The 144,179-nt window shown below is 36.2% G+C and overlaps 1 protein-coding gene across 1 annotated transcript; it reads right to left on the bottom strand.

The window, feature by feature from the left end:
• Nucleotides 1-53,280: 53,280 nt before the first annotated feature.
• Nucleotides 53,281-141,682, bottom strand: GNAI1 (G protein subunit alpha i1). Its single transcript, XM_036760944.1, has 8 exons — nucleotides 141,064-141,682; nucleotides 89,801-89,843; nucleotides 89,567-89,708; nucleotides 80,933-81,090; nucleotides 72,185-72,313; nucleotides 59,074-59,203; nucleotides 58,004-58,157; nucleotides 53,281-55,389 (listed from the first exon to the last, which is right to left on the bottom strand). Exons 1-8 carry the CDS (start codon nucleotides 141,179-141,181, stop codon nucleotides 55,199-55,201), a joined length of 1,065 nt encoding a protein of 354 aa, XP_036616839.1. The 5' UTR covers nucleotides 141,182-141,682; the 3' UTR covers nucleotides 53,281-55,198.
• Nucleotides 141,683-144,179: the final 2,497 nt, after the last annotated feature.

Raw genomic sequence — 144,179 nt, 5'->3', positions numbered from 1 at the left:
AGGATAGGATAGATCTAGGTAACTTCTAAGTTCCCTTCCAAGTACAAAGCCTATGATGCTATGATTCTGTGAGAGTCCAAACTTCCCCAAAACAGGAAACAACATAGGTCTAGACCAACGCTAACAAATGACCTTGATAGTCAGGACCCAGGGGAGTTAACTAGAGAAAGAGTTGAATCTGAGGGGAAGAGCTAAGTAATGATCACACAAGGATGGGGAAGACTGTGGGGCAGAAAGGAAAAAGTAACTACCTTTCTCTTCACCATTATCCTAACACCTACTTGCCCACAATTTCCCTATTTAATTATAAGCTGTTTTATTTACTTATGAAGCAGCATCCCTCCCTCCCCTGTCAACCCCATTCCATACCTCAAGTAATGGATACAGGAGGAGATCAATTTATGTTAACTCTACTTGTTGTTTGTCCTTCACAGAAGAGAAGGTACAGCAAGAAGAGTAGGTAGAAAGATCAGGTAAATGAGAGAAAAGCAAGGGTTAAATGAAGAGTAACCATTTTACTTTGACAGACTTGGCTCCTCTCAGCAATGCAAGGGTCTGAGACAACTCCCAAAGACTCATGATGGAAAATACTGTCCATATCCAGAGAAAGAACTAGGGAGTCTGAATGCAGATCAAAGCATACTATTTGCTCTCTTTATTCTTTTGCTTCTTCTTTCTCCTGGATCCTCCCATTGGTTCTAATACTCCTTTACAAAATGACTAATGTTGAATATGTTTAATATGGATTCATATGTAGAGCCTATATTAGATTGCATGCTATCTTGGGGAGGAGGGAAGGCAGGGAGGGGAGAAAATTGAAAACTCAAAAGTTAATGGGAGTGAATGTTGAAAACTAAAACTAAATTAATTTAAAAATAAAAATATATATGGCAAAAAGTTAAAACAAACAAATAAAGAAGTTGTTGTCTTTAAAAAAAAAAAGAATACTGGTAGAATATTTCAGAAAAAAACACTGGACTGGGAGTTAGGGAACCCAGGTCAAAAGGCAAACTGCTACTTAGAAGCTGGGTAACCTGTGTAAGTGCCAAGCCCTCTGGGTCTCAGTCTGCTCATCTTTAAAGTGGTAGAGGTTATACTAGATGACTTCTAAGGTCCCATATGTTTTTGAATTCTCTGACCCTAAATTGAGTGAAAAGCAGACAACAGCAAGGACACCTGGCTTTCCTCCACTCTCTCCAGAATTACTGCAGTGTAATAGCCCATTCCTTTCACTACTTCCTTATTTGAATCCCTTTTGCTTTTTGGACTGCCTGGTATGGAGAAAAACAAACAAACAAAACATAAAAGCTGAGAGAGCCTTTGGTGTGATATAGCTTTAAAGGTGATGGGGAAAGAAGGGCCTTTCCCCAAAAGATCCGTAATGCCTGAAAGTTCTCCAACAGGGGCTGAATCCTTTTCATAGTTAGAGCAAAGGCTTAAAAGCCAAATATACCCCAAAGACACTGAAAACATTGACTTAAATTCACATTAAAAAATGAGTGTCTAATATGAGATGCTTTCCTGAAGGCAAGCTTTGATAGGAGAGGAGGGAAAAGAGCCGCAAGGCACAAAGGGAAAGAGGTAGATGCTTCCGAAAAAGGGGAAAAAAGAAATAGGAGTGTGTGGGGGGAATAAATTAACAAATAAGAAACTTTGCTTACTTCCTAATTTTGCCTAGGGCCAGCCTTAGTAAAAATTAGAGTCTGCAGAACTGACAAATGGCAAAGCAAACTGAGTGTCTATCTGGGTCCCCCCTCCCCCCCCCCTCCGAGCCTTTGCTCATTGGTGGACTGGAGACTGTGCTGAGTAAAGATACAAATACAAAGTAAAGACCAGTTATGGGAGATAATGCCCTGTGTGCCTCACTCCATATTTACCTTCCTCTCTTTTCCTGGCAATTATTTGACTGTGTTTCTTTGACTCACAAAGCACTCACCTTGACACTTTGACAAAGATCCCAGAAATCTGCGCCAATGTGCAGGTTTTTATAGAAGTAGAAGAAGGGACCAGAAAGCAAGAACATCCAGGTGTGGGAAATATGTACTATTCTCTCTTAACCCTGAAAGAGTTTTTCTCCTAATGCAGCTTGACTGAGAGTTCTGCCTGTTTGTCTGTGGAAGGTACTTCTTAGATCTGCCCTTGGGCCTCTCGGCAGCTGCAGGTGATTCAAGACCTTCAGCTGTTTGCTTACAGGAAGCTTATGGGAAGCAAACCCAAACTGGGCCAGTTCCCCTGATGACCAAACTTAACGTGTACAAATACGCTGCAGAAGAATATTTTAAAATAGTACCACTGAGCATTATTTTCGCGAGGTCTCAATTTCTTCCTTATTCTGCCTTCTGATGCTAGAATAGGACAATGAAAACAGTGGCCCTTTAAATATGTGTGTGTGTGTGTGTGTGTGTGTGTGTGTGTATGTATGTATATATATATATACATATATATATATATAAGCTGTTTTGAGGAGAATCATTTATATTAAGCAATTAAATTCTCAGGAATAGACTTTCTGGCTTAAAGTTTAGGCTATAATAGTTTCTCTTCTTTTATAACCCTGGAAAACTATAGGAAATATTTTATTTATAATTTGAAATAATCTATAGGCAACCAGAAAATAACATATACCATCAATGTTGTATGTTTTATATTCTATAAGCTTATTTTTGGCAGAAATTTAGTTATTCACAGGCATTGCACATGACTTGCCCTTTCTACATCAAGGTAGGATCTAAATGAAATATCACACCTGGTTTGTGTTTACATTTCTTTTAGCATAGAAGACATAGGTTCAAGTTCAGTCTCTGATATATACTGTGTGACCTTTCATAAGTCAATTAAATTCTCAGTGCCCGAGGCAACTTGATAAGACCAGAGAAAAAAATGCAAACCTGCTTTGGTAGAGGGAGTTTCCTAACCCAGAAATTCCCTATACCAATAAAATCACAGTTCTATTCTATATTCTCATTTTCCCCTCACTTATTTGCCATGTACTCACTTTGAGAATAAAATAAATAAAAATGAGACACCAGAAGCAGGAGAGCATCTGTTCCTCTCTACCTCACTTCCTATCTTTTTTTTTTTTCTGTGCAAAAAGTGCTTAAGCCCCACAATTCAAATGTTAAAGGAAAGGAAGTACCTAAATACAAACACCTATTTCCATTTCTTTTCCAATTATCTCTTCCTCTTATAAATTCAGATAGCAGAACTTCACATCTTGGTGGTACTTTTCTAGAGGGCTATAGCTCAAAGAAAAGAAAAGAAAACACTGTTCCTTACAACATACAGGTAATCATTTCTAAGATTTGTTTTGATTGCAAAGGGTGGGAGCTGACAAGGATCAAGATATTAGATAACATTCTTCTCTCCACTTCCCTTCATTTATTTTAGAATGAGATATCTGAATAAAAGGTGGCAATTGCAACAAATATGATATTGTATTTTGCAATGTCTATTATAGATATCACTTTATAAATATATATAAATATAAATGTCACCTTATAAATAAATATTTATAAATAAATAAAATAATTATGTTAAATGCATTAAGATGATTAAAAGAGAAGAGAATTGAATTTGGAGTTAAATGCTAGGCAGTGTGGTGGATAGAGTGTCAGGCCTAAAGTCAGGAAGACTCCTCTTTGTGAGTTCAAATCTGGCCTCAGACACTTAGTAGCTGTGTGACCCTAAGCAAGTCACTTAACACCTTTTGCCTTAGATCCTCATCTGTAACATGAGCTGGAGAAGTAAATGGCAAACTACTCCTGTATCCTTGCCAAGAAAACCCCAATTGGAGTCACAAAGAGTTGGACACAACTGAAAAATGACTCAACAACAAGACAGGTTCAATACAAGTTCTTCCATTAATTAACTGTGTTATTTTACAAATTGTGTATTTTCTGAGGAAACTGAGGAATGGAATAATTAAATGATTTGCCTGAGGTCACACAGCTATAAGTGGCAGACTTGAAAATTGAGGCTTCTGATTCCTAAATAGTCATAAAAAAAACTTATACTACTTACATTGGTGGGTTATTGAGATTAAATGAAATGATGTAAATTAAAACTCTCAGAAATAAAGCACTACGTTGATGTAAGCTGTTGTTAGTATTTACTAACATAATTGGTCAGTGATTTATAATGTTCTCCTGATATTAGACTATCAAGCATTACACAAAGATTTCCCAAAAAGGAAGGTGCCTAGCATGAAAAAGGTACATGCTCTAAGGATGTGGAAGTTCCATTTGGCTTGGAAGAAGGATAAAAAAAAATGGATTTGAACTAGAAATAAGAGAAGACACAAGGACAGAAATCATTTTGTCAACCATTTTCTCTACTGGGCCAATACTAGGTTCTTTGCCAAAACTATGGTTAGCTATTGAAATCACTTTAAGATATAAATTTAGTTGTGTTTTATACATGCATATATGTACATATATGTGCATGTAAATATATACTTATATATAATTTATTGTGGATAACTGTAAGTTAGTATGATAATGATAAAGTAAAAATTTACTGTGACAGGTTTATTTTCCAATAAAGATTAGCATTTGTAGGTATCTAAACACAGTAATTGCAAGATTAATCAAACGTTAAGGGAAAGTTTAAAAAGAATTCAATCCATTCTCAAATACTCCACTTGCCAAGTGCAGCTCTGCCTGGTTTCAACACCAAGGAGCAAAATACTCCTCCCTTGATAAGCTTATCACTTCTAATCTCATTGCAATGCTGCTGACTCTAGGCCTGTAATGTCCCCTCTCTCATCCTCCTCTCCCCTCTGAAGACCTGGAGTATGGAGTACAGTACTAAACTCCCCCCAAAGCTTTCCTGTATAGACTGCAGAAACTGTACCACTCCAATTCACTACTCCCCATCCGCAGCTCTATCTGGCTTCATTCAACTCCATGGAACAAGATATTACTTGTTATCCTCCCTGACCTCACTTTCCAGGTTCCTTTTGTGTGTTGCATTCCCCTATTAGATGGTAAGCTCCTGTAGGTTGACTGTCTTTTTTCTCTTATTTGTATCCCCATCACATAGCACAATACCTGCCACATAGTAGGCATTTAATAGATATTTCTTGAATTAAATGAATTGAAAATGAATCTGTAATTTTGTCAATGGGAATATTTCTTCCAATATCACATCAAATCCATACTGGCCCAGGCTGTGCTCTGAGTTTATAGCTGGGGGTTAATCAAGCATTCTAGGGCTGTTCTTAAGTTTTTTTGTCATTTATATGTGTAGAAAATCATTGTTGTTGTTGTTCAGTCGTGCCCAACTCTTTGTGACCCCATGAACTTCATCTCCATGGGCTTTTCTTGACAAAAATACTAGAGTAGTTTGCCATTTCCTTCTCTAGCACATCCCCATTTTATAGATGAGGAACAGATGCAAATAGGAGTTAAGTGACTCTCCCAGGGTCACACAGCTAGCAAGCGTCTGAGGTCACATTTGAACTCAGATCTTCCTGACTCCAGGCCTGGTGCTCTATGCGCTACACCATCTAGCTGTCCCTTTACTATAGTTAGCAAGGCTAAATGTTGCTACCACAAGGCATTTTTAAGTTTTCATTATGGTTGTATTTGAACCCTCTGGAAGATTGTTGGGTACTACAAGCTGAGATATTTTGCTAACAATTTAAGATGTGACTTTAACACAGAGAAATAAATTTAAGTGGAACTTATTTTTGATGTAGAGAGACTTGCAAATTTTCCCCTTCTAGCCATGTGTGAAGCTAGTTCTTCAAACTATGAAGGTTGGCAAGATTCTAGCATCAGGTTAAGCATTATAGAACCTAAAACCATGTCATCAATAGAGCTAATGAGACCTTATTGCCATGCCCAAATAGCAAGTCTCAAATGATTTTCTCAGACAAAACAACCTAAGAGATCTTTGCTGCATTATATATATTAGAGGTATAATGTTAATGTCCTTAGATAATGTTTATCACGCCACTTCCTCAGAAATATTTTACATTTCCCATTTCCTACAGTGTCTTAACCTTTTAGCCTGGCATTCAAAGTTCTGCACCACCTGGCCCTTACCAGCATTCTCCTATACAAATTCTAAATTCCAATACTCGCTATTCTCTGAACATACCTTATATGAAATTAAAAAAAAAAAACTTTTTACATGAACAAAATTAATGCAACTAAGACAAGAAAAGTAGTAATTGTGAAAAAGCATTTGTGTTAAATATCTGATGAAGATATGATAATCAATACACATAGATGATTAACAAAAATATAAAACCAAAATATTTAAAATATGAAACCAAAAGTCATTTTCCCAATAGATAAAGCCACCTAAGGAACAAATAAAGAAGCATTGTAAATTATCAAACAACCACATGAAAGAATATTCCAGATCATTAATGATAAGAGAAGTGAAAGTTAAAGTAAGTCTGAAGTTTCACTTCATATCCAGCAAATGGGCAAATACGACTAAGGATGGGAATAATCAGGGTAGAAGAAGTTATAAAAAGACATGAACACTGAAACATTACTGGCAAAGCTATGTGTGGATCATCCTTTTCCAGAATTCAAGCATTTTGGAAAGGAATTATGAAATATGCTGAGGAATTGACTAAAATGTCTATACCCTTTGATCCAGAGATACCATTGCTGGCTGTATATCCCAAGGAGGTCAACACCTAATTCTACACACCTAAGAATCTGAAGGTCTGATGAGAGCTTCTCATAGCTGACAGAGATGCTCTGCTATTGATGTGAGGGTTGGAGCTGATTGGAAGAAAGTTCTCTTTTTGAAAGAACTAAATGGAGTGAAGAAGAATCCTCTACTGTAGGAAAAGAGATGGCTGATTTATTCCATCTTCTCTAAGGTGTCTCCTGTACCTACTTCTTCAGCTGCTCATTCCTGATCCTGCGGTCTGGCTTCTGTGCCAATGTCTGGTTTTCCTGTTTCAAAGCAATGCCCCCGATGTAAAGTCACTCACCTCTGTTTCATAATGTGAAACCCCGTGATCACAATTCTGCTATATGTAACACATTGTTACTCTACAATAGCTCAATAATCCCAAAATTGTTCTTTGATGTTCTTTGATTCCCAGCAATAAACACTATCCTATTCACACTAGCAGCTGAGAAACATTGAATTGCATCCATCTTTAGTCTTTAAGATCAGTCAGTCAGACATCCTTACCTCTGAGTTGCTTTAAAACAGGTCCTTTCAGGCTAATTATCTGAGGAGCTCTTTTCTCCCAGCAACTTAGAGCTGCTTGAAGCCATTTTGCCCACACAAATGTCTATTTTCTTACCCTTTCAACAAATAAAATATTCACATACTTTTCATGTGCAGGGGGGACACCTGGCTAGGGAGGGGCCATGTGCTGTAACACTGTAAGTCAAATGACTTTTCAAATTAAGAAGTAACAGTGGGATCTTATATTTTCTAAAATTGTCTTCTTACTGCTTAGAGACTTTTGATGCAAACTCTCATCCTAATACTTCTGTGGGTACAATACCCTCTGTTGGAGGGTTCTTGAATGAGATTCTACTAGTTGCACTCTTGCTTGTCTGTTAAAAGATAGTAAAGACCAGTTGGTAAAAGTTACATAGATGTAACATAGTGAATGATTTTCTAATAACTACAACTATTCACAAGTGGAGTGGGCCACCTTGCAAGATAGTGAGTCCCCCATCTCTGGAAACATTCAAGAAGAGCATGTATGCTTTTGGAAGAAAAATATAAGGCATCCTAATTTACATAAAAAGTTGGAATTGAGGACCTCTAAGGCCTCTTAATTCATTGCTAGAGTGAAAAGGATATTTAGAAGTCATTCTAGCCCAGAGACGTCAAAGTCAGATACAAAGAGGGGCCACTAATCCTTCCATAAGGATTCCTTCTGCCACATATCGACTTGGAAAACCACACATTAATATTGTCTATGTTATATTGTATATTATTTTGTCAAATATTTCCCAATTATATTTTATTCTGGTTCAGGCCACATGAAGTAGCTGCTTGTTTCACACTTTTGATTTAGACCAATGTTGTCTAAATTTTTATGATTATGCACCTTTATCAGTAAAAGTTTTTGAGTATGTCTCTCCATTATATATGGTTAATTGTGAACAAATTGTTGTAGTAGCAATTTAGATTTAAAGACCTTTCCCACCCATTAATAGGCCATGTGACTTGCTTACATCACAGGAAGCCTAAGTCACATGTAGTGGGAGGAGCTTCCAGATAGGAAAAGGAAGTTGTCACAGGAAATGCTGAGAGAGAGAGAGAGAGAGAGAGCATGAGCAGTTATGGCTGCTGATGGCTGCTAATGGCCACCCTCATGATAGGTAGAACTGAACAGGCTGACTTAACTGTACTGCGAGTTTGTTTTTGGGAAGACCCCAGCAGTGGGTCAGAGAGGTTTTGGGATGGAGAGGCTCCATGTTGTGATATCATGTTTTGGGTTCCTTGGTGTTATGATGAAGTAGGCTAACTGGCTGCAGGAGCTGAATGTTTGGTTATGGGATATGGTTCTCTGGTGTCTGAATAAATAGTTTACTTCTTCTACCTTCTATGTGGAGAGTCTCACATACTTTGCAACACAGAACCACATTGGCATTTTGACAATTATCTTCTACATTGTTATTATGCCTTACTGACACAATTGTACATACACACTACTATGGTAATAATTGTTTATATTATAATACACAAAAAAGAACTTTTAAAAGGATGATATAAAGACAAAATTATATTTGATCTTAGAGGCAATAAGGAGTCACTGGGAGTTTATTGACTGGAGGGATGAAATGGTCAGATCTGCACTTCAGGAAAATGATGTTGATAGCTGTTTGGAAAGTTATCTGGATAGGGGAGAGATTTGAGGCTTTTGACCCCAAATAAAGGACTATTATGACAGTTCAGGAGATAGATGATAAGCGCCTGACCTGGTGGTTGCACTGTGTTGCCTCAGCTATATATGAGTAGAGAAAAAGGGTCAGATGTGAGAGTAGAACCAATAAGATTTGGTAACTGATTAGTTACATGGGTGAGAGACAATGAGGGGTCAAAAGTGACTCCCAAGTTTTGAGAATCCACATGACTAGAAGAACAGAGGGGCCCTTGACAATAACAGAGAAATGTAGAAAAGGATGAGTTTGGTTGGAAAGATAATGTAATAATAATTTTGATGAAGGTCACATAGCACATCCATACCTGCTTATCCTGTTTGACTCACTCTGTCTCATCCAACATTGAAATGGGAAAGGTAGAACTTTTATGCACAACTCACTGCAACCAATACAGAGCTTACTCTATAAAAGTTGCCTACCAGAACCCCAAAGTGATATGAAAGAATGGATTTTTTCCCACTTGCACACATGCATCTGCTTTTTGTGGGTGCTCAGGTAGGAATTAGAGTTTAACAGGCTCAAGGAACCCCTTATTGGCTCAAAAGGGGAAAGATTGAGAACTCTAGGGCAGACAGAGGGACAGAGTTGGAGTGGGAATAAGTAGGGGATTGTAATGGGGGATATGAGTAGGTAAGTGTGATTGTGTTTGGGAGAAGCCCCATAACTTGTTTTCCCTGCCAAAGGTGGGATTCGACTCACTTTGGTTGATCACACACTCCTTAGGGTCAAGCCCTTTCCCATATTTTGGAGAAAACCAATCTAGATTACCACACTCTCATTTTACAGAAGAGAAAACTGAGATTCAGAGATATTAAGTTATTCAAGAGCATGAGTGACTTAATGGCAGCACTGGGGCTTGAATTCCAGTGTTCTTTTCACTAGTTTCACTTATTGTTTTGCCCCCTCTGGCTGGCTTCCCAGTAATGTTAGAAACAGAAAAACAAATGAACAAACACAAAACAAAAACCCTAATAACCAGATGTGCATTTGAAAAGAAAAATTGAGGAAAAGGAAAATACTACAAACATCCTTAAGGATCAAATAATAAATGTGGGATAGTGGCTGGAGAGTGTGCCTCAATCAAGAAAACTTGGATTCAAGTCCTACTTCTGATACATACTGACTCTAAGACCCTCACAAAGGCTTAACCTCTCACGGCAAGTCTCTAGGACTCTGCATTGCATAAGATTTTAAGAGAATATAAGCTTCATGAAGGCAGGGACTTTTTTTGTCTTTAAATCTATAATAAATGAATGTATGCTATTTTATTGATTGATTATAGTCTATGGATAAATCAACAAGAATTTATTAAGTGTTTACTTTGTACTAACACAGAGGAAATAAAAGAAAAAGCAAAAATAGTCCCTACCCTCAGGAGCTTATACTCCAATTGGGGAGATAATACATAAATCAGTACATACAAGATAAAAACAAGACAAAAGGAAGGTAGAAGGAGTCTCCTTGTGGGGAGTTCCCCACATGTGTGAAATCACAAATATGGATGGAAAAGAGTTTTTCTCCTCTCCCCAAGAACTTCAAGCTCTTTTTCCTCTCTACCACAACTAGCTATCAGAAAATATGTTTTAAGTTCACTAACACTGTTATGTACAAAGTAAACGTTACTACCTATGTGTCTAAAAGTAGTTCATGGGGAGGCATGGGTAGATTTTGCCCATCCTTTGCCAAGAAAGACTTTGATTCCTGCTTAGAGGGGAATAGGAGAAAGGGTATAGACTCTAAATGCTCTGTTCTGTATTGGGAGGGTTAAAGAACTAGAATTATACCTATCTTCTCCTCTAAATATTACTGGTCTAGGGACAGGATTTTTTTTATTTTCAACTGCTTTCTTGGCTACTGTCCCTTAAAGGGAGAGGATAAATCAACCTTACACTCACAGGCTTGCTCCCTTCCCACCAATTGCTAGTTACATAAGAAGGCATTGTATATTGTGAATAGTGAGTAAAAAATGTATACAAACAGATAGCAAACAGAAATCAGAAAAAGTTAAACACATAGGGATATGCTGGAAAATACACAAGGAGGAATACACTCTTTAGATATCAGAAAGTTGAGATCTCACTCAACCAAGAGAGAGGCCTTGATCTTACCCGAGAGGAATTTCTTCAAATTCTTCAGGGTGCCAAGCTGGTAACCAGGGATATGTTAAACAGCTGCCTTCTCTCTTAAATACCTGCAAAAGAGTATTTCTCCTGACTTGAATTGGTCCCAAAGAGAGTCTGTAATCGTGTGTGTGTGTCTTGAGTAGCAGGAATAAAGAATGTTTCTCCTCTCAGAAACTCTTTTATCAACTTTATCCCCTCAGGTCCTATGTACAGTGTCAAGTTGTTTTTTACACCAATTAGAGGTCTTTTGAAAAATGTTCCAGGCTTGAAACCAGGTTATATTCATGAATAACTAAGCAGGCTTAATGTCTTCTTTTCTATGGAATAACTATACTTTTTTTTTAAATGCCAAATAAAACAAATAAAGGAATGAAACTCTGATAGTGAAATTTCATGCTAACATTTCCAGGAGGCAGGAGCTTCCTGAGATGCTTCAAATACCATGTTTATTTATTATTTTTGTATATTCCGGATACACTGCTTATTTGTAAGTCTGGTCCTACTACTCCCCAGAATGGGTCAGATTAGAATGACTTGCTTTTCATTCATATCTGACTTTTCAACAAATGCATAGGAAGCAATTGTAGCTCTGTCCTTCATTGAGGAGAAACAAAGAGATCTCAAGCTAGTAATGGTTTTTCTCTCTCCTATTGTATGATGTCACATTTCAGACATTCATTTCTACTTCACTGATGGGTTTCTTGAGTAAAAATGGTTTGGTTTGCTCTCAGTGTGATTTTACTACCATTTGGTTAATGTGGGTTTTTCCTATAACGGGAGCTTATTTGTTCCAAATGCTTGTTCATTTGCAGTTTTCTTTTCTGTCAGTACCGTCAAGGGCTGAACACATTGAAAGGTCAAAACTAGTCACTACTTGGAGGTGATACCTTTAAATTCTGCCTTTCAAAAGACTATTTATTATGTGCTTGAGTTACACTAAAAATTTGCCACTAGTAGCCACTTGCCAAGAAGTCTGACTATAAGTGGGAAAATGAATATTTACTCTTGAGGAAAGAATTAAATATAAAAGTCATCCATTCCTCCCTTTCCTCTGAATAATAAATCTTGCCTGCCAAGATTTTGGCATATCACTGATAGAACCCATAGTTATAGTAGTTCAGTTCCAATCAAATAAATTTCTTAAAAATTCTCTACATAAATTTAGAACAAAATGAGCATAATGCCTTCCTTGTCTTAACCCTTCTATGCCTACCCCACCCCACTCCCACCTTGGTGCATGCATTCCAAGAAACATATGGGTGTGCTCAGGATAGGCATTATTCCAAACATGCATGATGAAGGGGGTCACCCTACCACTTCAGAGTATATGTAATATTCCCTCCTTAATTTTAATATAACACATAGAAGTTTAGTGAGCCTTCTTCAGACCATGAGTACCTGAAGCACTATTACTAGAGAGTAACAAAGAATCTTCTGGAAAAACTGATGAACCTGAATATGAAAGATTCCAGTGGATCATATTTCTTTCTCTTTTCTTATGTCTTTCAAATGAGGATGGTTGGTGTGAACTTCTGGGACACTGGCAAGCTCTATTCCCCCCCCACATAGCTGCCATGTATCCTTGAACGTATGACATTTCTGTTTGTTTTTTTATTTATCTTCCCTTGATCTTAGGTGAATGAGTATTAAGTGATGGAAGTGACCTGGTTTTTTGAAGTTCAACCTTGTGAGCTTCATAAGGTTGGAAGAGCCATCAGTGGTACCCCTGCAGCCGGAGTTGGGAACAGAAACCACTGAATTCAGTAACAGCAGCAGCTAATTTCAAAGAGGAGCCAATTTCAACAGCCAAACTACCTTCATGACTCATCAGCTGAGATACTGCTTCCTACAAGAAAGAGCCAAACTGGCCACACAAATGACTGAGGTAAATTTGGTGGTGATTGAGAGAGAGAGAGAGAGAGAGAGAGAGAGAGAGAGAGAGAGAGAGAGAGACAGACAGAGAGAGAGACAGACAGAGACAGAAACACAGAGACAGAGAGAAAGGAGTCCCTGGATCATGAGGAGCAATATGCCTCCTCAGCAACTTGTATTCTTTTTTTAAAATTTATTTATTACTTTTTAGTTTACAACATTCAATCCTACAAGCTTTTGAGTGTTAAATTTTCTCCCCCTACCTTCCCAAGGTGGCATGCAATCTGATATAGGTTCTATATATGCATTCATACTAAACATGTTTTCACGTTAGTCATGTAAAGAACAATTAGAACCAATGGAATAAACCATGACAAATAAGGAACAAAGCAACCTGTATTCTTTACACATGTGCCTGACTACCTTATACTTAAAAGTTGAGACCACTTTCTCCAAGAGCCCTGTGTTCTCAAGGGGAGAGTATGCTCTCAGTTTTGGGGATGTTTTTGTAATTCCTTTCCTTGCTCTATCTTCTCAATAAATATTTCTATGTAAAAGCTAAATTATATCAAAGAGAGTAAGAGGAGAAGTCTGATGCTAAGGTCCCTGGAAGGAATCAGAGATGAAAGGTTTTGGGGTGGAGTACTAGGGAAGTAATGTCCTTAGATGAAGTGGACACAGCACTCAGTGAATTCCTTTGATTGAAAAGAAAACTCTCTGCCCCTCAATTAGGAATCTTAACAAATCAGGGAAGTGTATGTGGTGACTGCTTGCTTGTAAATCTACTGATAAAGATTCTGAATCTACTAATGTTTCCCTCCAGAAAGTAGAAAAATTTCCCCAAACTTACAAAAATATATTAGTTTCTCCATATTATTCAAGATATGTATGATCAGAAAAAGAAGGGAACTAATCATGCGGTAAGCACAAGAGATAAGATATTGGCAGCCTTGGTTGAATATGGAGCAACAGGAAGTTAAGTGGGAGTGAAAGACAGCCTGTGTCAAAGGCAAAGGCAAGATTCACTCCAGACCCAAATCATGATGATCAGAATTACAGGGAACATATACTTTCCTAGATGTCGTTGATTTCACATCTACATAATGGCAAATAAATGTTTTGAAAAGGGAAAAGAAAAGGAAAATGAGAAACAGCAGATGGATACTGGTCATAGTTTGTTCACTGCCAAACTGGACTTTTCCAATCAAATAATGTATCACACATTTGTTTCAAACTAGTACAGGGATATGACTTTTGTTGTTTGTGTGTTTTAGGGGAAAAGGATATTGGAAAGGGAGAGAGAAAATGTTAGTTTTTCATTCTTAGCTCTTTTACCAAATGTCTGTTATGACCATAGACAAGTCCGTTGATGTTTGTGACCCTCAGTTTCCCCATCAGTAAAATAACAGGGATAGACTAGACAACATGTAAGGTCCCTTCAATCTGTGTGCTTTTGTGCAGATAGAACAATTATAATGAGGTGCTTTGCTAGATTTGAGCAGGCCAAGGAAAGAGGTCATATAAACTACATAAGAGTCAAGACCAATTTGTCATTCAGACACATATTAAGGGTATAGTATGTTCCAAATATTGTATTATGACTGTCCCTCAGTCCAGAGTCAAAACTGGGTGGGGCAAGAAAAACATTGTACCGAGTACTGACAGCTTTAAAGGGCACCAAATTGTCTGGAGGGTGCCAAATTTAGAAGGTTCTTGCCAAAAGCTAACCCTGCATCTCTGCTCACTCTGAAGATGGGGAGTGAGGGGCTGGGAAGGAGGGGAATAATTTTGGGTCCTTGCACAGGAGAGTGAATTCAGAAAGGAACAGGACAAACAGCACTCCTAGTCATGTGGATAGCCAACCCTGCCATTGCTTGCCACCTTCCTCTCAACCAGGGTCTGGGGAAGTGGGCACCAACCTTATTCTCTTCCCACCATCTGAGTGGCCTGAAGTCAGACCTCTGCAAAGGATCCAGATCCTTCGCTACCCCTTACCTGGACCCTACCCCCACACACCATCCACACAAAGAGGGAGAGACAGGGGGCCTGATTGAACAAGGTCAGAGATGGTAGTGGTATGGAAAGATAGGGACCTAGTGCCCATAGACAAGCCATGGAGGGGCAACCTAGCACTTACTTAGAAAATTAATAAAGCCAAGCTAGATGAGTCAATGACCATTTATTATATACCTCTTATATGTATATAAGGCACTGTGCTGGGACATGAAAACATAAAGACAAAATGAAAAAGTAGTTTCCATTCTCAAAGAGCCTGAATTTTCCTGGGGCTAGGGGAGGCAATACACCATGTAAACAGTTAAATTAATTGATAATCACAAGGCACTAAAGGGATCAGAAGAAGTTTCCTGTAGGGTGCGGCGCTGAGATTGAACCTTGAAAGATATGGATTCTAAAAGACAGAGATGAGGAGTAAATATATTCCAAGCATAGCGTACAAACTGTTCAAAGGCACAGAGGTGGGAGATTGTGTGTGTGTGTGTGTGTGTGTGTGTGTGTGTGTGTGAGAGAGATAGAGAATATCAGTTAGTTTAGTTAGGTTGGAATACTACAACTATTCCTACAACTACAACTACACCTATTATTCTTATTCCTACTAGTATTACAACTACTACTCCTAACATTACCTCCACTACAACTACAAAAACTATTATAACTACTACCACCACTACCATTACCATAATTACTACTATAACTACCACCACTACAACTACAACTACTACTACAATAAATACTACTAATATAACTATTCCTACTACTACAACTCCTTCTACTACAACTCCAACTACTTCTACTATTACCACTAGCAACAACAACATCCGGCAACATTTATATAGCATTGAAAAGTTTGCAAAACATTTTACATATCTTATCCCATCAGTTACAGAGGTAGCCGCTATCATTATCCTTATTTTTACATATAAGAATGAGTAGGCTAAGAAAGACAAGATGGCCAGCACAACTAAGGTTCTGAAGTGAGTTTCAGACCTAGGTGCTCCTGACTCAGACACCACTGCTTTATTTACTATGTCATTCTTTCACTCATACAGAATTCATGCAAGGGAGTAACATAAAAAAAGTCTGGAAAGGTAGGCTGGAGCTAGACTGTGCAGGACTTTAAATGACAAGTCAAGGAGTTTTTAATTTCTCCTAGAGATAATAAAATATAATAAATATTTTGTTTATTATAAATATAATAAATATAAAATAAAATAAAAAAGAGGGAAGCATTGAAATTTATTGAGTGGAGGGAACAACATGGTCAGACTTGTGTTTTAGGGAGACTTTGTTTGTAAACTGTGTGGAGGGTAGGGAATGGATTTAAGAGGAGAAAGACTAAATCTAGAGCCCAGTTAAGGAGCTGTTGCTGCAGTACAGGAGGAAGTGATACTGGTATAAATGATGTTAATACCCTTTTGAATAGAGAGAAGGAGTAGGATGACACATATGGTGTAGATATGCATATCCTACAAGGTGCTTCTTCTGACTCCACTAATAGCTACTGCTCCCTTCCTTGCTACCTTAATTATCTAAAAACTTATCCATTCAGATGTTGTATCCCACCACCCTGCCCTCAGTATAACGAAGACTCTTTGGGAGAAGGAACTGTTTTTCATTGTATCTTGGTGATTTTGGGTCATGGCACAGTCATTTGTGCATTGCAAATGCTTAATAAATGGCCGTTGACTTGTCTGGCTTGGGTTAATTAATGTCTTTCTAAACAGGTGCTAGGTGGGGCCTTCTGTGACTAACCCAATAGCTTCCTGCAATTTTGCTGCCATGACCTCAATCTTGAACCATCACCACCCGAAACCCCACCACCTCCATCAAAATGTAAGATTTTGAGGGAAAGAAGTATCTGGTTTATTTTTCTTTGTATACCTAGTGCTTAGATTAGTGCCTAAAACAAAGTAAGTGCTTAATAAATGCTATATCTAGCCATCTAAATATATTTCACGTGTTGGAAAATTGTGTAGTAGTTTACTGAGAACTGTCTACCATGTTTAAACCAAATGCACCGATTTTAAAAAAAACCCTAAAAATCTGAGAACACTTTGCAATTAGTTGATTTCTGAATAAAAATCACATCCAATGCTAATGCTTGTCTAGAGATGCTCCTTTTAGCCTGGACTTCTTTTTTCCCCCATAGAAATGCATAATTCCTCCCACCCCCTTTCCCCACACTCTTTTCCTCTTAAAAAAAGAGGAAATTGAAATCACTGTTTGCTTGGGAACTCACACCCCAAAACTTTGCTTTCTGGATTGCTGGAAACTCCTTATCTCTAATCAGTCCCAGATCTAACCATGCTTCACCTAGGTTATATTGTCATTCCCCTCCTGCATGAAACAAATATTACCCCCCCCAAAAAAAAATCCCTCCCCTCCACAAAAACATTTGTGAATAGTATTCCAATCAATATTATCATTGCTTTTCTTATGAATGTGATTTCCCAGGCCAATCACATCTGATTCTCCCTGCTTGTATTATCTCTCAATTAAAATGTAAGTTTATTGGGGATAGGGGCTGTCTTGCTTTTATAATTGTCTGCCAATTGCTTCACATGGTGGCTGGTATATAGTCAGCACTTAATAAATGCTTTTCATCATTAAGTCTTATATACTCTTTCTAAATAGACCAAAGTAGATTTTACTTCCAGGCAAAAAATTGAATATTTAAAGAAAACATTTTTTAAAAAAATTAGCCAATTATATATTCCTTTGTGTCATCAACTAACTTTAGTAATGAATATTCACATTGAATCACAAAAATGTGATCTATATTAATGTCTATTTTTTTATAAATGGATGAAAATAACTAAATCTCTAACCCTTTGTTCCTAATAGGTATACTGTTAGAGTGCTAATATCAGTCAATAATTAAGTTCTTTTTTACCCCATGGGTAAATTGGAAGACATGATAACTACAGTAAATATTTTTTTTTAAAAAAAAGAGGCCTACCAAGGAGTACCTAACATAATGCCATAAGCTAGCTGGTGATCAATAACTGTTGGCTGAATGAATGATGGAATTTCTTTCCTACTTTATTCTACTGATCTCTTCCATTTATGGGTGAGTTCATCACATTCATACAATATGTTGATTACAAGTAATGCACTGGATTCGTAATGACTCGCGCAATTACTATGTTGAGTTTTTCTAAAAATGCACGTTTAGCTATTATGATTTCAAGGCAACCTCACAAACTGATTTAGTTAAAAGGGATAAAGAGGGAAACTACATTTAGCTGAAAGGTAAAATAGACAATTTCAATACTTAACACATATACACTGAATGGCATAGCTTCTAAATAATTAAAGGAAAAACTAGGTTAATTACAAGGAGAAATAAACAATAAACTATAATAGTAGAGCACCTCAATTTATCCCAACAGCCCTAGATATGTCTAAACAAAATATTAATGAGAAACAAATTAAGGATGTGAATAGAATTATAGAAAAATTAAATGTGATAGACCTGGGGTAATTGCTGAATGGAAATAAAGGCAAACATATTCTAAGCCATGAACGAAATTTCATATTGAGCATGCCTTAGAACATAAAAACCTCACAAATATAGAAAAGCAGAAATCTCATATGTGTCCTCTAGTGATTATATGAAATAGATTTAAAAAATAAAATTATATCATTGAGGTGCTGAAAAAATAAAAATCAACTGGAGATTAAAGAATTTTAAAGAATTGATGGGTCAAAGAATGCATCATAGAAATGATAGACAATTTTATTAAAGATAATTACAATAATGAAAGAACAATGAAGACACTACAGGTAAAGTAGTCCTTGAGGGAAATTTGTGTCTCTAAATACTTTTGTTAACCACACAACAAAGAGAAATAACAAGTCAATCAATTGAGAATGCAACTAAGAATACTAGAAAACCAACAAAATTGTAAAATCTCACTTACATATCAAAATAGATATTGCAAAAATCAAAGGAGATTAACAAAATTGAAAATTTGAAAAAAAAAAACCCTTTGGATTGATAAAGAAAACTAGGAGTTCTTTTAAAAAATGAAATAGATAAATCATTAGCTAATTTGACTAAAAAGAAAGAGAAAACAGCATTTTGAGTTCTAAGAATTAAAAATAAATTAAAATTAATATTAATCAATTAAAAAACAAATTAAAAAATAAAACATATGATTAGAAATTGTTTCCCCCAACTATATGCCAATAATACCAACAATTTCAATGAAACAAGTGAATGATAACAAAAATAACAATACCTAAATTAAGAAACAAGAAAAAAAAAGACCTTAAACAACTTAATATCAGAGGCAGAAATTGAGTGTGTACTTTGTTACTTGCCATAATCACACAGCCAGTAGATGTCTGAGAGTGGTTTTGAATTCAGGTCTTTCTGACTCCAAGTCCAACACTTTATCTTTTCTGCCACCTAGTAAGTAAGCATAACATGAAAAACAATTCATAGCATAGTTTCAGTGTTATAAAAATGAACAATATTAAGGATTTATTAACTGATGAAAAATTAAATGAGTAGAACCAGGAGATCAATCTATTCAATAACAAGAGCATTGAAGACAAACAACATTGAAAGCTGTAATAACTGTGATAAATATAATTACCATCCACGTTGCCAGAAGACTGAGGATGAAAAAAATATTATTCACCTCCTGAGAGAAGGGTTATAAATTTAGGGTGCAAAATGAGACTTTTTTATATAGCCAATGAGGAAATTTGTTTTATTTGAATATGCTTATTTCTTAGAAAGAATTTGTTTTTCTTTTCTCTCTTTTTTTCCTCAATGGAGTAAAAGGGTGAAAGCAAAAAAAAATTCCTTTTTTTTTTAATAATAAAAAAAGAGAAAGGCGAGGTATAGAATTTGCATGCACTTTATTTTTCTTTAAAAACATATCAACATAACTGAAAAAATACTATCAAGGAAAATGTTAATTGCAACCATTTTCAAAAGCCAGAAACAAGTTCAACCTTCAATTATCTCTAAACATTCTTTCCTCATAATAGGTAATGAATCAATGACAAGGAAAGGGCAAAGACATCCATAATGGTCATGGTCCAACAAAGCCAAGCCATTGGCCTTCAGGGCCCAGTGCAAGGTCCATCTGTTTAGACAGATTTTTGCCTTATTGAGAAAAGAATCAGTTGTTTTTATAATTTCAAGATGACAATGATTTTATTTTCATCTGTTCATTTATTTTTAATATTCATTTGTAGTCCATAAAGCTGGTAAGATAGATGTATTTTAGTAATAGAATAAATGAAATGGGGAGAAAATTTGTAATTCAAAATGTTGTGAAAATCAATGCTGAAAACCAAATATGTTAAATAAATAAATTGCATTCAAAAAAAAAATATCTGTATTAAAAGAGCCATTGAAAAATTTTCTTCACTTTGCTTCTACTGAAGAAGAAGCTGGTAGCAGAGAATTTTTTGGTATGAATAAAAAATACTAATTAATTAATTGGAAATTGTGTAATTGGTCATAAATTATTCAGTATGAAAATTATTTTTCAGCCTATCTCCCCCACTGATGGGGATGGGGGAAGAGAAACAATAGCACATTGCTAATGTACCAAGCAGGAAAGCAATTTTTAAATACCTCTTTTGAGTTTGTAGGCTCCTGCTTTTCATTTTCTAAAGAATGAAAATAGCTATGTCAAAACCTAGCTCATTTTAAGACTATTATCCTCAAAATCTGTAAATTGCTTTAGGTTTTTATTAGATGAAGCCCAATAAAAATCATATATGTTCAAGAATCTTGATATGTGTGTGTGAGTGTACCATCTGTAACTATGTTATATAATAAAAGATGTTAACTTTTTTTGATAATTTCTAGATTAAAGAATAATGAAGCAAAAGTTGCCAAGGTGCTTAAATAAATTTTAAACTGCATATTGTACATAAAATAAGAATTTAATGTAGGCTGATTACGGAAAAATACATCCACTCCTGACTTCAAATTGTAGGTGTCAGAGTGAGGGAAACTTGAGCCGTCAACACTAAATATTATTTCATTTTACTAGACTTTTATAATATTTAGGAGATTTACTTGGTGATAAGACAGGTATGTCTCTGGTTAATATTGGGGAGGTTTTCTTTCCCCCTAAGTCATAAGCAGTATTGATCAGACAAATAATGTTATGTCCTCTCACAACTTGATATGCATGATTTTGGTAGAGTGGAGCATTTTTTCATTCCTATAGTTAAGCTGAATAAACTCAAGTCCCTGAGCAAAAGAGTGTAAACAACCCTGGGTTCTCAAAGCTATGCCACTGACTTGTAAACTCTGGCAGAGTCTTCCATGCTAAATAAGCTTCCGGTATAATCCCAGCAAGAGACCACATCTACTTTCTGAAGATCAGCCTGATTATGCTGTCTCAAAACTAGCAAGTGGGCTACAATGAAATGTATGAATTCTTTGACCATGACAATCCATGAAACAAAGAAATATACAAAATGGCCCCAGTCCCACGAAGTCCCCTTTCACTCCTGCAATGAAGTAAAATGGGATTGAATGCAAGTAAAAAGGTACTAAAATCACAGTATTGAGACCATCTATATAAACCTTACCTAATTGCTGGTTCTCCAAAAAGGAGATATTCATTCATTGTCCAGTAAATTGACCTGCTAACGGAAGAAGTCTAAATGAAACCAGAAGACATAAGAAAGTTGCAACTAAAAGAGCTGGAAGAGATGGTTTTTATCATATATTCAAAGAAAAGAACAACAAATCATTGCATTGTAAACCTTGTCTTCTTGTTTTGCAGTGCTCATGAGTAACATGAGCAAAATGACTCAGTGAAAATAATTGCAGCTAATACACTAACATTTATTGCAAAGAATGAAGAGGCACAAAATTGCTACCAAGAACTTGATCCAGGAGTGTGTTGGAGCCAGTTCATAGCAGTTCAAGAGAGCCAATTAAATTTACAGAGTGAGCATTTATGGTTCAGGTGATAGCAAAAACTGCAAGCCATGGCTTAGTTTATTGGATTATTACCATCACCATCATCATCATCTAATCATAAGAATGTATGGAAAAAATTTTAATAATGCAAATTAAATTTAAATGCATCTTGTGAGTTTTCAGAGAGCTGGTTGTTAAACATTTATCAGTACACCATAGGATAAGACCATCTAAATTTTAATACACAAGTGGATAGAAAGGACAATGGTGAAAAATAGACTAGAAAACAGAGCTCAGGATAATTTATTTTAGTTCAAGGACTTGTAGTATATATAGAAACTCCATGTCTATATAGCATGAATACTATCTTCAATAAAAAGACCAAAATGCACTGCACATGGAAAGAGCAATTTGGACCTACATAAACACATTTATTAAATTATAATTAAGGAAAACAAAGACTCGCTCAGCTAGCTTCAGGGTTGAAAACAAAAGGAAGCAAGGAGCAATTACAAAACCATACATATACAAGTTAGAAGCCAATTAATATATATATGAGTGTTTCCGGGAAATTCTACCTCTACTTTACTTGACCATTTCCAGGAAGATGACCTTGGGTTATTTGATAAAATAAGAATCAAAGTTCCTCTCATGAAAGATTTTAGGTTTTTTTTCTTTGGGGTTCTATACATTAATACTAATTCAGGTGATACAAGGAGGAGGGAATAAACTTCCAATACACAAAGGTACTAACATGAAGAGAGAGGTCTTAATTACTAACATAACTATATCCAAATGTGTGTATGTGTATATAGACAAATACATATAGATATAGATAATCTTAGCAAGTAATATTAATGTATTTGTATTTCTCCAGGTATGGCATGGGTAGTTACAAAATTCTAAGTGAACATAACTTCATACATGTCATAAGAAAGGCCATATGAACTGTAAGTTGGACACTGGCAAATGAATTACAGAGACTTAACAGCAAATAACATACAGATAAAAATGGAAAATATGCATGATTAATAGCTAACAAACTATTGTATCTATCAATGACACTGGATGCATCACATTTGCATTCTAAAATCATTGTCCCCAAAGGTCATGGAATACCAAAATGTCAAAAGGATTAAAATTGAAAGTCACCTAAAGAGAAAGGAGAGATACGTAGTGGGCAAAAGTAAACTGCATCATATTACCAATAAGGCACTGCGCAGGACTACTGGCATGAGATATATCTTTAGAGGGCTATATGATCGGAAAAGGAGTTAGTTCATGTATTGAGAGTAGCTATTGTAAATCCCCCATGCATGTAGCATTGGCATCCAAGTAATGTCAAAAAATCTAGAGAAAGAACCCTAGTACCTTGGCTGGATTTTCTTGTGTAGGCCTTATGGAATGATTTAGACATGAGTTATACAGGATGAGAAGGCGTGGTTGATTTTTTATCTTCACTAGCTTAGGAATACCCAATTTGAAGAAATCACAGATCCACCGAGTATCTGTTTTATACATAAAAGATCCTTTAAAAGACTCTATAAACTGGGAATAATGATAATACTTATATTATCTAACTCACAGGGTAATTTTATAGAAAGTACATTGTAAAAGTTAGTGTCATATAAATGTGAATTATTATTAAAATTTAGAAATGTATGATAAAGAAAAAATATTCTATAGTACAGAGAAAAGGGAGGTCAGTAAAGGAAGGAGAGGTAAAGGAAAGTGTTAAATCAGGGATTCTTAACCTAGAGTACATAAATTTGTTTATTTTTAGTTTGGTAACTATATCTCAATATAATTGGTTTCCTTTGTAATCCTATATATTACATTTTATGATTTTAAAATGATTATTCTAACAATGACTCCATAATCTTCAGCAGACAAAGAGTCCATGACACACAAAAAAGCTAAGAACTTCCATTCTAATTCTATAACCATGCTATCCTAAGCCAGATCACAGATACCTGAACCTAGGACAATTGCTAAGAAAAAGAAAAATCACAGGAGAGGAAGAGACCCAAATAGATAAGGATAAGCATAGCAGATTAGTAGACAAGTGAATGGACCAGTTTTCCTAAAGGATGTTTGTTATAGATTATTAGTAAATATAATAAGACATATAGATTTTGGGGGGACCATGCTATGAAATTAAAAGCTAGTCAAATGGGTTTAGACCATGGAGGAAAGTTGTATAGAGGAAGGAACATTGGATTTAGAGTCAGGAATCCAGGTAAAAATCCTGGTTCTTCAAATTATCTATCTTGAGCAGATCACTTCTGTGTGCCTCAGTTTCTGTTTCTACAAAATGAGAGGATTGGACTAGATGACCTATAAGGTTTCTCCTACCTATAAATCCATAATGCTCAGGGATAAGGGATAGGAATGGACATTGTCAAAACAATGTTTAAAAAGATTAATCTAGTATTGATATGCACAATAGAATAAGTAGAAGAAAGACTGGAGTTATGGAGGCCAGATACAAGTATGTTGCAGTAATCTGTTAGGTGATTAATATCCAGAGTAGAGTGGTTATGATAGACATTTCAAAGGAAATATCAACAGGATTTTTAGACTAACTGAATGTTGCCTTATGGCTTTATAAAAATATACATTTGGAAAATCAATTTCACTCAACACATGCATAAGGACAGGTCGATTCTAAAATAGCCTACTGACAAATGACTAAAATTAGAATTCCTTCTTCCTATACTCTCCACCATTAAAACTGACTCAGGCTTTCTGCCTCTCAGGAAAGGTCTAAATATATAGGTCATTTTTGTCCTTTACTGATCCAACTGTGAATTCCAGAGTCAAATATTTTTCCCTCACTTAGTTTATGCCTTTTACTAAAAATAAAATTAAATAACCATAGAGGACCTGAAACCTGAAGATTTTATATTGTTTTATCCACTGATCCCACTCTTTCACTAAAATCAGAGGATTTAAACAATATTACTGCATACCTTACATGTTTCAAAAATAAGTAATTTTCTTGGTTTAGGGACTTTCCTCCCTCACTGTAGGTTGTGATCCCTCCCTACCCTAATAGATAGTCTTAGTGAGTTGCTGCAGGTGAAAATATTAATCACCAGTTCTCCAACTGTGTAAAGATGACTGTCTTTGAACTTAGCTAGTCCTAGGTCAACGAAAATACACTCAGGCATCTGGTCCCTACCCAAAGTCATTGGTGCAATAGAAAGAGTGTTGGTTTTGGAGTCAGAGTACCTACATTTAAATACCAGCAATATGACTTTGTATAAATCACTAAACTGCTCAAGGTCTAAGTTTTCTCAGTTGTAAAATGAAGGGGTTGATCTCCAAGACTGCTTCTACGTCTAAATCTGTGATGCTAAGTGTGTAGCGACTACTAGAGTCTGTACTCTTTGAGAGTAATCAAATACCTAGGAGAACATCCACAAAATGAAAGTAAATTTTTATAAGGTAGAAGTAAAAGAAAGAATGCTAATTCAGATTTTGGTACTAATCAGCAGCAGTCATCAAAGAAGTTAATTAATCTCCCTGGACCTCAGGTTCTTGGTCTAAAATGAGAAGGGTAGATTAAATTATCATTAACCTCTTCTAGTTCTTAAAATCCTATTGTTCTATGAGGCCATTTGGCTATCCCACTGCCCCCCTCCCATTCTTATTACTGTTTCCAATGCAATTTGTTGTTCAAAGCTCATTTGCATAAGAATCTCTTCATTGGTTTAGAGTGGTTACTCGATGGTCCACTCCTGAGTGAGCAGTGGAGTTTGCAAGAGGTTGAAAGCAAGGCTAGATCATGGTTTTTTGGCTTCTAGCTTTGAGAAAGAAGTATTGCAGTTCCAGATTTTCATCAGGTAACAACTTGTTTCTTGTCTTTAATAAGAGTCATTATTTAACATAGTTTAAAAAATGGCAGTGTTAGCAACAAGAAAAGAAGAAATAAAAAGTGTAACCATAGGCAAAGAGGAAACAAAACTATCTCTGTTTCCTGATGACATGACGGTTGACTTAGAAAACCCTAGTAAATCAACAAAGATATTAAGACAACAGCTTTAGTAAAGTAGCAAGATACAAATTAAAACCACAGAAATCAAAAGCATTTCTACAGCAGTAATAAAATTCAAGAGGAAATAACAGAAAGGATAACAAAAAGGGTCAAGCATAGGAAGTCCTTCCCTTCTTCAAAAGTTCACTGTCTTCATTAGAGTAACTAATGTTTCTATTGGGAGCAGACAATGGCATTATATCAATAAGAGACAGATTTCCCCTACTTCTCAAAAAAAGTACAAACTACTCCAGAGTTTATATCCTGCTTATTCCTTCCATGCTGTCAGCCTTATATTTTTATCACTCCTTTTCTTCTTCTCCTACTTATTCTACTTCTAAATTTCTGCTAATCTTCCTAAATCTCAAAGGAAGGTGGTTTGGGGAAGGGAATAGTGAGAGATATAGGGATCATTCCAATTCACTCTCTTCATCACTACCATTAACTAAAATAAATCCCCATCAAACTCTCCTACTCTCCACACTCAGTTATATAATTAGAATGAATTCTCTTTAATAAATAATCCAATACACCAAATGCATTCTCAGATCCTGCCTTGCCCTTCTAACTTTATATAACAAGCAGTGCTGCAGAGTTTGCTATTTCTTCTGCATTCATTAGATATATGAAGAGCACACTGATTAATTTTGAGGGTTTCACCTTTAACTTACAAAAAACTAAAACTTAGCAAAGGCAGTTAATAACAAAGTAATTTCAGAAAAAATGTTAGAAAAAATCTATTAAAAATGATCGGGCAGGATCATATGCTGGAAAGTCATATAGCCAAGAAATCAAGAGGTCAGAGTCATCAACTAGCTCTGTTGCCTTAAGCAATAGTAACAGCTTACATTTAAAGTTTGCAAAGCATTTCCCAAATATCATCTCATTATGTTTTCATCACATAACTATGAGGCAGATATTGTTATTATCATCATTTTGAGGATATTGAAACGAAGCAGACAAAGGTTAATGGCTTGTCCAGGCTCACATAGCTAGTGAATATCTGGGAGAGAATTTTAACACAGTTCTTTGTGACTCTGTAGCCATAATGGCTTTTGTTTTCTTTGAATGGCTCAGCTTGCCTCATTGAGCCTCTGGACACTGTGGCTTGCTCTTCCGGGGCAGGAGGCCCGGGGAGCATGCCGGGAGGCAGACGGCTTCCTGTGTGGGGAGTCATGGGGCTGGCTGAGGGGAGGTGTTAGCTCCAGAACCTGGTCTACCCTAGGGGGAGGAGCCAACTCAGGAACCAATCGGCCCTGGTCATTTGGGCGGAGCTTGATGATGTCAGAAACCCTATAAGAGGGGAGAGGACAGCTTGAAGATTCTTCCTCTCTTTCCTTTTCCGGTTGGAGCCAGAGGCAGTTACAACGACCGTTACAGAGGCAGTTACGACCGTTACATCGTCAGTTTCAGTTGCAGCTTCAGTTTCAGAAACAGACACAGCTGAGGCAGGAGCTGCCAGCAGCAGAGCTGATCTACGGGAGGAAGCTGAACAAAGACTTCAGTCCAGTGGGTAATCTTATTACCATCAAGGGGGAAACATGATTTTGCTTTACGCAATCATGTTTCTCTGTAGCCTCCTGGTTACTCTTTCAAGGCGTACCTATTGGGCCTGGAAGATTATGACCAACATATCAAAATGGGGCTTCTGGTTCATGGGTTGGTTACTGTGGAGCCTAAATAAATGTTTTGATTCTTCTGCCTTCTACTTTGAGAGTTTCTTCTATCCGGCGATTCCGAACCTTTCAGACATGTTTATGATCTTCTTTGAGATTATAAACTCTGCCCTCCTGATACATTTGGCGTCACGAACAGGATCGCTAGGTATAAGATCTCTATTTAGAAGCAGAACAATTTCAGAGGAAGAGATAAATATCCCAGGATGGGAGGATCCATTTTATTCCTCCCTAGCAAAAGAATTGGCTAAAAAAGCTGGACCCTGTGAAAACTGGGAACCAAGGCTACGGAAAGGAGATCCTAGGGATTTGGAAAAGTGTTTACGAGAAGTTGGGATTCAGTCAGGGGCATCACTATCTAGGCAAAGCTGGATAGTGTTATCAGCCTACCGGCTAGTATACGAAAGATTGAGATTAAGTGAAAGACATAGGGGCACTCCTACCCCACAGGAAGAAGAGGAATCTCAGATAGCAGAAGACCAAACTGACTCAAATGAGAACTTTTCTATTAATGTGGCTAAGAGCAACAGGAGACCAAAAAAGCCCAGAGTGCATTTCAACCCAGCCCAGAAAGAGCCGGCTGAGGCACAAAACACTACTGGGGTTCAGGATGTGCCTCACACAGAGAATAGGAGATGGTTAAATGATCAGACAAGGGCTCGACCCATACAAAGGAGGAAGACAGAAACCCGAGGTGAAGATTCAGTTACAAGGGAAATTCAGGAAGATTTCTCACCGCAAGAGGTCACAGATATTTTGAGTAGATTCAGCCAAAGAATAGGAGAACCATTGATATCTTGGATGGTAAGACTCAGTGATCAAGGGGCCGGTGGAATATCAGTAGATGGGACAGACTGCATGAGATTCATAGGTATCAGCCATGATCCTCTAGTTCAACAAGCTTTTAGGGAACATCATCAGCAAGGAGATGGTGATAGCAAGACTACTCTGTTGGCATTAGCCGCTGTGGGATGCAATAAGAGATATGCTACTGATTCTATGTGGCCCACTGAGCACAGACCCTGGTATTCACTTAGAGATTGTATCATGAGACTAAAGGAGGAGGTAATGAAGACTGCCATTATGATAGGAACTGCAGACAAATATTACAATGATCCAATGGGACTGTCTCATAGGAATTTAATAATTAGGACAGCTCCCCCTGCTTATAAACAACTAATTTTGAATTTATTGCTTGGAGAAGTAGGGAGCCGTCTTACAACAGTGATAAATAAGATTTTACAGTTATATGACTTAGGTGACTGGGGAAGGGATAGATCTCCTCAAGAGAGAAGGGTGAATAACCAGCAAACTTGGCGCCAAAGGAGAGTAACAAGGAAAGAAATGTTTACTACTTTATTGAGAGCAGGGGTAGGTTTTGAAATGATAGATGGAATTCCAACCAATGAATTATACAGAATGTATAGAGGACTTGATAACACGAGAAATAGGGAAATAAGAACTGCTCCTGCAAGCCCACAAGCCACTCAGAGTGAAGGTGACCTTGTGTGATTAACGGATGAAAACTTGTACATTTGGGGAAAGGCTGGGAGGACAATCTTAGTCTATATCTAGGGTGGGATCCTCTTGGCTTCCTCATTATGTTCCTTTTGAAAAGAAACATTTCCCACCTGAGTTTGGCTCTGATGTTGGATCTTTGTATAACTGAAATCTCAACTAAACTTGAGATGATTTTATTTGAAGAATTATAGTCCATACTTGTCCATTCTTTTTGTCCTTTGTTTTGGCTAACCTTGTTGCTAGTTTTGTTTCCTTTAGGCTTAAGCACCCTGCACTTTCCGGTGACTGCCTAAGCATGTAGCATTCTTGGAATTCCTGCCAGCTTGTTAAAGAAATGACCTCTGGAATGGGACTTTTTGGGGGCAGGGCCATCTCTACATCCAATTTCAGCATGAAGAAGCTATGGAAAATGAGACCTTCACCCCTCACCCCAAGATTTTGAGCCCCAATCGTTCAAGGGGGGTGGAAATGATGATAGTGTTCTGTTTACTTATTTTGTGTTATCCTTGCTGTGTTGTTTTATTGTTATGATATTATTGATCCTATGTAATGGATACAAGGATTTAGGGGTGGACATTTGAATTATTAATAATTATTTTGGGGATGATTGATTGAAGAGATTATCTTGCTGGGACCTAGGGGTGGATCGCATTTGAATCGTTAAACCAATGTTTAGGAATGTCACCAAATGATATGTTTTGCTTTATAATGAATGATATGTTTTAGTTTCCTTTGTAATTGAATCACAATGTATGTTCTAGGATACATGGCTGATTAGATTATGTATCCTATAACAAGGGGTGGAATGTAGCCATAATGGCTTTTGTTTTCTTTGAATGGCTCAGCTTGCCTCATTGAGCCTCTGGACACTGTGGCTTGCTCTTCCGGGGCAGGAGGCCCGGGGAGCATGCCGGGAGGCAGACGGCTTCCTGTGTGGGGAGTCATGGGGCTGGCTGAGGGGAGGTGTTAGCTCCAGAACCTGGTCTACCCTAGGGGGAGGAGCCAACTCAGGAACCAATCGGCCCTGGTCATTTGGGCGGAGCTTGATGATGTCAGAAACCCTATAAGAGGGGAGAGGACAGCTTGAAGATTCTTCCTCTCTTTCCTTTTCCGGTTGGAGCCAGAGGCAGTTACAACGACCGTTACAGAGGCAGTTACGACCGTTACATCGTCAGTTTCAGTTGCAGCTTCAGTTTCAGAAACAGACACAGCTGAGGCAGGAGCTGCCAGCAGCAGAGCTGATCTACGGGAGGAAGCTGAACAAAGACTTCAGTCCAGTGGGTAATCTTATTACCATCAAGGGGGAAACATGATTTTGCTTTACGCAATCATGTTTCTCTGTAGCCTCCTGGTTACTCTTTCAAGGCGTACCTATTGGGCCTGGAAGATTATGACCAACATATCAAAATGGGGCTTCTGGTTCATGGGTTGGTTACTGTGGAGCCTAAATAAATGTTTTGATTCTTCTGCCTTCTACTTTGAGAGTTTCTTCTATCCGGCGATTCCGAACCTTTCAGACATGTTTATGATCTTCTTTGAGATTATAAACTCTGCCCTCCTGATACAGACTCCAAGTCTGTCTATCCACTATGCCACCTAACTACCTCCCTAAGTCACTTCCTATCTCTCGAATTCATTTGGGGAGTTAGATTAGATGACCTCTAAAGTATCTTCCAAATTTAACACTCTGTATTTCAGACCTCAAAAGAATAAATTTCATTGATTTGGAAAATGTTCATGTATAACACTTCATTCCCTCAATATGTTGGATAATTGAGGCGGTGCTATACATAAATAATGAATTGTTTTTTATAATTAGGACATTATTAGTCTTTATTTATATAAAATTATACAAGCAAAATTTATTTAAAACTGAATCCTGAAATAATTTTCAGTGAATTTGAAATATGATGTTGGTACATCTATTTTTCTTTGTTTCTCTCTATTATGAAAAATCATTCAACTCTTAAATTTAATTGTAACTGTGACAAGGACTGGAGAATCGTAGAATGAAGTTCATTCCATGAAGTTCTCTGCATAGTGATTGCTTTGCAGTTATATTTTCCTGCTAGCCCATAGGAAATAACTTGATATATCACTTTGCTGGAATAATTATTAAAATTTGATGTGAAACAATAAAATATTTATCATCCCAAACTGCTGAAATTGCCTTGGCTTTGGGTTTTATATTAGCATGGCACTTCCCCCACCTCCTTTTCATCTCCTACATAGCTATCTATAATGTTATTTCCCTCATTTCCAGTTCTGCTGGAATTTATAATATCACAGCTATCTTTCTTCCCTCTAAGCAATAGTCCAAAATGCATTTCAAGTATGTAAAAATGTCTAATGAAATAATCATTACTTTCAACCTAAAAAATTACTATAAAGTTTCTCCAGAAGGAAGATTTTACATTATGGTTCTCATAATGCTTAGATTAACTCAACTTCAAAAAATAACCTTGCCCTTGAAACTAAAGGTCATCTAGTCCAGGTAAATAACCTATTTTCGGATCCTCTAAGAGGAAGTACTTCTCAACTAATTTTTTTTAAAAAAAGGATTTAGTATTACATTAAGCTGATACAACTTTTCTTAGGATTTACAGTATTAGCCACTAAAAGAATGTACACATTTATAATTTTAAAATACATTACCACTGTATTTTTTCCTTACTCCTCTGAAGCCAAACGGATCCATGAAATGTCTTAGGACTATATGATATCATGTCTATCTGGAAGTATCACAATATGTAGGAAGGAACAGCAAGTTTGAAATGGAGATCTGGAAGGTTCGAGCCCTGACTTCATAGTAGTGTGTGTATGTCTTCCCAGGCTACTTAACTTCTTTTTGGAACATCAATTTTACCCACAGAAAAGGCATTCATGCTTATAGCTACAGGCCTTTATCATCACCATGACCTTGAATGAGTCACTTAAATTGTTTACACCTCAGTATTCACATCTGCAAAATCAGGATGATAAGACACCACTATTCACTCCCATATATTAGCAAAGTTCTTAGCTCAGTACCTAGAATATAATAGATTCTCAATAAATGTTTATTCTCTTTCTTTCTCCTTCCCACAAGGCCACTGTAAGGAAAGTGTCTTGTAAATAGTAAAAACATATATAAATGGGAAGTATATTATATATATATATATATGTACATACATATATTTGGAATTACAAATATACAAATGGAATATATATTCAAATACATTTCAAATAATTGAATATATATTATATATGTAATGGAATATATTTATATACAGTGGAATATGTAAATGGAATTCCATAAATGGAAATAGAGGAAGCATGATGTAGTGGACAGAGAATTGTTCATTGACACCAGAAGACCTGAGTTCAAATCCAATCTTCTGATTCATACTTGCTGTTTGACTATGGGCAAGTCACTCAAACTCTCAATGCCCCAGGTAGTCTTCTAAGATTATATGTTGGAGAGGAGGTGCTGGTAAAATATAAGTTCCTTGAGGATAGAAACTATTTTAATTTTGTTCACAGTGCTTGGAATACAGTAAGTATTTAGTAATTGTTTATTGACTGGTTGAAATGTATTGGGAGAGTTCCTTCACTGAGGGTTCCCCACACTAAAGAAATCACAGTTCTCATACCAAAAAAAAACCCCAAATGTCACTATTTACATGTTCTGTCCAAATATCTGAGGGCAAATTCCAGAAAAAATGGACTCCACTGCAAATGTCATTGCTGCAAAATCTAAATCAAAGTTGGAAATGATTTGGGGAAAGAGTGGTTATTGGCAAGAACATTCGCATTTTAAGGTGGTTTCCTTATTAGAAGCCTGACCACAGTATCTATAATGTGGAGGCAACTCTGTCCTTGACAAGACATAAAGGGCTGAGTTGATCTGATAAAGTGTTTAACATGGAACCATTTAGACATAATGCCAGAAGTCCATTAGAAAACTTAGAGCATTTATGGATTCTTAAGTCAATTCTTTTTCCAAGATAGTAATTAGACATGTTGAAAAACCACTGAGCTACAACAGTTGGAGCTGACAGATATAAGGTAAAGATTTCTCTAATTTACTGAAATGGTTACACATTAGTTAAAACCCCAAAATTTCCTACTATAAATGAAAGCCATGGGCCTAAAATAGGGATTCTTATGCTGGAGTCTGTGAACATTTTAAAAATATTTTTTATTAACTATATTTCAATATAATGAATATATTTGATTTTCTGCATTTAAAAAGCTTAACATGGAAAAAGTTACTACTTGTCAAGGCAACTCACTCTACTCTCAACAAAAGCTGTTTAGGACTGGTTGAAATACCTCTGGTAAATACTATGTGGGTGGCACAGTGGATAGAGTGCTGGGCCTGGAGTTAGGAAGACTCATCTTCCTGAGTCAGACACTCACTAGCTATGTGACCCTGGGCAAGTCACTTAACACTGTTTGCTTCAGTTTACTCATCTGTAAAATGATCTGGAGAAGGAAATGACAAACCACTCCAGTGTCTTTACCAAGAAAACCCCAAATGGGGTCACAGAGAGTCAAACATGACTGACATGACTGAACAGAAGTACCAAACATTGGCAAAGAATCTGGTTAACTTGCCAGGAAAGTTTTTATCCTTTCCTGGAATCTTCACCTGCTTTGGTGTAGCTGTCTATTGGTCAGACTTCTGGCAGAGCAAGGCATTGCTCTACAAGAGTTCATGTACTATTGGTGGGTTGGGCTGATCATTACTGAGGCAATCTACTCAGTTTCTGCCCTGTAAACTTCTAGACTTTGCAAGATTCCTAACATTGTAGCCCAGCCATCTTAAAGTAGCTTTTTGGGTTAATTCCTGACTCCTGTGGTTACAGCTACCAACTCTGACCAACTCCATTGCTGACTCTTTAGATCTGTTCATAGATGGGGCTTCTAATACATTCTTTGCATCTTGCCAACACATATGGTTGCCTCTTCATAGTAGGGAGAGGAGAGAAAAAGAAACTCCTCCCAAAAACTCAAACTGGAATCCTAAACTCCTGAACCCACTCCTCTGGACTAATTCTTCAGTTATTTAAAGGTCCCAGAGTCATGGTTTGCCTGTTATTGTCAGCCAATAAAACTTTTCCCGCTTCTTGACCCAAAGAGCTTTACACCATTTTTTGTCCTTTTTACCAATTTGCAGAGAGCAAAGCTCAGAGTTGTTTTAATTTTCATTTCTCTTACTATTGCTTATTTATAGGATGTTTTGTAATGGTCATTGATATCTTGCAATTCTTTTTAAAACTATTTCCTGATACTCTTTGACCACTTATGTGTTGGAGATTGACCCTTGGTCCTATATATTTGTGTCAGTGAGTGGCCTTTACAGGGAGTGTGAGCCAAGAGGTACCCTGGAAACATCCAGGCACTCCAAAAACATGATTACTTACTGCTTGGGTATTTGAGAGATAAGAAACCTCCTGGCTGCTTCTTGTCAAGTAGTAGACCACTCCTGAGAGGACTAAGCATTTTAGCATGATGTGGCAAATGGTAATTGGTCTAGCAACAGGGATGTGGGCTGCTGCATCTGTTAAAAACAAATGAAAGCTTCTTGACAGTCCTGTTGACTGCAACTCTCACTTGAAGAAAATAGTGAGGCATTTGCTTAGTTTTCAGTGCAGGAAAAAGAGCAATACTCTTTTCCTCAACCCCAAGATATGGAGCATGGACTCAGGCTAAGATGTGACTGAGTCTTTGGTTGCCAATTCCATTTTATAATCATTTTTTGTGTGTGTGAGTGGTAAAAGACCACCATTCTCAGTGTTCATGGTAGAAGATGATCTTGTAAATCTGAGAGATCCAGCTGGCTGTAGCAGTATGAGGAATAGTTGGTTGCAGCAGATTCAAGAGTAGTTGATTTTTCAAGTGGCTGACTACAAAGTTCAAAGGAGGTACAGAGATGGAGTGAAATATTAGGAAGGAACAGAGTCAAAATATAGAATGCCTATTCAAATATCCCACACAATGCTTTATGTCTAATGAAGTTTGAGTATCATTCTTCTAGCAGATTGCAACCATGATTATGTTACATTAGTGAACCCTTTTTTAAGTTTGTACAAATGCACACTTGTGAGTGTCCTAAGTTTAACATTCCTTTTATGTGTAAGAATAATTATCTGTTCCATGACTGATTCATACAGGGAATTGAATACCTTTTTACAATCACTTTTTTGAGGAGACTCTATGTATTAGTCATAAGTAAAGTTGTCCTTGTGACTCAACAGGAGGGAGGGGTTTAATCGGTCATTGAATGTGATAACAAGAAGCCTAAAGTCTCTTCATAGAGACAAGTTTCCCTTTACTTAACTCAATCCTAACAATGCCTGGGCTCAAAAGAAAGGTTTAGGCACAGTATGCCCAGCCACTATGGTGACCCAGAAGTGGTTCCTCAAAGGAAGAAATATATGTCTTGATTATCAAATTTTTATTGGTGGTATATAATAATTTTCCTACTTGACAGTTTTCTTTCCTATTCCGTTTTCATTGATTTTATTCAAATATAACCTTTGGAATTTTTTGAATATCTAATTGTCTGTTGGTCTTTTATGATCTTCTGGATGCTGTTTAGTTAAGAATTCTGCTCCTACCCATGGTAAAGAAAAGTGCCTTTTTTCTCTTCTCTATTTTTTAATGACATGACCCTTTATTTTTGTTTTTTATTTTTATTTTTAGATCAAGTATTTATTTGGAGCTCATTTTGGTACATGATGTTAGATGCTAGTCCAAAATTAATTTCTGCCAAACTGCTTTCTAATTTCTCCAGCAGTTATAATGAAATATAGTCTTTTCCCCTCAATTTATATTGTCAGGTTTATCAAACATGAAACTACTCTTTTGAATAGCACCAGGTTCTTATCTAATATGATCTGTTTTTACTCAATCTTTCTGATGGTTAATTCTTTATAATACACTATTCATTGAATGGGTATTACCTCACTCAAAGTGAGAACCTGAAAAGATTTTCACTTAAATGGGCCAGGGTCTCCTATTGCATGATGGTCCATCTGCAGTCATCCTGATGAATATCTGGCCACTGGACACAGATGGCTCTGGAGGAGAAAGCGAGGCTGGTGACCTTGCACAGCACTCCTCATTCAAATCAAAGTCAACTGCAAGTCATGTCATCATCTCCCTGATGTCATAATCCTCTTTGAGAATGAAAGACAAACACAACAGTTAATGATATACTCCCTTCATTTCTAATTATCTTTTTCATTATTTCCCTTGAGATTCTAGACTTTTTGCCTTCCAAAATAATTTCAGAATTTTATTTTATCTAAATCTATACAATGAACACTTGGCAATTTGATTGCTATTGTTTTAAATCTATAAACTCATTTATACACATGGACAGTTTTATTATATTGGTACGTCCAAGCCATTAGCTCCAATGACTCTCCAAGTATTCAAAACTTCCCTTATTTCTGAAAAAGATAAGTTATTCTTGCATAGTTTTTCTGTAAATCTTGCACATATCTAGGGAAATTAACTATTAGATACTATATAATTATTTTCAAAGGTATATAATTTCCTGTTCCCTCCTGGACTACACCTGAAAGGCTCATTGGAAAATAAACCCATACAAAATAAAACATTAATGCTTACATTTATTATACAACCATCCTTCTTTTTATCATGTCCATTAAATATATAATATATTGAAATGTTAAGTAGGGGGAAAGTTAAATGAATTGATATTTGTTAATGAACAAATTATGATTTTTAATACACCCAAATCACAGCTGTTAAACCATGTTTGCAGCATATTGTTTATTTGTCCACCAAAACAATCTAAGGTCTTGAGCTAGCTGGTATCCACTCCCATTTATGTCCTGCAGAAAATAAAATTCCTGTCCTCCTCCACAGTTTCAGAGAACTGCTCTAAGTTTGGAACTTTTCTTAATACATCACTGTGCTCAGTATAGTCCTGTGGGAGGTATGGAGGAAGACAGGAATTTGGCCAGGGAAATTGAAGTACATAAAAACAAGTCTTGTGATATGGCTAAAGAACACTGGGGGAAAAAATAGGTTTGTAAACCAGGGCTTATAAATGTTCCAGTAATGTCCTGATGAGTCTACACCTACTGTCTGCATTCATTTTAAAGATACAGATCTTGTTCACTTCAAAATTGAATTGAGGAATTAGAATTTGGAAATACATGCTGTTCTTTTCAGTTGATATGCCAGAACTGAATATTAACATCTATGATTTTTGTTCCAGAAGTATCCTTGTAATGAACATCATTAGTAATAGAGTGTTGATTTTGGAGCATATGACTTATACCTCATAAATGAATTGTTTCAAAGATAACATGCCTTTTCAGCACATAGTTGCAATGTTTCAGGTAACATGATTTGAATTAAAGTGTATTTGGATTCATCTAAGAGTGAGCTGTATTGCAACAGAATTCAACTGCACTAGGAAAGTAACTTTTAAGAAGAAAGAAATTGTTAGAGGCAGTGTGGCCTAGTGAATATTGGACTAGGCTTGGAGTCAGGAAGACCTAGGCTCCAGTCCTGTTTCTGACATATATCATAGTTAATGTTCATGAAAACCCACTTAATCTTTCAGTGTTCTAGGCAACTTTTGAAAACCATAAGGTTTTGAATTGCAATCTTCCTCATTAGGACGAGTTTACATGACAGGAATCCCTACTCTGATGAAATCAAATATCCAGATTTGCTTTCCCTTTCCACCCTACCTATTACCCCAAATGGACAAATATTCTCTCCAGCTTAGAAGAAAATTTCTCATTTATTTGAGGTGAATAGCCTGTTCTGAAAAATAGTCTTTTGGGGAAATTAGTCATTAGTTTGAAAGAGGCAATTAATTTCCAATAGATAAAAATTAAGTGAGAAATCACCTCCAACATATATTTATGGATTGGTTTCAAAGATTCCAAAATTAATAGATAACAAAACATAATATGCCAAGTAGATCAAAAGAGATTGGGCCAAATCCTCAGCCAGGTGCTCAATTATCTGTTTTACACAGAAGAGAAAGACTGGGGGGAGAACAGATTGACAGATTGAGGTGAAGAAGGGATGATAAAAGTAGGAAATTCGAAGACTCAATAAAACTGATTCTACTTTAAAATTTTGTGAGTGTGAACAATGTTTTAAAAACTAAACAAAATGGTTTTCTAAAGTTTTCAGAAAAACTTGACAATGGTTCAGAGAGAAAACAAATAAAGGCCTAAGTGAATGATAGTGTTGAGGAACCAATGTGTCAAAGGCATTCATAGAAGGTTATTTTGAGATGGGTGCTCATGAAATGTCAAGTCAGTCTATGATCTGGAAAGGGAGGCATTTCCTTCCTAAGAAGGAAAGATTTATATTACTGAGGATCTGGCTCTGAAAATGTAATCTTGTTAAGATAGACAATGAATCAGAAAAAACTCTTCTGAAATAGAATCATAAGAACTCTTCATACAGATTGCACTTGGCTGGTCTTTAATGGTAATTAACATGTATTTTGAAATAGTAACCTCCCTATTTTTGTTGAAGGCACCACCATTGTTGGAGTCACATGGATTTACAACCTAGAATCCAACCTCTACTCTTCATTCTAAGGTCCTTTCCAGCTTTCATTCTAAGATCATCTTGATTCCACCTCCTCATCATCTATAGCTTTGTACTCACATCACAAGCATCCTTGTTTAGACTCTTTCATTATCTCTCACCTGGAGAAGCTACTGGAGCAGCCTCTTAATTTATTATCTCCCTTGATCCAGACTCTTTGTTTCTCAAATCCAGCCTCTCTACAGCTGCCATACATAGATAACTAAAGTTCAGTCTGACCATGAGTAGGACCTGGATCTGTTCACTGGATCTGGATCCACACTATGATGAGGCACTGAAAGAGCACTACATTCAAAGATTGCTTTATTTAGCTTAAGGAATGGCAGTTTACCATACTAATATAAGTTCCAAGCTGTTTATTAATAACAGAAAGCAGAAAGAAATTATAAAGAAATTGAAAGAGATAAAAACAGTTGACTTCCTACATTAAAGTAAAAGGAAACCTTCTTGGTGTTATAATTTTTACGATAATAGGCTTAGAGATAGGACGGATCGATGAGATTGATAAAATTGAATGTAAGAAAACTATTAAATTAACAAATGAAACTAGAAGTTGGTTTTATGAAAAAAATAATAAAATAAACTACTAGTTAATACTATCACAAAGAAGAGAGAAGAAAAGCACATTACTAGTATCAAAAATGAGATGAAATTAATGTAATTACTACCAATTATGTACAGATAAATTTACAATTTAAATGAAATAGAAGAATATTTTTAAAAATATAAATTATCTACATTAACCAAAGAAGAAATGGAATATCTACATAAACCTATTTTAGAAAAAGAAATTGAACAGGCCATAAATGAGCTTCCAAAAAAAAGTTCATCAGGACCAGATGGATTTACAAGTGAATTCTACCAAACATTTAAAGATCAACTAATTCCTATATATTATTTGGAATAATAGGCAAAGAAGGAGTTTTACCAAACTCCTTTTATGGAATAAATATGTTGCTGATACCTAAACCAGGAACAGCAAAAAGAGAGAAATAAAACTATAGACCAACTTAATTAATGAATATGGATGCAAAAAATCTAAATGAACTATAAGCCAGGGGACTACAATACATCACAAAGATGGTGACCAAGTGGGATTTATACCAGAAATTCAGGGAAGATTTAACATAACAAAAACTATTAATATAATTGATGATATCAAAAACAAAAGCAAGAAAAATCATATGATTTTATCAATAGATGCAGAAAAAAAGCTTTTGACAAAACAAAAGACTCATTCCTGTTAAAAACACTCAAAAGCATATGTATGAATGAATTTTTTCTTAAAATGATAAGAAGCATCTACCTAAAACCTTCAGTAAGCATTATTTATAAAGGGGATAAGCTAGATGCCTTCCCAGTAAGATCAGAAGTGAAACAAGGATGCCCGTTATCTTCAATATTATTCAACATTGTATTAGAATAGCTAGAAATAGAAGAAAAAGTAATTGAAGGAATTGGAATGGACAATGAGGTAATAAAGCTATCACTTTCTGCAGACAATATGATATACTTGAAAAATTCTAGAGATGCAACTAAAAAGTTAGTTGAAATAATTAATAATCTTAGCAAAGTAGCAGGATATAAAATAAACACACACAAATCATCAGCAGTTCTATCACCAGCAAAATCCTGCAAGAAGAGATAGCAAGAGATACACCATTTAAAATAGCTATAGACTGTATAAAATATCTGGCAGTATAACTGCCAAGACAAACTCAGGAACGACATGAACATAATTATAAAAGACTTTTTATGCAAATAAAGTCAAATTTAAATAATTGGAGAAATATTAATTGCTCATGGGTGGGCAGAGCTAATGTAATAAAAATGATAATCTTACCTAAACTAATCTACTTATTCAATGCCACCCTAATTAAATTACTACCTATATAGATACATAAATATTAAATTACCATATATTACATATATATAAATTTTATTGAGATAGAAAAAATAGTAATAAAATTTGTTTGGAAGTACAAAAGGTCAAGAATATCAAAGGAATTAATGAAAAATGTAAAGGAAGAAGGTTTAGCAATACCAGATTTTAAAGTATATTATAAGACAGTAATTATCAAAACTATCTGCTACTGGTTAAGAAATGGAAAAGTGAATCAGTGGAACAGAGTAGACATATAATACACAGTAGAAAATGATTATGGTAACCTTGTATCTGACAAATGTAAAGGTTTAAAAATTATTGGGAAAACTGGAAAACAGCCTGGTAGAAACTGGGTATAGACCAATATCTTACATCATTTACCAAGATATGATCAAAATGGATGACCTACATATAAAGGGAGATATCATAAGAATAATAGAAAAATATGGAACACATTACCTATCAGACTTATGGATAGGTGAAGAATTTATGAAGAAGGAAGAGGTAGAGAGCATCATGAGATATAAAATGGATAATATGATTACATTAAAATCAAAAGATTTTGTACAAATAAAACCAATGTAGCCAAGTTTAGAAGGAAAGCAGAAAATTGGTCAGTTAAGGGGGAATTATAGACAGTTCCTCAGATTAAGATCTCATGTCGGAAATATATAGAGAATTTCATCAAATTTATAAGAATACGAGCCATTCCCCAACTGATAAATGGTCAAAGGATATGAATAGACAGCTTTTTGATGAAGAATTCAAAACTATATAGAGACATGAAAAGTGTTCTAAATCATTATTCATTAGATGAAAGTAATTTAAAACAGTTTGATGTACTCACATCTATCAGACTGGCTAAAATGATAGAATGGGAAAATGACAAATATTGGAGGGGATGTGGAAAAATTGGGACATTAATACACCATTGGTAGAACTGTGAACTGATCCAACCATTTTGCAGAGTAATCTGGAATTATGTCCAAAGAATTATACAACTGTGTATACCCTTTGACACAGCAATGCCACTATTATGTTTCCCAAAGTGATCAAGAAGAAAGAAGAAGAATTTGTATGTTCTAAAATATTTATAACAACTCTTTCTGTGATGTCAAAAAACTAGAAATTGAGGCAATGCTCATCAATTGGGGAATAGCTAAAGTAGTTGTAGTATATGATTATAACGGAATACAACTGTGCTGTAAATGATGAGCTCAGATTTCAGGAAAAAAAATGGAAAGACGTATATGAAATAATGAAAAATTAAGTGAACAAAACCAAGAGAACATTGTACATAGTAACAGCAGTATTGTTAAAAGAATAATTGTGAGCAGCTGGGCTTTAATTTTCCTGGGAGCTTTCATTTTGGGATTTCCTTCAGATAATTATTGGTGGATTTTTTTCAATTTTTATTTCACCCTCTGAGTCCAGGATATCAGGGTAATTTTTACTTGATAATTTCTTGAAAAATTGTGTGTAGGCTCTTTCTTTGATCATAACTTTCAAGTAATCCAATAATTCTTAAATTATCTCTCTACCATCTATTTTTCAGGTCAGTTTTTTTTTTTCATTTCAAATAAGATATTTCACTTTTGAAAAAATTCATTTCGTTATTTTGACTTTGTTTTATTGTTTCTTGGTGTCTCATGGAGTTATCAACTTCTACTTGTCCAATTCTAATTTTTAAGGAATTATTTTTCTTAGTACACTTTTGTATCTTTTTTCCTATTAGGCAATTCTTTTTTTAAGGCATTATTTTTTTCAGTATTTTTACCCCTTTTTTTAACCAAGTTGTTAATTGTCTTTTCATGATTTTCTTCCTTGGCTTTCATTTCTTGACCTAATTTTTCCTCTACCATTCTATTTGATTTTGACAATCACTTTTTAAAAAAGCTCTTACAGTAATTCTCGTTGGGCTTGTGTTCAACTCACGTTTTTCTTTGAGTCTTTGCTTGTAACTTTTTATTTCATTGTCTTCTTCCAAGTATGTGTGTTGATCTTTCCTGCCACCATAGTAGCTTTTTATGGTCAGATTCTTTTTTTGTCAGTTGCTTCTTTTCCACCTGATTTCTTTATTCAAAACTTTATGTTAATGTTGGGTTCTTTTTTTCATGGGGTGCAGGGGGAACAGAGCTCTGTCTCAAGCTTTAGACTTTTTTACACTACTATTCTCAGGGCTAGTTCTAGGGGTTGGACATTTTTGGTGCTTACAAGATGGTGTGATCTGGGTAGAGATGTGGTTACTGCTCTCCCCATGTCACAGATTCTCTCTTTCCAACCATTTATGTTGTCTTTGGCTAGAAGGATGTCTCACTCTGATCTTTTGTTGGCTCTGACATTCCAGAATTGAATTTGAGGCATTATTTTAAAGTTCTTTGGAGGAGAATTTTGGGAGAGCTTGGCTGAGTGTTTCCACCACCTTGGCTCTGCACCTGGAAGTTGACTTGAATTCATTCTTTCTGGCTGCTTATGATATTATCTGAAAATGCTTGATTCTGATACTCTTGGGAGTTTTTAGTTTGGGCTTTCTTTCAGGAAGCAAATGATGGATTCTACCTTTATTTTGTTCTCTGATTCTAAAAGGATGGAGTAGTTTTCATTCATAATTTCTTGAAGTATGGTATCCAAGGTTTGTTTTTTGTTCTTGTTGCTATTATTGTTGTTGTTTTCAATCATTGATACCTTTTCTTCTATTTTTTATCTTTTGTTCCTAATATTTCTGATTGATTCCTAGAGTCATTAAGTTCCTTTTATTTCATTATAATTTTTTTAGAGAAGCTCACTGTGATTCAAATGAGCTACTTGACTATGCCTTTATACCCAAATCACTCTGGCTTTCACAGATTGGCCAATAATAGGTCTTAGCCCAAGTCTCACTTGCTAATTGTTTTGGTTTTGGTGGTTCAGATTGCATGTAAATAGCGATTGTTTCTGTTCTGTCCAGAAGCTCTGAGGGTTTTTCTCTCTCAGATCGATTCTTTTTGTGAAGGCAAACTAAGCCATCTTTTGTCTCAGTTCTTTCCTAGCCTTTAAATATTGAATGGACTTTGACTCTAACTGAGACCTGGGAAAGAACTTAGCTTAAAAAGGCCAAAGTCTCCCACTGCATCCTTAGCCATCTCCAGTTGTCTTATATCTTGCCACTGGACTTAGACTCTGGAGGAGAGAGAGAGAGAGACTGATGACTTTGTACATTTCTGCCTCACTTAAATACAATTCACTTGCATGTCAAGACATCACCTGGTGTCATTGGTCCTCTTCAGAATGAAAAATGAACAATAACCACAATAACAATTTTCAGGGAGTCAACTTCTTAGGTAAAGTTTTCTACTTATTACTTTAAGCTATTGATCTTCCTTCCATTTTTCTCACTTCAGAGCTCTTATTTTGTTTTTAAGTATTTTTTCTTCATTTCCTCTAGGTGCTCATGTGGCCTTTTCAGCCAGGCCATTTTCTTTTTCCTGAGACTTTGCTTGCAGTTGATGGGGAGGTATTCTCCTGGATTTCAGGTTAAAAAAAAGTAGAAAAACATCTTAATTAAAAAGGTTTTTTAAAATAATTACCTTTATTCAGCAGAATGATTTTAGAAAGGCCAATGTCAAACAATCTGGTAGGAGGGAATGGGCCTTGATAGGAGTAGAAACATACAGCATAAGGATGAATACAGAGAGGGATAGGAATGGAGAAAGGTCTGTACCCAAGGTATCATTAGGAAGAGGGCAGTAGCAGGTTGGGAGGTACTCAGGAAAATGCTACTGATAATAAAAGATAATAAAGATAAAAAGATAATAAAAGAGTGGTGAGTAGGCCAAAATTTTGCCACCACAGTGCACACTAGTAACCAACTCCAAAATTTTGATTATATAACATTGGTGTGCAAACTTGCCTCCCCAGAAGGTGGGGCTGGCATGATGAATTCTTCTTGGACTTCATTGCCGGAATCAGGGTGAAATGGGAATGGCTATTATCCTTCCTCCATGAATGACTACATTTCTAAATATGAAACTTTATGAACCATAAAGCAGTTTTCTGTAAATAATGAAATGTCAATGACCCTAGAAGTCCACATTCTGTATGTCATCCTAAGTAATTATTTCCAGAGGACTTGAACCAAGAAGTCAACAGTTCTTTAAGATCTGAGAAAGGGAATCAAATTATTCATGTCTGAAATATTTTTATTCCTAAATTTTGCCTATGTTACTGCCTTTTCTAATGGTGATAAACCTATCTTCTCAGTGACAAAATGATTAGCTATATAATATATTAAATATATTAATAATCTGAGACAGCATTTTCCAAGTGTCTGGGTCGGTATGAACGGAATATATTTTTCAGCACTCCCCCTGGTTGTTAATGTTAGTTTGAGATAAACATCAGAATTTGGAAGTTGTTTTTGCTGGATCTTTTCCTATGTTTTTCTAGATGAAAAATAAAATGTGTTTCACGGTTCTTTCTCTCCTAATAATCTCTTTGGTTTTCATCTTACAATAAAAAAGTTTGAACTAAAATCAAAGAAAGTAAGCTTGAAAGATTGAGGTTAGTAATTAAAGTTGTTATTAACCTTATTAACTTTTTGTCACTAGGCAATCTGGCAAAAGGGGGAAATCAAAATTCATGTTGGAAATGCTGCTCTTATTAATATTGTGGGAGAGTACAAAGAGGTGGCAATGGGTTGCATGTGCTACATTTTTTTTTCCTTCACAGTAAATGCAAATGAATTGCTAAGAAGATATATCTACATGTGTGCATTTGCTGTGTGGATTCTCACTAGATGTCAAACAGAGAATGGCCTGTTTTTGGTAATTGAACAAAAAACACATTCAATTTACTTGGTGAGAGTCTCCCTTAGATTGTACCTCAACAATAAACTTCTTCTATGGCAGAAGATGTTTTTTTGTAAGACATTTCGCAAACTAAGCTAGAAATACGGGAAAATGATAAACGGTAAATTAGAAATACAGGACAAGAGGGCGAGAATAGAAAAGGGGCCTTTTTAATTTGGTGGGCATCATATGTTCATATTTATACTTGATAAGGGTTAGAATCTACCTTCTATTCAAACTCTTAAACCACTTTTCAAGGACATTTCCCTAAACCATATAGAAAGAAATTTCTACTAAAATACTCTAATAACACGTGAAATCTGATTCAGAAAGATTCTAATAATTCAAATAAGGTGACTGTATCAGGAAAAGACTATTTAAAGTGAACCCAATTAAAGTGGGGATTGACAATTAAAATTATATCATGGGAAAATAAAATGTTTTAATGGGGCTTTATCTTGAAAAGTGAAACCAAAAATTTTGAAACTATCATATAACTTAAATTTATTAAATATAGTTGCAACTGCAGTAAAACTTAGAATGAACAAAAAATGAAATACTTATACTTCAATGATTAACAAGCTCTTTCTCCCCTGGTCACACCATCCCCATCCTAGTAATTCTGAAACCTTGGATGTCATAATTTAAATGACATTCTCCATCAACTACCGCCCAATTCCTTATTCCTATTCTGCTCTATCAATTTACCCCCTCCTCCCTCTACTGTCTTACTTTTTGGCTACCCCACCACTTCCACTGTCTTCTCTAGAATGCCTAGTACTTAGACAACAAACTTGATTTTATCTTAAATCTTTTTCTTTTATGTTGCTTCCATCTTCTGTTTTACCAACACCTGGCTCCCTCCTGATGACACAGACTCCCTGGACCCCCTTTCTAATATTGCTTGTGCTCTCTCTCATTCCCCTTACTAAATAATCAAGGTGCAGCTGGAATACTCTTTGCTCCCTATTAACCATTTCTAGTTGTTGGAAATCTTGATATCATCTTAATTCCTCGTTTTCTCTGACCCTTCATATGCAATATGTTTCCAAGGTCTGTTTATTTTACATTCATTAGTATCTCTTCCATATTACTCCTTCTCTCCTTTGACACTGCCACCACAGTGGTACAGCCCTTCATCACCTCTCGCCTGGACGACTGCAATATCTTTAGAAATGGTCTCCCTGACACAATCTCTTCCCATGGCAGTCCATCCATCATTCAGCCACCAAAGTGATCTTCCTAAAGGTCTATGTCATACCCTACTCAAAAAAGAAAAAAAAACCTAGTGGATCCCTGTCATTTCTAGGATCAAAGTCCTATATGACCTGTGTCCACACCCACTCTCCTTTTCATCTCACCACTACTTTATGAGAGTGACACTGTCTTTCTTGATATTCATTAATAATTAATACCTAATACAGCAAGCCTTTCCCAATTCTCCTTAATTCCAGTCCCTCTCCTCTGTTGATTACTGATGGTTTATCCTGTATATGACTTGTGTATATGTTGCCATTTGCAAGTTGCTCCCTCCATTAGACTGAGTGTTCCTTGAGAGTAGAGATTGTCTTTTGCTTTTGTATACCCAGGACTTAGCACAGTGCCTTGCAAATTGTAGCTTTCTAATAAATACTTAATGACTTTGAGGGCTTCTGAGGTCCGTTCCACTTCTAGATCTATGTTTTAGGTACCTTGAACAAGTGTTAATTATTTTTAGGGTAATTTTTCTGAAAAAAAATTAATGATGGTATAACTTTTATTTCATGGTCAACTTTCATAGCACAAAGATAATTTTTACAAAAAAAATAATTTTTAACTTCATCAAATAGAAAAAAAAGGCCTCAATCTATAGTTACAGTCTTCCAAAACAAATGCCCGCATTAGCCATGTCCAGAAATGTAGGTTTCTTTCTGCCTTTTAAGTTCATCACATCTCTGCCAGGTGAGTGGTATGTTTTATCTCTGTTCTCTTTAACTCTTTATTTACCATTGTACTGATCAAAGTTGTATAACATCATTGCATAAATTGATCAAGTTCTCACTTTGATCTGCATTGATTTCTTCCAGTTTCTTCTGATATTGTCCATTTCATTATTTCTTATGAAGCAGTAATAGTTCATTGCATTCATATACCATATTTTATTTAACCATTTCCAATTGTTTTCCAATTTTTGGTTACCTCTAGAAACCTTGTTTTGTTTTTGTATATACAGATCCTTTTCCTTTTTTGGGTGTAGAGGCCTAATAGTACTATGGATGGATCTGTACGGCATATTAACATTCCGGTAATAGCTATAGATTGCATTCCAGAATGGCTTTACCAATTCAAAGCTCCACCAACATTGCATTAATGTACCGGTATTTTCAGTCCTGACAACATTTGTCATATTCTGCTTTTGTCCTCTTTTCCAGTCTGGTATGCATGAAGTAGAACTTTAAAACAGTTTTAATTTGCACTTAGTTAATTATTAGTGACCCATAGGGGGTCATCTCCAGTTGTCCTGATCTATATCTTGCTACTGGACCAAGATAGCTCTGGAGGAGAAAGTGAAGCTGGTGACTTTGCACAGCCCTCCCTCACTTAAATCCAATTCACTTGCTAGTCATGGCATCACCTTTCTGATGACATGGTCCTCTTCAAGAGCAAAGGATAAACAACAAAACAACAACAGTGACAAGGAGCATTTTTTTCACCTGAGTGTTGATTACTTGGATTTCTTCCTTTGAAAATATTTTGACTATATATCTATTGGAGAATAGTTGTCTTGTAAATTTGAATCCGCCTGTCGTTTCTCCTTCTTTTGTTGTTTTATCAGCAATTAATTTATTCAGTTTGCTTTTGTTCATATTGCATTTTAAGCATTTTTAAAAAGTCATAATTCTCCCACAAGAATAATTTGTCAGTGGCAGAGACAGTTCTTGAGTCCAAATTAAGCCTGGACTCTTAACAATAATAATATTAGCTAACATGTATATGATGCCTATTATGTGCCACATACTATGATAAGCATTTCACAAATATTATCTCATCTGATTCTCACAACAACCTTGAAAACTAGGTGCTGCTATTATCCCCATTTTACAGTTAAGGAAACTGAGGCAGAAATTAAATGACTTGCCCAAAGTCACAGAGCTAGTTGGTGTCTGAGGCCAGATTTGAATTTAGATCTTCTAGACTCCCAGACCAGTACTTAATCCCCTAGACCACCTAATTGCCTCTGCATCTTCTATATCACTTCCCAGTATCTCATAATGAGCCTGAAGTATTATGAGACTTTTCATGCATTCTGTCTCATTAGAAATGCTCAAGTTATGCAGAGTACATAGTTTGTTTTCACTGCATTCTGAGTACTCCACTTCATAACTATTTACTATGTGCTTTTTTTCTTCCATAATAATCTTAGATATTCAAATAGTAAATAATACTCACATGATATAGAGGGCCAGTCTTGAACAAAGAAAGACCTAGGCACGATTCTTATCTGTGACACACACTAGCTTTGTTACTAGCAAGTCACTGAACCTCTAGCTAGCAATAAATACTCTAGACTCCAAATTATAGTTTGCTGATTCGAGTGGGCAGTTTTTGCATTGACCAAATCACAATTCTGGAATCACCCAACATCACCCCACAAAAAGCCAAGAAAACAAACATACTCAATAATTTTAAGAACTGGGTGAAATGCTAACTTACAATATTTGGATTATGGAACCAGAATTCCTCCTACCTGAATATTTTGCTTTCTAGAGTTTTTCTTTTTCCCTTGTGTTTGCAGTTGAAATCTAATTTTATTCATCATCCATATTCTTGCATCGCATATGAAAAAATCAGCACAGTCAATGCTGGAATGATCAATAATTTAGGCTATGTTCTTGCTGACACCTGGTTTATTTAACAATATTTGGGGAAGGATGGATGGTGAGAAAAAGTAAGTGGTGGGTAAGACCATTTACTGGCTTAAGGTATCACATTATTATAGATTTGAAGCTTGAAGGGATTTTAGGGGCTGACTCCAACCACCTCATTTGACAGATGTCATAGAGGACAACCAAGTAGTGTCAGAGGCAGAATTTGAACTCATATGTTTGACATCACAAAAAGAACCCTGTCCACTGTACCACACTGCCACTTTAAAGAAAAACTTACAAAGGAAAGGGGAAAAATTGTACAGTATCCATTCCGAAAGTGATTTAGAAGATATGAAGATTTTGTCTATGCCTACATGGAGGCTTCAATGATAAAAACATGAAGATGAAACAAGGCTTTCGTAAATTTCATAGCAGATAATATCTTCAGTTACAAAGAGATATAAAGAGAATAAGATGTTTGTTGGTTTTTAAATGATAAGTATTTGGCTCATAACATAATGTAGCTTTAATGGCTCTCTTAAGAACGAGTTATTTTCCCTCCATAAGTTAAAATGATATAATATTCTGTGATAGATGCAAGTAGATAGATAATTTTGTGCAATGATCTGAGTATCAATATCAACCAAGGCATAAGAGAAAAGACATGCTTACTTCCTCTAGCATCACGAAGGATATCCTGGAAAGAATTCAAACAGAAAGACCTATGAATCTCCAAATACCAGTTTTGTGGTGATAATATACTAATTTTATAGAGTCCCAGAACACTACAAAGCAACCTTAGTGGGTAATCAGAGAGTAGTTAATCCATCATACTGGAAACAAAAAGTGAATGAAAAATCTTTGGACCACATCTTGACATCCAGTAGACAGACAGTCCATTGAATTAGCTTATCAATATATAACAATGATGACTCACATTTATACAATACCTTAGAATTTATAAAATACTTTTGTCACAATAAGCCTAAGGTAAGTACTTCAAGTATTATCATTCCTATTTTATAGTTGTGAAAACTAAACTCTAAAAAATTAAGTTATTTGCCTACATAGCTTGTTCTCAACCAAGCAACAAGCAGACATAAATACTTCCTGTGTGCCCAGCATTGGGGAAGTGACAAAAACTAGTCTCTTTTCTCGAGGAGCTTAATTTCAAAAGAAGAAAAAACAAATGTAAAAATAGATACAAAACATATTCTAAGTAAATTCCAGGGCATTTATAGGGATGCAGTAGGGGAGGGGGAGTAAAGACCACTAGTAGCTGGAAAGATCACAAGGTCATGGATTTTAGAATTGGAGGTCAAGTTCAACCTTCTCATTTTGTGGATCAGGAATCCCATAGGCCTTAAATGACCTAGCTAATCAACGTCTGAGACATAATTCAAATTCAGGTTTTGATTCCAGGGCTAAGGCTCTGACACCCCATTTCCTTTTTGGGAAGGCATTATGTAGATGGTACTCCAACTGAACTTTACGGTAAACAATTGATTTTGAAAAAAAATCCTATTTTACTAGTATGAATTTATCAATAAACAAATTTCTCTTTATAAAAAGAACAGAAAGAGGATTATATATCCACTGTGAATCTCTCATATACAGCTTTTGTACATATACATTAAAGTTAATGAGGTAGTTCCAACACTGCCCTTTCTGAACTTCCTTTTACTCTTGCCTTTTTGGTATTATCCCATCCATATGCCTATAAGTAGTGTGCGTGTGTGTGTGTGTGCACTCATATGCATGTATACATGTGTGTGCAAATATGTGTGTTGTATGTCCAATGAGGCTGGAAAGACGAGCTTGGCCGCATTGTGAAGGGCTTTAAAAATTAATCAGAAGAATAAATATTTTATTCTAGAGGCTACTGTAGTCTAATGTTGAGATACTTGAGGATGAGAGAACAATTTTGAAGCCTAAGCAAGAAGTAATAAAGGCATGAACTAAGATTGCAGCTGTTGAGAGAGGGGATATAGATCTATATCTACATCTGTATAGCTCCATTGGATTTCATTATTATCTCTGATTACTATCTGATATAGGCATGAACTAAGATTGTAGCTGTTGAAAAGATACATATATACATATAAACATGCATACATGCATTATATATATACACATATATACATACATACACACATCACCAGGAGCATGCAGAGAGAAAACAGGAAGCATTGGGGGAGGGAAAGGGAGAGGACAAACAGGGACATGATCTGGATACTATCCTAGCCAAGCAGACTGAAGAGTTGTTATATAGGTAGGAAAAACAAAAATCGTAACAGAGTCACAAAGGCTCAAAGCAAAAAGGGTGTCTAGGAAGAGGTTGGTCAATAGCATTAAATGTAGTAGATAAATAAACATGAGAATTGGAAAAAAAGAATCAGACTTAGCAAGCAAAGGATCATTGGTAACTTTGAAGAGAGGAGTTTCAATTGAGTGTTGAGGATGAAAGACAGACTGCACAGGGTTGAGAGGACAGGGTGAAGATGGTGAGTGTGGATGACTTTTGTAGGAGGATGGCTGACAAAGGTTAGCCACAGAGAAAAAGACCTTAAGGGGATGGTAGATCTAGTGAAGTTTTTTTTTTTTGCTTGTTTTTGTTTTGTTTTGCTTCTTGTTTTTAGGATAGGGGAAACAGGCATGTTTGAACGAAATAATCATTAGGTAGAGAAGTTTGGAGATTTGAAAGAGGAAAGGGAAGAAATAGTCAAGGTTGTGATTTGCTGGAAAAGATGGGAAGGGAGGGGAAAACAGGATCAAGTGCATATGTAGAGAGATTGGCCTTGGCAAGAAGGATTTTATTGTCAGGGAATGAGGGGAAGCAGTAGAGAATGGGAGACACGATGAAAGACCTTTGAGATAAAGAGAATGGGGGAAAAAGGAGCTCATGTCTAAAGTCCTCAATATTCTTAGTAAAGAACGAGGTCTTCAGCTAAGGAAAAGGGGAAACGTATTACTCTGTTCTAAGAACGAATTTTTAAGTAAGCCTCTTTATATATGGTTTTTTTTAAAATCCTGTGTACTAGAGGAATTTAAGGATTACACATAATAATAGGCATTTCATTATGTACTAGGATCCAGGTTTATTCATTTCATACCCATTAAGGAAGTACAGATATTACTATACTGACTTATATGGCTAATCCAATATCTTATTTCAGAAAAATTAGCTCATATTCACAAAGGCTTTTTTTTTTAGATTATGAGGAACAGAGAAAAAAATAGCTCACATGCCAATATTAGGGTGACAAGGAAAGTAAACTCAATTCTGTATACTGCCAACAACTCTAATAAATAATGAAAACTTGCAAATGCTCATCAACCATAGAATGATAATATTCTAATCAAATGCTTTTATAGAGGAGTTGAGGTATGCTTCTCAAAAATGTAAATTTACTATGCCTGATAGCATTACTGCTAGGTGGAAAATAACATGGCAGATGAAACTTGTGTATTTAGTTTATAGCCTGACTTACAAGTTCCATTCAAAAGAAGCTAATGATAAAAAGGAAAAAAATGCCAATAAGATGATATGTATCTTCTTTATTCTTGCTGGGAAAGAAACAACTTCTCAATTTCACACATTTGTCTGCTTCCTAAAGTTCTAACTCATCAATGCAAATGCCAACTAATTTTCACAGCAGGGAAGAAGAGCATTTGGGAAATTCAAAAGTTACTCTTTTGCAATGACACTGACATGGAGGTTTGACAGGAAGGGTGTAGAAGCCATGCTTTATTCCTTGATGAGAGGTTCTTCCACATCAAAGTTCTGGCTGAGCTCGTTATTTCACTTTGGGAAATTAAGACTTATGTAAAGTTTTATGACATATTTCTGGGGGAATATAAGATTTAATACATTTCTGGTGCTCTGTACAAGGAAAACAAAACAAAACAAAACAAAAAATCATGGAGCAAACTGCAGGTCTAAGCAATGAGTAAATTCTGAGAGGGCTGGGCAAGTTTCATAGCACAGTAAAAGAAAAAAAAGGTTTGTAAAAATATTTGAAACACCTATTGGACTGCAATATATTCAGAATTCAAAGTAATACACGAATCAACAAACTGGATTGTAAAATTTTAAAAATCTTAAATTTATTAGGCTTTATTAGTAACACAGAATTACACAGAATAAAGTTCAGGTCCTCATCAGTGATGGTTCACCAATGTGTCTTCCTTGTTTTTTTTCTTTTAACCATATGTCTTATGATGAAAATTTCTTCATAGTATAATTTCACTTTATTCTCACCTTCATGCTGTGAACATATATAGCAGTTCTTCCATCGATAAATTCAATGAAAAACATTTTTCAGAAAAGGCACATAAAGAATTTAGACTAACAAAGTTAGAAAATTTTGATAACTTCCAATTACTTCCAATTATGTTTTTTTTAAAAAGCTCTTATAATTGAGACTGACATAAATGAAAAGTCATGTGTAAGTACTTTAAAGAACAGAGACACAAAACTGATGGATGCCAACTGGCAGAGTAAAAGCAAATATGAGCTAAACACCATGTAACTTGCTTACAAGCAAACAACGAAAACAGCAATTTTTCTGGGATAAGCTGAAGCCCCTTAGTATTTTTGCTGATAATGGCTTAAACAGGTACATAGGGAGACAAGCCCAAGTAATGGGAGTAATGGTTTTTTATCAAAGTGCAACATCTCAGTGATATGTAACACTTATGAGTATAGACTACTATTTACTTCTAATAAGTATTAGTATTTATACTTTGACAACATAATTGTACATGTTTAAAAGAAATGAAACATTTAAAAATGAAATAAAGCAGACCTAAGACACTTGAAGGCAATATGAATACTCTAAAAGAAGGAAAAAAGGTCAATTTCAGCATAGCAGAATAATAAAATCTGAATCTAGCTAAATAGCTAAACTTAAAGCTTGTGCTGAATCAGTAGTATACTATTCAAAACTATCATGTATGCTAGGTACAAGGAGTTTCCCAAAGGAAATACACAAATGAATGTCTCTAAATTTATTACACTCACATTTCAGCCCACAAAAATGCTCTCAACATCCACCTCAACTTACTTATAAATAAAAGCTTATTCATTTAAAATGTATAAAAATTAATCTTGGCACCACCATTAAGGCAATGCATATACATCAATCACATAGTAAATTTAAGAGTGAAAACTTAAGTTAAATGAATAAAAATTAGGTATAACACTAAGTGTGATACTGTCTACAACATATCAAAAAAGTGTAAATGCATCTTAGTTTTGAAATTGAAACCTAAAAGAGAGAAGGCAGCATGCACCTTTAAAAAGAAAAATAAACTAAAATGTACAAGATTTGTTTAAATAATCAATCCAAAGGCAAGTATATTCATCCTCTTTTTTAAGAGCATTTCAATAAAACAACAAATTTAGAGGACAAACCAAGTTATTAAAATAGTTTGTTCAATGTTTGTACAAATAACATTCCTACAATTACAAGTATACATACAATCAAGGTAGTTTTTCAATGTTTCTTAATATTACTGTACTTAAAAATTTACAAGACATGAACATAAATAAAGCTGTTTAAAACTGGCAAATACAGTACTGGTCTATTATTCAGCACAAGTCACTTTATATTTGTCACCTTGAAAACCATCAGGTTAGAATTTTGTGAAGCCATTCTTCAAACCTAAAGATCAATAATTAAACTTATAAATATAGGTATGCACAGAATAATTTCCATATTTGCAAATATGCAAACATCATACACTGGAGCCTCGCTATAACTTTGTCCTAGGTTTCATGCTTGAGGACTCTGTTATAGGCTTAACAGTGTTACATTAAGGTCTTTCTGATATTTCCAGTGGGGGAAAGGGGGAACAATCTTCAATTGAGGTCCCTGATGGACCTGCCTTGTGAATTTCATGCTACAGCTGGTCATACTATAGTGAGGCTCCTGTGTATACAGCTCCAAATTTAATTACATTTGGCTTAAGAAACTTGATTTACCATTAGACTTAAAAATCTTAGAAGAGGCCACAATCCTTTAGATTATTTTTTATGATGACATCTGTTACGGCATCAAACACAAACTGAACATTCTTAGTATCTGTGGCACATGTGAAGTGGGTATATATTTCCTTTGTGTCCTTTCTTTTGTTGAGGTCTTCAAATTGACACTGAATATATGCCGCTGCTTCTTCATATGTGTTTGAACCTTAAAAAGGAAAAGAGAGAAACAAAGAATTTTAATAAATTTCGAGTTAAACAAAAGTAAAGCTAACCTATGGAAAAATTTTCAAAGTGGAAAATGGGGCATAGATTCAAATTTCATCTGTATGAGGAATGCCTGTGTGTAAATTCCTTCTCATGATGCCAAATGGCAATGCATCTACTACTTTTGTTCTCCGAGATTTGTTTGAGACACACGAAAGTTTGAGACACTTGCCCACAGTCACATAACCAGCATATGCTGAACTCAGGTCACCCTCACCGTAAGGTAGGCCCTGTGATTCACTATAGCTCACTATCTAAACAACATGACTTTTTTCTCTTTTTTTGAGTAAATTTTGCTTATTTTTAACACTCATTTAAAAAATATGTTCCAAGTTCACTCCCTCTTCCTAGCCCCTCCCTCACTCAAAAGCAACATACCATCAATTATATATGTGAAGTCATGCAAAGCATATTTTCACATTTGCCATGTTAAAAAAAAAGGCAAGAAAAATAAAGTGAAAAAAGTCTGCTTTAATCTGCACTCATAGTTCACGTTAGAAGTGGATAGCATTTTTCATCATGATTCTTTTGGAATCATCTTGGATCACTGGAATGAGTAGAGTAGCTTGTCTGTCATAATTGATCATCATTACAATATTGCTATTACACTGGACGATGTTCTGATTACTTCACTTTGCATCAGTCCATACAAATCTTCCCAGGTTTTTCTGAAACCATCCTCTTTGTCATTTCTTTTATAGCACAATACTATTCCATTACTATAGCTAACCTAAACTTTAAAAAAAAAACAATTACTGAAATACATTTTTTCCACAAAGCACCATTTATTCCTCCTTAGCATGATTATTAAGTAAATCTTCTAAAGCATTTCTTACATATATTCTCTCACTGGCTCTAAATTGCCCTATGAGATCAATAGGGCAGTTAACATCCTATCTTATAGTGCAGGAAACTGAGTGCAAGAGAAAGGTTATTGAGTTATGGTCATGTATGTGTAGGAGATAGAAAAGTCTGAAATGATCAGACCTATACTTCAGGAATTTTTTATTTTTTTGCAATTGCAAGGAAGATGGGTTGCAGTGGTGAATACTGAGTCATGGAGACCAATTAGAAGGCTATTACAATAGTCCAGATGAGAGCTAATAAGAGCTTCAATTAAGGTGGTAGCTGTGAGTAGAGAGAAGGGGACATATTCTAGATGTGTTCTGAAGGTAGAAACAATAAGGTGTGGCAATGGATTGGATATGTAGAATATGTGAGTAGTTAAGGCTATGGTTAAATGACTGGGAAGAGAGTAGCAGCTGTCAAAAGCAATGGGGAAATTGCGAAGACAAAAAGGATGTGGGGAAAATTATGAGTTCTATTTTGAACACATTAAGTTTGAGATTCCTATAAAACATAAAAATCAAGATGTCTAAAAGGTAGCTGGTGATACAGGACCAGCTCAGGTGAGACACTAGAGCTGAATACAGAAAAATGAGAATCATCTGCCTGGAGCTTATTACTGAATTCATGGGAACTGATGAGGTCACCAAGTAAACTGGTATTGAGGGAAAACAGAAGAGGAGCCCAAGACGAAAATATGTTAACAGTAAGAACTGAAAACCTTTCTAAAAAAGGACAATTCCATTGTTATCTACGATACTAATAAAGTGATATTAAATATACCTTATTTTATGAATTAAAAACACAAAACAGAAAATTCTTCTGGCAATTTAATTTGCCTGCCTTTTTAGACCTCTTTTTTGCTATGCCCCAACACGTTCTACGTTTCAACTATTCACTATCTGTTGTATACCTCCAGTACTTTCTCTGTACCTTTGCTTACTGCCTATTTGATTTTATCCACCTTTACAGACCATTTTAAAAACAGCACCTTGTCTGTAATGCCTTCCTAGATTCCCAGGGGAATTCCTATTTCAAAATGGCTTCTTCTTCTTGTGACTTTAACATACTATTTTGTATTCTAAAAACTCTATAATAAGGAACAAGGAAGACCTGAATTAAAGAACATACTTTGACAGAGTCTTGTTGTATAGCCCCAAGCTAGACACTTAACTTCTCAATCAGTGATCTGGGGTGACAGTGCAGGGCTATAAGTGGTGGAAGATCTACACTAGTGGAGAAAATTTCCTTGGCTTGAGTGATCTACACTAGGGGTGCAATCATAAATCCAAATACAAAAATACAAAAAGTGTACCAAGTAATGGCTTAAATCCTGAGGATGGCCAACTCCCTCAATGCAGATTTGGAAATATTATGCAACTTAGAGTCCTAAATAGTTACGTAGGCCCTGATTGAGAGACTAACTAAACCAACTTGCGGCTACACAACCTGACCTTGTCAGAATGTGCATTTGAACCCAGGTTTTCCCCACTTAGAGGCTAGCAAGCAAGTTTTAATCCACTAAGTGACATGGACTTTCCTCCATTACAAAACAGGTCCTTAACAAATACTTATTTTCTCTAAATGGATTAAAAATAAGAGTTTCTGCAAGAACAATATCATATAAAAGTATCAATTTCCACTGAGAAAGTTTTCAGCTATATATAAAGAGTAAGTACTTGACAAGTTTTCCAAAGAAAGTTAAATACCTGCATATTCAGGATAGCAGATAGTGAGAGGACTCCTTTTAATTTTTTCTTCAAAAAGATCCTTCTTGTTTAGAAAAAGAATAATAGATGTGTCCGTAAACCATTTGTTGTTGCAGATGCTGTCAAACAATTTCATACTTTCGTGCATCCGATTCTATTGTTAAAAATAATATAAATGTCATTATCTCAAGAGTAACAATAATTTTATAAATGCACTAGTTTCTAATGAAGTAGAGCTAATTCCTGCCAACTCAAAACTAGCATCTTTTCATTATTAATTTGACATGAAAGTAATGAAAAACCGTATGTTAAAACTGAAAATGCTCAAGTTATAGGTTTTGCTTAACCTATAACACATTTTACAAAATTATGGCTTGGTAGGTTAAATGGGATAATAAAACAAATCTTCCTGACCTCTTCAATCTGCATAAGGTAGCTCCATAATGTCCTATATGGTGTTGAAAAAATTTTCTGCCCCTCTATTCTTTAACTCTCTCCTAAATTCATCCTTTTACCTCCCAAAAAAGCCTATGTGGTAGCTTCAGTGGGAACGTGCATTTTCCCATATTATTTCAACATGAACAATGAAAATTTTTATATATAATATATAACAACATATTGCTATAATGTATTGACTGCTATAAGTAAAAGACTGGTCTACAAAGAGTCAAATCTTAATATGCTGCCATCTTTCGTACCACAGGTCTGATGTGCTTATAGACGTGAATGCAGAACTTTTTGTCTTCTTAGGTTCTTCTCTAGTTAGGGAGTGGGAGGACAGAGGGGATAAACTGCAGTTCTTTTGCCTGTGGGAGTTGTGGGTCTGTCTGGAATGCAGGAACTCATCACATTGGATCACTAGAGGTATTCAACTTATTAAAACTATGCTATCAAACCAAGCTTCCTTCCCTAGCAGATCTTTTTGAAGATTTACTAAAGATCTTGTAATAAGATCTCTTAATGCTGATCTTTCAGTCATTGATCAGAACAAAACTTTAAAAAAAACTACTGGGTAAAACTAAAATACTATTCACTTTGGCATTCAGTTCTTAAAAAGTGATTATACTTGCCATTTCTTCATCTTCAGCCAGAACCAGGTCATAGTCACTTAGTGCTACACAAAATATGATAGCAGTTACTCCTTCAAAGCAATGGATCCACTTCTTCCTTTCAGATCTCTGTCCTCCCACATCAAACATTCTATAAAAGGAAAAACAGTTTGTTGACATGGTTTCAAAATATTCAGCAGTCTAAGGAATACTGAACTGTCAACAAAATAGCTACGAGGCATCCTGATAAGGATATAAAAGGAAAAAAATAGTTCAACATTCCGATTTTTTAAAAGGCTGAAATTCTATCATGGGAGGAGTGGGAGAAGTGAGGAAGGCAAAAAAAATCTCTTAAAAACTGCTTTAAAAATTAAGTGTACACAATTAAGAATTAGTGAATTCTATTAATGGCATAGTACTATCATAAAATAAAAAAGACTGATAATCCATGTCCAACAAGAGCTTATAAAGTAATTGGGTAGACTGGGCATGTCTCAAAAAAAAAAAAACATTTAGAAAGGAATACACAAAATTGCGCAGATGAATACAATACAAGCTACATATACTTCAAAAAGCCCTGGATGGTGTGAAATACTTATACAGCAGAAAGATAAAGACCTGACCAAGTTCACATCATCAATTAACAGTCCCAGGTCTACAACCAGAAAGAGGCCAGGCTCTTTCCTTGCTATTTCAGAGGATATAGGATATAGTCTTTTCATGAAGCAGGTGATTTTAGGTCAAGGCTCTGAAGAAGGGAGCATTATAATAAAGAGACAGGAAAGATAACATTAAGTTTAAGGACTATAATGTTAAATTAAAGTGGCAGGACAGTGAAGTAGGCAGGCAGGGACAAGGAATGAATAGTTTACTATAGGAAGACATGGTGGATCATGGTGGCTTATGATGCACATAGGAAGACCCTGTGGATCAAGAGGAAAAAAATACTTATTTTATACAATAAGGAAGGGAGAATTAATGGAATATTTATATAGGCTAATGTGGTTTTCCCAACAGGCAATGATAATGAACATTATTTTAAGAAAAGAGTAGTTCTTTTCCTTTTTTCCCCCTTATGTACTTGGGCACTTTTAAGGATAAGCAAGCACTAAATTGAAATGAGTACAGAAAATACTGCATAACAAATGTTTATGTAATAACATTACATAAACTGGTACAGTTTTAAAAATTCATTCATATAGATGGTGCTCTAATTAAAGTGGGCATATTTAATTGTCATAGATAAGAATTTTCCCTGTAGAGTAGTATTAGATAACAATCCATGACTCCACCAACTGTGCATTAGTGTCCCAATTTTTCCAAATCTCCTCCAGTATTTGTCGTTTTCCTTTTCTGTCAGGTTAGCCAATCTGATAGGTATAAGGTGGTATCTCAGAGTTGTTTTAATTTGCATTTCTCTAATCAATAGTGATTCAGAGCATTTTTATGTCACTACAGATAGTGATTTCTTTTTCTGAAAATGCCTGTTCATATCTTTTGACCATTTATCAACTGAAGAAAGGCTAGTATTTCCATTCACTTTTATAGATGATAAAAATGAAACTTAAAAGATATTAAATGACAATCAACAAATAATAAATCAGCATGCCACGTAGAAAGTGATGAAATTAATTACTCCATTATAATTTAACAATACAAAAAAGATGAGATTAAGCATGAAGCAGGTGGTAATAATAACAATAGATATTTATATAGTACTTTAAGGTTTGCAAAATGCTTTACAAACATTCTATCATTTTATCCTCACAGCAACCCTGGGAGATAGATGCAATTTTTACAGCCTACAGATAAGGAAACTGAAGCAGAAGTTACATGACTTTCCCACAGTCACACAGCTTTAAATGTCTAAAGGTGAATATGAAATTGGGTCTTCCTGACTCCAGGTCCAATGCTATATTCACTTCTCTACCTAGCTGCCTCTGATTAGATCAGATGGGCAAAAATCCAAATGTATAAATATACATTCATATTTATATATACATGCATAAATATCCATCTGCTCAATTTCCTAAGAAAAAAAGACAGCGACAAAATCTTTTACAAAAAATTCAGTGGAATCCAAACAATTACAAATAAGATTTACTTTAGTAATTGAATAGAGGTAGTTCTGTAAAGAGTGCCAACAGACACTCTTAAAACATCTAGCAGTAAAAGACCTATATTGTTGCTACGTTTAAATTTGGAACTACCAATTAGCATATTGTTTAGTATTTTAAATGTACAATGTAAAATAATTCTATGCTTCATTAGAGCCTCAACTTGGTAATTAGAGGTAATTAGAATTTTACCATGGAAATACATTATATTTTTCACTAGACATGTAAAAAAAATCTAGCACAGAAATGATGTAAGTGATGTTCCTTTAGTCCATAGGTCAAGGGACACAATGATTGAGAATAGGATATTAACCTTGGCCAGAAAGTGGTAAACAATTATATTAGTGAGAACAGTTTTAGTGAATTGCATAGGGTAAAAGCCAGCTGACTGAGGAACAAAGAAAACTCAAGGAAGAAAGACTGGTTGTTATTTCTGTATTGGCTCAGTACGACTACATAATAGCTTTAACGATGCATCAAAGAAATCTAAAATTATATGATATAATATGTTTTATATGACATACTATGTTTCAACACAGAAATACTCTAGGTCATTCATTTTGAGATTTTTTTTCCAGTAGTGGTGATGAACTGTGTTGAATCATACCTACTGTGTCATACCCTTTATGACCAAAGGAATAAATCTGTTACATTTGGGAAAAACTTAACAAGATTTCATGATTTTTTCCCACTTACAGGCAAATGGGAATAAAAAGAGGCAGATGGTTGGAATAATCCAAAGCTGGGATTTGGTAAGGAATGATTGGCAAAGGGCCAAGGAGGTACAAAATTCAAATGTAGAAAATGGTATAGAGTCGAAATGATTCACTAAGAGGTTGAGTTAGGGAAGAAGGGATGATGTAGCCACTAGAGGTACTGGCCTGCAAAAGAACAAAGGGGTAGAGGAACTGGAGGACAAAGTGAGAATGAAGAACAGAATTAGGAGTAGTACTGCAAAGAAAAAGGTGACCTAGATATTCTCTTGCAATCTCCTTACTAATCTTCAGTATCAATTTCCCATTAATCCTTTTTGTTCTGTCATTTCCATTGTAAAGGTCATTCTTCTTGATAAAGAAAATAGAAATGAAATAGGAATTGGGTAGCTCTATTTTTTCCTTATTATCAGTTATCATTCAGCCTACAGCAAGGAAAGGAGAGATCCATTCCTTGATTTTCATTTTTTTTCCAATAAAATTCCTTTGTTGTTGTTGTTTTTTTCAGTCTCTCTCAGTCCCAGTCTCAATTCTTTCTGAGCTTTTAGTATTCCTAACATTTCTTTTTGAGGGGATGAAACCATGCTTGGATTTTGGCCCTGCTTCTGAGCTTTGCACAGTTCATTTAAAAATCTAAATTCCCTATTGAGTTACCTCTGATTACCATCAAACTCTTTGGATAAATACCATTTTTCTTTTTCATTGGAAAAATGATTCCCTTTGTAGCTTCAGAATTTCATTCTTTGATGTCTTTCATCACTCTTAGCCTGCCTGATGCTGACTGATTTTAGCCCATGAGGATGTGTGCAATGAAATATCCTTCTCCAAATCTAGGGTGATGTTAGCCTATGCCCGATTTTCCTCTCCCCAGTCATTAAATTTAAGATGGTGTCATGACTTCCTGCCAAGGTTTCCATTTTTCCCACCCCAGCAATCACTTACCTCTCTTTTATAGGTTAAATTAAAGATAGAATAATTAATAATTTGTGTTCTCACCTTCTCTAAGCAATTCCTAACAATAAACATTTTGACTTTTTAAGTCAATATGGAATTTATTAAGTGCTGAGGATGGCAAGATCACAGGTTTAGAGATAGAAAGAATTTTAACAATATCATACCAAAATCCCACTTGCCATGTTCCCTGCCAGATTTTATAGATGAGGAGGCTTTGTCTCAGAGAAGTTAAATTACTTGCTCAAGGTCACACAACTAAGTGAGAATGAGAATCAAAATTTAATCCCACCCTAGTCTCCTGTTTCCAATACTAGTTCCTCTTTCCATTGTACGTGCAATATGATAAAACCCTACTGTACAGATTACCTGAGTTCCTTCAATCATATACTCTGGAGGAAGTAGGTAGTAGAATATCTTGTACATTTTCATGTTTCCACAAGAATTACATCTTTTAGGAAATGGCTTTTTTCCCAGGAAAAACTTAGTATATTATTCTGATAATTTTGCTATATTACATATTACTACTAATTTTACCAAATTACTTTGATAAATCAATCATGCTTTCTTATTGATCTAAAAAGATTATGTTGTTTTAGATCAATAAGAAAGCATGATTAATTTTTGTATGACACACACATGCAAAAATATCTAGACAGAAATGGTATCCCAACTCTACCAACACAGTTCCATCTAATACATAAAGTATTCTTTAAACCTACACACATATATTTATATATAAAATTGCCCAGATTTAAAATTAAGTTCTCCTTTTTAAAAAAAATCAATCCTACACTATTTCAATCAATGAATATCATGTCTTTGCCATGATTTTGTCTTTCATAAAATTTAGAACACTATGGTAAAAATAATTTTACAGAGAATGAAAGAATTAACTGACTTCAGTTAATGAAGATGGACATAGCAAAAGACATCAAATTACATACTATACACTATAAGAGAAATTAAGGAGATGCTTTTATCTGCTATGGGAAATGATAGCTCTGCCATCATTAAAAACTAGAATACGATATGGATAGCAAAGGTCAAAATCAGGGAAAAAGTGTTAGAAAATTTGAAGAAAAATACACAATGGGAAATAAAACTTCTAAACTCAAAGGGAGAATAGCAAAAGTGGAAGATGCTACAAAATGAGATCAAGGGACAACAACTTGAAAAATGACTGAAAACATTATAGGGTATACAACAGAGACTGGCGAGATGACTTAAGAATTGCGGTATTATTAACCTTTTTTAAAAAATGAGGAAAGAGTTTGACCACCATTTTCCAAGTTATTGTTCAAGACAATCCCCTAGCCTAGAAAATACAAATAAACCACACATCTACAGAATTCAGACAGCTTTTGAGAGAGACATCAGATACAGCTCACGCTTATAGATCAAGAGCTGGAAATGCTTCAGAAGACATCTCGTTCAATCTCTTCATTTAACAGATAAGGAAACTGAGGTTTAGGGAGATTAAATGATTTTTCATATGTTCTCACACATATTAAGTATCAGTCAGGATTGGAACTGACACCTCCCAACTTTACAGTCTTCTTTAACATTGCCATGAAATTCTAGCACTTAACTTTAAAAAAAGGCACTTAAAAGCATCTAAGAAAAATATAAACTATCAAAGTAACTCTGAATCTGAGAAAAACTTCAACATAATTTACATGAAGAGAAATCAAACTTTATTCCAGAATCTTCAACCTAGCTATTCAGGAATAAAAAATAAGCATAATAATTTATTTTTGTTATTATTATTTAATTATACTCCACAAATTTTATAAGCATTTTAATAAGAAAATGAAAACTTAGCTAAAGTCTACTATATGCAAAGCAGCCCAGGAAAACAAACTAGAAATTTGAAAAGTAAATCAAGGGTGAATATAGGGTAAAATTCTGAATAGCTGAATTGCCAGATCAATAACTTATGTAATATCTTCAATATTAATATAATTTATTTTTAAAAAAGGAATATCAAGAAAAGGAATTCTTAAATTGTGATGATGAATATAAAGGAAGCTGGTGATGAGTGAGGCTGTAGTTCAACAGAGTGGGAAATTTTAATTGCCTACCTAGGAAAAAGAAAAAGGAAGTGATAAAAATATATTTAAAAAAATACAAGGTTAACTGAAAACCTAAGAACTCAGTACTGTTCTCATGTCTCTGTTTGCATGCAAAGTTAATGGAAGAAGGGGAAGCTTTAAACACATAAGGCAAATCTGTGTTTTTAATAATTATTCATTTAAAGGTATGAATGGTGGGGTGAAATTCTGTATGTTGGCAAAGATTGGGTACAGAGCTGTGGGTGAAGGTATAAGCAGGTTTCTGTGTGTGTACACATGACTGAGATTGATATTTTTTTGGTTTTAGCCAAAAGGCTAACTTAAATGGAAATAAAATAGATTTCATGTTTGTCAGATCAACAAATATTTATTAGATGTCTACCTTGTGCACTAAGTATTGTGAGTACAAAGACACAAATGAATAAGTCTCTGCTTCAAAGTCCTCTACTAAGGGTAGGATGGGTGTGGGTGGGAGACTACAACAGATGCACAAATGAGCACATATAAAGTAGCAAAAAGTAATTTGGAGGAGAGCGGGACAACTAGGGGAATCAAGAAAAATATCATAGTCATAAATTACAGAAGAAGGAAAAAACAAAGTTAATAATTTGACTAGTCAAAGAAATGATTTAGTCTTCTAAGCATCTTTGTGACAAGACATTGAAATGTTTAAGTTGAGAGTCTGGCAGGTCTCAAGAGTCAAAAGGACCTTAGGTCAAGGCCTGCTACTATAGTATGTAGTATGTCTTTACATATGTCTTTAGGCATCAGCATACAAGAAATTGGTAGAGCTGACACTTCTAGAATGGACTATAAAAGAGTATTAACTCTTTGTGAGCCAAACTATAGGTCAAAAAAAATCAATCTACCCAAATATTACAAAAGAAGTTGATTTTAAAAATTCACAATTAAAGATGATTTGAAGTATGGATTTATATCCATTCCTGATTTTTTTACATCCATCTAACAAAAGTTTTATGCCTGGAAATATTAATGATAGTACAAGTCCACAGAAAGACATTTAAAAACTAAGTCAAAAAAGAGATGTCACTTTTAAAAACTCTAATAATTGTATGCTGGAAAACTTTGGAAACTGAATTTTCTAATCTTTTTAAAATCTATGAAGTCAATAATTTACTGGTTTTTGATCCCATATTAAAACTATAAAAATGAAACCTTTTTCAATTGCTTCAAGAATTGATACATCAGGGACAAGATACCTCGGTTAAAAAAAAACACCTTGCCCGTAATTGATGAATGGGACTGAAAAGTATCATTATTTAGAAATTTTGTTTGATGATGCCCTTCTTTCATTTTGACATACTCGTCACTGTGAGCTATCTTTTTCATTTGTGACCATCATTAAAACTAAGTATCAAAACAAACTGAACTAATAAACAGACTTCCTAACTGCTATATCACAAAATACAAATATATACTACTTAAATTCAATCACAGTTGAGTTTAGTAACAGTTTAGTGACAGCAAAAAGTTTTTTTCCAATAAAAATAAAAAATTTAAGAATGATTTATTTAATATTTACATTTTTATTGGAATACTGTTACATTGTTGGTGGAATTGTGAACTGATCTACCCATTCTGGAGAGCAATTTGGGACTATGACCAAAGGGCTATAAAAATGTGCATACCCTTTGACCCAGCAATACCACTCCTAGGGCTACATCCCAAAGAGATCACACAAGTGGGAAAGGGACCCGTATGTACAAAAACATTTATAGCAGCTCTTTTTGTGGTAGCAAAGAATTGGAAATCAAGGGGATGCCCATCAATTGGGGAATGGCTAAACAAGTTGTGGTATATGAATGTAAAGGAATACCACTGTGCCATAAGAAATGGAGAAGATATGGACTTCATAATAACCTGGAAAGACCTACATGATACAAAGCTGAGTGAGCAGAGCAGAACCAGGAGAACACTGTACACAAACAGAGATATATTGATTCTGTGATGACTAATTTTGATAGACTTGGTTCTTTTCAGCAATACAAGGTTCAAAGACAGATCCAAAGGACTCATGGAGAGAGCTATCTACACCCAGAGAAAGAACTATGGAGTCTGAATGCAGATTGAGGCAAACTATTTGCTCTCCTTTTTTTTTTTTTCTCTTTTTGTTTTTTGGTTTTGTTTCTTCTTTCTCATGATTCATTCCAATGGTCATAATTCTTCTTTACAACTTGACTATGTGTAAATAAGTTTAATGAGAAGCTATATATAGAAGACATATCAGATTCCATGCCATCTTGGGGGAGAGGGGGCAGGGGAAGGAGGGGAAGAAAATCTGGAACTCAAAAACATGCGGAACTGAGTGTTGCAAACAAGAAATAAAAAATCTCAATTAAAAAAATTGTGTTTTTAAACATTTCTCTTTTTCACTGTTTTATAACATACATAATTAGAACATTTACAAAACTCATAAATAACCTTACATATAGATATATATGTATGTATGCATATATGTGTATGTGCATATGTATATATAAAATACAGTCATGGCAGTAAAAAGAATCTTACACACAGACACACATGTATGACCCTGTTTGGCCTGTGTGACCCTGGACAAGTCACTTAGCACTTAATACTGTTTGCCTCAGTTTCCTCTGTAAAGTGAGCTGGAAAAGGAAATGGCAATCCACTCCATTATCTTCGCCACAAAAACCCCAAATGGGGTCACAAAGAGTGAGCATGACTGAAATGATTGAACAAAATTAAAAAGAGAATTGCCATCAAAATCAGTTAACATTAGATACTTATAAGTATTTTGTTCAACTTAAATATATTCAGATTTTCCAGTAGGAACACCTAAAATATACTTTCATTTTTCTTCTTCTGAGATCCACACAATACTTATGGACAACTGACACCACTACTTTGGCAAGAATAGTAATCTAACATTACTAGTTCAAAAATAAGACTTAAAATAATTTAAGAATTCCTAAATAACCCAAGATTATCCTTAAGCCATTAAATTACACTAAATATATGTTATAAAATTCGATCTCATCTGTAGTATATATTTTGGGTACAAACAGTCATGAGAAACAGCTTTATATAACAGGTTAGTACTTGCCTGGTAAAGACATGACGCAACTTTTTAGAACCCCAGCCTGGGAACAAAAATGATGACTCAAATATGAATTTCCAAGACTTTGGCAAGCCAAAATTTAAAGTGATTGTTACACAGCAGATCTGCTTTATGTTTTAATAGCTGAACTATTAGTTATTAATTTCTTAAAATTAATCAGTGATGAATTTTTCAGTACAGGTAGTCAATATCCTGCACTATCATTACAGGTGTGAGAAAAGTAGCTGGGGGTATTTATCCTCGTTTGGTATTAAAGAAGCAAATACAAAAGGCCACAAAGACACTTAGGGGGACACAGTGAGTAAAGATCCTAGGGCTCCTGACCATAAACTATAAACTGACAGTATTAAGTGCAAGTGATATTCTACATGAATTTGCATAAATGGTCTCCTTCTTGTGTTAATGGACCTATAATTACATAGATATTGTTATTCTCTCTATCTGCAAAGAACACAGTCCACCCATGCCTTCACACTCAGTGCTATTCTTATCCCTTTTCTTGTTCCCAACATTTTTATTTACTCTTGAAGTTAGGGAACAATGAACTTTAGGAGGCTAGGAAATGCTCTGGAGCTTTATAATGATTCCTAAAATTTTAGAGTCTATGCCATGGGATTCCATAATGGAAATCATTTTATAGTGATTACTGAAAAAAAAATTCTAGCAACAGTGTATTATCTATCTGGATGTCAGTCATCTGCAACCCCAACTCCCCAGAACAAGCCCTTGCGCAGCAAATGAGTGGAAAAGGCCTCTGAACAATCAATTCATTATTTTGTCCAAGTGTGCACTCTTCCAAGGGTGTTGATTTCCACCCATCCATGCATTTCCAATCTGTTTAAGATTTGTCTCTTGTAAATCTTCCTGAAAGAGTATGCCCAAAGTGCTAGGTACTTTCTTCCTCTAGAACTCTACCCCTAAAACTCGTGGCAATACATAAAACCCAGACCTAGCAATCACAAATCTCTAGCTGTAAAAGACGGTCCTGAGGCTCCTGCTGGAAAGCTTATTAATACTTTACAATTCATAACAAGTTTTGTTAAGGAAGTGGAAAGCTGGAAGTGGGTGGGTCTACCTGCTACTAAAATCAGACAAAATGAGAAATGACATTACACAGACTGACAGGAAGGAAGATGAGAAAAAAAACAAAAAACACATAGGTACAGCTGTATTGCAAAATATGAAGAAAACATGATCCTAATGGTAACTGAGTCATCCAGAAAAGATTAAATTACACTTAGTGTAAAAAGCCAATTTCATAAAGGTGATATAAAATGTGCTTGATAAGTATATCCAAAAATGATTTAAGGCAAAACAAAAGAAAATTGACCCTTGTCAGAGAAAACTTTGGTTATTAGAAAGCTCAGTTATGTGCAACAATCCATTCTCCAAAGATGGTAGAAAAAAATGAACAGTGAATGAATACACATCATCTATTTTCTGATACTCAAGTAATTGGGAAGGGTTCCTAGGTGGATGTACCTGCCACCTACAATGTTCTGTTCTGCTGCAACTAATGTTAGAGCACGGGACTTCACCAAAATTATTTGATGATTATTAGGTTTTCTCCTGGGCTGACACTACAAGTAAAATTCTATGTTATTATTAATGGAATTCTAGTCCTGGACTTTTAAGAGAAGAGTTCCATAATCTCTACATACATATATTAATGTCCTCTAGAGGGATGCCTTTATATCATAAAATTTTCAATCAAGCTAAAAGAAGGTGGGGATAAGTGAAGAGGGTGTTCTAAAACCTATACATAGTCTAAATACTGATAGATAACTTTCATGTAACCTCAGAATTGTTTAGATTTTTTTGTTGTAAACTAGGTTAAACTTCTGCATGATAAAAACTCTGCAAATAATATGGAAAGCTTAACTGGACATTTCTTATAGTAAACAATATAGTATTCAGATAATATTTTACAGTGCCCTAATAGCTGAAAAGTTGTAGGGACTTTCAATTGGACTTTAATCCTGGAGTTCTATTTCTGTTTTATGGGTGTGTGTGTAGGTGTATAAATACATATATTCACATATATGTGTACATATACACATATATGCATATGACTACATGTTTTTTTTCTCTCTTTCACATACACACACACACACACGCCTTTTCATATGCTTTCTTTTCTCTATTCATATAGCTACCACCCCATTCCAGGCCTCCACAACCTCTTTTGGACTATTCCAATAACCCTTCTAATTAAGACTTCTGGTTTCACATTTTTACTAACTCCAACTAGCTGCCAAAGAAACTTTCCTAAAATGTAGGCCTGGCTATATCATCCTTTCTCCAACTCAATATATTAAGTGCCCTATTACCTCTAGGATAAAATGGTTCCCTATTACCTTAGGATCAAATATAAACTCCTCTATTTGGTATTTAAAGATCTTGCCAAACATACTATATTGTATATTCATAAGGACTTTTTGTTCTTCCATAACGAGTAATGTGCTACCTCCATGCTCCATGCACTGGCTGCCCTCATATACTTTCTCACATCACTTGCATCTTAGAATTCCTTGCTTCCTTCAAGACTCAGATAAAGCACCCACTTCTATAACAGGCTCTTTCTAGTCCCCACAACTTCTAGTGCCTTTCTCTCTAAGGTTATTATCACTCTACTCTATATTTGTCTTGTATATACCTATCTAACCCATATGTTGTTTTTTCTTGCTAAAATGTAAACTCCTTGATGGCAAGAGCTGTTTTTGCCTTTTCATTGTAACTCTGGAACTTAGCAAAGCATCTAATATAGAGTAAACCAGCCAATTAGCTGACAGGTCCACGCTGTGAGACTGTTTTAGAGTGGAATCTATTTCATGATGAAAAGACTATAGTAATATTCTGCTCAATGAATGGGAGGCTTCTGGCAACTTCCTTAGTGCTCGACATACTACAGACATTTAAGAAATGATGCTTATTAAACATATTCTGGAAAAGAGGAAATAGAACAAAAAAATTCCATTGGTTTTACTGTGATCTGAAATTGGTCTTTTTAGAAAACAAAAATATAACTCTAGCAAAATTTTGACAAATATGGAAGAAGTAGTAATAGCAACCTATAACTGGTTTGGGAACAAAATAAAATAGAGCAGTTCTGATACTACAAACCTGTCCCTAGAACTTTATAATCGATCATGTGACTATAATTTCCCATTTCACTTGAAATATACACCTTAATTTTCCATGAACTCAGACTTTTCAAATGATAAAAGAAACAGAATAATGTGAATAGTAATAATGCAGAAGAGAATCAAACATGACATAAAGATTTAAATTGAAAAAAATGAGGAAGTCAAAAAGGGAAAATTAAAGAATGAAAGTTTTAGCACTGAAGGACCAGGGAGCAGTCGGAAACAAAAAGATGAGAAAAACACACCATTAAGTTTTATAAATAAAGCAAGCACCCTTGTACATAAAATAAGATCTGGGATTTTGAAAATGTAGTAGTTTATTTTATATCTTCTGTTAAGCTCTATTTCTACTGATAAAAATTAAAAATACAGGAAACTTTAATGTGGAACTTCATTTAACTTGTGGGACTCAGTTCCCTCATCCACAAAAAGAACATTTCATATCAAAGAACAATGTAAACAGTTGAAAATAGTGTAATAGTGTGCAAGACTGAGAAATAACAAGGACAGAGCTAATTGACAGATCTATAGACTCTAAGAAAGGAGAAAGGCTCCAAAGAAATTTTCATATTTTCAATTATTTCGCATTATTTCAAATTATCCAATATTAGAAATTCAATTATTTCAAATAATTTCATAATGTTTATATTTTGTAAATGTATAAATTCTCACTTAAAATTTAGCCTTTCAGTATACAACAATTGGGAACATTGGTTTTCCAAGAGGGCCCAATTGTGGTCTATAACCTTTATAGAGAAAAAATAATCATATTCAAATATCTCCAAAAAAATTTTTAATGTAGGTAGAAATTGCATGCATTTTTTTCCTGGCTAAAATTTAAGTAGCACTTCCAGAATGCTTACTTCTTATATTTTTTCTTTGGAAACTCACCTTTTCCATTTCTGAGAAAACAACTTATCACTTCTCAGCATTTGGGTCTTCAAATATTTGTACTTTTAAGCCTTGTTTCTTAAGCAATGAATTTTAGATTTAAAACTTATACATTATGCATCTGTTAGGCACTCACTTAAAATGAAGATCCTTGAAAGTAAAATGTGTTTCAACTATTCCTGTCGTTTTCACTCTAGTTCTGAGAACATCCTGCTGTGTTGGGATATAATTTGGATGTGCTATTCTGTCCAAGTCATTCAGGTAGCTGGGGAAAAAAAATAGGGTAGATTAATCATACCAATAAAGATGGACTAGAAAAAAGTAAAGAGTAAAACATTTTCTAAGTACTTGTTCTGAGGTGTTAGGCAAATAGAGATCAGATTTAGACCTAAATATTTATGAAAACTCCTACTGAAATAAAAGAAATTCATTCTTTTTTAATGATAAAGTGAAAAAAAAACTACTTTGTCAGATGGAAGCAAAAACAAAATCCAGAACCATATGTAAGTCAGATAAAAGAGACCTAAGTTGAATTTTACCTCTAGTTTTTTAATGTGTTCAGTGGTAGAGCATCCAATAACGCAGTATCCTCTTAACAGGATGGAAAAGCTTTGACTATAGACAGACTGGGCAATGGACTATATATCAGCTGCCCAAGGACCAGTCCAAGTGTAGAGTGGTTCACCACAATATGCTTCAAGCCATTCATTCATGATTCATTTTCTCATATAACCACTCTCAAAAAGGTACAAAGGGACTACATTCTGTAATAGGGGAAGTATGTGCCCACATAGATGAAATGATGAATCCTTGAATTTTTGGGCAACAAACCTAACATTAGTGGCTTGTTGTTTTTTTGAAATGAATCTGCACATTTTTTTGTGGCTGTATGTCTATATAATGTATATCATATCTTTATGGTGTAAGCTGAGTTGGGGGAACTTTTGACCAAAGGTTATAGACACTCTTCAATGAAATTTCTCCCAAACTTTGAGTACCACAGTCAGGTCCTGTTTTTTCCTATTTTATATCTTTCCAGACAATCAACTTTCTACCACTTAGACCAAAGGGGTTCATTCAAGTCAACCAGCTCTTGCTCTATCTGCCTTGGGATTCATTTGACCAGATTTCCAGGGCCATGTTGTATCATGAGCAGCAAGGTGTTTGTTGTGTGTGTTAGAATATAGGCTAGGAAAACATAATATTTCTTTGAGAAATGTGACTGTTAGCTAGGAAATAACTGGCAGAAGCTGGAAGATACCTAGGTAAGTATCTGTCATCTTTTTTTTTTAATTTCTTTATTTATTTTTAGTTTACCATACATGGTTCTACATAGTTTTGAGTTCCAGTTCTGTCATCATTTTTACCTCATCTTTGCTCATGGCATTCCACCCATAAAATGATTTTCCTCCTCTTTTATTCTTTAAAATCTGCTTGAATCCCACATCTTCCCTAACTTTTTCTTTTTCTAATCAACCCAACTTAAAGTGATCTCCTTCATTCTCAAGTCATCTACCAGTTGTTATCTCTTACCTTAGTATAGTGGATACAGTGGATATGGAGTCAAAGTTAAGTGACTTTCACCGAGTTACCACCTCTCAATGGTCTATTTCCTTATTCATTAAAAAAAAGAGGAGACTGAATCATATGATCTCTATAATCCTTTAGATTTCTAGGTCACTCTGATTGCTAAATATGGTCAAACATCTTAATTTTGACAATGAATGGGTTACCTTATCATGTCCCTTCATTCAACAATAAGCCTCTTAAATCTTTTATTTTAACTTTGCACACGTTTATTTCATCTTGTCATAAGGTCCTTAAAAAGAGCATCCTACTATCTGTTTTCACCACAGCATCTAGCACAGTACCTTATGCATAACACACAGTAGGCATTTAATATGTATTTGAACGAATTATATTATACTAGATGAGAGTAATTTTCAAAAACACACAAAAAAGGAGAACTCATTTCACTACATTCTACTGGGAAGATAACAGGTAAAGGGATAAGCAAAAACATGAATATGGAGGGAGAGAACACTAACAAAAAAGACACTTTAAATGGCAAGCAAAAGAGCTTAAATGTGATCCTACAGGTAGTAAGAGAGCCACTGGAATTTAGTGGTAAATATAGTTAAGCGACAAGGTTAGATCTGTGCTAAAAGGAAAGAATATGTGGAAGACGGAATGGATTGGAAAGAGACTTGAAGAAAGGGGAAGAGACTAACTAGGAAATGCTAAAACAGACCAAGAAGAGGTTCTGAGGGTTCTGAACTAGGGTGGGAATCAAGTGAATGGAAAGGTGATAGATGAAACAGATGTGATGGTAGAATCCACAAGACTAAGCAACCAACTTACAGAGAGAAAAGAATCTAGGATAACTCAGAGACTACAAACTGTAGTGGCAAGGATGATGGTTTCTTTAACTGAAACGCAAGACTAAGGAAGTGGGTTGGGGTAAGGAGGAAATGATAAGTTCTGTTTGGGACATGCTGAATTTGGGATGACTATAGGACATCCTAAGAAGAGACTCCAAAGGGAGGCTAGGACTAGATAGACAGTTTTGAGAAGCATCTTTTTAAAGATCAACGAAATGATGACCTTGCTGATGTAGAGAGACAAAAGAAAAGGGCTCAGAAAAATGCTCTGGGGAGGGGGAAAACCTAGACAGGCAAAAGGGCACGGAATGATAAACTAACAAAGGGTAATGAACAAGAGTTAGATAGGTAGGAAGGAAATGAGGAAAGAAAATTATCACAAGAGCAGAGCATCCAGGAGAGCAGCATAGTCCACAGCATCAAATGTTATAGGAAGTTCAAGTAAAATGACTGAGAAAAAGCCAGATGATTTCACTGGTAATAAGTAGGAGGAGGCAGCTAGGTGGTGCAGTGCATAGAGTGCTGGGCCTGGAGTTGGGAAGACTGGAGTTCAAATCTGTCCTCAGAAACTTGCAAGCTATATGATCCTGGGCAAGACATTTAACCCTGTTTGCCTCAGTTTCCTTATCTGTAAAAAGAGCTGGAGAAGGAAATGACAAACCACTCTAGTATCTTTGCCAAGAAAAAAATCTATGGACAGTATGTCATGTGGAGTCATGAAGAGTCATACGTGACTGGATGACTGAACAACAATAACTTGGAACCCAACAAAGCAGAATTAGTTGAGTAATGGAGTCACAAAACAAAATGCAAGAGGCTGAGAAGGGAAAGGAGATGTGAAGAAGTTGAGAAAATGAATGCAGACTGCTCTTTTCAAGAAAAGAGTTATAAGGAAATAAGTTTAGGACAGTGGCCAAAAAAGGGTGGGGGAAGAAAACCCTAGATGAGAGTGGCCTTAGCCCAAAGAGTAAAGCTGATTAGAATTGATGGTATTGGGTATCAATAAGGATTTGTTCCAAGCTAGCTGTCAATGAAAATACTAAGGTGAAGCTATAGAGAAACTTTTAGACGAGGGCTCAGAACAAGTGGTGGTGAGCATTGAGAGTATTTATCTCATCACTTTTTTTTATTTGCATGGTAAAATCAGCATAGATTTATTCTATGTGTCTGAGATGTTTCCATATTCATAATTTGATCTCAATTTCCATTTCTACTTCCTTGCATAGAGCACATTATATATTGAATCCAAATGTAGAGGTGGCATTGTTGTTGGCGATGAGAACAGACTGCTATAGAAATATTGGTGAATTTGTTACTGATCACGTTATTTGATTTACTTCAAGTTTAATCTACAAACGCTCTCAGATTGTCTGACTTAGTTGGATTTCACATTGAACATCTGCAGACTTATTTTTTCTTCTGTTTTTCACTGTTTTATAAAGTAAAGCTACTCAGAATTTCCCTCTGTCCTCCTCAAAGTTGTGCAGGTCAGCTTGTACTTGAAAAGTGGTGCTGACCTTGTCTGCCTTGATCTCCTTTGTCTAATGAGAGGGAAGTGCTTGCTGGCTGAAGTTATATAGTTTCTTACGGTCATATGGTGACCTTTACTGAACTTTTGGGATGATGATAATCAGAATCAATATTTTAGTTTTATCAATTTCACATTTTTCAAAGTCAAGCACTTGTTTAACTAGGTCAAACTATAGTAGTTTTTTTTTAATTGCATGAAGTCTTATTTCTTGCCTTTACTTTTTTTTCCTTATTTTTTTTTAGCAAGGAATAAAAAATGGACAACCTAAATATTGAATCAATACCCATTAAAAAAGAAACAAAAAAGCCATAAAAAAGGCCCCCACTATGTTGCGCCAATGTTCTATGATACATGTGAGAACATGGATAAAAACTGCATGAGATATTACGGTATACCTGATAAGGTATGGCTGTACCATAGTAAGGTCTGATTTATATAAATAGAGGGAAGGTAAACATGGAGCATCTATAGCCATGAAACATATGTGTGGGTGTGTGTATATATATAGATATATATATACATACGTACATATATGTACGTATGTATATATGTAAATTATTTCTAGCAGTTACGGCATAAAGTCTTGTATTCCCTGTTCTTATTTATCACGACCTCTTTAGCTACTGAGGATGCAGTGTGTTTGAAAGCCTCCTTAGCGAAATGGCAACTCCACTCAAATATTGGTTGTTTACTTGTATGTAGACTTCAACTGATTTTTCTCCTGCAGTCCAGTAGAATTCAATAAAAATTCCCTCCTTTCAGCCTTAAATCTAATGGCCCGGCATTAAAATGAGAGTTTTAATTTATAAAACAAAATGATTTCTATTTTATTAAAAAAAAACTAAGAATTTAAGATTATTTCTGACCTGCTGACTAAAATTAATGGATTACAGCATAGTGTTAATAAAGTAAATAACATAGTTTCTAGTTACATACTTAAAGGAAAGTGACATTAATAATTCAAAATTGAATTACCATCATCACCTTTAAAACATTAAAGTGAAGCAACCTGTCATTTTTTTTGACTCCAGGAATTTCAAGATGAGACTAATCGTTCCAAGAAATTACCAATGTATGTTCATCCTACAACAGTTCTCCACAAAAATTTCTCTCCTTGGGTCCAAAGCCCTATGTGAGTTCTGGGGATACTCAATATTATACACCTTGCTCTGAAATTTGCCAGGTGTCTGGATAACTTGGCAGTATCACCAGCGAGTATACTGGTATACACTCTTAATGATAGAGTGATAACACTTTGGCAAGGAGCCCAGGCATTTGTCTCTTCCCTGTCAGTTAGCTTTAGCCTTGCCCCACCCTCCTGTAGGAAAAGCATTTGAAATGCTAAGTAATGACTTTTCTTCAGGTCAAAATGATCTTAAATTGGTAGTTACTTCCAACATTTAGGTTATTGCATAGTTCATGACCTGTAAATACTACAGCTCACTATTCTAGCAGAGTTGGAGCTGCAATACCTTCTTGATTTCATCTAGTTCCAGTGTTTGGAGGCTTGCATAACACTGTTATTTTAAAAGTTCAGAACTGACATAGCTTTTGGATTAAGTAAAAAGAATTCTATAAAAACCAACTGGCCTTGGTTAACTTTTCAATTTCCTTCTCTTAGCTCCCTAATTACAAGTGCTAATTGGAAAACAGAACCTGATTGAATGCTCACAATTGTCATATTCTGAGATTTTGTAATTCAGTTTCAAATTAGGTCAATGGAATTGCTTACAAACTTTAATGGATAGATGAAAAACAATTCAAAAACCTTCAACATATCCACATTAAATACCTAACGAAAATAAAGTGGTCTTTGGAGACTGCTCGTCCTTTAGAATTTTCACTTACATGGACCAACTTAATTTAATTCATGTTAGCGTACTACTATGTGCCTTGACTGTGCCAAATGGTGGTTGAGGATACAAAATAGTTGATCTCTAGGAATTTAAGTTAGAAAAAAGGGGGAAAAAACAACCAGTACATGTGAATATATGATGCTAGCAAAATACATGGTTCACACAGTAAGTGCTAAAGAAGGCCTAAACACACATAGGAATGTGAGGATGATTAGTCAAGGAAAGAAAGCTGGAGGAGGTGAGAATAGAACTGATCCTTGATATACAGGTCAGATATCTGGATATACAAAAAGGACAGAGAGAGCATTCTAAACAAAGGGAATTATACTCTGTCTTAGGAGGGCTGTTGGTAAGCCCAGATAAAAAGGCATAGAAACATTAAGTTAGTTAACGGCTAGTTACTTAGTGATGGAACCAGGATCTGAACTCTGGTCTTCTAAGCTGAATGATATGTTTACTACCAAACAATGAAATATGTGAACAATAAAAGAAGTGTTTTTGGAAGACTAATCTGCTAATACAAGCAAAGACAGAGAGAGATCAATTAAGAGATTGTAGAAATTGTAAACTTTGTAAATCAGAGTTGTCCCAGATAGTTCTTACCTGTTAATATCGATACATGGCACCATGCCTTATATACAACAGGTGCTCAATAAATCTTTAACTTAATGGGGGCATGAGTAGTGGAGAACTATTAAAGTATTTTTGGCAAGAATAAATAACTAATAATTCTTTATAGTTATTATGTGATACGGTATAGTGGATAGAGGACTATTCTTGGAGGTGGGAAGCCTAGGTTCAAGTTTTGCTTTAGATATGTTGAATCTGACCCTGAGTAAACTATTTTAGGCTCTCAGTGGCTCAGATAAATATCTAAGACTGTAAGTTGGAAAATTAGTTGTCCATCTGCATCGATGCGGCAGATTTCTTCACTAGGAGCTCTTTAACACCAATGAAATCACAGGAAAAGACAAAAAAAAATCCCTCTTAATAACTGATAGGCACACATACCTATATAAATGTATAGCTATATACATACATAATATGTAAGTCTGTTTGCATATCTGTAAGAGAAAGGGACCCTGGTAAACATTTTTGTAAAAAATGACAAATCCCTAATTTTATCTGTTTTATAAATTTTTGTATCTTGCTATAAGAAAACACAGTTACAAGGAGTTTATAAAGTACAAAGAGGATTCCATACAAATTTATTCAACTAAGTGAGCTCCTCTAACACTTTTGGATTTATAAAAGTTCAATTTATGCATCAAATTTCCATTAATGGTTCTACTATAACAAAGTGGTATGTCTGCATTTCATGGTATTAAAAAGGGGAGGAAGCAGTGAACGGGAAGATTCTCACCAAAAAGTTTAAAGAGCCATAGAAAGGATCCAAAAGCAGATGTGAAAGTGACTATTATGTAGTTACTGAAGTCATTTATCTGGTAAAATTAAGTACACTGAATATTAATGGTTATACAATGGACCATTCCGGAGTTCAACTGTCCTAATAAATAAAAAAAATCAAGGTGTATGGAGCATTTTATTTAAAATCTCTTTCTCTGAAATATACTGTAAATCCTTCTATTGAAAAATATGTAAATACTTCTACTGAAGATTATTGATAGAGATTTAGTGAATCACTGGCTACATACTATTAATAATGCAAAACTGACAGGAATAAAAACATTAAATAGGACCAACCATAAAGATTAACATTTATAAAGCACTCAAGAAAGATAGCGTATCATGCTATAGATATACAAAGTAAAAATTTCTGTCTATAACAACGCTGGCAATGAAGATGGACTGAAAACAAACATTTTTTAAAAAAAGTAATGCTAATGAGTACATGATAAATACCCAAAGAACATGACAGACAATAATTACTAAATATGTTCAGAAAAGATATCCTAGGGAAGGCTTCACCATTCACATAAGCCAAGACTCACATAATCTGTCATGGGCTATTTCTCCTTTAATTGTGTGTTTGTACATGTGTGGGGTGTGTGTGTGTGTGTGTGTGTGTGTTTACATAATTACTCCATTATTTTAAATTCAACGTTTTATGTCACATATGACTATTCTATTATTTTACACTTTCCTTAATGGTCATTTGAACCCTAAAAAGTCAACAGTGCCAAGAAGAAAATGAAACCATCTTAGAAAGTTCAGCAAGCACAGAGTATATATCTTTTAGAAATGCTAAAGAATGAAAAATATTAAATTAGCAACAGATATTTTCTTTAGAATTTTTTTGCAATGATCTACAACCTCTGGGGTAAAATCTACAATCCAGGCAAGATTTATCACTGTGTGCATTACTAGGGGCAAATTGGGGAGGCTATTCATTGAAAGAGCATTTAATGACCTTACTTCTACTGTCTCTCACATGGTCTACTGCAATATATGATATACTCATGACCAGACCGGTATTTACTTTCATGTCTTGGCACCATCCAAAGGAATCTCTCCTTCGGGTCCACATTGTTAGATCATGGCTTCTCAATATTAGTCTAGAAAGGATTTCTTAATTTGTTTTATATCATGGACATTTTTGGCAGCTTGGTCAAATCCACAACCCATTTTGAGTATGATGTTTATTTGCTTTTTAATTAATAAATGGAAGAAATGCTAAATTTCAGTTAGGGGTTACTTAAAGACCTAATTTTTTTTCCCATTCAAACTGGAGGAACCTCTGAAATCTATTCCCAGACTCCTTGGCTAAGAGCCCTTGAACTAGAACAATGGTGCAGATATTATTCAATTATACCCTAATTTCTCTGGCCCCAGACAGACTCTTAAGACTCTCACATACACATGTGAATATTGGCAGTGGAAATAATTATTTTTTTCCTGGAAATGTATTTTAAAAACATTCCCATGATATGTATTTTCATTAAAAACATATGCATTCATTTCTTCAGGCACTTTTGAACACAAAGGAAATAACCAGTAATGACACACTGAAACATACAAAGTAAACATCAAAGACATTGAAATATTTTGAGTCATGTAACAATATACCTAACAATTTAGCAATAAAAATTTAAATTACAAGGAAACCTGCTTATAATTATTAATGGTATTTTAGTTCTGAAATTAAAATTACTTACTATGCTGCAGAATCATTAAGTTGGTACTCCCGGGACCTGTTGAAACAGGCTTGCACACCACTATCTTTCCACAATCTTTTGATAACACCCGCAAGTTCTGCAGTCATAAAACCTTCTTCGGCAGCTCCAGCAAGTACAAAAAGTTGCCGGGCATCATCCTGAACAATTACAAAACATTAGAAAATGGGGGTAGGGGAGAGAAGAACTATTACAAAGCAAAAATAAACATTTCATTCTGTTCTAAAAACTAACAAAAAACTATGACAAACATGCTCCTTCCCCAAATCACTATGTATTTATATTTAGAAAACAATTAGAAATATTTACAGAATCAGAAACTGTTATTGCTGAAAGATGTCACCCCTGAAAAGTAGATTAGAAACGATCTATTTCAACACATTCATTTTACAGATAGAGAAAGAGAGTTCCAGAGGTAGATGTTTTGTCCAAGAGGTCTCCCGGGGAGTAACAGAGGCAGAACTAGAATCCTAGTCTAGAGCTCTTTCTATGAAATCATGCTGCTTTTCCTGCAGAACAGAGACGTGCTGTCCTCAAGGAGCTTAAAATCTACTGTTAAAGATAATAGATAAGAGTGGCAAATGAGTCAATATGCTTACAATTTCTGTAACTCTAGGTTACAAAGAGCTTTCCCCCATAAAACTTTGTGAAGTAGAGAATGTATTATTTAACATCGATGAGGAGACTAGAGCTCAGAGAAGCCTGAGACTGGTCCATACAAACACAGCTAACTGGGTCAGCAGAGCCAAGATGGTGGAGTAAAAGCAGTGACTTGCTTGAGCTCTCCCCCAAATCCCTCCAAATATCTGTAAAAAATGAGAAAACAAATTCTAGAGATACAGAACCCATAAAATTACAGAGGGAAACAAGTCTCCAGGCTAAGATGGTTGCTGGGAAGGGTCTATGGCACCATGCTGGGAGCAGAGTGCAGCCCAATGTGGGCTGTGACAGCACAGACCAGGCTGGAACAGGATCAAGCAGAGCAGGCCTCAGGGCACTGAATCACTGAGCTGTGGCAGTTTCCTGACTTCTCAACCTACAAACGCCAAAGACAACTTAGAAGGTCAGTGGGAAAACTCTGTCTGGCCCCGGCCCCGGGGCAGCAGAGTTGGCTGTAGTGGTGGCGGTGGCAGCTGCTTCTGGAGTTCCAGGCCCACAGAAGGTGGGGGGATCAAGCAGCTAATCAGAGCAGGAGAGCAAGGATCTCTTTGCTAGCATTGAGGTAGGATTTGCTTACTTTGCCCTGCTTGGATCTGGGTCTCAGTCCTGGTTGGTGGTCCTGGGGTGAGGAGGAGCCCTGGTGTAGCAGAGCTTGTGGTGGCTGTGGAGAAGGAGTCCTCCTAGCAGTTCCAAGGCAGAAAAGAGTACTTGGGGTCACTCACAGCCAGATCACAGGCCAGTAGAAAAGCAAACACCTCTCTTTCGATCATACCACCTCAGAAGAACTGAAAATTTACAGGTGCCTATATGTAGCTCTGAAAATAGCTGTACAAAACCCATGAAGCTTGGGACAGAGCACTCTCCACTTTGGAAGCAGAGTCATATCTTGGCAAAGAGCTCAAAAGTCAAGTAATTGGCTGGGAAAATGAGCAGACAGTGTAAAAAAAACTCAAGACTATAGAATCTTACTTTGGTGACAAAGAAGAACAAAACATACAGCCAGAAGAAGATAACAAGGTCAAAGATCCTGCATCAAAAGCCTCCAAGAGAAACATGAATTGGTCACAGGCCATAGAAGAGCTCAAAAAGGATTTTGAAAATCAAGTAAGAGAAGTAGAGGAAAAATTGGGAAGGGAAATGAGAGTGATGCAAGAAAATCATGAAAAATGAGTCAACAGCTTGCTAAAGGAGACCTAACACAGCTAAACCCTGCATTCTGACTTCAAGTATAATAGTCTTTATACCCTGACATTCAGTCTCAAATTGTTTGTGTGGGATGCACTGTAACAGTTACTTTGGGGACCTAATAATAGATACTTTGGGGATGTAGTCCTTAAGGAACTGATGACATTTTGGGGTAAGTCTAATGAAGATTTAAGCTGAAACTTGAAGGACAGATTGCACTGAGATACTTTAGGGCCTAGGTAATGAAGAGATAAGTATTCTAGGCAGAGGAAAAGAGCATGAAAAATATGGAATGAACACTGTATATGCTTGAAGGACGATACAGAGATCAAAATGACCAGAAAAGAGAAGTTCATTCTTTCATTTCAACTAGAATTCATTTAACTAAATGAATCAAAAGGTTCATTTTGGGAATTAGTGGAATGTAATGTTGAACAAGTAGGTGGGACTGGATTATTGAACATCCTTAAAGATAAACAGACTTAGATTTGGAGATTAATTTATTTACCCTATTTGGAATTTTTAAAAAAATCCCTAGATACTTTGCACTATGAGTTAATAAATACAAAATAAAGGGTGAATTGCAAATAAGAATAGTTATTTTAAAACATTAAGCAAAAAATCCATTTTTACCTAAGTATCTGCATATTTTCATTAATTTACACATGTATGGAATGAATCTCAAGTTTTTGTGTTTGAACTTTTAAACTAATTGTTTTCAATTTTCCTTTTTCTTTTCACTATACTTAATGGATATGTGGTGTGTGTGTGTGTGTGTGTGTAAAGGAGAGAAAATGTCTATCTTAATTCAAATAAGACTTCCTTATTCAATATTTATGGTATTAATTTCCTTTTGTGCTTTAACACAATGAATATTTTAGTAAAATGTTACAATCTTGATCAAAATCATAGTCTCTGATTAAATATATCAAAAATCCAGAGGAAGGTAACCAGGAATGGTTAAAGACCTTGAGACTCTGTCATGTGAGTACTGGATGCCTTGAGAACAGAAAATTTTAAGTGGATGGGATGGTTGTCTTCAAGTATCTGAATAATCATCATGTGAAAGTAGAATTAGAAGTGTTCTGTTTGTTTGGCTCCCGCAAGCATAACAGGAATAAAGTGCAGAAGTTTCAAAGAAATGAACAAAGTTAGTTTTATTGTCTGGGAAAATAAACAAATTTCCTATTACTAAGAGGGGTCCAAAGTAGACTAGGCTGTCTGACGAAATGACTGGGTATTTTCCCCCACTCCTTAGACATCTTCAAGCAGAGGTTAGGTGACCACTTTTGGGGTGTATTATGGTGGCAATTCTTTTCAGATAAAGGTTGGACTAGATAGACTTCGAGGTCCTTTCTAATGTATAAGTTGTGATTCTATATCTAAATGTTTCATTTTTACTTTAAAAATATCATCATGCTCTAGGACAGGGCTGCCCAACCTTCGGTTTTTATTGAAACAATAGACAATATATTTTGATTTGCCATTTTAGTGAGAGTTCTGCGGTAGCTTGGCTTCATTTATTAAAGCATTTATATAAATTTTTATGCTTGTAGGCAGGCTGCACAAATCACACCATGCGCCACGAGCAGCCCCACAGGCCGCATTTTGGACAGCCCTGCTTTAGGACAAGGGATGTCTACATATACAGTGCATTGTTTTTCTATATGTGTACTATAACTTTTGTGAAAAAAATTAATTTTGGATTGACTTTTTCCTCTCTAACATCAAGCTGAATTTTAGATGTTATATTGGAAGATTGGAAAAGAATAATATATGTATCTTATCACATAACAGACCTGAGTATCATTTTAATGTTTTTCAAAAAAGAAATAACTTTTTTATCTTATCTCTTAATAGTAAAATTTTATGGCAATTACATGAACATTTACAGAATACTGGACATAGTATATTTTATTGGATTTCTTAAAACAGTATATTGCATACATGCAAAATTTAAAAATGTAATGTTAAAAAGTATCTTTCAAACAGTTTAGGTCATTTTACTTACCTTTATACTTCAAGTACATATGATTTTATAGTTAGTGTAGTATTAACTACACCTTCTGCCTTTAGAAGGTAGTCTTCAAAAGCTGCTATGGCCAAACAATTCATCACCACATGGCCAACTGGGCAATAAACCTTCCAGAGCTTAACTAGACCATTTCTGGGACAAGACCTATCTGATGTCCTTCCAACTCATCTGCCAGAGTTTGCTGCCTACTCTGACCACCATTCTGAAAAGTCTCCAACATGCCACAATGACACATAAGCAGTTTACAATACAGACTAAATTATACTGTAACTTTTTAAAGTCACTACTAGATTCTTGGCCATTTAATACCTCCAGTTAAAAACAAGATGAAAGAGATCTATCACAGCATCCTATTCCTATCTTGAAGTATTAAGAATTTGACTAAAATTATGCAGTCTATATAATTTTTAATTATTTCTTTTTTAAATTTCTTTTCCTTAATGTTTTACATGCATTACAATTAATAATAAAGGAATAACTGCTTCGGCCAGCTTCAAAGAGTTTGTTTCTTAGCTGAGCTAAGAGGTTAAAAGTTACAATCCTCATTGATATTCATTTTACCCTATATTCTGTATTTCTTAAAGCAAAATAGAAAAATATCACTGTTTACAAAAAACATGTGATAAGTTACAGAGAAGAGGGAGTTTTGATGGAGTTGGGTAGTGTAGAATATTAGCTGAAAGAAAACAGAGCCTTTTTCTTGCCAATTCATAAAGCTCACCATTTTTCCAGACATGAACAAAATGTGAAAACTAATCAAGTCTTCCAGATGGGATCACAATACATAAGCATATGTTTCCTTTTTTTAGGAAATCTCAAGAAGAATGCATGCAATCAGCTACCACATGTGATATATCCTTATAAACCCAAAGAAAACATGTCCTTAAAGGCCCACATTCCTGTGATCATTTATAAAATTAAAGTAAAAAGAATTTATTTGCTACTATTCGAAATAATACTTCAATATGATCTAAACTGCAACCAATTAATACAAACCATTCCAATTTATTTATAAGGCTCAGATTTAAGGTATAAGCTATGATTTTTATGGAAAAGAACTTTCCCTTAATTATAACAGGTAATGATTATTTTCTTAATAGCTGGGGGACTAAAACCTGTGGACTACAAACACATCTAACTCTAAAGCAATATCTCAGAAACAGAAAGGGAAGTGTAAAAACAGAATTTTCACTATCCTTATTGAGGACTTCTGTCCTTTCTTTGACTTTTCAAATGCAACCAACCCTTTAAGGATGTAAAATCATCCAACTGTCAATGAATTACTAATATATATCATCATCTGAAAGATACTAGCAGTAAATCAAAATGAATATGCACTTTCAGATATAACATTGAAGTCAGTTATTTTACATATATATGCATATATATGTGTATACACACACATACACATAGATATTTAATAATCACTGGCATTGAAAATAAGCAGTGGGGAACGGGAGGAAAGTTTACAAACAAGCCAACAGAACCTTATGCTCAGTCAGTTTGGAACAAAACGGGGATTCACAAAAAGCATACAAAAATATAAAGAACATTTACAAAAATGGGAACAAATTTTAAAAAAGCACGTAGAGGATATGCTCAATTAAATAAATTTTGCCAGAGAAACTAGACTGGTAAGATCTTAGTGTGGTTTACTAAATAAGAGAGCCATCTTGGGGAGGGGAGGAGGAGAGAAAATTTGGAGCTCAAAAACTTGTGGAACTGAGTGTCGTAAACCAAAAATAAAAAAAAAATAAATTAAAGAAAACAGCTACTCTCAAAGATAGGAAGACCAGGATTTAAATCCTGTGTCTGACATATAATGTCTACGTGACCTTGTGAAATCTATCTATCCTCTCACTGCCCAAGGCAATGCTCTAAGGCAGAGGTGTCACTTGAGGCCTACAGCCAGAACCACATTAAAACATAACCACGAAATATTTAATAAAATAAATAAAAATACTATACAACATAGGTAATGTTAATGAGGTTTTTTAAGTCAATATGCACAGACAGTGATCCTTATGTACCCTTTAATGGCTGGCTCTGTTTCTATTTGAGTTTGACACTACTGCTATAAGAAAATTTTAGAGCAATTGACCATCTACACTGGTAGAACCTCACCTGAGAGTTTCTCTACACCAAGAAAATCACAGGTCCAATCCAAAAGACTGAGGTGACTAGGGGGTACAGGGGATAGAGTGCTGGGCTTGGAGTCAGGAAGATGCAAATTCAAATCCAGCTTTAGATACTTACTAGCTATGTGACCCTAGGCAAGTCACTTAACTTACTCTTGCTTCAGTTTCCTCATTATAAAATGGGGATGAAAATAACCTCAAACTCCCAGGTGAGTAACACATTGTGGTGAGGAGCAAATGAGATAACAATTATAAAACACTAAGCACAGCACCTGGCACATAATTAAGGGCTATATAAATGTTAGTTATTATTATCATTATTACTAGAATATGTTGACTTAAAGATAAGTTTTTACAGGTTACAAAGGCAAAAGAGTTTCAATTTAATATGACAGGTAATAAATAGGTTAAGTTCTTGCTCTAGGGATTAATGTAAAGTGCTTGAGGATGAATGTTTCAAAATTTAGTAGGAAAAACTGAGAAAAGAAAGGAGAATCTGACAGTGGAGAAGACTAGAAAAAAGCAGAGGAGCAGAAGGGCTAGAGTCCACATGTGAGATCATAAAAACATAAACTAGGGTGGCGTCCATGTAAATAAAAACCAGGAACTATTGTGGTGAAAAAACCAGTAGACTCTGATGATGGCAAATATAAAAACACTTTATTTTTTTATTTACTTCTAAAAAAACATTCGGCTCACAGAACAAAATGCTGCCTCTGAAAAGGTACTGCACATGGACATGTTAATATCATAAAAAGATTCCCGGACAGGTAAAAAACAGAAATCTGTTTAATGATTCCAACTGCTAATGTCACATGACACATAAAACAGGGAGACAAGCAGCATGGTACATTAGAAAGGGCTCTGGATCTGAAATCACAGGACCTAGTTCTTAATCCAGCTTCTCAGGACCCAAGCTTGAATATGCTTTTGGGTTAAGTCACTTAACATGTCTGTGACTCAGTTTTCTCATCTCTAACATGAAGGGAATGGCCTAGATGGACTTTAAGGTTTCTTCTGATTTTAAACCAATGAATCTATGATCTTCCAGGACCTACTTTATCTACCTTCATTTAATTATTGTGCCCCTCATATCCTCTATGCTTCACACACACAAATCCTGAACTTTCCTACCTCTATTTAATGCTTAAGGCAATCTAAAAGGGGTGAAGGTAGAAACATAATTATAACTACAGATCTAAAGCTGGAAGGAATCTTAGAGGCCTATACAAGTAGTGTCAGGGGTGAAATCATTACCATTAAAAAAGTTATCAATTCTGTCATGTGGGAGATAGAAACACAGCAGACAATGACTATCCCATCATTTTAGGTTTCTAATGTCGTAATTTATAAGAAGTATTCCATTATAAATACCCCCTTGTCTATACTTTATTCTTTTTACTACTACTGGAGGTCCTCCTCTGAAGAAGATTGGTACTTAAAAGTGAACCCAGTCAAAATAGAGAATGATTTTTCATAGTATATATGATCAAAAGGATTAATTAGGAATTCAGCTTCAGCAAATACACACACACATATTTTAAGTAAAATCTAGGATGTAACTACATGTATGCACTAAATTTTAAACACTAGTCTTGATTTTGGAGGAGGATAATTTTTCTGACAAAATATAATATCCGTCTTTACATGTTTGAATTTCATAGGCAACTCATGTTTCATGTTGCAAAATGATTTGTGGGCTGCATCAGTTTTCCCAAAGGCCCTTCTTAATTCAAGAAAAAATTATTTTTTACAGTTCCTATCTACACTCAGGGTGAAAATGGGTAGGAACAGGAGTTAGTGTTAATCAAGGAGAAGTGTTTGAGTTCACTAGTGAATATTTTGGGGTTGTAATCACCTCTTCTTCCTTAGACATACTCCTAAGACAGCACCATGCCAACCTCTGGGTCAGGAGGATCAGGGAACAAGGTGCCAAGTTAGTCAATAAGCATTTATCAAGCATCTGTTATACATGCTGGCCGTGTGATACTGGTGGCTGCAGATCTATATAGCCCATGTCACCTAAGACTATAAAATAAAGGACAGTTTTTTGATCTGCACTGGGTAAAATGAGTTTCCTCATTGGGAATTCTCTACCCCATTGAAATCAAAGGTCTAGACCAAAACAAAAACATAACTTTATAACCTGTGGGGACTGAGATAATGAATACTCCACTAACAAGGACCCCCAAAGCTTCTCCTGCTTGAAATCAACATCAGATAGTTTTATTTATATTTACTGCAGAATATTACAACTATGTAATTTTTTCTTTCAATTTAAAATGACCAATGTATCAAGCCTACTAGGTGCTAGGGGCACAAATACAATGAATCAAGCAAACCTTACTCACAAGTAGCTTACATTTAATGGGGAAAATAATGGCAAGTATACAAATAAGTATATGCAGAATAAATGCAAAGTAAATAAATACAAAGGTGGTTTAAGAAGGAGGGCACTGGCTGTTGGGGAGAATCAGGATTGGTAATGTAGATAAGATGACAAGGTTATGTTCTTGAAGAAAAAAAAATATCTGAGGCCAATTATTCCAAAATCTAATAGGACTCACAGTTAAATGTGACTGCCCCAATGACACTTACCGCCCGAGCAGAGTCTCCAAAGTCTATCTTTAATCTCCCCATTGCCCTAATAATAGCAATAATTGACTGAATGGTGTTGCTGTAAACAACTGCTTTATATTGTTTACATTCTTCTTCTGAATAACCAGCTTCATGGATAATCCTAAGAGAGAAGGAAAAATAAAGAATTTATTTGGCTTACCAGAAAGACATGTTCTAACTAGAAATCTCACAATGATTCTAAATTCCACTTACTTCATTTGCTTTACAATTGTGCTTTTCCCTGATTCACCAGCTCCTAAAATATAAAGAGACAAAGTTACAAAGGCCTTTTGAACAGTATCTTGTATTGCAAAACTTAAGTTTTTTATCTTTGATTTCAGAAAGAGCTTTTAGCTTTAAGAAAGCTCTCATGAAATAGGTCATTCTGAATTAGTTCAAGAAAGGAAAGGAAGAAGTCTTTTTTAAAATATATAATCCTAAGTTACTATTATCTGCATTTTCCCCCAAAATGCTGTTTCTATGTCAATTCTTTCTAGTATATTATCTGTAACTGAGGTAGCATAGTAGATAGAAGACAGACCTCAGAACCTCCTGGCTATGCGACCCAAGGCAAATCACTTGAACTCTGAGTGCTCTAGGCAACTCTCTTAAGTCCATAAGTTGCCAAAAGTATGCTGACTTGTATTGGTAGAATGAGTTTCCACATCTGGGCGTTCCTTACAGCAGTGGAATCATATCACTATTTTATTTGTGTTTTATATTTCCCAAGGCTTATATAATCTATAGAAGTACTCAGGGAGGGAAAGGGAACAGAATACTGAAAAAACAGAGGGAGATTTTATCGAAACTGAAAACTTCCCAACCAGTTGGAACTACCGAAAAAGTCTGGCTAAAGAAATGGGAGGTAATATATTTCTGCTATTTTAGGATTTTAAACTTGTTCCCTGCAAAATATTATATACCCCAACATCGACAGTAGTTTAAAAAAATAAAAAATGCTTTAAAATGACTCTCATTTTACAATTTCAAAATCTAAATTTCTCTCTGCTACCTAGAGTGTTCTTGGATGTTGCCAACTGTCCCCTCCCCTTCATTATTGTCCTTAATCTTTTTTAAAAAATAAATTATTTGGCTGTAAATATAATAGAGTACAGGAGAAGATTGCACATTTAGTCCTGAAAACAGATTTGAGTAGAGGGGGATGGGAAGAGAGGGCCATTTAATAAGTATTACTGTCATGTTAGGCATCCTTTTTGTGGTTTTCTTGGAATTTATAACTTGGAATGGGGGTAGGGTGCCTTCTTGCAGAGGAAAAAAAAGTTGGTTGAAAATGCAGAAGGGGAAGAAAATGTGCTGATGCTAGGCTGATTTCTACAGCAGTATTTGGCATGTTCATAAGGAGGAAAAAAAAGAAAAATGCAGAACTGAGGCAGAAAGACTGGACCTGAACACTTAACTGCTCCTCAGGGTATATATAAGCAAATGCTGTGCAAAACTGTTTTCTGATCATCATTACTAACCCTCTTGATTATACGAGGCTTAATTATCTAGTTTGTGGCTCACACAGGCTTCCTTTTCTGCTATTCTGTTAAAAGTGTAAAGAGAAAGCTAAATTGAAGAAAAGGCAATGGTGTCAACAGTTGACAAAATAAGCGGGGGAGAAAAGTTGCAACTATGTGCTAAAATTGGGTTGGGGATTTAATTATCCATGGTATCCCAGACCTGTAACATTGCAAATAATTTATAGCCAATGTGAAGGCCTGGAAAAAAAAACCATCATTCAATAATTTAAGAAATTAAACTCAATGTCCACCCCCTCCTTGAAAAAGAAAAAAAAACCCAAGAAGTAGATGCACAACAACGGCATTTACAGTCTGAGCTTTCTAGGGTATGTGCCAATGTACACAGTTCCAAGATAAACACCCCATTACTTATTAATCAACAATAGTGTACTTGGCACTGTGAAAATCACAATCTCAGTCTTTACAGCTTAGTGAAGATAACTGTTTTTCAGCATTTTAGGAGTAAACAACCCTAGCAACCCATCATAATCAGCTTTTATCAAGGGCATACATAATAATGTTTCTTCCTGGGTTCCACATTTCTGGGATTTTCTGGCTAGAATTCTGTCACATCATTAAAACATGCAGACAGCAACATCAAATATTAGTGAGCTACTGTGGAAATAACCCCAGAAATCTGTGATCAATTCAAACATATCCACTATTGTGGAGTAGATGCCCCTTGTGAAAGATAAAAAAAAAAAAGCCTCTAAATTTTGGAAGCCATGTACACCTCTATTCAGGTAAAGGATTACTTTAGGTAAGTTTGTCCAAAAAGGTGCTGTAAGGCCTTTCGTGGAAAGAATCATCCCTTAGTGGTAGAAATTTTCTTTAAAATCTAATTTCCTCCTTACCTATGAATATGTGACATTGACTACTTTACTTGACCTGTCAAATAGGTAGACTGTCTATGTACACTTTATGGCTCAACAGCACTACAATCTATTTTTCAGTAAAAAGGGGGACATCCCTTTTATTTAATTTGCCTTTCCTCTACTTTAGTTAAGTATTATGTTACTTGAAGAAGTATATTTATTTTTGTATAGATTAGATAACCTGAGGCATTAATACTTGGAGCCCCTTTCTAAACATCTTTCTTTTAATCAATTTTACTGTCTTATTTTGTTCTCATAATAGCAATCTTCTAAATGCTATCAGCAAAAGCTCTAAAACTGCACCTTCTGGTAAATTAGGTATCAAAACAGAAGATAACAGGTTAAATCCAAACTATTACTGTTTCAACTTTTGGCAATGTAGGGAAAAGACAGGAAAAATACTCTAGGTCATAAAGTGAATGATTTTCTAAGAGATTTTTTGCCTAACTTTTCTTCAAGGACACATTCACATAACTGACCTTCTTGCTTCCTGAGACTATGGGTACCTTAATGTTGTAGAATAAACCATTAGTCAAATACCAATCCAATCTACTGGTGGAAATACTCTTTTCTCTCTCATTTATTTATTTCAGGTGAGAAATTAAAATCTGAGTTCAGAATTATCACACAAAGTAGATTAAAATATAATGATATTAGGCTACTATTCCATTTACAGGTACATTATGTAGCCAAACCATCAATTTTACTAATGTGTAAGCACTGTTACATGTAAATTTGAATACATATATATTCATACTGTATGTATATGGAAATACACAGATAACATTTTAAGTAGCTTTTCAATACTGAATCCATACTATGAATATTTGATTCTGGAACCTTTAAAAATGCTCAGCTTCCATTCTCCACTACTTTTGTAAAGGACAGAAAGGAATGACTCACTAAGGAATGGCTATCATAACATTACAATGATAAAATGCAAACACTTGTGTGTAGATTACCCTCTTACTAAATTCCCTATTGGACTAGCTCTTGGACCTTTCTTAGCCTGAAAGAGTGAAGAAAGGAAATAAATGATTCAGGGTATAATCAGGTAAGCCCTTTGATTTAAAAGGCTTTTTCTTATAGCTTTGCCAGAGGAAAGGAAGAAAACTCAATTCAACCTCAATAAAATGAAACTAAGTTGCAGACTTCAAATTTCTTCCTTTTCAATTCCTATTCAGTTTTAAGGAGACTGAAAAGAAGTAATAGAGACACACTGTTTCTGTTCTGCTTTGTTTTAAGGTCATTTTCTAAAATTTAGCTACCTATGAATAATTAAAATGACTTCCACTCACTGTCTTCCCAAAAAAGTCCGTGTCATCTTCAATTCTTTATTTTCAGTATGACATATTGGATAGAGTTGGCCTAAGAAACAGGAAAAGCTAGGTTTAAAGACTATCTCTCACACATACTGGCTTTGTGACCCTGGCAAATCACCTAACTTCTCAGTGTTTTAGACAACTCTAAGACTCTAAGTTGCTGAGAATAACTGGGAATAACTTTTTATTTTTAAATCAGGTCCTTTAAGGTAATACTATGGGAACATCTTTAAAAAAATCTAATTTTTTTCAAATATATAGAGGAAAATAACACTGGCATGCTGCAACGGCTTTAACTAGGATGTCTGTCTAATGGTTGTTTATCACTGAATGGGCACTGCCTCAGTCAAACTGAAACCTGTTAAAGACTTTAGCTTTTTTTTTCTTTTTGGCAGGGCAACTGGGGTTAAGTGACTTACCCAAGGTCACACAGCTAGTACATTTGTCAAGTGTCTGAGGCTGGATTTGAACCCAGGTCCTCCTGACTCCAGGACCAGTGCTCTACTCACTGCACCACCTAGCTGCCTTGAGACCTTAGCTTAAAAAGGCCAAAGTCTCCCACTGCATCCAAGACCATCTCCAGTCATCCTGATCTGTATCTTGCCACTGGACTCAGATGACTCTGGAGGAGAAAGTGAGGCTGGTGACTCTGCACAGCCCTCCCTCACTTAAATTCAATTCACTTGCATGTCATGGCATCATCTCCCTGACATCATGGTTCATTCCGAGAATGAAGGACAAACAACAACAACCACCACCTTGACTAATGGTACAATAACGTAAAGCTGAGGTGTCGTGAAAGCGTGAATGCTTTTTTAAAAGTTTACTTACATTAAGATTGATCCTTAATTATTTCCCATCTTTTAATCAAGACAAGATAGATAAGTTAAAAAAATTTTTCCCCCCAAAACGAATGTGTATGAGGGTAGTATACATTATAGCTACAACTAAACGATAAATCCAAATAAAAGCTCAAACACTCATGGGACTGGTTTTGGGGGGAAAATGGGAGGGGTTCAGATCCCCTTTTCTAGTTCATATCAATCCTTTCAAGTTGATAGGTTACAAGTCTATGAGAAATAGCCTTAGAGAGTCGCAGGAGGCACAAAGCTGTTAAGGGATTTGCCCATGAGCCCATAGCCCTGATCTGTCAGAGGGAGGACCTGAATCCAAGTCTTCTAGGATTTCAAGGCCAGTCCTTTCCATCCATTATGATGGATTAAAATGAGAATTACTTAAACACTAATATAATGCTGATAGAACAGTGACCTACTCTCATCATTCTGGAAAATAATTTTGAACTGTGACCCCAAAGTCACTAAATTGTGTATGGTTTTTGTCCTAGCAATACTATGACCACTACATTTGTATGCCAAAAAGTAAAAACAAAAACAAACCAAAAAAACCCTAGGAATACAAGGGAGTGCCAATCAAATCAGGAATGGATGAACAAACTATGATATGTGAATGTGATGTAGTAGTATTGCAACATAATAACTGATGAAATGAATAATTTTAGAGAAACCTAGAAAAACTTGCATGGACTAATGCAGAATGACATAGCTATAGAACCCATGAAATGACAGGACAAAACAAGTCTCTAGCTCAAGATGGCCTGGAGGGTTGCTGGAAAGGGTCTATTGCACCGTGCTGGCATCAGAGTGTAGCCCAGCATGGGCTGCGCCATCACAGACCAGGCTAGACAGCAGGCCTCAGGGCACTGAGTCAATCAACTGTGGCAGTATCCTGACTTCTCAACCCACAAATGCCAAAGACAACTTAGCAGGTCAGTGGGAAAACTCTGTCAGACCTGGGTGAGAGGAGGCATGGTCTGGCCCCAGCCTGGGGTGGCAGAGGTGACTGTAGCAGCAGAGGCAGAGGCAGCAGCGGGGGCAGTGGCGGCAGCACCAGCAGCATCAGTGGTAGCAGTAGCTGCTTCTGGAGCTCCAGGCCCAAAGACAGTGGGGGGAATCAAGGGGCTGATCAGAGCTGGAGTGCAGGGATCACTGTGCTGGTGCTGAGGAAGTGCTCTGGTGTGGCAGAGCTTGTGGTGGCTGTGGAGAGGGAGTCTTCCTGGTAGTTACATACCAGAAAAGAGTGCTTGAGATCACTCACAGACCACAGCATAGGCCAGGAGAGGAGTAAACACCTCTTATTGGATCATGCCACCTCAGAAGAACTGAAACTTTATAGGTGCTTAGAAGTACCTCTGAAAATGCAGCGCAAAACCTATAAGCAGTTATAACTTGATAAAGAGTTCAAAAGTCAAGTAATTGGATGGGGGAAGGAGCAGACAGCATAAAAAAAAAACCTCAGACTATAGAATATTACTTTGGTGACAAAGAAGATCAAAGCATACAGCCAGAAGAAGATAACAAAGTCAAAGATGCTACATCAAATGTCTCCAAGAAAAATATGAATTGGTCTCAGGCCATGGAAGAGCTCAAAAAGGATTTGGAAAATCAAGTAAGAGAAGTAGAGGAAAACCTGGGAAGAGAAATGAGAGTGATGCAAGAAAATCATGAAAAATGAGTCAACAGCTTGCTAAAGGAGACGCAAAAAAATACTGAAGGAAATAACACCTCATAAAATAGACTAACTCAAATGGCAAAAGAGGTACAAAAGGCCAGTGAGGAGAAGAATGCCTTAAAAAGAAAAATTGGCCAAATGGAAAAGGAGGTCCAAAAGACCAATGAAGAAGCCTTAAAAATTAGAATGGAGCAAATGGAAGCTAGTGACTTTGTGAGAAATCAAGAAATTATAAAACAGAACCAAAGAATGAAAAAATGGAAGACAATGTAAAATATCTCATTGGAAAAATCACTAATCTGGAAAACAGATCCAGGGGAGATAATTTTAAAAATTATTGGACTACCTGAAAACCATGATCAAAAAAAGAGACTAGACATCAACTTTCAAGAAATTATCAAGGGAAACTGCCCTGATATTCTAGAACCAGAGGGAAAAACAAAAATTGAAAGAATCCACTGATTGCCTCTTGAAAAAGATCCCAAAAGGAAAACTTCTAGGAATATTGTAGCCAAATTCCAGAGTTCCCAGGTCAAGGAGAAAATATCATAAGCAACTAGAAAGAAACAATTTGAGTATTGTGGAAACGCAATCAGGATAACACAAAATCTAGCAGCTTCTACACTAAGGGATTGCAGGGCTTGGAACTTGATATTCCAGAGGTCAAAGGAGCTAGGATTAAAACCAAGAATCTCCTACCCAGCAAAACTGAGTATGATATGTCTGAGTAAAAAATGGACATTCAATGAAATAGAGGACTTTCAAGCATTTTTGATTAAAAGACCAGAGCTGAGTAGAAAATCTGTCTTTCAAATACAAGAATCAAGAGAAGCATGAAAAGGTAAATAGGAAAGAGAAATCATAAGGGACTTACTAAAGTTGAACTGTTTACATTCCTACATGGAAAGATGATATTTGCAACTCATGAGACCTTTCCCAGTATTAGGGTAGTTGAAGGGAATATACATATACATATATATGTGTGTGTGTGTGTGTGTGTGTGTATATATATATATATATATATATATATATACACATACACATATATATGTATATAGACAGAGGGCACAGGGTGAGTTGAATATGAAGGCATGCTATCTAAAAAAATAAAAATAAGAGTTGAGAGAGGAATATATTGGGAGGAGAAAGGGAGAGATAGAATGGGGTAAATTATCTCACATAAAAGAGGCAAGAAAAGCTGTTATAATGGAAAGGAAGAGGGGGTGGGTGAAAGGAAATGAATGAACCTTGTTCTCATTGAATTCGGCTTAAGGAGGGAATAACATACACATTCAATTGGGTACCTCACCCTACAGGAAAGTAGGGGGAAAGGGGATAAGGGAATGGGGGGATGACAGAAGGGAGGGAAGATTGGGGAGGGGGTAGTCAAAAGCAGGCACTTTTGAAAAGAGACAGGGTCAAAGGAGAAAATTGAATAAATGGGGGATGGGATAGGATGGAGAGAAATATAGTTAGTCTTTTACAACATGACTATTATGGAAGTGTTTTGCGTAATGATACACGTGCGACCTACATTGAATTGCTTGCCTTCTCAAGGAGGGTGGGTGGGGAGGGAAGAGGCGAGACAATTTGGAACTCAAAGTTTCAAGGGCAAAGGACAAACCACTTCCTGTGAGTAGTCTGAGCTGCCTGAATGGGGACCCAGGTGGCCAGTTCTAGTTGGGCAACTCCTCCCCTCCCCTCTCCTCCTACCTAAGGGAGTTCTGCCCAAAGGAAGGTAAATTTTGATGGCTGAAAGCTACCTAGTTAATTTGGGGTTTACTGGCTAGATTTCTTTCTCAAAGACCAAGCCCTAAACCCAATTCACTCTGGATCTTCTGGATTGGATAACAATAAGTCCTTGCCCAAATGCCACTTAATGTTTATTTTTTGGGCCCTCCTGGCTTAGTGAATGTAAATAGTAGAAGACCCTGAGGGTCTTCTCTCCCAGTTTGATTTTTTTTTTAATTAAAGGGGCTATCCCTTGACTCACTCCTTAAAGAGGCCTATTCACTGAATGGGCATTGCCTCACTCAAAGTGAGAACCTGAAAAGACCTTAGCTAAAAAGGGCCAAGGTCTCCCACTGCAACCTGGGCCACTCCAGTCCTCCGAATCAATATCTGGCCACTGGACCCAGATGGCTCTGGAGGAGAAAGTGAAGTGAGTGACAATAAGCAGCCCTTCCTGGCTCAAACAAAAGTCAATTTCGAGTCATGTTATCATCTCCCTGATATCATGGTCCTCTTTGAGAACAAAGGAAAAACCACACAAACACACAAAACCACATCATTCTCACCTATTCATTTTTTTGCACATCTTCCCGATATATTTGACTCACTTCCACGCCCTCTATGTATGATCTTTCTAACAGCCCTAACAATGATAAAATTCTTAGAATTTACCGCATTATCTTCTCATATGGAAAGGTAAGGAGTTTAACCTAATTGAGTCCTTTATGATTTCTCTTTCATGTTTATATTTTTATACGTTTTGAGTCTTGTATTTGAAAGTCAAATTTTCTATTCATCTCTGGTCTTTTCATTAGGAATGCTTCAAAGTCCTCCATTTCATTAAATGTCTATTTTTCCCTTGAAGGATTATACGCAGTTTTGCTGGGTAGGTGATTCCTGGTTCTAACCTCAGCATTTTTGCCTTACAGAATACTATTGTCTAAGCCCTCCTCTCCTTTAACATAGCAACTGATAAATCCAGTGTGATCCTGTAACTCCATGGTATTTGAAGGTTTCTTTTGAGATGCCTGAAGTTTTTTTTTCTTTGACCTAGGATATCTGCAATTTGGCTATAATATTCCTGGGAGTTTTTATTTTGCAACTTCTTTCAAGTAGTTATCAGTGGATTCTTTCAATTTCCATTTTACCCTCTGGTTTTACATCAAGGCAGTTTTCCTTGATAATTTCTTGAAAGATGATGTCTAGGTTCTTTTTTTTTGATCTTGAATTCCTGGTAGTACAAAACATCCTTAAATTATCTCTCTTTAATCTACTTTCTAGGTCAGTTGTTTTCCCAATGAGCTATTTCACAAGTTCTTCTATTTTTCCTTATTCTTTTGACTTTGTTTTGTTTATCGATGTCTCATGGAGTCATTTGTTTCCACTTACCCAATCCAAATTTATAAGGAATTATTTTCTTCAATAAGCTTTTGTACCTCTTTTTCCATAAGCTTTTATACCTCTTTTTCCATTTGGCCCAATCTTTTTTTTTATTTTTTTAGGTGTTATTCCTTCACTATTTTTTTTGCCTCTTTTACTGGACTGCTAAGTCTTTTTATAATTTATTTTCCTTGTTCTCATTTTGTAATTTAATTTTTCTTTTACTGCTCTTATGTGATTTTGAAAATCTTTTTTTAGTTCTTTCAGGAGTTCTTGTAGTCCTCATGTGCAACTCAGTTTTTCTTTGCGGCTTTGCTTGTTGCTGTTTTAACTTAATTGCCTTCTTCTGGGTTTGAGGTGGGCCATTTTTTTTTTTACTGTTTTCTCTTTTGAAGCACTGAAGTAATCAAATGCCTTTGTTTCTTTGATTAAATCCAGGAGTCGTTGATGACCTGCTTAAGAAACAGGAAAGCCTAGTTCACATAGGTTTGAGTTGCACGGTTGTGATGCCCTTTGACCCTGAACAGGGTATATAAACTCAAAGGTTAGCATTTTGTTTGGGGCTCTCACTCACTGGAAGAGTGTTGTGTGATTTGACCAGATGAGACTCTGGGTAGCTACTGGAGCCCCCTGGCTTTGAAAACCCAGATGTTGGTGCCTCTCTCTCTGGTAATGATGTAATTCTTTGGTCAGGCAGCTACAGGCCTGTCTGTTGATAACTGTATGTTTGCTCTGTTTATATTGTTTCTGTTTGTATTTGCTCTGAAGTTCAGGGTGCTGGCTTTTTCCCCTGAACTAAGTGAATGCTATATTTATGTGTGATTAAAGTTAAATTGTTAACCCCTTAAGGTTCCTTTCTTTAGAAAAGCAGATCAAAGAACATGTGATGGTAGCTCTTCTGTGTGCTGGTGTTGTTGGTCTTTCATCCCTACAATGGCTGCTAGCAACACTGTTGTTACAGTCTTGATCTTCCCTGTTACCAGTAGCTTTTTGTAGGCAGGTTCTTTTTCAAAAATTTTCTTTGCTAATTTTTCCACACTATTTCTTGACCTGGAACTTTATTTTAATGTTGCATGTGAGGGGGGTGGGGGGAAGGGTCAATGCCTCAAACTCTGTCCCACTGATGTTTTCAGAACAAGTACTGGGGGTTTGGAAGCTTTTGGTTTGTCCAATGTGGTGTGATCCAAGAAGAGGTGTGGTCCCTGCTCTCTGCTCCACATCCAGAAAGAGCCCATGTTGCCTTGGGATTGCAAATGATACTACTCCTCAGGTTCTCTGCTACCTTGGGACTGGAAATGATACTGTTACTCAGGGTCCTTAATACCTTTTGACCAAAATAAATCCTGAACCTCACGGCTTTTTCTCACTCTCAACCAAAAGTATTCCTAGAACTATGACCCAGAATTGGGTATAGGCAATGAAGCTGCCAAAAAGCATCTGGTCCTGTATCCAGTGCTAGCACAAAGGTCCTCTGTAATCTCTTTCTGACCAGTTTTTAGGTACTCTTATTATCTCTAGCTTGAGATCTCTCAACATTGCTGATGTTTCTGTCACCAGCTCCTAGTCCCACCAGTGCTGTTTCATCCACATGGGCTTTGGTTCAGCATCCACCCCTGTGTTACAGATTTCTTTCCAACCCCTTAAGTTGTCTTGGGCTGGAAGAATGTCTCACTCTGACTTTTTCTTGGCTCTGCCATTCCAGAATTCAATTTGAGGCATTATTTATAGTTGTTTGAAGGGGAATATTAGGAGAGCAAAGCTGAGTGCTTTCTCTATTCCACCATCTTAACTCTGCCCCAGAAGTCTGCACCTAAAAAAAATGTTACTAGGTCCATGAAGAGAGAAAAGGATCCATGGTAAATGGAGTCAAAGGGCCCCCTGGATGTAGGATGAGGCTTGGAAAAAGAAACTGAATCAAGAAAATCAGAAAACAGAATAATCATGAAGTGGAAAGATCTCACCTTCTTTAATAGTTATAGACATACATGCACACACATGTGTGTGTGTGTATATACAGATAAACACACACACACACACACACATATATATGTATGTAGCTGTTGCTTCAAAGTGGCCTAACCAACCTAAATCATCCCTGACCAGTTATAATCTTCCTATTTTTAAAGACTTCCTGGGGGTTGGGAAGATATCACAACTTCCTTTAGAAAGCCATTCCAGAGTTTAATAACCTTTACAGTCAGGAAATTCCTATTTATACTCAGACTAAATTCTTCAGGGTACAGCTTAAGTTCATTTCCTCTTGTTTGGTCTTTGTGGGCTGTGAAGAACAGCTGGTCATCAAAACAAGTATGTAAAGATTCATAGGACAGTCAATCCTCATCTCTGTTTGCTAGGAATCATCTCAGATTGTCTGTACTTCTAAAAATATAAATTAAAAAAACTTGCTTTATACACTTGCTGTAGAAAACAAGGAGGAATAAGGCCTGATGAGATCTTTCTGTCCTACGGATAAAGTCCAGTACTAGGCAGTATTTTAAAAGTCCATCAAGTGCTAAATACATTAATACATTTCAAAATTTACCTCACCTTTCTATCTGCTACTTTTGATTCAGAAACCAAAGTATTATGTTTGCGTCTTTGCATTGAAGTACCTTTGAGAAACTATGGTGACAGAAATACAATTAAAAAGTTTCCTTTAGAGGGAGCTAGGTGGCACAGTGAGTAGAGCACCTGCCCTGGAGTTAGGAGGACCTGAGTTCAAATCAGGCCTCAGACACTGGACACATGTACTAGCTATGTGACATTGGGCAAGTCACTTAACCCCAAATGCCCTGCCAAAAAAAGTTTCCTTTATTAAAAAAAACCCTTAATTTCTCAGGCAAATTAAAGAAAAGTTATACGCATGACATACCTATGATTAAACAAAGGACCTAAAGTTCACAGCACCCTTGCGGACAAGATGGGGAAATGTGGGTTTGGTGAAAGTACAGTCAAGTGATTTGGTTGAACAATATTCACAAAGAATGTTCACTAATAAATGTTAATTAGGAGTGAGTTCTCCAGTTAGGTGCAATATGGCTATGTTCTATTCTGTTCAAATGTTGAATGAACATGAAGAAGACTTAATTATCAAATATGCAGACTGCACAAATCAGGGAGAAGTAAGCTAATGTTAGATAAAAAAGAAGAAAAGTCAAAAAGACCAAGTTGGAGCTAAAAGCTTAAACAGATAGGACAGCTTTTAACAAAGCTACATAAATTCTATATTTAGATTACAAATGTCAAATTTAGTCAATTTAAGACAGGAGTGATGTGGTTTAACACCTCATTTTCCATGTTCGTGTTCATGTTCGTGTTTCCTTTCATGTTCATGTTAAAGTTCATTTTACAAGTTTTGAGTCCAGGATGTGACATGGACGTTAAAGAAGTTAATGAAATCTTTTATATTTTGATCACTTGAAAGTGACGTCAAAATAAATTATTATGAACTTCTAATTATTCATATTGAGTGAAGATGGGGCCATCTCCAGTTGTCCTGATCTATAACTTGGCATTGGACCCAGGTGGCTCCAGAGGAGAAAGTGAGGGTAGTGACTCTGCACAGCTCTACTTCACTTAAATCCAATATACTTGCAAGTCATGCCATCACCTTCCTGATCTCATGGGTTTTTTTTCATAGAAAGAGGGACAAAGAACAACAACAAAGTGAAGGAAAAAATAATAAACATTCTAACCAAAAGTGTCTGCCACTACACACTGTTTATAGATGATAGTGTCCTGATGAAAAACAGCCCTAGAAGAAATGAGAACTTAGTAAATGAGAAGAAAAACACAATTAAGAATGGCTGTCAGAGGCAGAACCAAGACGGTAGAAAGAAGCCAAGAAGTTGCCTGAGCTCTCCTCAGTTTTCTAATAAACAACATCAAATCAAACCTCTAAACATATTCTGGAGTGACAACCCACAGAAGGATAGAGTGAAACAATTTTCTAGCTTAAGATAACTTAGTAGGACTTGAGGAAAGATCTGTGTTACTTGGGTAAAAGGGAAGCACAGCCTAGCACAGGCAGTGTCAAGGCAAGCCAGTGGGAGGCTCCTAGCCATAGCAGAGATCAGCAAATAAGGACCTCTGGTCCTGGCTCAGAAGGCTAGCTGTAAGGCCTCCAGCCCCAGCAACAGAAGGCAAACTGCCAGCCCTGGAACCTCAGCAGAACAGGCACAATTAGGCCGGGCCACCCCAGCACAGTGGGCAAACCTTAAATACCTGAGGCCCTGCAGCAGAAAGCCAGTGACCAGGTCCCAGGCCCTCACTGCAAAAAGTTTGGGACAGTGCCACCTGTATCCCAGGATCAGGGATCAAATTTTAAAAATGAGCAAAAAACCAAAAAGAGCCCTAACAACAGAAAGCTACTATGGAAACAGGGAAGATCAAAACACAAATTCAAAAGAGGACAATGTCAAAAGCCTGCATATGAAAGGTCAAAGGGGAAGATGAATTAGTCTCAAGCCCAAAAAGTCCTCTTCAAAGAGCTCAAAAAGGATCTTCAAAATTATGAAAAAAGAGTCAACAGCTTCGAAAGGAAGGCACAAAGACTGACTGAAGAAAACAACTCCTTTAAAAACAGAATTGGTCAAATGAAAAAGGATGTACACAAAGCTTACTGAAGAAAATAATTCCTTAAAAATTAAAATTGAACAAATGGAAGCTAATGAGTCTACGAAACATCGAGAATCAGTCAAACAAAATTAAAAGAATGATAAAACAACTCACCTGGAAAACAGATCCAGGAGAGATAATTTAAGAATTACTGTACTACCTGAAAGCGTGATCATGAAAAAAGGAGCATGAGTATTGTCTTCCAAGAAATTATCAAAAACTGCCCTAATACTGTAAGCAGCCAGAAAGAAACAATTTAAATATCAAGGAGCTACAGTCAGGATTATGCAGGACTTATCAGCTTCTACATTAAAGGATCAGAAGGCTTTGGAGTATGATATTCAAGAAGGCAAAGAAGCTTGATTACAACCAAGAATTAACTATCCAGCAAAATTGAGCATAACCTTTCAGGGGAAAAGATGGGCATTCAATGAAATAAGGGACTTTCAAACTTGCGTGATGAAAAGACCAGAGCTGAACAGAAAATTTGATCTTCAAACACAAGACTCAAGAGAAGCATAAAAAGGTAGACAGGAAAGAAAAAATATTATTCAATAAGGTTAAACTGTTTATATCCTTATACTGGGAAGATGGTACTTGTAACTCTTGAGAACTGTATTTTTATTATGGCAGTTAGGAGTATATATAGACAGAGGGTGTGGGCATAAGTTGACTTTAATGTGATTATATTAAAAACAAATTAAGGGGCAAAAAAAGGATTGTACTGGAGGAAGGGGAAAGTGGGAGGCAGATGTAAATTACATCGCATGAAAAGGCGCAAAAGACCTATTACAGTAGATGGAAAGAAGGTAGGGGGATTTTGAACCTCACTCTCTTGTGATTTAGCTCAAAGAGGGAATAACACACACTCAGTTGACTATAGAAATTTATCTTATCCTATAGCAAAGTAGGAGGGGAAAGGGAAAAGAAAAGGAGTGGGGGGCTGATAGAAGGCAGGGCAGATCGAGGAAGGTGTTGGTCAGAAGCAAAACACTGGTGAAGAAGGAAAGTATGAAAGGAGAGAGAAAAGTATAAATGGCGCAGGGGATAGGATAAAGGGAAATACACAATTAGTAATCATAACTGTGAATGTGAATGGGATGAACTCTCCTATAAAATGAAAGTGGATAACATGGTGAATAGAAAAACCAGAATCCTACAATATTCTGTTTACAAGAAACATATGTGAAGCAGAGAGATACACACAGAGTAAAGGTAAAAGGCTGGAGCAGAATATTGGCTACAGCCAAAGTAAAACAGCAGGGGTAGCAATCCTGATTTTAGACAAAGCAAAAATAGATCTAATTAAAAGAGATAAGGAAAGAAATTACATCTTGCTAAAAGGTATCTTAGACAATAAAGTAATATCAATAATAAACATATATGCACCAAGTTGTATAGCATCCAAATTCTTAGAGGGGAAGTTAAGTGAGTTACAGGAAGTAGCCAGTAGAACTATACTACTGGAGAACATCAAACCTCACCCCCCTCAGAACTAGATAAATCTAACCACAAAACAAACAAGAAAGAAGTTAAGGAGGTGAATAGACTTTTAGAAAGGTTAGAGATGACAGAAACAAATAATGCAAAACAGATAATTTTGATTACATTAAATTAAAAAGAGTCCTGTATACCAAAGAGATCATAAAAAGGGGGAAAGGACCTACGTGTACCTTTTTGTGGTGGCCAACAATTAGAAACTGAGGAAGTACCCATCAACTGGTGAATGGCAGAACAAGTTGCTGTACATGAATGTAAAGGAATATTACTGTGCTATAAAAAATGATGAGCACGCAGATTTCAGAAAAAACCTGGACTTACATGAACTGATGCTGAGTGAAGTGCGCAGAAGCAGGAGAACATTGTACATGGTAACAGCAACATTGTATGATGATCAACTTTTGATAGACTTAGTTTTTTTCAGCAATACGATGATCTTAAACAATTCCAAAGGCTCATAATAGAAAATGCTACCCACATCCAGAGAAAGAACTATGGAGCCTGAATACAGATTGAAGCATACTATTTTCACTTTTTTTGTTTTTTGTTTTTTTTTCTCATGGTTTTTCCCTTTTGTTCTGATTCTTCTTTCACAACATAACTAACGAGGTAATATGTGTAACATAACTATACATGTATAACCTATATCAGACTGCTTGTTGTCTTGGGGAGGGGGGAAGAGAGGGAGAAAAATTTGGAACTCGAAATCTTACAAAAAGGAACGTTGAAATCTTTCTTTACATGTGACTAGAAAAAAATAAAATACTATTAAGTGCAAAAAAAAGAATGGCTGTTGTCCAGCCTATAATAGATGGATGACCCATAGAGTTGATTCATTAGCACAAATCTTGGGTTAACACTTTAGATGGACAATGAACTGGGAACAGAACTGAATAGGAGAAGTTTGAATTACATTTCAGAAACTGATTTGTGCTAGCAAATTACTCTATCTTCTGCAGTAAATGCTTACATTTTAAACACTATCCTTTTCATTATATATGTCTATGAATCATGGAATACCAATCTCACAAGAATTAAGTTGAGCCAAGGGACAACAGAGAGACACATGGTGGGTGAAAATGTTGCTCCAATGCATACAGTATCCAAATTAAGGGAGTATTATGAAAGTGCAATGATAAAGGACATATCTGAAGTATTACAGTCATGCTATAATGGGTTTCAAAAACTCAGATTTGTTTCACTATATTACGGAACATTCTGAACATTGGACAAATTTGCTTCTGTGTGATTTCTTCCTCAAGAAAGAGGAAGAATTCAGAAAACTATTGTACTTCTCACAAACTCACAAGCTGCAATCCTTCCCATGCCCACTACCATAAAGGAACTTTGGCTCTTTGACAAGGTAAAGTACCATATGTATTGATCATGTTCTGATGCAGTAGTAGTTGTAAGTAGAGAAGGGCTGGTCCTCACCACCCCAAATTCACATTCACACCCAAAGCCTTTTAAGTAGTGACCTTGGCCTGTCCAACTTGCTTGTGCAGCTTCTGGGGTTCAGATTGAATAGCAGCCTGCTGTAACATATGTGGCCACTATTTATTATAGTATTTACGTATTCCTTAACCATTTATCACATATAGAACTGCACTACCATTTCTTATTAGGTTCCTATTTTTTATGTTATTGATTAAATTTTTGAGCACTAAACCCCTAGCTCTATTTTTCCCATAGGTACCGTGGTTCTTATTGCAAAATTTTACAAAATGAGAAACTTTTGGGGGGCAGGCATACATCCTGTTATAGAAGCCTTGCCAGTACTTTCAATTCTGGATGTCATTTTAAATAAAGACAGTGAACTGACCAGTTGCAATGTACTCACGAAAGGGAAATGGTTTCTAAATCACTCACTATCCCATTAACCTATAGCATTACTGTGACATTAAAAAAAATGGGCCAAACTGAAGAGCGTACATTTTTCACCTCGTGGCAAATGGGGTTTCTAGGAAAAAAATTACTAAAATCAGGAAACAAGCCATCAAAAGAATCATTGAACAAATACTTATTATCTACCATGGGCAAGGAACTGTGGGTGACAGTACAAATATTAAAGAATTATGGGCCTTGCCTTAATTACTCTCACTAAGGAAGTCACAGACAACTAATAAAAAAGGTAAAAATCTGAAAGTGGAAGAGGAAAAACACTGACAAAGGTGGCGGATTCAGAGAGTAACTAGTACGGTCAAAAGACCTAACTATACCATATCAGGAGTGATTCCAGGAAGTAGGTAGGCTTAGCCTAGAAAAAGACAATATTTGGGTTAAGAGGAAGAAGAGAATGGAATGGAGCCATCAAGTATTTGAAGAGCAGTCATGTGGAAGAAGGCTTAGACCTGTTTTTCTTGGACCTAGAGAGCAGAACTAGTATCAGTAGATGGAATTTGTAAAGAAAAAAAAAAGCTGAACACCTGACTTAATATTGAGAAAGACTTCCTTAAAATTAAGAGCTGTTCAAAAGTGGGAATGAGCTACTTCGAACTTAATGAATTTGCATCATCCCATTGTTACTGGAGGTCTTTAGGAAAAGATAGATTATCACTTGTCAGAGATGTTGGACAGGAGATGTTTCTCAGATAAAGCTGGAAGAGACTATTCCAATCCAGGAATAAAAAATTCTACACACAAATAGAGTGCAATGGGAGTCCATATGAAATACAGATTATCTCCAGCAAGTAGAGATGAGAGAAAGCTTTATGGATGAGCAGAAAACAACATGTGGAGCTAGAGAAAAGGAGATTTCAGGCAGGGGGAAAGATATATGAAGACAATCATGAAAGGAGAAAAATTACAAAGTAATTGGGAAAATAGCAAGCAAGATGTCACCATCAACATTCACTTAAACATCATTTAGGAAGGGCTCACAGGATATAGGCAAAAAAAAAAAGATTTCCAATGAAAATATGAAAAAGGACCAAGGAAAAGTTTAATATTTATTGAACTATTTTCTTTAGTTCACAGTACCTTATCCAGTGTTGGACATTTTGCAGTCAATAACAAGTCAACATATATTTATTAAGTGCTTATTATGTATCAAGCACTGGGAATACAAATACAAGCAAAATACATGAATAAAAAGAACCTTATGAGGTTCTGACAGATTCTAAAGACACAAATTAAAAATTAATTGTTAAAAGCTTAAAAAAATCTGAAGAAAGTTTAAAGCAGAATAGAGTACTTGAATAACCAGGCATCTTGCTTGGTTGACTGAGGCAAAGCAGAACATTTGGTCCAACATATCTCTTAACAAGTCCCAACCCCTTAATCATGTCTTGCCTTTACGTTCCATCTGGCCATCTACCCAGGTCATCTTGTCATCTGCTTCCTGCCAGTTCTATCTCTTCCTCCGGGAACAATAACTTAATTAACAAGTTCTATTAATTCTAGAAAGTACATGCCAACTGATTCTATTATGGATCAACTCAGCATTTCTGTGACTCTCTAGAACAAAACTCCCTTCCCTAGCCACCTTATTGGAATGTAAGCTATTTAAAGGCAGGAACTAGTACTTTAAAAAAATATACCTTTAACACTGAGTATAGGCCTGGGACATGGCAAACACTTCACAACTCCTTATTCACTGATTCATTCATCTTCATCCATGCCTCTACTAATAGTATAACCCAGGGCTCTCCCCCAGGACTTCTCTTTTCTTTTTGTCCCTCATCAACTCCCATGGATTTGTCTTTCTCTTACTTAAATCTACATATCCAGTCTGGAGTTCAAGTGTCACAACTCCAACTGCCTGCTCAATAGGCATCTAGCTGGTTGTTACAAAGGTATCTTAAACTCAACATGATCAAAAATGCAACTCAAAATTTTCTTTCACATACACAAACACACCTTGGGGCGGGGGGAACTGCCCCTCTCCCTAACTTCCCTATTTTCTCTTCATAACACCATCGTTCTTTCCAGTTACCTAGGAGTCCTGCTTAACTCTATGCTTTCACAAATGCCTCTCGTTCCAATATTCAATCAGTTGTCATATCTAGTCAATTCCATCTCCTCAATATCTCTTGCATTCATTCTCTTCCCTCCATTCGTACCACAATCACACTTATTCAAGCCACCACCTTTCACCTGGACTAATACAACAGCCTAGTTAGTCTGTCTGCTTCTAGTCTCTCCTCTCTTTCCAATCCAACCTCTATATAACTGCCAAACTGATATTCCTAAATCATAAGTCTAACTGACATCACTAGCCTAACTCAAGAAGCTTTTATGGCTCACTGAATAAATGGCAAACCCTTTTGTTTAGCAATTAAATTACTTCATAATCTGGCTCCAGTCTATCTATCCAGGTTGATAACTCATTAGTGCTCCATCAAGCACTCTACCCTCCAGCCAAAACTGGAGGCCTATTAGCTCTTACCTATGTACAACATACCATGTCTTCATCTGTGCCTTTGTAGAGATTGTCCTCTGCGTCTCAAATGCTGTCCCTGTCACCCTGCACATCTAAGAACTCTTAGTTCCCTTTGAGGCTCAGGGGAAGTGCCACCTCCTTTCTTTCAGAGACCCTTCTTTATTTCCCCCAGATATTAGTACCTATCCACCATGAGATAATTCTTTATTAACTTGTCTGTGTTCTTGTTGGAGATCTATAATAAATTATAAGGTCCTTGAAAGGAGGAATGGTCCCTCTTGTATTTGTACACATCAGACCTAGCAAAATGCTGGGCATAAAAAATGCAGGTGCTTAACAAATGCTGGACTAACCAGTAAAATCTAAATTTATCTCCCATATTTCACAAAAACTTGCCCAATTACTAATATTACAGACTATATTCCAAAGAATGCTAGACTAAGAATGACTCGGATCATTATACAATTAGTGACGGCTCTGAATTTGTCACAAACTGTATAAACTTGAGTTGCATATATAAACTCCTCTAACTTCTTGATGTTCATTTTCTTACCTATTAACAAAGTAACATGTTATAACTTGCCTAACATCTGTCCCAGTGTTGTTTTCAACAAGTTCACATGAAATAAATGGGATGAAAATAGTTTCAAGAGTATGTCAGTTCTATTCAAAAATGAAGGCAGCATTGCCCTTTTTTTATTTTAGCTGTCAAAGGAGGGTACCACATCACTGGAAAAAACAGAAATAAATTCATTTAAATTGCATTTTTGTTATTTGGTTTTGGGGTATGATATCCTTACACTATGTGAATTTGGTATTGTGGAAATGACTTCAAATAAAATAACAAAACCACCCTGCAAGATCTGGCTCAGTAGGCAACACTGAGGAGCTGCATAGTCAGTTTTCAAATCCTGACCTAATCTCAATTCATCTTAGAAACTCACCCTTTAGTTTTTAAGGACAACTAATTTCTTAGATTTATAATAAAAAAATAAATTTCTGTCCTTGGATCAGAAACACTGGTTAAGTGTTTGGATTTCAAAAGTAAGTCCACATGTAAACATTGGTCGCATATTAAAAAATAATCAGAGCAAGCAAGATATTCAAGTAGAATATGTAAAAGGGAATGTAAATGAAGCAAATCATCTAGTGGAAAACAGTGCCTAGATGCATTCAATGAACATATAAAACCATAGAATTTTGTGACCAGAAGAGAACTCTTTGGAGGTCATCTCTTACTCTCATTTTACAAATGAGAAAACTAACAGAGAGGATAAACGATATACAGAGTGAGGACCATAAAGTAGGCGTCCTGACTAATGTTCTTTTAACCATGTTACATTACTTCTTCAATTGGAAAACAAGTTGAAACGGCCCACAGTTAAAATGACCAAAAGAAAGATAACCTATTTGTGGTTTATGCAAATGGTGAAGTGTTATAGCAACTTAGTATGATTCAAGATCTCTCCGTGATGAAAAAGATGGATAGCCTGTGATATGTCTAGTTTGATTAGAAGAAAAACAAGAAAGTTAAAATATAATAATGATGCCGAAACACAATAACTATAGTGATTATGCACACAAAGATCCTGGTGACACTTATATAGCTAACAAGTTAGGACTACGTTAGCATGCCTTCCTTTATGACAAAAATTTATTTTTTAAATGTTAAGTAGAAATTATTCTGAATTTTACTAAAAGTATCCCTAAAACTATGACTATTTCAAAGAAGATTTTTAAAAAATATAGTGGAATTAAACAAACAAACAAACAAAAACCCACTATGGAAACATAATGCCACTTCAGGCTTATTCCAACAAACCTTTGTTTTGTGTGTTTTTGTCACTGAAAAAAGCCAGACTTGCCTCCTGTTATGCATATTAACTTTCTAACAGTCTGATCAGTGACACACTTACTAGAAATTTTAACATCTAAGAGCATAAACTCTTCTATCATTGCTCATGGTATGCCATTTGCCACTTAAAATTCTAAAACCTCAATTATTATCACTGATCTTTAATAATAATAGAGATCAGCCCACTCATTGACTTTGAGACCGATGACTAAGAGTGCAAAGTTTTGAAAACTAGACTACATTAAAATATCTTTCAAGAAGAGAAGCAGCTATGAGTATTTTGTTTTACTACCACACAAGAAACATATCAGAATAAATAAGAACAAAAGCCTGTTTGAGATCTGGAAATTCCTAAAAGCTTTATTAAATATCTAAGACCTCCTTACAACTATTTTTTAAAAAGAAAAGATATTACATTCTATTTTTTAACTGATGATAAACTACTCTACCAACCTTAAAGTGCTCTATGAATGTTAGATATTACTAACAGATAAATTTTCACATAAAAAACAGGATTAAAATTCTTTTCTAACATGTAGTCCTGTACTAGTCCACCTGACAGTCCTACAAAACATTCACATGCTGTCTTAAATATTGCAAGATAACCAATCAACAATAGCCAGCAATAAATGATTCCTTTAGTAGAGCCATTCATGGCAAAGGATAGTTTATATTGCTTAATTTTTATGATTCTCTCCCTTCCCCTCTTTATCTTCATCAGATTTTCAATCCTAACATTTTACTGTGGGTGATACTGACACTGCTTTTTAATCCCCTAAGAATATCACAATGTCAAAAGACTGAATTAACTCAATGAAGATAACACCAAAAGTAATTCAGATGGAGTTAATAATGTTTTTATATAAGAATAAACCATATTTTGTAGCAAGAAAAAAACATTCAAAAAGTACAATTTTTTTGAGAAATCAATTTAAGGATAAAGTTCTCCAGAAGGCTCTACAATCTCTACAATGTTGTGAACCTGAATTCACATAGCATAATGTCAACTTCAAATACGAAGGATTGCACCTATGGGGAATCTTCCAACTCAGACTCTGAACTGATTCTACTCTACCATCATCATCACCACCATCACTATCACCATTACCATCATCACCACCACCAACACCATCATGACCACTACCATCACCACTACCAGTAACATCTCTAGAGAGCACATGATTTTGTTTTCTACCTAACCTGATACACTATTAACAGAGGGCTGAACAAGTTTCTTTCTATTATATCTTTCAAGGTATTTTAAATAACTTTAATATTAATAATTTTAACATAGGCAGATACCTTATTGTAAGAAAGCCCTTAAAATGGCACTTTTAAAAAATAGAATCAAATGCTTTTTTAAAATCAACAAACAATAAATGTAGTGTGAGCTTAAACATCATACTTCTTTAAGTCTGTTATGTGATGGCAAAGATATAAGGTAAAACAGAGTACTGTTTTCAAGAGTCTGCCTGTTCCCTACTAATAGTCTCATAAAGGATGTACCTGATACATGTATAGATTATTCTCATAAAATGGGAGAAGCATTACTTTTGGTCAGTAGTTGTTATTAGCATTATTCTGTTGCCTTTTCTCAAAACAGTAAGGTCTGAATTTTTTCCCCTTGCTTCTGTTATTTTCCTGTCTTTCCAATAGTTTCTCTATCTATGCCTCAGTGCCCTTGTGGTTTTGCTGCTTCCAGCATGGAACTTCTCTTTGTATACTTGGCATTACCTTTGTGACTTTCACATCTTTATTCTCCATGATGCTATTTCGACCTCCTCATCAATTCTCTCCCAAGCCATCTCCCCTGCAGCCACTCTCTCCTCTTCTCCCCATCTCGACTCCTTGGTGAACCAATTTAACACCACACTATTTGAATCCCTTGCTTCCTTATCACATAGATGACTACACCCAGTCAATCCTCAGTCTTAGATTATTCCCACCATTCACTGATTTCTGGCCTACATATGTGCTGATCAATGAAGGTGGAGAAAATCATGAAACCATTCTGACTGGATCCACTACAAATTTTCATTTTTTACATAACCTCAACCAGGCACTCACTACTACTTCACCATGTTACTATACCTTCCTTATCAACTTACTCTCCATAGTACCTCTACCAAATCTTTTTATCCCTCCTTAAAGCTTCCATGGCTTCTCCTCCTGCCCTCATTCTATCAGCTGAAAACTTTGCCTCATATTTTACAGAAAATTTTAAGAAAACGAGGCCATTTTGTCATGAACTCCTTCTTCTCCTCTCTTCTTCATCTCCTATCACTCGGATACCTTCTGCCACCTTCTCCTCTTTCACCCCTGTCTCACATGATGAAGCTCATTAACAAGGCTAATCCCTCTACCTGTTCAAGCAATCTCATTCTATCCCATCTCCTCCAACAGACTGTCCCGTGTCATCCACTCTTTCTCTTATTTTTAATCTCTGTCTATCCTTATTTCCTAACACCTATGAACATACCCATGTCTCTCCTGCCCTGAGAAAACCCCGCTTGATCCTTTCATCCCTGGTATCCCATATCTCTTCTGCCCTTTGTAGCTAAACTCCTCAGAAAGGCCTTCTACAACAGATGTCTCCACTTCCTCTCCTCTCATTTTCTTCTCAACCCCTTATAATCTGGCTTCTAACTTTATCGTTCCATTCTCCTTCACCTCTCTGCAGTCTTCGACACTGCTGATCACTCTCTAGGTTTTCAGGGCACCATTCTCTCCTCATTCTCCTCCTACCTTATATGACTTCTCCTTCCCTGTCTCCTTTGTTGAATTCTGCTCCACACTGTCCCCTGTAATCTTTGGTGTCCCCCAGGGCTCTATCAGTGGCCCTCTTTCTTCTTCCTCTATATTACAGCATGTGGGGATGCCATCAGCTCCCATGCATTTAATTACCATCTCTATACTGATGATTCTCAAATCTACTTATCTTGACCCAACCTCTCTACTGACCTCCAGTCTCACATCTCCAATTGCCTCTCTGACATCTCAAACTGGAAGACCACTTAATATCCTAAACTCATAAGGCAAAAATAGAATTCATTACTTTTTCCTAAACCTTCCCTTGTTCTTATCTTTCCTATTACTGTGGAGGGCAACACCATCCTCCCAGTCCTGCAGGCTCACAACAAAGGAGTAGTCATGGATTCCTTACCATCTCTAACCACCCATCTCCACAGCCACCAAGTATTGTGGATTTCGGTGGATTTCTTCTTTGCAACATCTCTTGAATATGCCCCCTTCTCTTGCACTATCATCATTCTAGTGCAGGTCCTTATAACCTCACAATTGCAATGGTCTGCTGTTGGGTGTACCTGTCAAATCTCTCCCCCAAACTGGGCAAACAAAATCTAAAAATGAAAAAAATAACAGAGAAAATATTGCAAGCAATCAGAAAGACACAATTCAAATATACAGCCACAGTCAGGATAACAGATTTAACAGCTTCTACATTAAAGGATTAGAGGGCTTAGAATATGGTGTTCTGAAGGGCAAAGGAGGTAGGATTACAACCAAGAATCACCTACTTAGAAAAAGAAAACGAATTATCTTTCAGGGGGAAAAACAGACATTTAATGAAATAGAGGGTTTTAAAGCATTCCTAATGAAAAACCAGAGTTGAATAGAAAATTTGACTTTCAAATACAAGACTCAAGAGAAGCATAAAATGGCAAACAGGAAAGAGAAATCATAAGGGATTCAACAAGGATAAACATTCCTACATAGGAAGATGATACTTGTAACTCCTAAGAATTTTATGATCGTTAGGACAGTTAGAAGGAGTATACATAGAAAGAGGGCATGGATTTGAGTTTATTATGCTTGGATGATATCTAAAAGAATAAAATTAAAGGGTGAGAAAAAGAATATATTGGGAGAGGGGGAAGGGAGAGGTAGAATGGGGTAAATTATCTCACATAAAGGAGGCATGAAAGAGCTTTTACAGTAGATGGGGAGGGGGACAGAAAACGTTGGAACCTTACCCTCCTCTGAATTGGTTCAAAGAGGGAATAACATACATACTCAGTTGGGCGTAGAAATCTATCTTACCCTACAGAGAAGTAGGAAGGGATGGGCATAAGAGAAAGGGGGTGGTAGGTTTGAGAGAAGATAGGGCACATTGGGAGAGGCACCAGTTTGAAGCAAAACACTTCTGAGGAAGGAGGGGCAAAAGGAGATTGAGAGAGAAGGATAAACAGGAGAAAAATAGGATGGAGAGAAATACAGTTATTAATCATAATTGTGAAAAAAATTACAAATTTCTCTGATAAAGATCTCATTTCTCAAATATATAGAGAACTGAGTCAAATTTATAAGAATACAAGTCATTCCCCAATTGATAAATGGTTAAAGGATATGAACAGGCAGTTTTCAGATGAAGAAATCAAAGCTATCTATAGTCATAGGAAAAAAATGCTCTAAATCACTATTAATTAGAGAAATGCAAATTAAAACAACTCTGAGACACCACCTCACATCTATTAGATTGGCTAATGTGACAGAAAACTAAAATGACAAATGTTGGAAGAGTTGTAGAAAAACTGGGATGCTAAAGCACTGTTGGTAGAGTTGTGCACTGATCCAGCCAATCCTTGAGGGCAATTTGGAACTATACCCAAAGGTCTATATCCTTTCACCGAGATATACCACCACTAGGTTTGTATCCCAAAGAGATTTTTTAAAAAAAGGAAAATGATTTATATGTATAAAACTTTATGGCAGCTGATTTTTTTTGTGGTGGCAAAGAACAGAATATCAAAGGGATACCCATTAGCTGGGGAATGGCTAAACAAGTTGTGGTAAAGGACTATAATGTACTACTACTCTGCTATAAGAAATGATGAATGGGATGCTTTCAGAAAAAAAACTAGAAAGACTTAGATAAACTGGTGGAAAATGAAGTAAGCAGAACCAGGTGAACAGTGTACACAGTAACAGCAATATTTTACAATGATCAACAGTGAATGTCTTAGCTTTTCTCCACAATATAATGATCCAAGACAATTCTTAAGGACTTATATGATCTTTTAAAAAAATGCTATCTCCAGAGAAAGAACTGATAAGGGTCTGAAATGTGGATCAATGCATTTTTTTGCTCTTTTTTGTTTCTGTGTTTTCTTTCAACAAATGATTGATATGAAAATATATTTTGCATGACTGCACATGTATAACCTATATTAAATTCCTTGCCTTCTTAATGAGGGTGGTGGGGAAAAAGGGAGAGAATTTGGAACTCAAAATTAAAAAAAAAACTAATGTTATAAATTGTTTTTACATGTGATTAAAAAAAACAAACTGCCTCCACAGATGCAGGCCATAAGCAATTTACAGTCTGTAATTTAGGTCTTATAAAATCATCTGGGGCACTCAGATGACGAGTGTCTTGCCTAGTCATAAACATAGTATTTATCAGAGACAGAACTTGAATTCAAGTTTTCCTGACTCAAGACCAGACATCCCTTCTATCCACTATACCAAGCTAAGTGTTTCCACTTTTGTGAGTGTCAAATTTCAATGGACTTGAGATCTCATCAATGTGGCTTTGTAAGTTTATGAACACAATAAATAACTGACTGTCTTAAGATTAAGTTAGTGGCTTATAAAGAAATGGAAAAACAATGCAATTCAACAGAGAGTTTGAATATAATGGACAGTGCCAGATTTCTTTGGCTATAATTCGAAGAACCAGGCATCATCAAGGGTGGAAAAAAAGACCAGAGAGCTAGAAGACCTCAGTTCAACTTTTAACTCTGGTAACAAATCACTAACCCAGCTGGTAATCCCCTGATAACTCACTAAGACTTAAATTGGTCTGCTCAATGTTTACTACCTTTGTGGTCTTGGGAAAGTCATTTCACTTCTCTGGCCCTCAATATCCATTTCTGTAAAATGAGAAGCATGGAGTAGAACTTGTAAGGTCCCTTCCAGTTCTAAATCTATGATATAATTAATAACACCAAGCAAGCAATGAACTACCAATCAACAATATGTCTTTTTTCAGGAATGCAACCAATATTCTCAAGTTTTAAATCAATATACAAATTATATCCACCATGAGGATCCATCCTGTAACTGATAACAACCCTCTCTCTACCACCCTTCCCCCAGGAAAGCATTAGTCTGGAAATGATGCAAGCTGAGCCTCTGTTAAGTTCAGAGTGAGGATTCAGTGGTTACTTCCTAAAGACCATGTTTTAAAATACTAAAACCCTTCTTCACATCATTTTTCATTTCTAAAAACATTTATTAAGCACCTGTGTTCATGGCACGGTGCTCTGTCCAGGCAGTCTGAAAACAAACTGTTTAGGATCACATTAGAATGTGTTCTTGGAAATGCAATGCACTTAGCATTGTGAAAACAGAGATTTCATCCCAGGTTCTCAGTTGCCTAGTTACTATTAGATTCTTGTAAATATTTAATATGCTGTCTTTCCGGTTTTATTTACCAGAGAGGATAAAATGTAGACAGTGTCCAACTCACAAATGCACTGCATTCCAAAAGTACATCTGTAAGTCTTTATATGTGGAGTTTTGAACACATTTTCTTAGAGATTTTTTTTAAATGAGGCTTTTTCAGATCATCCCTGAAGACTGCTGCAACCATCATGCACTTGAAGTAAGGGGTTGTGCTACCAATGTTATACTGAACTATCATTCTGTGTTCCAGTACACTAATTCAAAACCAGCACTTTTAACAATGAGCAATGTTTCTATATGAAAATTCATTGACAAGTCTAAGAACACACCAGGAACATATTCCTTTCTCCTTCCTCCCAATTCTAGATTATCAGGATTCCTAGGGATGGTGGAGGAGAACTGCCTTGTTCTCACCTGGCCTAAATCAAAATGGGGCTAGTAGCATGATAGTCAGGTGTCTGAGATGACTTCAGGGTTTGGGCTAGGGAGAGGTAGGGTCAAAGTTTCTCAGTGCACCCAGACAAGTTCAAAAGTTCAAAAGGGGTTTGTTGAATGCATAATAAATATATCAGTAGCTGATTAATCAACACAGAATCAATCACATTAATCAACACAGTACCAGAACAACATGATTGAGGGGAAGGACGAAATCAGAACTGTGGGCCAATTAGTGAGAGGCTAGGATCTTTAAAGGATTGTAGAAAAGGTGCTTTACCCCCTAGGTCTCACAAACTTTCTAGCTTTTAAGCTATAGCAGATAGAACTGGCCTCTATGTATCCAGATGGGCCATCGGACAGGACTGGTGTTAGAGATAGCAGTGATCAGGAGTGGGTGAGGGGGAGGAAGAAAAAAGAGAGGGGAAAGGACTCAGAAGAGGTTGATGGTATCCTATTACTGCCAGGTTTCTGAAGCAGCCTTGCTCTGCAATCAAAAGGACAAAGCCTACACTATATATTCTCAGCTCACACGTCAGAGGTTGAAGTTCATGCTGGTTATGTTCCTCAGCCATAACCTGTGGCCAGATGGTGAAAGAAACATAAAAATATACTCTAGGTTAAGAGGCCAAAAGTCGTCACCACTGTGGTTGTCATGGTATAGCATTCCCTCCAGTACCTATACTTCCTCTTAGACACTGGCATTCAGCAGCTTACCTGTCTCCTCTTCCCTGTCAATCAATAAAAAATCAACAAACATTTATTGAGTACTAAGTGCTAAGCACTGAGGAAACAAAAACAAAAGCGAAATAGCCCCTGTCCTCAAAAAAATTTGTGTTAAAAAGGGGGAGAGGAGAGAGAAGGACACATATGCATACAAGTAAACACATATTATATACAAAATGAAAATGAGGTAGTATGAAGAGGCGGTTCCCAACAACTAAGGGGAATAGAGAAAGGCTTTAAGATGAAAGTGGCACTTGAACTGAGTCTTCAAGGATATCAGGAATTCTAAGGGGCAGAGGTAAGGAAGGACTGTATCCACGGTATTACAGTCAGTGCAAATGCACAAAGATGGGACTTGGGGTGTTGTGTGCTAAAAGGCCAGCATGCCTGGATGTTAAGAGTGTGTGAAAAGCAATACATGGTAGTAAATGGCCACAGTAATTCAGTGTTCGGTAAACCCAGAAATCCAAGCTTTTGGGACAAAAACTCATTATCTGACAAAAACTGCTGGGAAAACTGGAAAACAGAACGGCAGAAACTATCTCATGCCATATACTAAGATAAAGTCAAAGTGGGTACATGATTTAGACATAAAGGATGATACTATAAGCAAATTAGGAGAACGTGGAATAGTTTACCTATCAAAGCTATGGATAAAGGAAAAATTTAGGACAAAACCAGATATAAAACAGGTAATTTTGATCATATAAAGTTTTTGCAGAAACAAAACCAATGGGATACTAAAGCACTGTTGGTAGAGTTGTGCACTGATCCAGCCAATCCTTGAGGGCAATTTGGAACTATACCCAAAGGTCTATATCCTTTCACCGAGATATACCACCACTAGGTTTGTATCCCAAAGAGATTTTTTAAAAAAAGGAAAATGATTTATATGTATAAAACTTTATGGCAGCTGATTTTTTTTTGTGGTGGCAAAGAACAGAATATCAAAGGGATACCCATTAGCTGGGGAATGGCTAAACAAGTTGTGGTAAAGGACTATAATGTACTACTACTCTGCTATAAGAAATGATGAATGGGATGCTTTCAGAAAAAAAACTAGAAAGACTTAGATAAACTGGTGGAAAATGAAGTAAGCAGAACCAGGTGAACAGTGTACACAGTAACAGCAATATTTTACAATGATCAACAGTGAATGTCTTAGCTTTTCTCCACAATATAATGATCCAAGACAATTCTTAAGGACTTATATGATCTTTTAAAAAAATGCTATCTCCAGAGAAAGAACTGATAAGGGTCTGAAATGTGGATCAATGCATTTTTTTGCTCTTTTTTGTTTCTGTGTTTTCTTTCAACAAATGATTGATATGAAAATATATTTTGCATGACTGCACATGTATAACCTATATTAAATTAAATTAAAAGCAAGTTTCTCTGATAAAGGCCTCAGTTTTCAAATATATAGAAAACTGAGTCAAATTTATAGGAATACTGGTCATTTTCTAATTGATAAATGATCAAAGGATAGGAACAGGTAGTTTTCAGATGAAGAAATCAAAGTTATCTATAGAAATATGAAAAAATGCTCTAAATCATTATTGATAAGAGAAATGCAAATTAAAACAACTCTGAGGTGCTACCTCATATATATCAGATTGGTAAATGTAACAGAAGAAGAAAATGACAAATGTTGGAGGGGTTATGGGAAAATTGGGACACTAACGCACTGCTGGTGGAGTTATATACTGATCTAAGCATTCTGGAGAGCAATTTGGAACTATGGTCAAAGGGCTATAAAACTATGCATACTCCTTGATGGAGGAACAAAACTATTTGGTCTGGATGGGGGGAGGAAGGGGAAGGGGAGGCAGAGAGAGAGAGAGAGAGATGACAAAAGAACATATTTGCACAAAACGATTTAGAGCAGGTCTTTTTGTGGTGGCTGAGAAGTGGAAATTGAGGGGATGCTCATCAACTGGGGTATGTTTGAACAAGTTGTGATGTGATATATGATTGTAATGAAATATTATTGTACTATAAAAATGATGAGTGGGATGACTTCAGAAAATCCTGGAAAGACTTACATAAATGGATGCAGAGTGAAGTAAGCAGGGCCAGGAGAACACTGTACATAATAACAGCAATATTGTGCAATAAATACCTATGAATGACTTAGCAATCCTCAGCAATACAATGGTCCAAAACAATCCCAAAGGACTCATGATGAAAAATACCAACTGTCTCCAAGAAAGAACTAATGGTATCAGAATACAGACTGCAGCATACTGTTTTTTACTTTCTTTTTTATTTTTGTTTGATTTTTTTTCCACAAAATGACTAACATAGCAATGTTTTACATAGTTGCACACATGTATAACCTATATCGAATTGCTTATTGTCTGAGAGGAGGGGTGGGTAGGAAGGGAAAAACAGAATTGGGAACTCAAAACTTAAAAAAAAGAATATTAAAATTGTTTTACATGTAATTAGGGAAAATATTATTTTAAAAAAGAGTATGTGAAAGGGCTAAACATTGAAAAAATAAGAGCCAGATTAAGAAGAGTTTTAACGGCCAAAAGGACTTTATATTTGATCCCAGCAGCAACCAAGAGTCACTGGAGATGAGTAGGGTACATGATCAGATCTATGATATATCTACAAACATATTTATCGATCAATAAAATCATTTTAGGAAGTTGTGTGGAATAAGGGGTAGAGTAGGAAGAGTCATGAGGCAAGGCGACCAAAAAGAGGTTATTGAGATAATCTAGGGGGAGAGGGTAGGAGAACCTGAACTAAGGAGGTGGCTGCATGCTTGTGAAGGACAGAAATATTATAGTTATAAAAAGAGGGAGATGTTTTAGAAACCACAGGATCTGGCAACTGACTGGATATATGAAGAGAGTGAAGAGTCTAGGATAACACCCTGAATATGAAAGCAGTGTTATATTCCCCCAGTGGTAGATAAGGGCATTCCAGTAGAATGTAAGCTTCTTGGGGAAGAAGCTATTCTTGTCTTTATCTTATCAGTACCTGGTAACCATAGTAAATTGACTTAATGAAAGGGAGTATCTTCTATGACATTTGGAGATAAACTGGGTGTTAGGTTGAGCTTACTCTTTTTTTCTTGATGATGAAAAAAATAATTTTATGTAATTATCTTAACTTGGAGGAAGGGAAGAGACCTAGTCAGGTAACTAATTAAATGGAAACCCATGTCACCAAGTAGGTTCAGGGATCAAGAAGATGAAGAGGGCTCCACGAGTGTACCCTAGAGTTAAGAGATCCAAGTGAAAACTTGGGCAACAGGTGACGTACGTTAGATTGGTTCCAAAGACTGTAGATCAGCAAGTTCTAAAGCTCAAAGCCAAATCCCTTTTAGAAGGTATTGAGGGATGAAGACTTCTAGCTGGTAGCAATGCTTGAAATACATCTCAGTCTAAGAATCATTTCCAAAGGTTATTTCTCTCTTTATCTGGGCACCCTGGACTTGCCTCACCACCTGTCTATTTCTCCCAGCGATTCTGTTTCTTGTGACCTCAAGCCAAATAGGATATAGTGGGGCACACAGACATTTTATGATCACTTAAAAAGCTTTTTCTATGAAAGCTTTTACTTTGGAAATTCATACTAGTTTATAACTATTTAGAAAGCGAACAAAGAGAAAACCATCAAGGAATAAAAGGGATTTTATATCCCTTACCACGTTCTCATGTTTCACTTAGTCCTTTTCACAAAATAAAGTCACACATCAATCAAGACATGCGTAACTCTATGGTGGGGTTTTGCACACAAGGGACTTAAGATTCATCTATATTACAGAGGAAAACCACTCTCGGGCTATCCTAATCATTTTGTTTGTGGCATTAATCTGGACTCTAGAGTGAAGAGGTTAAGATCATAGAGTAGATAGCTGCAGGCTAAAGAGGCAGAGTGAGAAGTCAGTCAAATAATAACATTTATACAACATTTACTGTGTATCATGCATTGTGCTAAGTGCTAGGATACCAAGAAAAGCAAAAACATAGTCCCTGGCTTCAAGACCCTCACATTCTAATAGGAAAGACAAAAAGAAAATAACTATAACTTCACACACACACACACGCACACACACACACATCGCCAAAACATATACAGTGTAAATGGAAGGTAATGTCAGAGGGGAGGCACTGGTAGCAAGGAGGGGATTAATGAAGTCCTCCTACAACAGGTGGGATTTGGGCTGAGTCTTGAAGGAAGAGCAAGGATGGAAAGGAGAAGCTGAACGAGGGGAGGAAGAACATTTCAGGTCATGGAGGACACCTAGGGCAAAGACACAAGAGTTAGGAGATGAAGTGTCATGTAGGGGGACCAGCAAGTAGGCAGGTCTAGCTGGATGGTAGAGTGTATGGAGGAGAGTTAAGTGTTAGAAGGTAGGAAGGGGGCTAAGTTGTGACAGAGAAGGGCAGTAAAGAAATGGTGAAGAAACGAAAGTGCACTAACAGCAGTTGTATCTTCCCTTCCAATCCTTCTCCTTTTATACCCACCAGTCTAGTCATGTAAAACATTGCCCTAGGGCCTAGACAAACCACAAAGAAGCTGAAACTGGGAAGGAGCAAACAGGGTAATGATCTCGGGAAAGAGAAAGAGAGGGATGGGGTGAGGGGTACAGCATTTATTAAGCACCTACTCTGTGCCAGGCACTCTGCTAAGTGCTATATAAGTATTATCTCAGCTGATCCTCACAACTTTGTGAGGTAGGTGCTATTAAATCCCAAGTCAACTCAGGGTGGGTGAGGGTGTGTGTGTGTGTAAGGAATGAGGAGTTCCTGTGGCCACTGGTTGGCTGTCTTTCCCTGTCTCTCTTCTCCTTTTTCTCCCGTGTGGGGTGGGGTGGGGTGTGTGTGTGTGTGTGTGTGTGTGTGTGTGTAAAACATATATTGGTGACTGCCTCTATTAAGGACAAAAACAGGATTAGAAATTATACATCAATATAAATTGTGAAGGGTCAGCAAAACAAAGCAATTCCTCTTTTTTTCAAATAAAAACACTTCTTTTGCAACTATGATAGATATTATGAAAACAAGATGCTTCTTGTTCTTCTAATCAACACCTACTAATAAAGTGTTTTAGCCTTATTCATGTTAAAAGGTCAACCTCTAAACTAGCAAGAAATATTTTAATGAACCACAAACTTTTTAATTACACATACATAGAGGAATTGTCTTTTTCCTCCCTTTATGAAACTATTTTTACCCACTTGTTTAACATGGAAAAAAAAATTCTCCCTATTCAAATGAGCAGCTTACATGTATGTAATAAGCTAAAATACAGAATAGTTCAATGATACATTGTCTATACACATTATAAATTTAGATAATGCATGCTCAATGTCTTTCCTTCAATAATATTATTCATTAGAGTTGAAATTTGGATTTAATGTACCTAACTTTTTTATCTTCACCTACAAAAGTGCAAACCCAGGTATTTTATTTTTTACTTCATATTTTGAACCTTTCTGGATAACTGCCCAGATTGCAACTGTGGCACTAAAACCTCCAGCTATGTACCAGTAAAAACTCTGAAAAGATCTCATGTTTGAAAAAAGCCAAATACTATATTCAAGGATTTTTTTGCTTTTACTATACTGGTTTTGTATTTTTTTTGGTATGGATCATAACCCAATTACTAAATTAGGGGATTTATTATATATTTTAAAAACCAATTCTGACAGCGAATGTTATTATTTAAGTATTTCTGTAAAGATTTATGGTTGTAGCTATATAAATCTTACTTGTCTTTATAAGTTATTTATTTTTACCTACATTTAATGAAATTTTTTCTTTTAATTTCTTCCTTGTTTTTGTTAGTACTATAAAAATAATGTTTTTGTGAATTTATTTTATAGCCTTATAGTTCTCAGAAACTATCAATCATCTCAAATACGTTGCTCGCTGATGCTCTGGGGTTTTATAAGTACACCATCAGCTCAACTGCATGTAGGGATAATTTTCTCTCTTTTGGCAATATTTATGCCTTTTGTTTTGTTGTTATTCCTATTGTTTGTATTTCTAGTACTATGTTAAGTAATACTTGGGAGAGGGTGCATGGTTCCTTTAACTAGAAAATGGCTTCTTAATTAAAAATTGTATTAGCTCTTGGCATTAGATAAATGCTATTGATTTTAATAGAAAAGAGTCCTTTAAAACTATGGATAGGGGAGAAAAGTCACTGCATCAAATATCTCTACCCGGATTCTTAATTCCCTACATGCCTGTGCGATAATACAAATACATAAAACTAAAAGCCATTCTCTCAAGTGTGACTGAAGAATATGAACAAGCTATACTCAAAAAAGAATTACAAAACTATTAAAACTGTGTGAGAGTTCCAATTTGAGATATTATGATAGGTTTCCAAACACATAATCTCATTTGATTCCCACAAGCCTCTGACAGATTCTCATATTGCAAAAGAGAAAACTGAGGTTGAGAGAGATTAAGCAAATGGTATCAAAAACATCTGACACAAATGTAATAGTATTTGCAGTAATGAATGAGGAATTTAAAAAAAGACTGGAAAATCTGTACGAACGAATGCAGACCAAAATAAACAGAAGTGAAAGAAAACACACAGCAAACAAACAATACAAATGAAAAGGTCACTAAATGTAAGTCAAACTGAATACTGGAAAAGCTATAGAAGGTCCTGGAGAAAACAGGAGGAGAAGAGAGAGCTAAACCACATTAAGAGACAGACCAGAGGAAAAAAAGAACCAATTCTCTAGGACAGCATTATTAAACTATAATATTTTGTCTGGTAGGAAAAAGGATTCTGAAAAACTTTATAATGCTCTTATTGCTAATATTCTAATAAACTCCCCTCATTTGTATGTCAGCAGAATTGGCACATCTGGTTCACATTAATCAAGTAAGTATATCTGATAAATGACTCCACATAACAAGAAGACAAGCTGTCTCAGAAATCAGGTGAATATTGAATGTGATAGCTTCTCATGAAACATGTCTCCTTGAAATTAAAGTCACTTACAACATAGGCAAAATAACTGTAAGCACATTTAGTAATACAATACTATTATTAACAACTGAGAATAAATAGATGTAATTTATGGGCTTAAAAGGCTAGCAAGGGTAAGATCATGGAACTCCTGCACAATTTAGCCCTCCTGGATCAGCCTGATAAAATTATAGGATATAAAGGTGAGTGCTTTTCAGGTTGAGTGCCCCTTGTACAACGTTAGGATATTGGCAATTGATGATTTGCTGAGCGATCAGCTTGGCTCTTTATGATCTAGATAAATAGCAAGCTGAGATAGTGGACAAGAGAGCCAGTTAGGGGAAACTGTCTCCTCACTTTGCTCCTGTTCCTTTTAAGAAAGTACATAAGGAATGGGGTGGGACAGAATCTGATGGTATCTAACACAGTCCACTGCCTGGAGTTGACTGCTGATCAGGCGATAGGCCCTCATCAATACCATGACTTCTACTGTTCTCAGGATGTACACAGGCTCCAGCTCTTTCTGCAACTTTATGGCTTTACCCTAGGCCAGGAAGTAAGCTAAATGCTAATCGAAATGCTGGAGGCAGTTTGTGACTATAGCCAGAGTAAAGCAACACCCATAAATAACTTGGAGATCAAGATTGATGACCCTGCAGCATCCAATGCATGAACTGCTTTTCAGCATGGCCTGTGTTCCCTATGTGTACGCTTGTTTACTTGAGAAGTCTAAGTTCATTCTCCATATTGAAGCTCTGTTAGTGAGAGAGTACTCTCCAGACGACATTTTGGGGCTACTCTTCTTGCTATGCTGTTCACTACACACTTTTGTTTTGAGCTAATTATGTTCTCTGGCTGACTTGAGTCAAGGGTAAAAAACATCCATGGCAGCTGATGAGCTTTTAGTTTTATGAATACTAACTCAAAGTATCTTGAACCTGAGAGAGTCATACCTAGGTGGACCCAATCTTCAAGTGTAAGTTAAAGGAGAAAGAAGGAGAGTAAAACCCAGAGAGACATTAAAAATTATGACTTTTGCTTATACAAACTCAATGTTTCCTTGCTGTTTTTTTATATGCCTTATCTCAAAATTCCCATTAACTGCCATCCTATTTGGTAGACTTGTCTAATTGTGAGGTGGTTATTTATAGGCAATAAGTAATAGAAACCAACCATGAACTTGACATTATCCTTGGAATATTTCTTTCCCAGAAAATAAAATGCTCAATACCATTATTTCCAATTAGTCTCTGGTACCTTACTGGAAGGCACCTAGGAATATACCATACTTTTTGAATTAATATTCACCAAAAGCTACATTAAATGTCCCAGGTGTTTTTAAACCATAACCATAATAGTTCTGTGATTTGGAGATATACCAACATAATTGCCAAATGGGAATAAATAGATACAACTTATGGGCTTAAAAGTATAATAGGGGTGATCAAAGAACCCATGCTCAATTGAGTGTGTCAGGATCAGACTGATGGAATTACAGGAGTATAAGAATGGCCCCATTTCAAATTATGAGGGGCCTATTTGCAAACTTTAATAGGATAATGACCACTGGATGAAGGCAACTGATGGTTGCCTATCAACTTCTTTCTTTTAGACTCTATCCATTTACCGAATTGTATAACATCTGTTAAAAGTTACATAAAGTTAGGCCAACATAAAAACCTGATACTATACTGATCCACAAATCAGAAGGAATGCACAACTTGATACCCTTTAATATTATGACAAATTTAATTTTTTTAAAACTAATTTCTTTGAAAACATTCATAACAAAGAATGCTAAGTGGTCAAACTGAAGGAGAAATATGACTGGGATAACAAAAAAAATTTTAAAATTCAGTCAATAAAAGTTGTTCTTTAAGAGAAGTAACTAAGATAGACTAATCTTTATCAAGTAATGTGGTGGGGGTGGGGGAGAGGCTTTTTGAATCTTAGAAGCCTTCAACACTTCACTTATGGGCTAATGGAAAAAAATACATATACAGTATCTAACACATTTAAACCAAACTCAAAAGGTATCTGATGTGAGTCAGAGGATAAAGGAGATAGCCTTAGAATCATGAAGAGCTAGGTTGGAGTCTTGCCTCTAACACAAAGGCAGTGTGAACATGGACAAGTAAGGCCAGTGTCTCAGCTCTCTCATACTATAAAACAAATCGAAATCAAATAAATAAAATTAAAGGCCTGAATAAAATGGTGGTAGGCAAAGAAGGTAGTTGCCTAGGGTACAACACTGCAGCATTGCTCAAAGATTTTTGAATATTCCACTACCCAGATGATATCAAAGGAAGAAGCTAATTTTGCTCTAAAACTCAATTACAGCTATTGATTTTCATTTGTGTGATTCCTTTAGGTTTTATATCTTTGAGGCTGTGTGTCAGGATACAAAGACCAAGAAGAGACAAAAGCCTTAAGGAATAGCCTTTAATGAAAGAATACAGAACTAAACAAGCAAAGGGAAACGAGGAAGAGAAAGGTAAACAATCAGAGAAGACACTGCAAGAGCCTTAAGGACAGGTAAGGTAAACAGAGAAGGACATATTTCTGAGACAGAGCTGGAGATCAGAGATTTCAAACTGAAGTTGCAAGTTTGTTGAAAATTTCTACCACTAAGGTATTTGTAAAACAATCTAAATCTTTGTTTCTTTTCACAAATTTTACCAATTAAATACTCAGAACAAATCAAATAAGTGTTACAGGATACAGACAGTTCTTGCTTTATGTTGTGCAGACATCTACTTAAAGCTACTTTTACTCAATGAGAATTTGCCCATTAAAGTGGGAAGGGGAAGGGGGAAGAAATGAGGTAATATAGTGGTGCAGGGAGGGAGCCAGGGCAAAGTTCAAAGGCATGTGGGAACAGAGGACAGAAAGGCACTGAGATCATAAGTAAGAAGATATTAGGTGGGTGCTGGGGGTGCCTGACTACACCAAGAGGAAGAACACTGGGGGGCATAAATGTGGGGGTCTGACACAGACAGGAGAGGATAAGTGACACATGAGGGGTAGGCAACAGATGCAGTACCACAGCAAAAAGTGACAGAAGACTAATAGAAGAGGGGCTGGACAGGTGGTTCTTTTGTTTTCAAAAATGAAGGTTTTTTTAGGTTTTTGGTGGAGGGGAGAGAGGCCTTGGAGCTCTGAGAGGAGGTGCAGGATGAGAGAGTGTGTGTGTGTATCTGTTTCTGCATGAGAGACAGAGAGGGAGAGAGAGAAAGAAGTACCATAAAGTTAACACAATGTTTTGATTTGAGGGGGGGGGAAGATTTCTTTTATAATTCTTTATGAAAAGTCAAATTTGCATAATGCAAATTTACCTAAATCTAGAAGCGTCTGTACTGTTTCATGGAGGGCCAAGCACAATACTGGGCAGCTAGATGGTGTGGTGGATAGAGTGCTGGGCCCAAAGTTAGGGAGATGAGTCTTACTGAGTACAAATCTGGCCTCAGATGCTAGCTATGTGACCTTGAGCAAGTCACTTAACCCTGTTTGCTTCAGTTCCTCATCTGTAAAATGAGCTGGAGAAAGAAACGGCAAACCACTCCAGGCTCTTTGTCAAGAAAACCCCAAATGGGGTCACGAAGAGTCAGACTCAACTGAAAAATGACTGAACAAAGACAATAACAAAAACACAACATCGATGGAGCTCCCCCCAACACACATAGCTGTAGAAGCAAGTTACCCAAATTTAGCAAAGATAACCTTCATCTTACCATTAGACCAAAAATCTAGAACTAGAAGGGACCCCAGATGCCATCTAATCCAATCCTTCATTTTGCCAGATGACAAAACTAAATCTTTGCAAGGTGAAGTGATTTGCCAAAAAAAAAAAAATCACATACTTGTATAATAATAAGTGTCCAAGGTGGGATGTGAACCCAAGTCCTCCAACTCTGGAGCCAGTGTTCTTTCCACTATACCACACTGCCTGCTTGTCCTCTTTTAGAAATTCAGGATGTTAATTCTGAATTGAAAAACAGGAATCTGAATCATCAGAATAGTTCTTAGGTCAGGGTTTAGAATTACTTGAAAGCAATCATAAACTCTTCCAAAGAAAACATTTTCATGTGGAATTCACCGTTTCATAATTTATACTAATAGCTTACCTCCCTGGGGATTTAGGGAGAGAAAATCTTAAAGAGACATCTGCAGCCATGTTTCTCTCAGAAAGCAAGAGCTTCTGAGATGATTCAGCTGAACCTCTTTATTTTACAAACGAGGAAACTGACGTCCACAAAGCCTGCCACTCATCCAAAGTCACAGTCTGTGGCAGAGCCAAGACTGGAATTCAGAGATACTGACTGGCAGTCCTATCTCATCTCTTAGTGCTCAAGCTAAGTATTGTGGGAATCCGTCCACTTAGGTGTGTATCATTACCATATCTGTGTTGAATAAACAAGTGCCATTTATTACTCCAAATGTGTCACACAGCCTTAAAACCCAGAAGACACTGTTGCAACCTGCATATCTACTATAATTATCAATTCTGTACAGTAACAAATAGGGACTCATAGAGGATATCCCTCCTAGAGATCATCTCTCTGGAAAACAAAACAAAACTAAGGAGTTGGTTTTCTTGGAAGCAAGGCTTTACTTGTTCCTTCAGTTCTAGAGTTCCAGGATTTTGACTACAGATAGAAAAGGTACTCATTTAAGTAAAATAGTTTGCTGTCTCAACTGACCGTGCCTGCCTTCCTAGTCAGCAACTTTCATTTTCAAAGGCTTAAGGAGGACAGGTCTACATCCAAAGCTTAAGTGGCCAAATAGAGTTAAGTAGGTGATTCAGGCCCTATATGAAAAGCTACAGAAGTGATTCCCAGAGTGGGCCACAGGACCATTTGCTGGCTGTGTTATGAGTTGTGCCAAGAATTGTACAGAGCTCATACTGCAATCATATGCACATGTGCAAGTCTCTCAACTCTCCTGTAATGCTGCCAACTTAAACATTTACTGTGCCATGTATCCCTCATTGCAAAGAATAAAACTCTAACATAAGCCAAAAAAAAAAAAAAAAGTGAACCACTGGTCTATAGGAAATTGGCTGGCTTCTCAGAGTGGCAATCTTGAAACTATCAAAAAGGTTAATTTCTTGCCTGCTCATACCACTACTTATTCCACTTACTCTTCATCTACACTCTGGTATTATTGCATAAGGTCTGGAAAGGGAAGTTCTCTGATTAATGTTATGTGCTACTGGAAATACGTCTTTGGTTGAAATCTTTGCTTGTTCATACCTCTCTCGAGAGTATGGCCAAGCACTTGTTAAGAGCACAAAAGACAAGTCCTGATTAATTTTTCAGTGTCCCCAAGACTGACCAAAGACAGTGTGGTACAGAGTCAGAGGATCTAAGCTCAAACCTTCCCTCTACCTTTTAATATTAGTATTCTCTTAGGCAAGTCACTTTTCCTCTCTGAGGCTCAATTCCTCACCTGTAAATTAAGGGGGTTGGGCTAGATGTCCTCTAAGGTCTCCAAATCTATGATTCCAATGTTTGACATCATTCTATGGGAAGGATTTCAGTAATTAAGATGGCTTGGTTGTCTCAGAACCTAAGGAGGATAAACTCTGTTGGAAGAAACGAAATTCCGTGGTCTATGAACATGAGTGTAAAAACTCACTTGACATTTTTAGCACTTTAGAACAGAACTGTTAAATTTGCAGTCTACAATGAGACCAAACCAAATTAAAATATAATTAGGGAATGTTTAACAAAATAAAAAAATACAGTAAAACACAGATAATGTTAATTTGTGATTTCCTAAGTCAATCTGTATCTTACAAGAATCCAAAGTTTTACACTACTGTTCTAGATGATAAAGAATTTTGGGGCCATATTAGCCCAGAAGTTTCTTATTAGTAACCTCAAGTTCAAGAGTAAGAAGATTTGGCCTTCTATGATAAAGAAGGGTAGTTTCTGAGAAGCATGTCTCTTGGAGAAAGGGGTGGGCTGTGTGGTCCATCAGGCTGGCATTTCTATAAGGAATTGAAGTCACAACATGGGGGAGATGATTCTATTTCCCTCAGGAGAGTACTAGGGGTTATCTATACTGGCAGTGAGGGTATGAGAGGAAGGGAATTTCTTTTTTAGCATCACAAAAATGTGTTTCACTTCTGGACAGTGACCAAATCACAGGACGAAGCTAAGAGTTTGGGAGGGACTCTGTAGAACCAGACAGGAAAGCTAGGGCTTCAGTGTAATGACAGAATGTTGCCACACTGCTAATTCTCTATAAAAGAATTCTAGATAACAGGATAGGACACTGAATTGTAAATCACTTTAGAAATCCACTAGCAGTGGGAAATTGTGTTGACAGGTTACAGGCTACAATGAGTCTTATATGTTTCCTTTATCAGCATATGGAGTGCACCACTGAATCATCTAGGATGTCAAGAAAAGTTCCACATGTTTTGCACTATGTCACACTACGTCTATGAGTAGGTGCCCAATAAATATTCATGATCACCACTGACTATACCACATAAGAAGAGATAAGGAAAATAGAGAAATCCAGAAGTGTGCCTCAGAACAAAAATGACTTAATTTGTGAACTAATACGACTGAAAGGATTGTGCTACTCTCTATAGAAACAGCAAAGTATATAGGAAAAAAAAACTTTACAAAGTAAATCTAAGGTAATTTCAGGTTGAGGCGCTAGGATCTAGAATCAGAAAAGACTACATGCAGGAAGTTAAGTTCTCAGGGAAGGCAGGAATTCTAAGAGGCAAAGATGAGGGCAGAGTCCAAGCAAAGGCGAAGGAGTCTAGGTGGACATCAAGTAGGCCAATCTGACTAGACTGTACAGTGTGTGATAAGAGTTTAATATGCTTGGAAAAGCAGGTTGGAACTAGGTTGTGAAGGTCTTTAAATGCTAAACAGAGGACTCTGTATTTGACCCTAGAGGTAATAGGGAGATACTAGGTCTTATTCAATAGGAAAATGACAGAGGTTTATTTTTGGAAAATCAGTTTGGCAACCATATAGAGGATGGATCGGAGAGGGGAGAGACTGGAGGCAGAGATACTAATTATAACAATAGGAACATCTCAGAAAAGAGGTGACAAGGGTCTCAACTAGGGTGGTAGCTGCGGCTATGATGAAAGGGCTGGATTTGTGAGATGTTATAGAGATAGAATAAACAAGACTGGGCAAGTGACTAATTGGATAATGACATCATGGAGAGTGAGGATTCAAGAAGGACTTCAAGACTGTGAAAGAGAATTACTAAAAGAATGGTGGTGCTTTCCACAGAAATATTGAAGTTCAGAAGGGCATGAGGGGTAGGGGGCCTATATTGATGTCTGTTCTAGACATGTTACAGGACGGCCAGTTTGAAATGTCCAATAGGCAGGTGGTAACGAAGGAGTAGCTCATAGGGGGGTGATGAAAATGTCAACAGAAACAGGAGAGAGAGAGAGAAAAAAGAAGACCTAAAATAGAAGGGCACCAAGGGCTGTTCCCTTGGGGCACACCAACAGTTAGGCAAGGACGGCTTATGGATGATGATACATCAAACAAGACTAAGAACAGTCAGAGAAAGGTAGGATAAGATCCAAGAGAAAGCACTATCACAAAAAACTTAGGAGAAAAAGGCCACTGACACTGACAAATGCTGCAGAAAAGTCAAAAAGAATAAAGACTGAGAAATATCCATCATATTTGGCAAGAAATTGATCATTGGTAACTTTGGAGAGCAGTTTCAACTAAATGAATATAAATGGATATTTTTTTTCCTTTCATTCACCAGGTTTAAGTAAGAATACTCTACAGGGTTCTTTGAGGAGAAATAAGTAGCAATATATCTTTGGGCATACTAGAAGTTGAGGCCCTGCACAGAGGCATCATCCACTCCTGACATTTAAATCTACTAAATCTCAAAACCCTTAGTTATTTTCAAAGATTTTCATGACCCAAGGATAGAGGAAGTGAGGCAAACTAACAAAACACTACAATTATGATAAGAAAGACTTACTGATAGAGATAGCCATCCTCTAATTTACCACTTCAAAGAAGCGCAATCAAGGAGGAAAGTTCCTCAAAGTATAAAGATCACTGAATCAAATATATTGATCTAACTAACAAATGTGACAACAAATCTATGACCAGGTTTGGGATAGGAGAATAGCAACGATGATAGTATATAAACATTTATATACATACATATGCATGTTTATGACAGATTTATATATGTGTATAAAGATACTGAAGTGGTTTGACATTTCCTTCTCCAACTCATTTTACAGATTAGGAATCTGAGACAAACAAGATTAAGGGACTTGCACAGGGTCACACAGTTAGTAAATGTCTAATGTCAAATTTGAACTCATGACACTGAGTCTTCCTGATTCCAAGGCCAGTGCTCTATCCACTGTGTCACTTAGCTGTCTCTCCCCACTCACAGATATATCTGTGTGTGTGTGTGTGTGTGTGTGTATGCATGTGAGAGAGATTTGTTAAAATGGAATCAAATTATTCCTATAATCTTAGCTTGCCTGTAGTCAGGGTTTTACAAGGTAAATGTATAAAATCATAATATATACCTTGAGAGACAATAGAGATCTGCTAGTCAAACTTAATTTTACATCCAAAGAAAGTAGAGCCCAATGAGGTGAAGTGACTCTTACTGATATGAAATATCAATTCCAAATTTTAAAAAACTCAATTAAAATAATACTTCAGTATTCTAATCAAATTGAAATAGAAACTCATCAGAAAGATAAAACGATTAAATATCTATTTAACCAATTATTACAACATGACCAGGATCATATGCTATACTGTATGAAGTATAATCATTGTCTTAAAGATAAACTTTGAACTTCCTTTTTTCCTTTTTTTCTTTTTTTTCCTTTGAACTTCTCTTTATTTTCAACATTTGCAGGTCCTTTTTAGCTTACAGTCCTGAACTTTTTGTGAAATTGAGTGCACAAAAATGAACAGTATTGTTTACATTCAAGATTTGTAAGTGAGAAATGAAATAGTTGTAAATGAGGGTTGGGGAATTAATCGCTTTTAAAAATATTCACGTGATTTTGTAATTTTAAAATTGATTAGTTGCCAATATAGGGTCTATACAACAGAGAGAAACCACATGACTCATGCTTGAGTATTAGTTTATATTAAAAAAGGAAATGAATTTTAAAGTTTGAATTCTAAGTTGTTTTTAGCATAAAACAACATAAAACTTGCATATGTCACTTTGAACTCTCTGGGTCTCAGGTTCTTCATCTACGAAGGTAAATGATGAAAACTAGATAATCTCTTAGATCCATTCTGGCAATATATGTGCAAATTCAAGAGAGATAAAGACAGCAATACAGCACAAGTTTTGTTTTGCCAGTATTTCTCAATTTTGATTTGGATCTCTAGGGAAGTCATAGGTTAAATTCAAAGGCAACCAAGGAGACCAAGTGCCAAAATCCAAACAGCAGTTTGGTGGTGTTAGTGGCAAGTGATACACTCAGGAACAAATTGACTGTAATTTTGATCTTTCTACCCTACTTGTAAAACCCAAGAGAAAGATAAAACCTTCCTTTTTCTCTTTTTCATGAAGATGGAGTGTAATAAAAGTAAGGGAACTGAAAAACTGTATTGAGACAGTTGACAAAATACACTAAAAGTTAAGACCAGCTTTTCTTCCAGTAAAATGTAGTGGTGTTAAACTGTGGCTTTCCCAAAAAAATCCCCATGGATATGAACTTGTTTTCCTCCTTTAAGAGAATCAACCAAATGCAATACATAGAAAATTGTTCTCTTTTAAAATATTTTCCCCACCCTGTTCTGACTTTAAAGAAAGGGTAGTTATAATATGACCTTATCTAACCTAAATACTGAGAAATCTTTCTAATACTAAAGCATAACAAGTCACACTTAAAAAAGAAAAAAGACCCAAACCAAGAAACTAAGAAATGAGCTAATTTCTTGGACCATGTCATCGTAGTCCAGTCGATTAATGATACATAAAATAAATTAAACTTTAGTACAATTATTTTATATGTTTATAAAATCTATTCCCTACCAAATCCTATTTATAAGACTAAAATTTCAAGAAGCACGTACATATCTCCCATAGCTCTTCTTCAAGGGGGAGGAAAGGAGAAAGATTCAACATTTTAATCAATCATACAATTAAGAAACAAGGAAAAGGACTTAAGGATTCAGTTCAATCTCCCCATTTTTTACAGAGAGGGGTAAATGGGGATGTTTCCTAAAATTTAGTTTAAAGGCCTCATCAAGAAAAAGAAGGGATTGAAACACATAAACAAAGAAACAAACAAAAAAAACTAGAAATCGTTTGGTCTACCAGTTAAGTTCAAAATTAATGCTGAAACCTCAAAGTCAACCCTCTTTCCTCTGACCACTTATGGTTAATCAATTGCTAAGTCTCTTCCATTTTGCTTCAGCAAGCTTTCTCTGATTAGTTTTTAGTTCACAACATCAGCTAGACTATTACATATTTTCCTAATTTTCTGCAATCCAACCTTCACACACCTGCCAAAGTAATATTTCTAATACCAAAGTCCTATCAGGATGAGAAAACTAGTCACAGAGAAGGTGATAAAAGATGCAGTTTTCCTTCAGGTCACAAGGATTAAAAAAAAAAAGTCATCAGAGAGTGCCCACTTAGTGAAGGTGACTTCTAGTTAAGAATTCATGTGGATAGGTGTTTCCCTACAACAGAACAGAAAGCATGTTCCCAACGTAGCTTGCAAAATCCAGGCGTCTTCACCAAATTATAACCAAACAAGCTATAAGGACTCAAAAACCAATGGTAGCCCCATTTACTGTAAGATAAAATGCAACATTCTTGGTCTGTGTCTCTTGCCTCATTTCCTATTACCACTAGGGTCTAGTAGCCAGTATTCTTTTTTTTCCTCTGTCCTCTAAGCTCCTTCAGTCAAGGGTTATTCTATAATCAGAAGGACCTATCTTAGGTTGAAGATCCTCTTCCTTTACATTGTAGGCCAGGTGCTATTTTCTCCATGAAGCCTCCTCTTTCAATTTCTTCAGCTGAAAAGGATCTCTCCCTTCTCATATTTCTTATTACAGTAAGCCTAGACGTCCACAAACACACTGAGGAGGAGTAGTGGAAAGATTAGCAGACCTAGAGTCATCAGACATGGGCCTGAATTTTCCTTGGGCCACTTACTCTTATGACCTGAGGCAATCACTTAACTAACTTCCTTGAGCTCCAGTTTCTTCAACTCTTTTCAAAGTATCAGAGATTTATAGCTAGAATAAACCTGAGAGACCAACAAGTCCAATCCCTCATTTTACACATGAGGAAACTGAGTCCTGAGGACACTAAGTAACTTGCTCCTTACTCTATCAACCTCACAGGGTGGTTAGGAGGTTCAAATGTGAGCACTATTCAAACAAGGCGATTCTTGAAGCACTGTATAAAAGTCAGCTATTATTAAAAAAAAATGAACACATCAGCTGGATGGAACAGTGATAGAGTGCTGGATCTCAAAGACCAAGTTCAAATCCGGCCTTAGATACTAGCTCTGTGATCCTGGATAACTGTTCAACCCCTGTGTTTTTTCAACTTCAAAGTGCTATATGAATGCTATTATTTTTATTGTTTTAATTATAATTTTCCCTCCTAGTATGTTGTTTGTATACATGCCTTATCCTACATCCTCCCCCCCCCCCCCCCGCCGCAACAGACTGTAACTCCCATAAAGGAAGTATGTTGCTTTTCATCTCTATACTCCCAACGCCTAACATGATGCCTTGCAAATATTAGGCATTTAATAAAATTCTGTTTGACTAATTAATTAGACATACTATAACGCTGGCCATATGTGTTATCTGTAAATCATTTTGTATTCCCAGTTAATACATGTGGACTGTTGAACTGGAATGATTAAACTACCCATCAAATTTTCAGTAGCCAAAAAAGTACAGAAGATCAGATTTTGGCAGTCTAAAGTCAAATCAAAGTCTGTATTCAAACATTCCAGAAAGAGAAACTTATGAAATTACTGAACTGTTAGTCTGGAAAATGTTAGGAAAACTCTGGGCAAAAGGGTACTTCAGAATCACTATTAGGAATAGTAAAGAAAACAGGGAATAGAGGAGTTGACCATAATTTTGTTGAGAGAAATGGGAAGGCAAGGCCAGAACAATAAAAAAAAAAGTTGTGAAAATTCATTCCTACCCTCCATGGAGAATAATGACAAATTATTTTGAAATATTTCTAACGTAATTAGCAAAAAAGTATTTAATATCTTGGGATTTTTTTTAGCATCATCAGTTTACTGGTTGTTATTTTCCCTGTAATCTACTGTAAAGATTCACAATCTTTGCAGATGCTACAAATTAAAGAAAAACATTGTTGAAATAAACACATTTTAAGACAAAGTGTTCTTAAAAACCGTTAGTTCCTAAGGAGCGGAAAAAAACAAAAACAAAAGGAAGACTCTGGCCTTAGTTATCGCCGTATTCTACAACCTTATTGCATGAGGGGGCAACATGGGTAGAAAGAATGCTGGATTTGAAGGAAGTTGAAATGCTAACTTCCATATTTATTAAAAGAATGCCCTTGGGAAAATGAGAATCTCTGGGGGCTACATTTCTTTCTCTGTAAAAAGATGAAGGCTTGGATTTGTTGTTCTCTAAAGTCCCTTTCAGCTTTCAAACTATCAACCTATCATTAGTAAAATTGCTTTGAATAATAGCTCACATTTCTACAATATTAAACAGTTTGAAAGCCTCTTATGGTCCTTATCTAATAGGCTTAATTCAAGTATTATTACTGCCATTTTCCAGATGAGAAAACTGAGTTACAGAGAAGTTAAGTCTTAGAAGTGACACAACTAAGAATTGGCAGAATCAAGACCATTGATAATCATCATTATCATCATCATTTCTACTTATGTAGCACTTCAAGTGAAGAGCGTGAGTCCTAATATTAATCAACTGAAGATTGTGTGAGCATTTTAAAAGTTTCAGAAATTGAAGCTTAAAACTTTATTTGTACCGAGATATTCTATTGCAGATCCAGTGTTGTTTCTACTACTTCTGTTTCTGGTGCGTTCCACTCTTCTTGACTCCATTGTTTTTTTGGTTTTTTTTTTGGGCAAAGATACTGGAGTGGTTTGCCATTTCCTTCTCCATCCACAGATGAGGCAACTGAGGCAAAAAGTAGCCCAGGGTCACACAACTAATAAGTGCCTGAGGCCAGATTTAAGCCCTGGAAGATGAGTCTTCCTGACTCCAGGTCTGGCACTCTATCTACTTTGCCACTTATGCTATACAACAAAGTTCAAAAGTATATATTGCAATTACAGGACTTCTTCATAAGAAATTAAGGCCAATGTCTTTTTTTTTTAAACAAAGTGTTCTCCCAGTTGACTTTAAATTTGTTTTAGTGAGAACTGATTTCTCAAACTGTCAGCTGAACTGGGCCTATATGAGAATTTCAGAGCAACAATCCTGATACTTGAAAGAAGCTTTTTGCTTTGCATGTGCTCTCAAAAGCACTCGACTCAGAAAACAATCACTCCCACAAAACAAACGGATATGAAGTCCCACAACTTTTTTGTGCACACCATAAATATCAGCATCATTATATCAATCTGTCATGCTAAATGAACTTCAAAAAATCGTATCAGCTCTAAAAAAGCAGTTATTAGCAAGAGAAAGGGTGGCTATCCTACTCTTAAAAATTTCACAGCTTGCCTACAAAATGACTTACTTCATTACTACTTTTAATACTATTAGATTTGATGCCTTCGTACGTACTATAGGAAAATTAACCAAAAGCAACCATTTATTTTGTAGCTCATTAAACCGAGTAAAGTAAACCTAAAGGTTGCCCATGTAAATTTTCTTCCTCTATAGTACAAGTTTTTAGAAAACCATAAAACTTTTTTCGAACCTAACAATCTCTAGAGTGAAAATATTAAATTTCATCCGTAGTATTTTAGTGTTTAAAGAGGAAAGAGAACCCTTTTATTAAAAAAATCTAACTACTTAATATATCCCTGACTCATAAACCTTGTTCATCTTCTTTTCCTGTAAATAAAAGAAAGCAGCTTTCACCTAAGCGTTTTGCTGAACAAGACGATAAATGGAAAAATGTGAAATATTTTCCAAGTTTCACACTTAAATGGGAGAGAAAAGAAGAGAGAGGAAAGGAGGGGAAAGGAATAAAGGACAGGTAGATGAGAATGAATTTTTTATTTGGAAAATTACTATGTACTATTTTTCAAAGTGACATTTTCAGTTTCAAGATTTTTTCCCCCTACATAAAGCAATAAATGCCTCTAGTAATGGCTGTAGAAAAATTACAGCTCCTTTGCAAAAAGAAATATCAGCCTTCTAATGCTGTGCCGGCCTGTTGTGGAAAGCTTAAAAACAGAAATATTACCTTAATACTTAGGAAACGGCCTTTTGAAGTTCAATACCTAAGGCACGTTTGTAAAAGGTAGGTACATAGCTTTGCAGACTCTGACTCTTGAAAAGAAGCTGATAACACCTTTGTTGATTTTTTTGTTTAAGCCACTTCAGTAGAAAAAGGCTAACTTCAAAAGGAACGTTTTTAAAATATACGGTACGCCCTATCTCTGCAATCAAACCGATCTTGTCTTTTTAATAAGGACTACATCAAAAGATTTTGGAGTAAAGCAAGTAAAAAAAAATATCTACTCTACAACCAACCTCTCTGCAAGTTCTCCTGAGCACATTAGGAGGGAGGAGGGAAGTGGGATGGGGAAAACCAAGGGCTCTCTTGCTCCTGCCCTACACTACACCACCAAAGAGATCTTACTCCTTGGCTCTGTGTACATTTTCAAGTCCTTTAAAAAGAAAGGAAAGAAATAAAGGAATATGTCCACCTCCTCAGCCCCCCTCCCCCCGTAAAGGAGCCTACATCTTTAAGAACATATTTCAATACCTCCCTCCAAGCTGTCTTCTGAAACCCACCCAATCTGTGAGCATGATGGGCAAAGGAAAAGAGGCAGTGTAGACTAACTCTCCCCCCTCCATCCTCATCCCACCCCACCCCACCCATTACCAGCTCTCTCCACCGAAAAAGCTCAACTCAGCAGAATGGGATCATCTGGTGATTCACACCAAAGCCACATCCACAAGGTCCGTCTCCCTCCCCCAAACTGAGAACAATCATAATATTGTAGTGGTCGTAAGCAGCACCCTCAGCCCATGCCATCCTCCCAATGGGTTTTTTCTTCCTTACCCAGCAGAAGCAGCTTGACCTCCCGGGCGGCTTTCTCACCATCCTCCCGCAGGTTACGGTCAATCATCTTACTCCGTTCCACCGCCGCCTTGTCCTCCGCACTCAACGTACAGCCCATCTTGCGGAGCGTCGGGAAGGACCGTTCCTCCCTCCACCTCCAACGTCTACCTCTTCTTCCACAATCCCAATTGCAAGGCTCCCCTGCGGTCGCCTCTGGGCTCGCTCGTGGGCTTGAAGGCAGGAGAGGTTCCAAGGCGTCCCTCTCCCGGCGCTCTCCCCACTTTCCAGCCCACTGGTGAAACTAGGAGTCTAGGAAGCGAGCGCCAGCAGCATCCAGGGGAGAATTCTCAGGCCCTGAGCTCCCCTCCCGGGAGGGGCACCTCAGCTCTCAGGGACCCAGACAGGAGAATGCAACGTAGGGGATACTGTTGCTGCTGCCAAAACTGATACAGATAGTATTTATCGCCCCCAGAGCGCAGCCGCCACCGCCGCTACTGCTCGGGCTGCTGTAGCTGCACCTCCCGGTGAGTGCAATGCGCCCGCGTACTCTCGCCCCAGCCTGGTCCTGGCCGCGGCCCCGCCTCTTTCCCTTCCCTCCCCACAGCGCGCACCCGCACACGTGCACTCGGACAACACCTCCCTCTGCAGGACGCGCGCGCGCCCCCGCATTTCCTTTCCCACCCACTTCACTTCCCCGCCCCCCTTTTCGGAGGCCAGTGCGCAAATGCTTGCGCCCCCTCCTAGTTCCCCCTGTGCGCGCAAGGCTTCTCGGCCCCGGTGGAAAAGCGGTCAAGTTCTGGGAAAAAAGAAAATCCACTGACATAGGCTGCCGCCCCCTCTTCCCAGCCTCCCTTCCACCACTGTGAGAAATGGGTTTATTTCCTCCTGAATTTTTTACACTTCCCGAATGCAGACCTGCCTGCTCAGATGCTGTGGGGTGGGGGAAGCTGCCAAACTTAGAAGCCAAAGAAACCCAGTCCTTGGTGTCTGAGCATGCCCAGCTCCGCTGCTAAAGCCGCAGGGGAGTTCTGAAAGTGTAGATCCCATGTCTTTTGGCGTTTGGGCCTGTGGAAAGGAAAGGGAGAGGAGGGAAGAAGGGAGCAGAGACATTTGCTGGGTAGATACTCCCTATCCCATCCCCTATCTTTTAAGGAAAACTAGAGGAGGAAAGTGGGAGGAAAAGAAACTACGATAAGTGTCACCCCAGCATTGCTCTGCCTAGTTTTGTCCAAAACAAAACGGCAATTGACGGCAAGATTTTCAAATAAACTAAGAAAATGTGGAACAAAGTGCCAGGATAAACACAGGTACAATAATTCAACTCCATTAGAAACTGTAGTGTATGATGTATCTCGAAGTGCTGAGCTTGCTTTATGGTCTTGTTCCCCCCCATCCCCTGAATGGACTCTCCCCTCCCCTCACTCTCTACCTCTGTCTGATATCCTTCCTCCTTTTCAAGGCTAAACTCACTCGGTTAGGCCTGCCTAGATTTCATTTTAAAAGGCTCTCTGTCTCTGAATTTCTGCCAGTATTCTTTTTGGACTTCTTCCTTAGGCTTATTTAACTTGTGTTAAAGGTATTTGTGTACTTGTCTTATTTACTTTAGATTGTAAACTCCTTTACGGGACCATATCTGTTTTCAGCCTTTTATTCTCCAGCTTCCAGCAAAAACTCTGCATATAGTAGGTGCTTATTAAGTGCTGAATTTGTGCAGTGGTTAGCATAGGCTAATCAGCTGGAAGCACCTGAGTTCTGTGCAAGGGTGTGTATGCCTTTTTATATTGGAAAGTGCACTGGAGTTAAGCCCAAGGAACTAGATTCAAATCCCACCTCTGTCTCCCTACCACCCCATACAAAATATGACCTTGGGAAAGTCACTTAACCTGTCTAGTCCTTTGTTTATCAGTGAAATGTAGAGTTTGGAGTAGGTGACCTGTAAGATCTCTTTTAAACTGTAAAACTGTGTTCCTTTATTTCTGTGAGTGCCCTGTCCATAATAAGACCTTAATAAGTATTTATTGAATTGCATAAATATCAATTTACCCTGCTGTTCAATTAGGTTATAAATTCCTTGAGAATATCTACTATATATCTACAATATCTACATATTTATTAAATTATGTTTCATCTCACCAGAAAGGCCTGGTACAGTGCATTTCACATAGTAGGTGCTCATTAAGTGTTGTCTTATGGACTGCTCCAAGAAAATAAATTCAACAAGCACTGATTGTGAAAATAGAATGGTGATGGGGAAGGGAGGGACAAAAATAAATGCTGTTTGATGATAAAAGAAAATTGTTTTTTTTTTAAATTTCTTTGCAAGGTTTTCTTTTACTATCAAAAGAGAAATAGTAGGCAATGGTAGTATTATACTAAGGTTCTTTCCCCCAAGAAAAAGGGTGGGCCTATATTAATGATATAATCAAAATAACTTTAGATCAGATCACCAAAGAAAGCTGACTGGCAGAAGTCACATGGAGCAACATGTGAATACACGTTCAGCTGTAAGTCAGCCCAGCTAAGCTTATGAGATGACATCTCTAGTCATGCTTCCAGTCTTTCCTATAATTGCTTGCAATACCAACAGGAACAGCCTCCAGATTATTCTTCATTCATCGGCTTATATTATGTCCCTAAATACTATCAAAATTTATATTCACTATAATCTGTCAAGTTAAATAAGGCAATTCTTAATGATCTTACGGGTTCATTTTCTACTGTGACCTTAGGTCTTTTCCCAGAAACTTCAAGCTACAAGTTGGAGGCTAAGAATTACACCAAACAAAAAGGAATTTTAGCCAGAATTAATGCCATTCAATAATAATAGCCTCAAAATATACTGGAAAACTCAACCAGTAAACCAGGAATTGGACCATTATCACATGCTGAACTGATAGCTTTAATCATTCAGAACAGTGGTCCAGAAAAACTAAGAATAGCAGCATCCTAAAAAGTTATTGTCAACTAAATGTTCACAATGTCCAAGTTAAATGGCATGAAAAAATTAAAATAGAGACTTAGAAGAGGAGATGAGAGTTATGAAGGAAGACAGTGGGATACATACCATCCATCACTGTTGTCCTATTTGCTACCAGAATTGTGCTGAAGATGCCAGC

This window comes from Trichosurus vulpecula, chromosome 5 (assembly GCF_011100635.1).
Source record: "Trichosurus vulpecula isolate mTriVul1 chromosome 5, mTriVul1.pri, whole genome shotgun sequence".
NCBI classification, from domain to species: Eukaryota; Metazoa; Chordata; class Mammalia; order Diprotodontia; family Phalangeridae; genus Trichosurus; species Trichosurus vulpecula.
This window is presented reverse-complemented; position numbering and strand designations above follow the sequence as displayed.

What these genes read in the sequence shown, in the direction of transcription:
- GNAI1 (XM_036760944.1), bottom strand. Translation starts at nt 141,181, where the DNA reads ATGGGCTGTACGTTGAGTGCGGAGGACAAGGCGGCGGTGGAACGGAGT. An exon ending in TTCAAGGATCTTCATTTTAA is followed by an intron (nt 59,204 to 72,184) that starts GTGAGTGCCTAA and finishes TTCCTTTTATAG; the next exon opens with AATGTTTGATGTGGGAGGAC. An exon ending in CTGCTATCCTGAATATGCAG is followed by an intron (nt 55,390 to 58,003) that starts GTATTTAACTTT and finishes TTCCTTTTTAAG; the next exon opens with GTTCAAACACATATGAAGAA.